The sequence below is a fragment of the Urocitellus parryii genome, chromosome 12, assembly GCF_045843805.1.
Source record: "Urocitellus parryii isolate mUroPar1 chromosome 12, mUroPar1.hap1, whole genome shotgun sequence".
In the NCBI taxonomy this organism is placed as follows: Eukaryota; Metazoa; Chordata; class Mammalia; order Rodentia; family Sciuridae; genus Urocitellus; species Urocitellus parryii.
Window position 1 is genome coordinate 6,525,539 of NC_135542.1, and position 144,179 is coordinate 6,669,717.

The window sequence follows — 144,179 nt, forward strand, 5'->3', positions numbered from 1 at the left end:
TCCATGATTGTATATGAAGTTACTCTTCATTCTTTTATACAGATACTTATACACCATTGTGTGGCTGTACTATAATTGATTTAACGAGTCAGAAAGATTTCTAGTCTTTTGTTCTAACAACTTGTGTCTTAAAGTATAGTTTTATACATACATATTTTCACATTTCTTTTTGCTAGAATATTCTGGGGGAAGATTTCTATATTTAGGATGACTGGATCACACATGTGATTTTTGCTCAATATACCCAAATTCTTCCACACAGGGCTCATAAGTCATCTTGCATTCCCATCAGCAAGGTTCATGAGAGTTTTTCTCTTGGCCGTTGCCCATTCTTCTGTAGAGATGATGTTATTTTTCAACACTACTTTGAAAGATCTTGACATATTAGTGATATGAAGACTTTGTGGTGTAAGTTACAAATATTTTCCCAGTTTGTCGTTTATCTTTGTACTTTGCTGTTGGTGCTTACCCTGGCCCAGGTTATAGAGGAATTACCATGTTATTCCAATGCTTATACAGATTCATTTTTCATTTGAAATCCTCAACCCAGTTGGAATTCATTCTGGTGTGTAGTACAATAAATGAATCCTTCAGAGTGTTTTCCATAGGGTCATCCAGTTATCCCAACAGTCACCTCTTACACATTGATTTTGGATGTCCCTTTTCCCATTTCACTAAAATTTCATATCCAATTAGATCTATCTTATTCCACTTGTCAACTTTCTATTCATGTGATTACTCCATACTCCATTTTAAATGGAGATATTTTATAATATGTTGAAACATTTTGTAGTGATTATGTGCCCTGCGTCTTTCCAAATTTCCTGAATTTCAATGATTTTATGACTTTTCTTGCATTTTCTCTTTCCAAATGCACTTTATAAATATCATACTTAGCTCCAGAGAAACACCTGCTGATAAATACACTTTAGGAAACCTCCTCTCTAAGTAATTTTAAACTTAACATCAAAGGTCTATATCAGGATCTCTAAAACTTTGCAAAAACACCTTCCAAATCTGCAAGTAACTTGAATCTGTTCAATTAAACAGCTATTCAACAGCTGTCATGAACAGCACCTCATTTTAGCTTTCCCCTCCATCCTAGCCATCCCTGCCCTAAACCCTCCCAGGTTAGCTTCCTTTCCTCTCACCTCTGATCTGTCCCAGCAGGACCCTGTGAGCCTGGGACTTCACATGCCTGGAATGTCTTTTCCATAGCACCTGCTACTAGTCTTCCAATAGTCTCAGAAGAAGTCCCATGTCCTCTTGGAATCCTAAGAGGTTCATGGCCAATGGTGGACATACTTATTTGGTTCAATCCTGTATATGGTGGCTATTCCTTCTTCTATCCTCCCGCCTTCATCTCAGGTAATCATTTACCATGCCTTCATCCCCAAGCGCAATGTGGTCCCCATTTGTATTTCATGTTATTATACAGTTAGGTGAAGAAATGGCGTAGGAGCTTCCATGAGCTCAGCCACATCAGCCTTAAGTTTCTCAGAATTTAGACTCTGAGGGAGAAGGCTATCTGAGCTTAATTTAGAAGCTTTCTCAGACAGTAGAATGAATCAGACATAACTTTCCTATGTTCATATATGAATATATAGCCAGTGTAAATCCACCTCATGTACAACCACAAGACTGGGAAGTTATACTCCATATATGTATGATATGTCAAAATGCATTCTACTGTCATGTGTAACTAAAAAAAAAAACAAATAAAAAATAAACAAAAAAAGCTTTTAGACAAAATTCTTTGTGTCTAGAGTGAACTCAGACTGTCCTAAGTATTAAGAGGTATTGATTGCAGTGGAGTTTTTAATTATATGTTATATTCTGAAGCTCTCTGTTGATACATAGGTATAAAATCTCCAATGATTTTAGACTTTAAAGTTATTTCACTCTATCAAGAAATTATTGGTTCAGATAAATGATGTTGGAGAGATTTTTTTCAGGGGGGGTGGGTACTGGGGAACTGAGGGGCACTTGACCACTGAGATACACACACAGTCCTTTTTTTGTGTTTTATTTAGAGACAGGACTCACTGAGTTGCTTAGCATCTCACTATTGCTGAGGCTGGCTTCATGATTCTCCTGCCTCAGCCTCCAGAGCCGCTGGGATTACAGGCGTGCACCACCGCACCCAGCTCTACCTTTGATCTTAAAGGTTATATTGTTAAGGGCTAGCTTTACAAGAAAGAAAAAAAAAATAGAAAGCTTCACAGTTGAGAAATTGAATTGGGTGCTAGTATTCTGTACAGGAAATTCTTGTAAAGGAAGCAAGCTTACTCACTCTTTCAACTAAACCCAACCACAAACCTTTTCTTATCAAGGAGGCTGGCCTGAGAGGAGTTTTTGTTGCTTCATCTTCAGGACATTTCCTTCTAGTGACAGAGGTAGTTAATTTGATTTTTTTTTCCTGTATGACTACACACTCCATAATGCTAAAGGTTGTTTCCACAATACTGAAAGCTTACTTTTTTTTTCCTCCATGTATAACTCATTATTTCCCAAACTGTATGAGTTAGACTGCTCTCTTGTCTTCTCCAGGTGTCTCTCGGGCTAGGAAGAAGTACGGTAGAACTTTTTGAAAATGGAGACCTTCCACATGTTTTTCTTCAGATATAAAAGCCAGCAGTCAATGACATAAGGACTTGAAGTTTCCTTCCTCTTTTTTCATGTCTTAAGAAGAGGAAATAAAGGTAAGATAATAGTACATTTTCTCACTAGATTTCCTAATACAAACATATATGTTGAGAAAAGAGCTTAAATAATTGTTCAAATGAACTGCTGACACAATTGCTTTGTATGAAATATTCAAAAATAATGGATGTGCTATCTCAGCAACATCTGTAACTCCACATGTATGGGGACTTTACTTTCAACGAAACAACTGGTAGTTATAAACAAAACTTTTCCACAGAGCTTCAAGCTTTTCGTGGGAAGGGCTGAAAGTAGAGGGATTCAAATGGTCCTCTTGATTTGACCCTAGCATTTCTGAGCAGATGCTACACATTTCTTGACCTATTTTCCAGAGACAATGGGCTATAAAGCTACCATGGACCATAAGAGAATCATAATAGTATTAGCTGAATTAAGTACTTACTCTTTCCCCATGTATCTCTATCTCTGCGTGAGCTCGACCCTAAGGATGAGATTTCTCTTCCGGGCTGCAGACTTGCCTTCTCCAGCTTCTTTCTCTCCTGCTGTCAGAGCTTTGGTAAATGAAAGTTTTAGTTCATTATTCCTCCCCCAAATCACTGAAAAGGTACCCTTGATTGTCTGAAGGGGAAGGCTTCATTCTCCCCGAAAAGAAACTGGACTCTCAAAACACATCTGGAAAACGCTCTGGGGAGATAGCCTGCAGGTTTCCAAAGTCATTCTTTTGGTTCTCGTCTCCATTTGTGAGGAACAGCATGTGATGGTAACAAAATCAGGAGCGTTGAGACCTTCTACATCTGGATCTGAATCCCTCTTAACACTTAACAGGTATGTGATTATCATTGGTAATGGAGACCACTACTCCTAGCAATGCAAACCTAGGTGGTCCATTGGTAAAATGAGAAAGTCACTACCCATCTTTCCCCAGGTGACCAGAGTGCAAATGAATGATATGATCAGTGTCACTTTGTCATTTTACTCCCATCAACAGAGCGTGCAGCCTTGCTTGGTTTAAGTTGTCCAGTTCTTGACAAATGGAATACCCAATGCTTGCATGATACTCTGATTTCCAGAAACATTTTGATGATGGTAGAAATGAATGACAACACTTTGACATTAGATGGTCTTATGAAAGAGTAGACATTGAAAAACACATCATGCAGGTTGTTATTCCATTTAAATAAAAATTTCAGAATGGACCTGTTTTGTGCTATGCTGTGCTGTGCTGTGACCACCAGAAATGGCAACAATTACTATGATTCAGGGGCTGGCCCATCTCATCAGGCTCTGTTCTTGTTCCTAGGGGTTTCCCAAAGATGACTTGTGGGTCAAGAGTCTAGACACTTGTTTATAAAGTAGATCCATTGTTCTCCCTGAGAATCTAATTTAATCAGCCCTTGGGGGAGCCCATGAAGACACATTTGTAACAAGTTTTCCAGGTTGCTCTTCCAATAAAAATAAATTGAGAAACACAATCCCAGAGGCAAAGCTGCAGCCTGGAACTGACCCAGGGAACCCGAGACTGGAGGCCAGCAGGTGCACGCATCATATAGGGAGTGTCTGTCATCTCAAGTAGGATGGAAATTCCCAAGGGCTGGATGTTCAGGCCACTAGTTTCCTGCAGCCTTGGACATTGAGACACGGAATTGTAGAATGGTAGAGATGATTTTAGCAATCATTTAATCCCATGTTTCACATGTCAGAGAAATTAAGGAAAAAAAGGATTTATCAGTTAACTCCCAGAAATTATAATTCTCTAGCTAGCTCTAAGGTTGAGGAAGTACTGATACAGAGTAAATGATTTATTTTGCAGATAAAAAAATGAAAATCCAGAAATTCTAAGTGACTTATGCTCATATAGAGGGTGAGTTGTCACAATAGATTGATATGCGTCTGTTTTGACTCCTCCTGGAGCATTTTTCATTTGTCTGATCAATGGAATTGGCTTCTACTTTGCAGTAAGCATGGATGTGATTTCTGAAACAGCACCCTTGCTCTTAAAGCGTTCCCAGTCTAGTGGGAAGACAAGGCTAGGGGAGCCACAATTAGGCTGCAGTGTAATGGATTCTGAACAAACGGTGGCTGAGCCCCTCTTATTAGCACAGCACTGTTCCTGGACAGGGAGTGCAAGACCCACAGGGAAAGAGGTACTCGGTTCCTGTTGTCACACAGCTTTTAAGAATGAGTATTTTTAGACAAGAATGCGTCCTAAGACAAAAGTAATGTAAAAGAATAATCAGAGAGATGGCTGTGTGCTGGGTCATGGTAAGGAAGGGATGGAGTGGGAGTTTCTTCATCCATGTAGGTTAGGGAAGGTGTCTTTGAGGAAAATATCCGAGAGAGGGCATGTGAGAGACATATCCTACTGGGAATGTGGGTGGTGCATGGAATCACTTCTCAGTCTCATGGGCAGTGGGGGCCAGTAAGGGTTTTTAATCATGAAATGAGAAGCTCAGTCTTGCTCTTCAGGAAGGTGCATTTGGAGATTGAGATGGAGAAGATCGTTCTTCCTGAGGCTCCGTGGGCAAAGGAAAGGAGGGTCAGGGAGCTCACTCCATCTTCAAGGTGGTGTCTCATCCTGCCTAATTTATGGATTGCAGTTCTGATCAGAAAAGCCACCAGTAGTCACAAGTGAGGATAAAGACCAGAGTGGACCTAGTCCCCATGACTAACAATCATCCCTCTGGGTCCTACCCTCGCTCTTGGTACACAGCCAGATATAAATGTCCAATCCTTCTGGCCCCCACCTGAGGCCCCTGCTCAGTCCTTCTCCTCCCTGACTCTGCAGTTTCTGACACTCACTTCTAGTGGCTTTTGTCTGTCTCACTGACAGGGATGTTTTTCATTCTCTGATTTTCTTCTTTGGGGTTTGTCAGTTTTCCTTTCCATTGGCCCCAGCCTGCTCTGAATGGCTGGTATTCCTCCAGGAGCTCAATCTGCCTCCCTGCCAGGGCTACCGATCCCCGCGGCCTTCCCTCTCCCTCAGATTGATGGGTTGATTGATGATTGATTTTGATTATGTCATCTGCTGGGGAGAAAATTTTTTAAAGGGAACTTTTAGAGTGACCATAGGATATGTGATGGACTTTTCTTCTCTTTCTTTTCCTCTCTCTTCTCTCTTCTTCTTCTCTCTTTCTCTTTCTCCCTCTCTTTCCGTTTTAGCAATGGACTTTATTTCTTTATTGCATGTTGTTGAAATTGTTGATTTGGGTGTTTGTGTAAACAGAGACTCTCTCCTTGACCAAACTTTGGTCAGGATCTTCTGAGCTCTCTTCTCCAAGCCTCCACCTCTGCACCTGTCCTATCTTTGGCCTGATCAGCCAGTCTGAGCAAAGTACACTGCTATGTAATTCCCCGCCCCCCAACCTATGCACTGGTGTGAGAGCATTAACCTTGATATTTGATTAAGTTCCTCATCTCCACCCTGGATATCTTTGACCTGCCTTGAGCAACATCCTGCTATATGGGTTTAGTAGGGATCCCTGTTCTTTCCATTTCTCTTGATAACTTCCCACCCACTGACCTGCACCCTCCTCCTTGGCTATAACTCCCCACTTATCCTTGCACTGGGAGTGGGCCTTGATCTCTCTCCCCTATTGCAATAGTCTTGAATAAAGTCTTTACCATTTTAACAAGCATCAGAATAGTTGTTTCTTTTACTCTGTCCTCCACACTGTGATGGACCCTTGAAGACAGCGACTGTACCGTTTATCCCTTGCTCTCACCTCCCTTAAAGAGGCTGAGACACTACAGGAGAGTTTTAGCGCGGGGGCGGGGGGGATTTTTAGCCAAAATTTTGGGAAACTCATCTTATTCCCATAATCCCAAAGACAAGACACAGGCTATTTTTATGTTAATGGTCAACATTCAGAGCTCTAGAAGACATAGACAGGCTATTCTATAACCAATACTTTTATTTTCTGTTCAAAACAAAATAAATCATCAAACATTACCTATTCCATATCCTTACTCCTCATCACTGATAAGGTGTTTGAAAGTTCCCATGGCCACCCTGTCAGCACAGGGGACAAACACAGCATGGTAGCTGCCAGCTCTGAGTCTCTCTTGGGAAGAACTTCTCACCTTTACATCCAAGAAGACTAGGTTGATGCTATGACCCATGACAATTTCCCTTTTCCTTTTTCTATGACAGTTATTGTAAACTAGTATTTTTTTATTTATTTTACACTTAATAGCTGTATCTCTAGTTTCCTTCACTTGGAAGAATCAGCCATTTTCATATAATGTGGGCAATCTTTTCTGGAAAATATGAACTTAACTTTTTTTCCAAATGATTCATAAAAAATGTGCACACTAGATGAGAACATCAAAAGAAAGAAAAAAAGAAAGAAAAAAATTCCACGTGGGGAAAATGGCATTAGAAGAACCTATGGTTGGCAGGTCCGGGGGGTAACCTGGTGGTGCCCTTTCCTCCTCCTCTGGATACATACGAAGAGGCTGCTTCTCACCACTAAAGGTCCCCACACAGCCAAGGGCATGCGGAGGCTCACTGGGTGGGACCTGCCCTTCAAAGCTTCCTGTGTGACTCGCATTTTGGTCACTGGTTCCGATTTCTCCATTTCCCATTTCAGAAGTGAAGAGGATACTCGGAAACCAGCCGCCCCACGTCCTCTTTGCTGCCAGCGGGGTGGGTCTCCTGGTGTGATGACGGGGGCACCGGAGAGTCATGCTCTGTTGGGCCTGGACATTTCTTTGGCTTGTCGCAGGAGAGAGGATCCCGGAATTTAATGCTTCAGGTAGGGGTTTTCACTTTTCATGCCAGCACTGGGTCTTGTGGTCAAAGCCTGCAGTTGACAGATGATGTCAGCAGTGTGATCGATTTACACACAGCGTTTCCTTCCTACTCTTCAGACGGCAGTGGGAGAGTTATTAGGGTGAACAGCTTTCAGTGGACTCCAAGCGCGGATGGGGAGCCCAGTTTCCATAGCTGGGTGTTGGGTGGGAGTCGCCGAAAGGAATGATCCATGGCCCAGCTGTCAGTCACAGGATGTCCGAGTTCTACTGGCGACACTGACGCCCAATGGAAGGGAATTAGAACATGAACATCTTTTTTTTCCCCTACAGAATGGGCACAGTGAAGAAGATAGATGCACAGAGGGATGTATTCTTGTGTTACTTCAGGTTTTTTTTTTTTTTTTAAATGTAAGTTAGCTTTTTATCTTCTAACGTGTTTCTGTGTTGCTTTGTTTATTGTGATTGTCAGATTGTTCCACCAAAAGACTCCTTTGGACATATTCCACAGCGAGTGAAGAGGAATTTGTCTTATTTTGTGATTTACCAGAACTGCAGAAATCCCACTTGTACCCGACAAGTGAACCCTCACCGACAAGAGACCCTGCGTACTTTCCCTGCAGTGGTAGTAGAGACCTCTCTGATGTCCTCTGGTACCTACAACCTCAGAATGGAGACCCACTGGAGGAAATCACTAACAGATATCCGCATATCATTCAGGACAAGACTATGCTTCGCTTTTTGATCCCAGAGATGAATGATTCTGGTTCATATATTTGTGGACCCAGGATCAGGTATGTCCCAGATGTTTTCCTATCTGCAAGTATCATCCGATCCTTACTACCTAAATAAAACATCTGTGTTCACAGGACCTTGTTCATCTCCTAGGGGCCCCCAGGATGTGGCATGTTGCATCAAGACAGTCTTGGAAATTAAGCCCCAGACAAATTCACCCTGTGAGAACCGTAAGCCACATAAGCAATATCTACTTCTTGGTAGGATGGACTCCATTTATTGTCCCAGTCTCAGCTGCCAAAGTGAAACACAGAGTCCAGAGGTGACTTGGTACCAGGTGAGAATGAATTCCTTGAAACTGATGTAAGAGCATGGTTTTTCTGGTAACAACTCTTGAAGTACTTTATAGAAATGTGGGTTTCAGAACCTGAGGTCTACAATGACCCAAATGCTGACCCTGTACCTGGGCAAGAGACCTGACAATTCTAAAAGGGTCTTGGTCCTGTGTAGAAGAGAGCACAACACTGGGATTCTCAGACTCATCCTTTTGATCAGCACCAGAAAAACTTCTAACATGCAAGTATTTCACACATTTGGGTAAGACGTAAACCTAAGGGTGTCTAAGTAGAAGACAGGTGAGTTCATTCTGCTTTTTTTGGAAAGCAACGGATATTGCCAATGGTAGGGGCACCCTCCAAGGGCTTGAAGGTTTGCAAAAGAAACAAGAAAATTGAATACTTTTCCTAAGAGGGTGCCTCCAGGAGGACAGTTTGGACAAATCCATGAGAGCCGGCTGGGAGGGCTAAGAGAAAAAAAGGATCAAGGTCAAGTTTCGTGATGATATTGAGTTATGAATTATGTGAGTGAACTTCCATCACCAAAACACTTGACATTTACTTTATGGTTTATAGTTTCTCCAAGTGCTAACAGATAGGTAAATGCTGCTTAGGCATCTCAGGCAACAGAATCCAATCACACTTCACCCCTTCGGGGGGGTGGGATCTGGGAATAGATCCAAGTTGACTCCTGCAACAACAAGACTTTAGAAATCACACAAAAACATTCATTTGGCTTTGCAATATACATGTTTGTAACATAAAGTATGTTTTTAAATATGTTTTCTGGGTGAAGTCAAAGAAGGCAAGCTAGCTACCTTCTGTGATCTACCTGGTGATTTTATCCACCACAAAACTCATGGGAGACTCCTGGGGGTACAGCTACAATGGTGACAGAAGACCTTCCCTCACGTGGTTCCTGGGACTCTGTGATGACGTGAGGACAGGTGTCACTAAATTCATGACAGAAATAAGGCAGACGATGTGGCGTGTGGTATTTTACAATGAGACCAAGAGTACTGACTGGAGTGAAATTTTAAAGAACGTGATAACTTCAAACATGAGGTGGGTAAGAAGAGCTGGTGGTTCTCTTCATTATTTTCATTTCTCTCTCAAGAACAAAACTCCCCTGGGCTCCAAATATTCATGACCTGCCTTGATGGATGACTGGCTGACAAGGTGGGCTGGGCTCAAGCCAGTGAAATAGTCGCGATGCCGTAGTCTGATGGGAACGTGTTCGCATGTCCACAATCGTACTCCTGGAGTGAACACCCTTTGCTCTTGCAGTTGAGCACAAGCCACGCTGTAGTTTCTAGTTCTCTGCACACATTGCACAAGCTAGACCCTAAAACCAGATGACATTTGCAAAAGAAAGCTTTGTTTCACTTCTCTGGCACATTTTTTTTTTTTTTTTTTTTTTTTTTTTTAGCAGGGGATGATACTGGGAATCGGGCCCTGGGGTGCTGAACCACTGAGCCACATCCCCAGCTCTTTTATTTTTTATTTTGAGAACAGGGTCTTGCTGAGTTGCTTAGGACCTCGCTGAGTTGCTGAGGCTGGCCTTGAACTTGTGATCCTCCTACCTCAGCCTCCCGAGCTACTGGGATTACAGGCATACACCACCACCATGCCCGGCTCTCTGGGGTTTTGACAGCAATTTTCACCATGTATTTCATGGTGAAAGGCAAACGATGACCGTTGTTAGAATTGTGACAGATTTGAACAGGTCTTGGTTCGGTTTATGTTTCATGAGTTGCACATGGGTGTGTAAGCTCAAACACACGCACATGCCTATGGTGGTCTGGGAGTCGTGGACTTTGAGGCTGTGGCACACCAGGAGGAGTGAGGACATTGAGCAGCAATAGCACCTGGTGGCCCTTTCCTTCATGCTGAACCTCAAGTCTCAGATGTCACAGGTCACACCTCAGAACCCTTTCTCTGAACAAATGAAGCAGACACTGGCTGAGTGGATAGAAAGATGACATTGTGGAAGTCCCTGAAATTGCACTGGGGTGCCCAGCAGATGTGCAGAGTATACCACGGAAACAACTCTGTGGATTTGGGGACGTCTCTCTGGAGGGCTCTAGAACACCTTCATAAACAACAAAAATTCAGGCTAGCGTGTGTGTTTTTCAAATAATCATTTTCAACCATTTTATCGTTTTTAATGAATAATTCCTATATTTCTGGGGCAGAAGGGGATGGTTTGATCTATGTATATTATGCAGAATTATTAAATGAAGCTGATGGGTATATCCACGCCCTTGCTTACTTACCCCTTTTCATGGTAAAACATTTGAAATGTGGCTCTTAGTTGTTTGGAAATGCACGATATAGTCACCCCGCTGTGCAAGAGATCTCAAGATGTATTCCTCCTGTCCATCTTGACCAACATTTCCCCACTCCCTCACCACCACAGGCCTCTTGTAAAACCACTCGACTCTCTACTTCCATAATTTCAGCTTTTTTTTAGACTCCACATATACATGAGATCATGCACTATTTGTCTTTCTGTGCCTGGCTTATGTCACTGACCATGGTGTCTTCTGGTTCATCCATCTCACAAATTACAGGGTTTCTTTTTGAGAAGGCTGGATAGTATTTCTTGGTGTTTGTCTACCATATTTCTTCATGCTGTCGTCTGTAACTGGGTTGATTCCACATCTTGGTAATTGTGGATAGAGCTGCAATTAGCACGGAAGCATGATGTCCCTTCCACAAACTGATTTCTATTCCTTTGGATGCACGTACAGGAGTGAGATGGCTGCATCAGAGGGTGGTTCCATTGTCTTTTTTTTTTTTTTTTAAGGAATCTCTATAGCATTTTCCATAATAGTTGTGTTGATTTCCATTCTCACCAACCATGCTAAAGTGGTTCTTTTCTCTGCATTCTTGCCCAAACTTGTCATTTCTGTGTGTTTTATAAAAGTCATCCTAATAGGTGTGAGGTCATATTTCAAGGTGGTTTTTGTTTTATTTTGTTTTGGCGAAGCTGGGGATTGAACCCAGGGCCTTGTGCATGTGAGGCAAGCACTCTACCAACTGAGCTATATCCCCAGCCCTCAAGGTGGTTTTAATTTTCATTTGTTTGATGATTAGTGAGGCTGAGCATTTTTAACACATTTTTGGTTATTCATATGTCTTCTTTTTAAAAAAATATTTACTTATTTATGTATCTTTAGTTTTAGGTGGATACATTAGTTTTTTTTTTTTTTTTTTTTTTATGTGGTGCCGAGGATTGAACCCAGTGCCTCATGCATGCTAGGCGAGTGCTCTACCACTGAGCCACCACTCCAGCCCCACATAAATCTTCTTAACAGAAATGTATGTTCAGGAGCTGGGCACCTTGGCATATGCCTGTAATCCCAGTGACTCTGGAGGCTGAAGCAGGAGGACCATGAGTTCAAACCCAGCCTCAGCAAAAGCAAGACGCTAAGCAACTCAGTGAGACCCTGTCTATAAGTAAAATAGAAAAAAAAGATTGGGGATGTTGCTCAGTGGTTCAGTGTCTCTGGGTTCAATTCCTGGTACTATCACTAGTACTACTACTACTACTACTAATACTAATGTCTGTTCACTCCTTTGCCCATTTTTCAGTCCAGTTAGTTATGTTCTTGCAGTCGGGTTGTTAGAGCCCCTATTGTATATTGGATGTTACGCCCTTATCAGATGTACAGTTTGCAAACATTTTCTCCCTTTCTATGAGTTGTTTCCTGTTTTCTTGGCTGTGCTGAAGCTTTTTAGCTGGATACAGTCCCATAGTCTAGTTTTGTCATCTCCTAAAACACTGTTATTCAGCAAATGTCCTGGAGCTTTCTCTGTTTTTTGTTTTTTGTTTTTTCCTAGAAGTTCCATAACAACAGGTCTTATATCCGTTTTGAGCTTATTTTTATTTATGAAGTTAGATAAAGATCCAATTTTATTCTTTTACGTGTGGGTAATCAGTTTTCCCAGCACCATTTATTGAAGAGACTATCCTTTCTATATTGTGTGCTCTTGGCATCTTTACTGAAAATCATTTCACCATAAACGTATGGATTTATTTCTTGGCTTCCTATCCTGTTCCATTGGTCCATTTATCTGTTGTTTAGGCCAGTGCCATATTGTTTTGATGATTATCCCTCTATGATATGTTTGAAATCCAAGAATGCGTCTCTAGCTTTGTTCTTTTGGGTCAAGATTGTTTTGGCCATTTGGGGTCTATGGTGATTCTATATGAGTTTAAGGGTTGGTTTTCTTTTTTTTTTTTTTGTCTTTTTTTTTTGTTTTTTTTTTATTTTTTCTCTTTTTTTTTTAATTTTTTTTGGGTTGGTTTTCTATGTTTATGGAAAAGTGGCATTTGGATTTTGATGCACATGCATTTGGAAATCTACCCATGTTGCCTATAGGAGACTTAACTTCTAGGAAGGAGAACCATAGACCAAAAGTGAAGGAATGGAAAAATAAATTCCATCCAAATAGAAACCCAAAGAAAGAAAGCAGGGGTTACTATGCTGATATCAGACAAAGCAGGCTTTAAGTTTATTGGATCATATTTTTCCTCATTCATTAACCCCCTCTGTTTTTTGGGAGAATTTAGTCCATTTGTATTTAAGGCAATCATTGATAGGTAAGGACATACTACTGCCATTTTGTAATTCATTTTTCAGGTTTTGTGGGCCTATTGTTTCTCTCTTCCTTATTTATGTTTTGTCTGTTCCCTGTGGTGTGGTGCTGAGAATTCTTATTTTTTACAGTGTGTTCTTGTTTTTGTTTTTATGGATATCACAAACTCACCCTAAATTTTTTTTAACTTTTTAACAAATTATTTGAAGCTAATAACAACCTTAATCACAAACAAAAGCTATAGTCTCGCTCCTTAACATCTTCCTTTCCTGATTTTGATATCAAAATTCATATATTCTTTTGAATTTGTATCCCTTAATGAATCATTGTAGCTAAAGTTGTTTTAGCAGTTTTGTCTTTTAACCTTGACAGTAGAAATAAAATTGCTTTATGTACCACCCTTACAGTCTTAGGGTATTCTGAAGATGACCATGTATTTCCTTCCATTGAGATTTTTTACTTTCACATTTTTTTCATTAACCAGCAGCCTTTCACTTCAGCTTACAGGACTGACTCCCTGTAGCAGTTGGCAATGAACTCCCTTAGGTTTTCTTTGACTGGAAAAGTTATTATTTCTCTTTCATTTCTGAAAGGTGGCTTTTCTAGGCAACATATTCTTGGCTGGCAGGTTTCGTTTTGAGTTGTGTTTTTGTTTTATTGCACTTTAAATATCTTATCTCTGACCTGCAGTGTTGCTGCAGATAATTCTTCTGATAGCTGCATTGTTGATACTCTCTCGAATGTGATGTCTCATCTTTTGCTGCTTTTAGTTTTCTTTCCTTATCTTCCTTATTTGATTTTCATATTTCTAAATGAACTCCTCCTGATTTAAATTTGATTGGAGGCTTCTGAACTTCCTATAACTGACTGTTGTGTTTCTCAGATCTGGGAAATTTTAGACATTCTTTTCTTTTCTTTTAGTTGTAGATGGACAGGATATTTTTCTCTATCTATATATTTATTTATTTTTATGTGGTACTGAGGATCCAACCCACAGTCTCACACCGTAGAGGCAAGTGCTCTACCACTGAGTTACAGCCCCAGCCCAGAGACATTATTTTCTTAAGTATATCTTCTAAGACTTTTTCTTTCTTCTCCTTTGATTTTTTTTTTTTTTTGGTGCAAAAGTTAATTCTCTGATGATATTTCTGATTCTCAGAAGCCTTTTTCCCTCTTTTTTTTTCCTTTTGCTTCTCTGATGGAGAAGGTCAAATGCCATATCTTTGAGCTTCCTACTTTTTCCTTCCGCTTGATCAAGATGGCTGTTAAATTTTTTCTTTAAATTATTTTTTCAGTTATCATTATATTCTTTATTTATATCATTTAAATTAGGAATCTCTGATTGTTTCCATTTAATTTTCAAACTCATGATTTTTTTCACAAACTGCTTTTGAAATTTCATTCATTTCCTATACATATTTCTTTTCATTGTCTGACCTTGTTAACAAGGTCACGCTAAAGAGGATTACTCTGGATTCTTTCACAGTCATTGCATATATCTCCTTTCCTTCAAGGTCCGTTATCAGAGCTTTGTCAGTTTCTTCTGGTATTGGTATTGTCATATCTCCATGATTCTTCATGATCTGTTGCTTTGGGGGGAACTTTACATTTGCAGAGACAGTCACAGCTTTTGATCTTTGGTACTGGCCGGTCTTCACTATTCAGTCTGTCTTGGGATTCGGATGGGCTAGCTGACGACTCAGACAGGTCGACTCCGGAGCAGGATGATCCAGTGGGGCAGGACCACTAGCTGGGCTCCATGGTCTGACGAGACCCCACTGCCTGGATTCTGGTCAGAGGAGCTGCAGTCAAGACTTTGTGATTGTCTCTGATCAGGCAAGGTGGCAGGTGGTCCTCCATGGCTGGGAGGTACTGTTGTTTGGAATCTGTAGCTGGTAGGGCTATGTGACAGGCTCCAGGGACAGCTGAGGTCTCTGGGGTTGCTGGTTGTCCCATCAGAGTGCACAGAAGTAAAGGCCATATACATAGCCTTGACCTTGTCTCAGGGCCCACGTCAGCCCAAGCAGAATAACTGAGGCTTGGTTGAATAACTGTTCAGTTGCTAACCCCTAACCTGGAGAAGGCTCAAGGAGAGTTCTGGGGCCTGGCTGAGTCCCTGTGCTTGGAGTTTCTTAATTATTTAATGACTGATAAGTCAGAATTAAAGGAAGTTATTCAAGAAATTTTTCTCCATATTTTCCTAATTCTAGATATATAATGAGAAAATAGCTTGGGCATAGACTGTTTATAAATGATAATTACATGTAACAAGACAACATTTTTATTATGTCATTTAAGCAAATCTTTGACACAATGCAAAATTACAACACAAGACAGTGGGAGAATTTCTTCTGAGGTGGCCTAGTGTACCAAGATATGGGTTTTGGGGATACTTTTGTGACCTACTATTAGTAGCATTGTGCCCTGAATAATATTTCCATTTGTGGTCCAAGACAATCCTTGTCATATGCCAAATTCATTAACCACAGTGGTGACGTGGCTGTCAGGTAATTTCTGAGCCTTGTGCTCCATGGAAATTTTACTTATGACTTGCCACTTCTTCTTTTCATTTCCTTTTGGTCTACTTTGCACAGTAAGTGTTTCATGGTAACTGGCACTGTGTGACTTGGTGCCATGGAGAACTGGAGAGTGTAGTGAGACTGGCTAGACCCAGGCCTGGAATCCCGGCCGCTCAGGATGCTGAGACAGGAGCCTCGTGAGTTCAAAGCCAGCCTCAGCAAAAGCAAGGCACTAAGCAACTCAGCGAGCTCCTCTCTCTAAATAAAATACAAAATAGGGCTGGAGATGTGGCTCAGTAGCTGAGTGCCCTGGAGTTCAATCCCTGGTACCCACCCCGCCTCATACACACACACACACACACACACACACAAAAGTGTTTCTCAATATGGAAGAAACACAGATAATTTAGCTCATATTTTTGAAAGCTGTTTCCAAAGTTTATACATTGACTTATTCAGTTGTCTCATGGTGAACTTCTTCCACAATCCTGGACAGTTCCATACATTAATTCAATAGCTATCTAACCAATGCTAAATCCGAGGAACTCTTTCTTTCCTTGTTCTGAACAGAACACTGATGTAGCCAACAATTGTTTCTGGCTTTCAGTAGCCCATAAGAAGGCTGAAAGACCCAGTGAGCAGGTCTTTTTCATAAAAATTGTCATCAAACCCGGTGTAGCTGTGCATGCCTGTAATCCCAGCTGCTCAGGAGGCCAAGGTAGGAAGATTGCAAGTTCAAAGCCAGCCTCAGAAACTTAGGGAGATCCTATCTCAAAATAAATAAGTAAATAAAATTAAAAAGGGCTGGGGATGTGTTTCAGTGATTGCCAGCCATTGGGTTAAATTTCCAGTACCAAAAAAAAAAAAAAAAAAATTCAATCAAGCAGTTCACCCAAGCAGTCTCAATTTCATGATCATAGAGTAGAATTTGTAGCTCTTTGTCTTGATTTCACATTTTAATCCTGTTAAATGCTAATTTGTTGGTTTTACTTCATCATTGTATGTGTCAAGGAGATGGAATGCTTATTTTAAATTCCAACACAGTAGCTAGCATTCTCAGATTTGTAAGGGCCACAGATGAAATATGCAAATATGCTATGTGATCATTCACGCCCGGACAGAGTTTTCAGCGGCTGGTTCCAGAGGGGTCCCTCAGTTGCATTTGTCCATGAATCCACTATTATGGAGTATTATTGCTTGAGCAACTGAATGGCACCAAAATAGCCTATCATTCAGTCCACAAGTATATTCTGTTTAACAGGGAGAGCGTTAAAGTATTTTCCAAATTATACACTCCAATGAAAATATGGTGTGCCCACTCTGTCTGAGCCTCTGGTCTAAGTATTTAATAATAAATGAAAATGAGATGATTTTGATGTGATCGCTGTTAGTGAATACAAATTGTCTTATACTAACCACCACTTACTTCCTTTTGTAAGTAACAACAAGCCATCAATTTAATAATTCACTCAAGACCCTGGCTAGAGACTGACAACTGAACCACCATCAGTAATTTCCATAATATGTCATTTTTGCAATTAAAAGATAAACATTAGCCTAGAAGGTAAGTATAATGTTGTCATAGGATCTTGCAGATACACTTAGCAAGAAAGAGCAGCATAGGCAACAGAAACAGAAAAACAAAGGGTATATTAGTGAACGATGAGAAGCTCTGTGCCAGAGAATTCTTTGTTGTATAATTAGGATTACACTAAAGAGAAGGTTGTGGGTTGCTCATATGGTATCCTTACTGGGACCCTGTGGATGTTTTTGAACTTGAATCCTGATCCACAGAAATAGCAGTGGGAATCGAATGAAGGAGGCAGATACCAAAGATGTTTTCATGGAATAAAAGCAAAGATTAAATACGTCCATCAAAATATATTCACAGTATTTACCAAGTTAGAGAAGTAGAAGTTGATTCAATGAGAGATGTGGCAGAGAAGGGGTGCACCCAGATATGGACGCTGTGAGTCTAAGGTGAGGAGCATGCAAAACACAGAAACTGGAAGTCTATACTGAATTACAGGAGAAATGTAGATCCTGGGAGTCCTCCCAGACCAGGTGGTGGGAGCCCTGGTAGGAAGGCAGCAGTGTCGCCCAGGTCCAGGCAGCCCAGTTCCTGGGAGCAGAGCCATGTGCCTGGTGCTCCCTGATGCTCAGCATGTGTGGTCGCACTTGATGGTATTAGAGCGTAACTTACAGGCATTTTGCAGTGCTTCTTGGTGTCTTCATTAATTCTTTTTTTCATGCCTCAGTTCTCTCTAGGACCTTTTGCCACTGTCTACACAGATTCACAGTGTAGAATGGCTGTTCCTCCTTCCATAGATTGTTACGCCTGAGAAAAACAAGGAATTCCCTGCACCCGCACCGCAGCCTCTACCTCTCCTACAGGGATCTCCTGTCATTGACTTATTTGATGAATTTCCTGTCATCCTTGGCATAACTTCCTTTTTCCTAATTTCTTTGATATTTTCTTTGCATTCTACCTCACAAAGTCTTCATGGTACACATGGAGCAAGACAGTCCTTTACAAAACATAATAGATCCACTTTGGCATTACCACCCTGTCCAGGGCTCAGCTGAGGTCCTATTCTTAGCTCTGCATTTTCTTTCCATTACTTTCTCCTGTGATTGACTCTAATTTTTTTTTTTATCACCCCACTCTCTATCTTTCATCTCTGAATTTCCCTCCATGCTCTTAACCTTGCTTTTGAAGTGTTCTTGATCCTTGAGATGACCTGATAAATATCTAACCTGGTCTGTCCCTAGCTCTTGCCCTGGATTTTCTTCCTCTCTGTAGCTGCCTCCCTCTGACCAGCCTGGCCCTCCTCTTAGACTTCCTGCCAACCTCCTGGAAATTTTTTCTTGGGCCACAGGAACCACATCAGAGGCTTGGCATGGGTTAACCCCTGATTCTCTCAGTCAACGGGCAAAGTAGAAGGGAAAGACATCAGTGAAAAACATGAAACTCAGAGTCAGAAAAATTTTAGTTTATTCTCATTTCTCTCACTTACCAGCCTCTTTCTTAGTAACTTTTACTTAAACTTCAGAACCTCTGTTTTCTCATTTATAAAATGAAAGAAATGGAATCGATGCACACCAAGTCAGAGGGTGATTTGGAAAATCATATGTGATAATACTTGAGAAGGAATTTTTATAATCTATAGAAAACAGGATCTTATATTTTATCATTTGTGGTGTTTTTCTCTTTTCTTTCAACTTTAGTTATAAAAGGTATGCTCCTAGGACTCTGAGTTGGAAATTGGAAGGCCATGTATCATAGAAGCATCATTGTGCATGGAAGTCAGAGGCTGCAGGGATACTGGTGCAGCAGTACTCAGTAACTCCACAAGTATTAATGGAACCCTACATTGTCCCAGCCCCTGGTGATAGAGAAGTGATTATGATCATCTTTGCTTGAATCTGCAGGAGCTTCCATACCTAACTACAAGTGCTTTTACTAAATCTGTCCCAACATGTGATTCTTCTACTTGAAAACCTTTGTTTCAAGTACACATGGATTTATTTCCACCTCCTTTACAACAAGCTTACAATTGCTGTCCCACTTGACATGTGCTAGAGAAACAGAACAAACATATGGATGTTCATCGTTCATTGGCCTTTTCCATTTGGACTTTGCTGCTCATATCCATCCTGTGCTTCAGATGTTTGCCAAATGACACATTCAGTGGACTGATTGCTTCATATCTTCGAAGGCTCTGCATGGACTCAAGGAAGTGTCCCTGCCTCCTGTGAGCTGAGGCAGGGCCACCCAAATGCTCCCTGTACACAGTGCCCAGTACTAGAGAATGGATCACCACTCAGGGCCTGAGAACTTGCTGAGAAAAGGAACCTGTGTCCATCCATCTGTGTCCACCACTATCTCTATATTTAAACACGAGGGCTGCTTTCAACAAATTCAGAGAGGGATATAAGTAATCATGTACTTAGTACAAATGGCCCATGCATGGAAATGGTGGTTCATGCCCACTGCTCTGGGGATATGAAGGGACTCCCCAGAGCAGTGGGCATGAACCACCATTAGGTTATGTTAGGTACGGAAGCTCTTGCAAATTTATCTCTAGGGAGCCACTGCTTGAGAATGAGCTGTAGCACACTCAGTGGTAAAATGTGGTGGGAGAGGTTCAAGTGCAGGAATCAGGGAAGAGCATGGTTATATAGTGGATGCAAGTGGGTTGGGGGGAAATAGCAGCAGGAGACCAGATAAGACCATGGTGAGTTGTAAACTTTATCCTAAGGGCCAGAGGGAATCACCGAGTGGGAAGAGACAGTGATAATTATATTTTAGTTCTTACTTTACTATGGATCCACTAAGAATTAAGTAATTGTCTCTCAGTTTTCAGTCATTCTTTGTGATATTTATGTAAACCCATTTACTTATTACCTTTAATCTAAAATTTATTGTTTTATCAGAGGTCAATTTATTCTTTTTTAAAATTTTTTTATTATTAGTTGTTCAAAACATTACATAGCTCTTGACATATCATATTTCATACATTTGATTCAAGTGGGTTATGAACTCCCATTTTTACCCTGTATACATACTGCAGAATCACATCGGTTACACATCCACGTTTTTACATACTGCCATACTAGTGTCTGTTGTATTCCGCTGCCTTTCCTATCCTCTACTATCCCCCCTCCCCTCCCCTCCCCTCCCCTCCCCTCCCCTCCCATCTTCTCTCTCTACCCATCTACTGTAGTTCATTTCTATCAGAGGTCAATTTAAAGAGGAAACTTTATATTTTGCTCTCATTCACAGAAAAAAAAATGATCACAATTTATAAACACACACACAAATGTTTTTAAAATATTCATTTAGATAACATTCCTTAGAATCCTGTAAGTTTTCTAGAATATTCTCTGGGAAAATACTAGGTTTAAAAAACCCTTTGTGGGTTGATCATGCTTGTGTTCCTCAGATGAACACATCAAGTTCTTAGGAAATGCTTCTTGTTTCACCTAAGAACCTTACAATACATTTTTTTTAACACAATGTCCTCATGGACCGTGGAATATCATTATTTCAGACTGATCATCCTCATCTCTGGTTCAAATTTATGAAGATTTTCATAGCGGCCATGGTTATTAATAAAAATTCTCTGGTTTAAGAAAGGTATTTAATTTTTTTCTTAATCTTTTGCTTTAGAATGGAAAACTCCTTTCTGCAGAAAAGAGCAGCTCAATTTTAGTGGATGACACCTATGTCCATCACCAGGGCACATACGTGTGTGATTATACTCAACCAGACCCTGCCAGCTTGAGTACCCTCAGAGACGTTGTTCAAGTGATGACCATTGGTGAGTGGGATTCTTCTTATAAGAGTTGAGATCAAAACTCTGCTTGACTAAATCAAATTATCTTCATTTGCCTTGTTGATTTTTCTTTTCCTTTTAGGAAAGCCAAAGGGATAGTCATACACTTGTAAACATTAAAGCTTTGAGTGTGGGCAAGCATCAGTTTTCCCATCAACCCAGATCCCATCCCCTGAGGAAGGCTAAGTTCTGAACCATTCTCCAAATTGGGTTATCCACTCATTTCTCCTTGATTTGCTTTGGTAATAAGTTTGAAAGTGCACTGAATGTGTTACACACAGAAGCTTTAAGCAATACCTGCATGTCTATTACCAGTTTAACGTGTGTTAAAGTTTTTCCACATCCTTAAAATCTCCTTCTTTTTCTTTAAAGAAACAAAGCATTGTAACTACAGCTTGAGGTCTATACCCTCATCCCCTGCCATGCTTTTCTTGTCCCTGTGTAGTCACTACCTTATAATTTATGTCCTTTGCATTGGTACTTATGCTGCATATGTCTGCATCTGTTAATAGGACGTTGCTTTGTGTTATAAAATGGTTTTTGTGTCATAGACACATAGTATCACACCGAGGTATCATTTATCCCCCTCATCGGCAATGAACAGATTCGCATTATTCACAAGTAATATTGAGTTTTATCAGAATTTTTTGGTTGGTATCAAGTGATGTTTCCTTTTTTTTTCTTCTGATTTATACTTCCCTGAGTAATAATGAAGTTCAATATCTCATCTTATGTTCATTGCCCTGTTGGAGTTCTTCTGTGGCTTATCTATTTTTGCACCAAATTCCCACTTAGGTCATTCCTAATAGATCTGCAAAACTCAGCACCAATAAACTATAAGATATAATTCATTTAAAGATTGACCTATGTGCCTAAAGCATAACCAAGTCAGTCACTAATGCTTTGGACCCATTGACTCAGCTCTTAGTAAAGACACCCATCCATTATACTTCCTCTACTTTCCCTGTAAGATAAAAGACACATGGAGCTCACCAGGACCTAGTTCAACACTCTTGCCTATCCTTGGCCTTCCACCTGCATCTACTTCAGATCTCTACCATTTTATTTTGTGTCAAATTTCTCCTTAGAAGAGAAGGTGGAGCCAGGTGCAGTGGCTCAGGCCTGTAATCCCAGGAATTCAGGAAGATCAAAAGTTCAAGATCAGCCTCAGCAACTTAGCAAGACCCTAAGCAACTTTGCAAAATTGCGTCTCAAAATCAAAAGGGCTGGAGAGGTGGCTCACTGGGTGAGCACCCCTGATTTCAATCCCCAGAACCAACCAACCAACCAACCAACCAACCAACAAATAAATAGTAAAAAAGCAACAACAACAACAATGAAGAGAAGTTGGCATGTAAAGATCCTACTTGAATCACTCTCTCCTCTCAGGCCTCAAATCATTCTTCCAAATTCTCCATGGCATCATCTATTTTTCTCTTTTCCAAAGGACACCTTACAATATGTGTTGTATCTATCTTAAGCAAACTTTCTCTCATCCATCCTGTCTTCTCCATTAACTCATTTATTCTGATTTTCACTCATTCCCACACAAATACTTCTAATATGTGTCAGTCTTGGAACTAAGGATGCAAGAATGAGAACTTGGACGCTTTCTCTGACTTCCGAAAATTGTATTGTTTCGTGGGGCAGATGGATAGGAAGAAGGAGACCAGAGTACGAGGTAGTGGGAGGAGGGGAGCAGTAGGCATACAGGGGTGCTCACCAGACCCAAACTTGGGTGAGCAGAGTCCAAATGAAACCTGAGCAATGGGGTCAAACGAGTCCAACAGAAGTGGGAGAGGCACCCTTCCAAGCAGAGGGAGAAGCACATTTGATGTGTTTTAATGAGGGTTGGAAGTGCTTTAATGAGTCTGGAATTCATCCAAGAAACAATGGAGAGCCGCCGTTGGGGGTGTAAGTGGGAGGGTGCCATGAGCAGACATGCATTCAAAATTGATCACTATGCCTGTTGGGTAGGAAGTGGATTTTTGAGGACAGGAATGGGAGGCAGAGAGGAAAGTTCAGAGGTTGCAGTGATCAAGTCAGGAGTTGCTGCAGGGGACCCCCGTTGGCAGTGGCAGTGGGGATGGAGAAAAGTGGATGGACTCTGGAAATATTTAGAAGGCATATCTGAAAGGGTTTGGCAATTGAGAAGAAAGAGGAGAAAAAGAAGAGCCAAGGTCAGGGGGGCCAAGCTTTAAGCCGGGCAGCTAGGTGTGTTTTCTGTAATCCCCTGAAGTTGGTCACAGGAGGGAAAGCAGCAGTGCTGATTCATGTTCTTAAAAGATGCCTCTGATTCCTGAGAAAACTGGGAATGGAACCACTATTTGACCCAGCTATCCCACTCCTCAGTTTATACCCAAAGGACATAAAAACAGCATACTACAGGGACGCAGCCACATCAATGATTATAGCAGCACAATTCACAATAGCTAAATTATGGAACCAACCCAGATGCCCTTCAGTTGATGAATGGATAGGGAAACTGTGGTATATACACAATGGAACATTATGCAGCATTAAAAGAGAATAAAATCATGGCATCTGCAGGTAAATGGATGAAGTTGGAGAATATCATGCTAAGTGAAGCAAGCCAATCCCAAAATGTCAAAAGCCAAATGTTTTCTTCGATATGAGTTCGAAGATATATAATGGCTATTGGGGGTGGGGGAGCATGGGAGGAATGGAGGAACTTTAAATAAGGCAAAGAGGAGGGAGGGAAAGGTAGGGGGCAAGGAGGTAGGAATGATGGTGGAATGAGTTAGACAGCATCACCCTAAGTACATATATAAGACACAAATGGTGTGAAAATATTCTGTGTTCAATCAGTGTCTTGAAAAATTGTGCACTATATGTATAATATGAAATAAATTGCATTCTGCCATCATGTATAACAAATTAAAATAAATTATATATATATATATATATATGCCTCTGGTTTCTCTATGAAGAGACTTTGTAGAGGTAATTAAAGTGGTTAAATTTGTGAGTCAATAGAACATGATGGAACATGATTTTTTCTGTGTGTGTGTGTAATAACATGATTCCATGTGGAACACATTTTATGTGGATAGAACATGATTTTATGCAGAAGGCAGATATAAAAGGGAAATCAAGAACATTTTAATTCTCTGATCAGGATAAATTGGTTAATGATAACATTATTTAATAAGTATAAAAGACAGAAGAAGAAGAAAGTCTGATGAAGAAGTTAAATATTAACTTGGAAGGACTTTGAGTCATCCGAGTCATGATGAAAAATAGGTATTTGGACCCTCCAGCCTGGAGATGTTAGGGCTGAAGGCGTGGAAATGAGACTGGTCAACTTCACACGATGTCTAAAACCCAGGAACAGGGTGAGATCTAGGGAGGACCTAGATCTGAGCCCTGGAGGATTGCTAACTTGTAAAGAAGTGGCACAGAGGAGGACTGGCAAGGGGGTATCAGTGGAAGAGAAGAGAGAACAGCAGAAGAAGTGAACTTGGTAAGGGAGCAGAGATACCAGTTTGGGAGCCAAGATCTTTTGTCAGGAAGAGTCCTAAGTGTGGACTTTACTACCTGAAGAGAGCAGGAAGAGTGGAAGAACAGTAGGAGATCTGGGGAGAGGGGCGATAATCGGCAGAGGCACAGAGGAAGGGGAACCTACCAGGACACAGGGGACTAAAGATGGAGGTTGAGGGTGAGTAGAGAGTACAGAGACATGATATCAAGGAAGAGCGGGGTTCTAAGGGGGATGCCTGCCATGGGCAATGCTGCCCACCAGTAGAGTACATATGTCACCCAATAGACTTAGATGAACCTCAGCCAAAGCAGCTTCAATGGAGCAATGAGAGAAGAAATGAGGCTCCATGGCAGGTGAGGGAGCGGGGGAGGAAACAGTCCCACAAAGCCCTTTCCTTCCCTTCTTGGGAAGGAAGAAGAATGCATCCGGCAGGAATAAGGGGGGTGGTATTTTCCTTCCCTCTTCTTACTTGAAGTCAGAGAGACTAGGTGTAGGCAAACACTGATGAGAAGAAGCCGAGAGAGAAACAGAAGGAGAGGGAGACATGAAAGATTCAAAGTTGACATAAATCAGGAAGACGCTCTGTGAGAATCAATGTGAGGTGGAGAGCAAAGGCCGTGACGTTCCCTTCACCAGGAGACAGGACACCTTCAGGAGGAAGGCTCACAGTGGGGCCACCTTTGAAGTTCTGTGGCAGGAAGATGAAGAATACCATGACCAGCAGAAAGCCGGACTCTCGTTTGTTTTGCAACAATCCCTGAATTGAAGGAGGGAGGGAGTGAACGCAGATCTGCTTAACAGTTTCTCCCTTCCATTGGGTTTTTCAGGCAAAGGATATTAAAAGGGAATCTAGTGGTAGAAGATCAGCATGGGGCTCCATGTCTGCAATGGGTGAGCAGCATTGGGGGGGAAGGAAATGTTCCCGGGCAGACGTGGATTAGTCAAGGACTAACGTTTTGATGACACCCATATCCCAAGGTCACAATCACTTCTGTGGGCAAGTTTCACATGGAAACCTGAGTTCCTAGACTTATGGATTATGGATACGATGTGAAGAGGGAGCACTAAAACATTGAGGACCCATCGAAGGACCCCAAATCTTCAGCAAGCAGGCCTTCAGAATTCCCAATGCAAATCATGATTCTTATTTTTATGTTTTTATTTTTTAGTGGAAGACACTAAATTCAAGCCAGATATTCTGGATCCCATCCAGGACACACTGGAAGTAGAACTTGGTAAGCTCATCCATGTTATCTTCTTTGAATGACACTGGGCTTCTAGAGCAGGTCTAAATGATTAGGAAAAGAAGACTAGGGTTTTGATGAAGCGGAATTGGGTATGAATCTTAACTCAGGTCTGCCTAGTTCTGTGACCCTGCACAGTTACTAAATCCTCCTAAGATCCAGTCCCTATATCTGCTAATAGGCATGATAAAATTGATTTTACAGGGCTTTATTGAGTATTATGGAGCAATGGATGATAAACGAATGGTGCATTGGACATGACCAATAGATTTTAGATTCTCCTAGGAAGAAGAGGTTATACATGTGGGTTTTGTTTATTAATATACCACCTTGAGTGGCATTACCTTTATAAATATGATATTTGGTCTTTACAAGAAATATAGTGGAATACTACAAACCCCATGCAAACATATTACAAAATGGTGTCATTTGCGGGGTGCAGGGGAAATGGACATCCCCCGTTTTGTCTCCTTTCACTTTGTCAAGTTCAATAACACTTATGTCTTTTCCTAAAGCCAAAGAATGGATACGTTTAACACCAAATGGTTTCTTTTTCAATAAAATATGTGCTCTCTTAAATACTGATATAAGACTTGTTATTGTAGAAATGTAAAAAGAGATACTATGGTATAAGATCACTGGGTGGCCATAGCAGCATGTCCTGAAGACAGAAATAGTGACAGCAATACAGGAAACATTATGAGAATGGAAGAAAGAAGAAAGAAAAAAGATTAATTCCAAATATGTAGTCAAGTTACATACGGCATGAGTGAGCTTTAAAGCATTATCGGTAGGAAAACTTTAACGTGCAAAAATTACTTTTCAATTGGAGGCCCTGAACATTTCCTGGTTAAATATTGTTTGAGGCAGAGCGTTTCTGGATATTTCTTTTGGAGATGGTAGGTAGAAAGAGGATAGTCTAATAATAAGAATGCCAATCCATGGTACCTTATTCATAAAACACAGCTGAGTATCTAAATAATTTCTTCTTTAAATTACATGCTATAGGAACCTCATGAATGTCATTTAATATGCAAACATTGGTTAGTAAAATATTCTTTACTGATGCACATTGTATTCTATAGTGGTGTCAAAGACCATGCTGGTCACTAAAACTCTCATTTCCCTGATGTCTTGCTCAAACCACACCTGACTGTGTTAATCTTCATGTTGAGAACAGACAGTAAAATTTTTGAGACATGAGTGTTGCCCATGAGAGACGAACACACAAGGACCATTGTGTTTCTTAACGAGATGTGTCAACACTTGGTTATTTCTGGCATACAAGCTTTCTTCTGCCAGTTGGGCAGAAATTGTCTCCTGGCCACGTCTTCCTCCCCATCAGGGGACAAAGCTTTCTCATATTCTTCCTTCCTATTTTCTTGGACTTGTTTATTGTCAGGAAAGTCTTTAACTCTTCGCTGCAAAGCACGATTTGGCTTCGAAAAGCTCTTTAGACCCGTGATAAAGTGGTACATCCAATATGCTGACCGGGAGTGGGAAGCCCCAAATTCTGAGAAGAAAAGGTAAGGAAAAGAGATAAGTCTTTGCAACCCAGACTAGATGCTTTCACCCTTAGAAATTGCTAAAATGTGCACAGCTGATTGTATTTAGTAGGCTAGACACTATTACCAACTAGTGGAGAAAACAAAAACACAGAAATGCATTTGTATGCTCATTTTAGACCTGAGGCCTTGCAGATTCTGGTGGGGACATAGGATGAACCAGTCATGCATAACAACATTTTGGTCAGTGAAAGATCCGTATGTGATTGGTACCATTGAGTGACATCAGAGCCACCTTAGCTTGTGTTAAGTACACTCTGATGCTCCTGCAATGATAGAATCAACTCAGCTTGTCATTTAGTGATGCATGAGTGTGTGACAGTGTTTTGCTTTTGTTCTGGTTTTGCTTTTGGTGCTGGAGAGCAAATCCAGGGCCATCTAGCATGCTGAGCAAGCATGCTACCACTGAGCAACACCCTAGACCTTCAAGTGGTTTTAAGGTTTACTTTAGTGCAACAGTTTGATGTGGCTGCCTTAAACATCAAGGTATCCAGCAGACAGACATGCTGAGTCAGGTTGCTGGAGGAGAAGTAGCACATCCAACCAGTGCTATGCATTCAATTTGCCATGAGTTCAGGGATCCAAATTTGCAGAATCATTAACAATTGGGAAAGTATCCAGAGGAAATAGCCCCATAATGCAGAGCTTGGCAAAAACAGCACACAAGATATTTGAAGCCATTTAACCTGAAAGAGAAAACTCAGGGGTGGGTTATCTGTCTTGAAATGCCTTCTTGTGAAGTTGGACTGTGCTCTCTGGAGCACAAAACCCACATCAGTGGATGGAATTTACTGCTGAGAGAGTTTAACCAATAGAAAGGGAATTTAGACATTCAAAGACACTCAGTGCTTCAAAAGCCTACGGTCTTTTGAAGAGTCAAAGGGCTTGAATAAAGCCATGTTCAATTAGCTATGTTGCTAGATGATGTGCCCCTCATTTTCCCCAAATCTTACCCAAAGTAAGAATCTATGTATTAGTGTTTTCTTCTAATTTTTAAAACATCTTAGTGACCAAATGTGATATCACTTTGAAAAGCACACATCATCACAAAATGTTAAGAATAGATTTTGGTAAGAGAAATAGAATTTAGCCAGAATTTCTTAGATCAGAGGAATCATTGGGTCCCAACTTAGGCTGACATTGCATTAGAGATCAGATTTGCCTCGGATTTGAATCTGTTTTCCAGCTAGTGGCAATGTGCACCTGACCCCCTGTGAGCCTCCCTCACCCCATCTGTGACCTGTGGATAATAACCTCGCTTTGCAAGGTCACTGTCAGGGGCAGATGCAGGAGAGGTGACGTGTTCATCACAGGCTATGGCAGGCAGGAAGTGCTCAGTGATGAAGAGGTGGTTTAGGAGGCTCACAGCAATGCCGTCTTAAACACCATCGGCATCAAAAAGACTTCATAAGGTGAAGACAAGAGTGAAGACTGGTGATTTTAGAGAATCCAGATTGTGAATAAATGCCTGAACTCACAGCTTCCGGGATGGGGCAGCAGGGCATGGATCAGCGGTATGACCTGTGGCTCCTCATCTACCTGCTGGGCCTGTCTATCCCTGGCCAAGTTAGGAGGCTCATAGTATTACTTTTAATGTTATCCTTAAATTATTGCTATTATCTGTCCTCAAGGGAAATTCTTGGAGTAAGGAAGGTGAGAGGAGGGCCCCCGTGAGTTATATCCTAGTGCAAATGTACAGCAGAACCAGTAAGTCACCCAAAGAATGGGCCTTCTCTGTCCATCTCCTGTTCTTCTGGTATCTTCAATTATTGACATGACCCTCCTCTTGAAAGCCAAACTGTTGACTGCTGACAAGAGTCACACACGCTGTCACAGTATGTCGATCTGTGTCACTGATCTGATATGGAATTTTCCCTCATTTTCTAGTATGCAATCCACTGTTAAGGATGAAGTTATTGAATGTGTTTTCTCCTTGGAAAAACTCACTCAGAGAGATCTTAGTAGAAAGTATGTTTGCTTTGCTCAGAACTCGATTGGGAATGTCACCTGGACTGTCCGCCTGAGGGAAAAGAAAGGAGGTAAGCCCAGAAGGTAGACCCCACTACAGGCAGCTGCTTTTCTTTGTGGAGGTAGGTATTTTCTTATCGAAGAGTGATAATAGGATACTAATGAACATTTCTTAGATGCCAGACACTATTTTAAGCACTTTGCTGTGTTACCCATTTAATAGCCTTGGCCAAAGCCAGGACACTAGTAAGCTGCAATACTCATTGATTCCGGGTGTGCCCTATGTGGTGGGCAAGGTGCTAAGACCGAATTCCCTTTTCTGCTTGCCTTGCTTGGCTTCCAGAGAACGTCCTGGATTCATGTTCTGATGGAAGGAGAACAGAGAAGGGGAAGAGTCATTTTTCTCAGGGTTCAGAATGTTATTTGTGTATCAGAGGTGGTAGCCATGTAAGCAGCTAGAGTAGAAATTCCAGGCAAGAAGCAGCAAAATGGTTCCATTCTCAGATTTTCCTGTTATCTGGGAGAGATATGGCTTCCTTTTTTTTTTTTCCCTGAAAATTATTGTTGTGCAAGACACCTTTCAGGTTAAATCAGCATACTACAGCAATGCAGCCACATTGATGTTTATAACACCTCAATTCACAATAGCCAGACTTTGGAATCAACCTAGGTGTCCTACAACAGATGAACGGATAAAGAAAATGTGGTGTATATACACAATGGAATATTATCCACCCATAAATAAGAATTAAGTTATGGCATTTGCTGGTAAATGGATGGAACTGGAGACTACCATGTTAAGTGAAATAAGCCAATCCCCAAACACCAAAGGAGGAATGTTCTCTCTGAAATGTTGATGCTAATCCACAACCAGCGAGCGTGGGGAGGGGAAGAATAGAAGTTCACTGGATTAGACAAAGGGGAATGAAGGGAAGGGAGGAGGTAGGAACAAATCAGATGTGACTTTCCTATCATTATAGACAATACACATCCAGTGTAACTTCACACCATGTACAACCACAAGAATGGGATCCTAATTAGAATAAGTTATACTCCATGTTTGTGTGATATGTCAAAATACATGCTGCTGTTACTTGTATCTTTCTTTGAGGAATGTAGGTAAGTTTTTATTTATACCTTTTATGATATATCATTCAAATTTCTTGCATTATCTTAAAATACTAATACAGTAGGGTTTTTTTGTCATATATATATAACAAAAGAGGTTCCTGGGGTGGAGATTCCTGTGACAATAGGGTATACTGTGATCATTAGGATAACACATTATGCTTTCAACTGAAAACTCGGAATTTTGGAAAATTTATATCTGACACTTAGATCTCAACAGCTATACAATTAAGATTTTTGGGGGATGAATTTGGTAGTAATATTCACACATGTGACTTTTAACATATTCTACAATAAAATATATATCAAGTTTTAGAAGAACCAAATAGCAGTGAAGAAATAGTTTCCAAGTGACAAAGTGTCATGGTGTAAAACCCATTAAGAGTGAAAGATGAAACAATGTTTTTTAATGTAACTGAGGATGAAGAATTAATTGATAATAGGTTCAGATTTCATGTAGCAACTAACTTTTAAGAAATGATTCCTGAGGTTTTTAAAATTTTTTATGTGTTCTAATTAATTATAATTAGAATAGAATGTGCTTTGATACGTCATACATAAGTAGAATATAATTTCTCATTCTTCTGGTTGTACGAGGTAGAATCCCACTGGTCATGCAGTGTGTATATATATATATATTTTTTTTTAATTATATATATATCTTAAAAGAACAATTTTTAAAAAAAGAAGTTCCAGGTAAGGAAGAGTTTCAAATTTCTTTAAGAAGATGCCCAGAGGTGTAGTTGATGTCCTTCATTCATTCAGTTAATTGATGACTAGTACCAGCAAGTTCAGAGGCGTGTAAGACAAAGTTCATTCCTAGCCAGTGGTGAGTGCTGTTTAATCATGGCTTCTCTCCAGAGTGCTCTATCCATTGTCTGTGTCAGGAACAGGGGATGTGCCTGGTCTCAGGAAGTTTAGATTTTCGTTGACATGACAGTATGGGAGTGTCCTTGACCATGTGCAATCAGGAGGATGCCAGTAGTTGTGTGGGAGTTTGAGAATGAAGGAGTGAATTGAACGGCTGTGAGAAGCTTCCCAGGCCCTCCCCATCAGGATCTGCCCATTCCCTGGGCTCTCTAGAGTTTACTGTCGATGGCTCCCTCGGGACGTGATTTTCGAGAGTCCCAGGTTCAGGGGAGATGCTGTTTCCAGTGGCAGGAAACGGTGCTGGGCAAGCCCTGGGTGTGGGCTGCGGGTGGCCTTGGCCCAGGAGCGCTGCTGCTGCTGCTCACGGCTCCCCTGTCCCCCCAGTGGTGTTCCTGTACATCCTGCTGGGCACCGTCATGACCCTGGTGGGCACACTGGCAGCAGGCGCCCTCATCTACATGTACTGGATTGAAATGGTGTTGCTGTGCCGAAGCTGCCGGAGCAAGGACGAGACTCTCAGGGGTAAGCTGGCCCCAACCCGCCACCTGACATTCCCTGGGAAACAAGTTGGACCAAGACCTTAGAAAAGTGCCACCACTACCCATTGGATCTGTGCCCTCGGAGTTATCTTAGGGAACAATTCCAGATGCCTCCTGCCAGCCGGTACAGCGCACGAGGGACACTCTGTGGCTTCTTCCAGATCTGGTGGCCTCACACCAGGGAAGGCTGCCCCTGGAGTCTCGTAGATGATGCTATTGTGGGGTTTGATAATCCTCTCTCTGCTAACCAACCTAAGACAATGGGGCAAATAACATCTTTGTGCCTCGGTTTCTTCATCTATAAAATAGAACAGCAATCACACCCATCAAAAAGGATGCTGGGAGAGCCTGTGAAGGCACAGCACGCATTTACAGTGACACCTTCACAAATAGGAAACCTCAGCACCTGCTAGCAATTTTTTTCTAGCAGGCAGAGCGTTATACATGCCTGTTATGTGTATTAGCTACGTTAATTATCTTATGAGCCAAGCAGGGAAAGATAAAATCTGTGTCCAAAATTGAACCTAGAGATGTAGAGATCTATAAGCTGAAAGTGTTTTTGAGATGTATTTTTAAAAAATCATCTTTTTGAATGGGGCAAATTATTTAATCAATGGCTTAATTGTTTCCTTAGGCAATTTCATACTGTTTTGCTAAAGTTTTACCTGGCTTATGATTCAAGAGCTTGTGTGTAAGAGTCACTCAACGGTGAAACTTTTCAACGTGTTTTTTCTCCTTCTGGTTTGCAAAGACCACTTTTTAAGTAATCAGATCTGGAGGCAGAGCGGGTTTTTCAAGCACAGTGATGCAGCGCCCTCTGCTGGCTAACATGATATTTTCAACAAAATGAATACTCAGAAGCTAAGGCCGAATATTCAAAACGTACTCATAAAACATAACATTTGTGGAGGATCTAGGGGGTCAGCTAACACTGCACTCTCTAATTTTATTAATATGAAATTTAGTTTCCATATTATATGAAAATCCTTGTGTGCTGATGTTTCACCATGGATATAGAAGAAATAGAGGCGATTATGGTGCACGACACCTTGAAACTGTGTAGCGCCTACTGGCCAGCTACGCCTCAGAGCATCCTCCTTCCCACCCGGACCACGAGGTGCATGACAGATTAGCTTCCTGGACCTTGGCTCTTTGGCATTCCCCTCGCTTGACTCTTGGCCTTTCCTTTTCTGAGGCCTCTTAGATTCACATTGAGCAGGTAGGTATTCCGCCAAACCACGAAGTTGATCTACCAACTATTTTTGTAGCAATGCTGCTTGACAGGAGTTGTGAAGTGCTGGAATATAAACCAGTTGTGTCCCATTCCAAAGCCGGGTGAGTTAGCTTTTGGAATTTTCTACTTCATTCAGTTAGTTCTTCAGTATATATCAGCAATCAATGTGCATTTGTAATAACATAGTCAACAGAGGCAGAATAGACCTCTAAAATATCCTGAGACAAGTTCTATCAGTTTACTTTCCCATTTAGAAGAGAGTGGAATGGACACAAACCAGACACGAAGCACATCAGATGTGTTATCTCCTGCAATACGTATCAGCCTATGGAGAGTCATAGCACCCTCTTTTTGCATATGAAGATTTAAATATAAGTACAGTCATGCATCATTTTACGACAGATTCACATTCACAAATGCACCCCTAGGCAATTTTGTCACTGTACAAACATTGTAGAGTGTGCTTACATAAATGTAGAGGATATATCCTACTACACACCTCAGGTGTCAGTTACATGGCGTGTGTGTGTGTGTGTGTGTGTGTGTGTGTGTCGTAGCCTGTGATTTCAAGGGTCATGGTGAACAAAACAACATGAGATTAATCAAGCACAAGAGAAAATAATGTGATCAAGAGACCAGGCAAACAGCAGGTCTGTGTGTCTGCTGCTCCTGTAACACGACATGGTTTTTTATCGTCAGTTTTTTACAAGTAGAAGTAGCACTCTGAAATAACTACAAAAGTATAGTACATTAACACATCAACCAGTGGCATGATTGTGTACCGAGTGTGACTTACTGTACATTACTGTATGGGCTGCACTTTGACATATCAGGCAAGACAGCAGGTTTGTGAACACCACCATCGCCACAGACACACAAGTAATGCTCTGCCCCATGATGCTGTGGTGGCTGCAACATGGCAGGTGATGGGAGTTCTTCAGCTTTAATTTTATGTGTATGCAGTTTGTCACTGAAGTGTCCTTGGGGGGAGTGCATGGCTGTTAATGTGACATGAACTCTCTAAGGGGCTATTTTTTTCTCCTAGGGAAGCAATGGGCTGGGTCTTGGCAGTGTCTACCTGACTGGATATTATCACGCTGTGATGAACCAGACTTCTCTTTGATGTGTACCTAGCGAGACAGAGACAGTGCAGAGGCAGAGAAAGCTCATGGCCCTCCTGAGTGCATGAGATTTAATCACAGGAGGCCCCAGCTGTTTGATCTGCCCCCAGCCCAGTAGTGCTTCATGAATTAGAATTCAATGGGGGCTGGACAATCCCTACCACTCAACAGTGTGATTTTGAAATGGATGCAGCTGCTGGGTCTGATGATTAGTAGTATTTCTTCAAATCCATTTTGTAAGGATTTCCCGTTTGCTCCAAGCGTCTGTTTGTGGTACCCTGATGGTAAAACAATGTCAACGGCTCATGTTTTCCATTGTTTCTCTTCCTCAGATAAAAAGGAATTCGATGCTTTCGTATCCTATGCCAAATGGAGCTCTTTGGAGAGCGAAGCCTCTTCAGCTCCGAGTGAGGAGCAGTTGGCCTTGAATCTGTTTCCTGAAGTTCTGGAAAACAAATATGGATACACTTTGTGCTTGCTTGAGAGAGATGTGGTCCCCGGAGGAGGTATGTCTGGGGGCAGGGGGAACCACCTTTGGGAATAAAGGGCACTTCAATACAACTCTGAAGTTTTTGGGTTTTTTTTGCTGTCATTCTTTCTTTGGGACATATCTTCTGGCTGGTTTCATGGACCTAGATCATCTTGGGTAACAATCTAGAAGAACGTGTTCCAGAGACATGCTCCCTCATCAAAAGAATCCATTTTCAGAAGGATACTAGGGAGGCTACCCAGGACAAAGGTGTCTTTCCTGGATCCTTACTGGGACGTCGTCTCTGTCATTGCAAACAGGAGGTCCTCCTGATTTCTGGAACTCTACCCTCAGGAGATGTTCCAGCATCCTGCCTCACTCATCTCCTGGGACGTCCCAAGACCCCGGGTAGCCCATAAGCTTTGTTTCTAGAGGAAGTGACAGTTTGGGCAAACAGAATGCAAGGAGAGAGGTATGCAGTGGAGAGTCACTAGAGAGTAGAGTATATTTTGGGAAGCCAATAGAGATGACGTAATAAAAGTGCCAGAGTGGGCCATGTCTCCCTTCCCTGTAGGGAGCTCCCTGGATGGATCAGTGAGGTTACTGTGACTCAAGGTTTAACTTTATCCATGGCAAATCATTGAACTCTTTATTTCTAGTGTATGCAGAAGACATTGTGAGCATTATTAAGAAGAGCAGAAGAGGAATATTTATCTTGAGCCCCAACTATGTCAATGGACCCAGTGTCTTTGAACTCCAAGCAGCGGTGAATCTTGCCTTGGATGATCAAACGCTGAAACTAATTTTAATTAAGTTCCGTTCCTTCCAAGAGCCAGAGTCTCTACCTCAGCTTGTGAAAAAGGCTCTCAGGGTCTTACCCACAGTCACTTGGAAAGGCTTCAAATCAGTTCGTCCCACTTCCAGATTCTGGACACAGATGCGCTACCACATGCCTGCTAAAAACTCCAGAAGATTCAAATAGAACCAGCTCAGAATGAGCTCGAGGATTCCCCTCCCCCCCTCACTGGAAAAGATTCCTCAGAACAGAAACCACTGGGAGGAGCTCCAGCCTAGGGATGGCAAACCCAGCCAGAAACCCCTTCCTCGCCAGCCTCGGGGAGGAGAGCTGTGCGTGGGCAGAAGGTCAACGGAGACTCACTAACGGAAAGTTGAGTGTCTTTCGGCCGGCCCCAAGCAACCTGGACAGGCACTGGAGGGAGACGGAGTCTGTGGTCTAGAGCCGTTGCTCCTCTGGACTGGACAGGGGGAGAGTGATCTGTCACGCACACCCACAAGGTTTTCCGACACTTGTGAGCTGAATCAGCAGATGCCGCTGCTTCTGCTCTGTGGCTAGGGACTGTCCTCGCTGCTGTGGACCTATGAATTCATGTCATTTGCAATCAAATAAATATATTTATTTATTAGACATGAGTAATTTAATATCTGCCTAAAGCCTTTTCTGTTCCACGTTCTCCCATCAAGTCTGCAGCACAGGAAGTGAAAATAAAGAGATTAAAGGGACACAGGGTGGGCAGGGGTATAGTCCGTCTCTGCTGGGAGCTGGTGGGAAATGACCCCCCTGAGCATGTGGACTACAGGTGCATGTAGGTTTGCAATGGGATGACTCAGTGTGTCGTAAGTCACACACGCGTTTAGTGTACTGAATCTGTTGAACTGCCTAGCTGAGTAGGACAGCACACGGTGGCACATTGGTCAGTTCCCTTGGTGACTTTGTGGCTGGCCCGGGAGCTACACTCACTCCTGTTTCCCCACATCTCAGGAGAGGGTCAGACTGCATATCGCTGGCCCCCAAGAAGACCCAAATTCAAAATTCAAAGTTTAACTACTACAGAATAGATATCGCTATTGCAACTTCAGAAAGAAAAAAAAATCACACTGACTGTGGAGGAAGGAGTCCCTTCCTTTGGGCTGACACAATCTATGTCAAGATACAGGCTTGGGGACAGAGTGGTGCTAACTTGAGTTCCTCCGTGTCTCATTGACCAGAGACCCTTAGACTGAGCTTCAAGTTTATGACAGTCCCCTGGGCCACTGGAAGCAGGGATCAACTGGGCCAAGATGACTCCCCAGTGAGGAGACGAGGAGTACACTAACACTTGTGTGCAAACTAGAAAGGCAGGGACAGGAGTCCGTGGTCACACCCAGCCTGGGAAATTAGCGGACACACCATGTGAAAGTCAGGAGAATGGAGCTGAGACAGAGCTTCAGTGTGAGTTACTGCTGAGGTCCACAGCCTTCTGTATATCCTGACCTCGTGGTAACCAAGTGATATGCTGAGGGCCAAGTCCTTCTTCCTGATGGACAAGGCAAGTTCGTTTTCTTTACAAGAGTTCAAACTGCAGTTAAAATAATGTTCTGGTCACATACAGACGTAAAACCATCTCGTGCTGTCTTTCTTGATGGAGGGAATGATTCATCGTTTGGATAATTAAGCCAAACAGCTCCTGACTGATTCACATGGAGTGTGTCACATCCACTGGTCTGAATGGGGTCCAAGTGCAGAGCGGGTAAGACCTTGTCATCTGGCCACTTGGTGCCTGTGTGAGATGTTTTTCTGATCTTTCTTTACGGAGGCACCCACATCATAAAAACCACTGTGGCTCTGGCACCAAGCAACATCCTTGTTGGGAATTTCAGTGATAAAGTTAAAGAGGAGAAAAAGGGTATAAATTATGCCTGGAGGAAGTCTCTTGTGGGAAGGATCATTGTGGGGTCTCAGCAGGGAGGAACCCACATTGTCATGGGCCTTGCTGTGCCATCCTCTCTCTGAGACCTCAGACTTAGAATGCTTTCTTTTTTGGCTGGTGCATCCAAATTTATGTCTTAAAAAAATATGAAAAAAAGTAAGAAAAAGAAAAGATTCCCCTGTGACGAAGTTCCCAATGGTCCAGAGTTCTGTCTTCGGCGTTACGGAAAAAGCCTCAGACTTGTACCTACACAAAAAGAAAAATCCCTAACTCTGATATTTATACAATGCACTCTTTCTAGGTTAGTAAGTATACTGAAGATGAAAAAAAAAATTAGCATTTAGGACAAAAGGTTATTTATATTTCCTATATGCAAACCAACCAAAACAAAGGAAACATCCAAAATACATTTTCTACACATAACAGACTATAATCCAGCAGCTGGACTCAGTGGAATACAATCAGAAAAGAGTATTATTTTCTCACCACATCTTCTAAATAAGAGGCCCCAGGTCTGGTTCCTGTTATCCCAGGGTAATTGTCCAGAGTGCTTTCTTTCACTCTGAAAATGTGTCCTAGTTAGGAGGGTGAGGGCCCTACCTCCAACACAGCCGAGGTCACTCCTTACTGACTCTGTGACACCTTAGGTGATCTTCACCGCCTTTCTGGTCTCTGTTGGCCGTGAATACTGATATTTAACATTTATATTATTTCCGGGTGGTCATTTTGGGCAAGATGGAGTAAATACCTGCCACTCTGATCCTCTCACTTTAGCCATAAAACCCAGGAGAATGCAGAGGAAAAACAATTTGAGGATTCCAAAGAGTCGATAGAAGCAAACAGACTGAAGAAGACAAGAATTCAAAGTTTTATGGTTTTATTTCTACCTACTATCTCCGGACTTAACTTAGTCTGAAGCCCACAGGGGGTGTTAAGGATGATAGAGAGAGCTGTAGAAGACCTCTAGGCCTGGCTAGAAGACTGGTCAGGGCTTCCTGGCCTTTCTTCCTTTGTATCACTCCCGCCCCCCTGTTCTTTCATTGCCCAGATGCTAGGTCCTGCTGTGGTGGCAGCAACAGGACTAATACAAGACAGGAAGACGGGCCCTCAAGAGCCTACATCTCTCAGGCAGGGAAAGGCCCACGGCCCACTTTGGTACAAGGTGCTGTGGTCCCCAGAGGGTGTGGCAAACTATATTGAATTTTGTTTTCTCTCTATCCCTGTGCCATTTGACTGTGCATCCCAAAGCAGGGTAAGGAAGCCCCAGCACTCTGGCCCAAGAGCTGAGGGGAGATCTACGCCACGAGAAAGCACCGTGGAGACTACAGACAGAGAAGTGCAGTACAGTGAACCCAGAAAGCTGTTCAAGATCTCCTAGCTCATCACCAAGCTGCACCTAGGTGCATGTGACCCTAAATGGAATATCATCAACCTCCAGAATTGAATTATGGGATTGACCACTTCCTGAGCTCCAGATGAGCCATGGAAAGGTGTGTGCAGAGCAGGTGGGTCCAAACAGAGCCGAAAGGCAATAGAATTGAACTGACCCGTACTCAGAGGAGGCTTGAAGTTTAGGGGCCTTTTCCAACGGGGTCAATTGTCTGCTAAAATAAAAATGGTTCTACGAAGGTTGATGTTGGGAAACATTGAAAAGATGATATGGTCTGTTGAAAGTTAAAAAACATTAATATTTTCTGGGAGGATATTTAATGTAGGTAGATGTAGTATATAAGATAGCTATAAAATGAAGGAGGGAAGATGGGAGACTATATGTTGTTAAGATATCTAGATATCACATTTTTATAAAGAGACAAGTTTTCCAAAAGGAAAACTTGATGATCTTAAAATCCATAGGCACCTAACAACAGTATTTCAAAATACATGAAATAAAAATTGACAGGGTTGAAATTCCACAATTATAACTGGGACTTCATGCAACATTCTTCTCTCAAATATTGATTAAACTAGTAAACAAAAATTCAGCAGGTATGTGGAAGAGCAGAACACCACCACTTAATTGGTGTTTTCCTGGATCAACTTGACAATGACAGAACTCTTCTACCCAACACCAGCAGAATATACTTTCTTTTAATGAACACATAGAAAAGATGCTAAGACAGGCCATCTCCTAAACTGTAAAACAAACAAAACAAGAGTTAAAAACTTGAAATTATACAAAATATGTCTTCGATTCATAAAGGAGTTAAATTAGAAATTATTAACAGAAAATGACAAGAAAATCTTAAAACACTAGGAAACTGAACAATGCATTTCTAAATCAATCCACAGATAAAAGAGGAAGTCTCAAGAGAAATCAATTAAACTTTTCAAATAAAGATGAAAATATGATGTATCAAAGTTTGCCAGATGAGACTGAAAGTAAAACATGCTTAGAGGGGGAAGGTATATTATTAAGTATGGGCTTATATTAGAAAAGGAAAATACCTCAAACTTGATAACCTAAACTTCCACCATAGAATGTAAAAAAAATGGAAATGATACAGGTAAGAGTAGAAATTAATTCCACTGAAACCAGAAAACCATAGAGAAAATCAATAGCACCAAAGCTATTTTTTGTTTGTTTTTACATTACGGAGGGTTAAATCCAGACCCTTATATACACCGGGCTAGCACTCTATCACTGAGCTACATTCCCAATACCAGAAAGATGGTTTTTGAAAAGATCAGTAAAAATGATAACCACTAGCCAGACTGACCAAGATTAAAAAAGAAAAGAAAAGAAAAAAATCTTGGCTGGGGGCAGGGGTGGGGAACGGGACACAAAGGATCAGTATCGGGAGTGAAAGAAGCAATCTCACTTCAGACGCCACACATGTTAAAAGCACGATAAAACCACTATAGATACCGTATAGACAGAGTTTAAATGAAATCAACAAATTCCCCAAAGCTATAAAAATTCCCACAAGCTATAAAGACTCAGCCAAGCTGAAACAGATAACCTAGATTAGCCAAAACTATTACAGAAATGAAATTCCTACTTTAAAGTTTCCCGAACAGAAATCTCCAGACCTCAATGGTTTACTGCCTAATTCTACCATTTAAGGAAAGAAAAAGGAAAAAAAAACCCCACAATTTCTATAAAACTTCTTCCAGAAAACAGAAAAGGAAAGAAAGTTTTCAAAGCTCATTTTTCTAATACCAAAACCAAACAATGAAAGTATAAGAGAACGACAAATCATAATTCTTCACGAACATTGACAAAAATATTCAAGAAAACTGCAGCTAAAAATACGCCCTAACTAAGTGGAGTTTATCCTGGGAATTGAATGTCGGTTTAAAATTAAAAATCTTTCAATACAATCCTCCATGTTAACAGTTCACGAAAGAAAAACCATAGGATCATAGAAAGTAATTCCAAGATAGCACTTGATAAAATTTACCATTCTTTCATTATAAAACTGTTCAGCAAACTAAACATAGAAGATAACTTTCTCATTATGATAAATTGCTCTAAAAACAAACAGAAGCAAATACTACAGCTTACTGGTGAAAGACGATATACTTTACAATAATGAGAACAAGGCAAGAATATTCACTCTCAGAATCATATGCAACTTTGTATTGAAAGTCTTCATCAATGCAATAAGACAAGAAAAAATAAATAAAATGCATGCAGTTTGGAAAGAAAGAAATAAGATTGTCCTTATTCCTGAAACCTGATTTTCTATGTAGAAAATCCAAGATTACTCCTCCCCAAATTCCTAAAACTGATGAGTTTAGTATGTTTTCAGAGTAAAAACTTAACATGTAAAAATCAAATATATTTCAGTCTCTGGTGACAAACAATTGATAACTAAGAGTCAAAAAGTATTACCACTTACAATAGCTCAACAAAAAAAAGGAAGGAAGGAAAGAAGGAAGAAACACTTAGGTAAAAATTAACAAAACTTGTAAATGTTCTTTATGCTGAAAAACTACAAAATGCTTATAAAGAAAAATTAAATAGATGGAGATGTATAGCCTTCTCTTAACAAAATTCAAAGACACATCTCAGCAGGACATTTTGTAGATATAGGCAAACCTATTCAAAACTTTATGTGGAAATAAAAAGATACTAGAATTATCAAAGCAACTTGGAAAAGAAAATAAAGTTGGAAAAGTCACACTCCTCAAATTTTTGACTCATTATAAAGTTAAAGAAGTCAAGATAATACAGTATTGGGAAAAGGAAGTCAATGGAACTGAATAGACAGTTCAAAATATTCTCCATAAATATAACCTGCTGATTTTTGACAAAGATCAATGACAATTTAATAAAAGTTAGAATTTTTAAAAAAGTAGTGTTGAATCCATTGGGCATATACATACAATAAGAGGAACCTCATGCTTTACACAAAAAAATGTACTCAGGATTGGACTACAAATCTCAATGTGAAATGTTAATCTATAAAAGTTTTCGAAGAATACATAATCTGGAATTAGGCAAAGAGTTTTTAGATTTGATACCAAAAGCATGATCCATAAGAGAAAAAAGTGATAAATTATATTTCAAAAAAGTAGCTGTTGTTATGAGGAAAACCATGTTAAAAGAAGGATTAAAAATGAGCTTTAAATTGATAATTAAGGGCTGGGGCTGTAGCTCAGTGGCAAAATGCTTACCTTGCACTTGTGAGGCACTGGGATCGATCCTCAGCACCACATAAAAATAAGCAAAATAAAGTCATGATGTCCTTTTACAACTACAAAAAAATTAAATTGATAATAAAAAAAATGCTTGGAAGATAATAAAAAAATAACTTGTATTCAGTTATAAAGATCTCTAAATTTGATAATAGTAAACAAACTACCCTCAAAAACAGCGAAATGTCAAAAAGATATTCCATTGAAGAGGAATATATCGATCCATTAGGAAAATGGAAATTAAAGCCACCATGACAAAATCTCTTTACCAGCCAGGCACGGTGGTGTACGCCTGTAATCCCAGAAGCTCGGGAGGCTGAGGCAGGAGGATCACAAGTTCAAAGCCAGCCTTAGCAACTTAGTGAGGTCCTAAGCAACCTAGCAAGACCCTGTCTCTAAAGGGCTGGGGATGTGGCTAAGTGACTAAGTGCCCTTGGGTCCAATCCTTATTATGAAAAAAAAAAAAAAACCCAAAATACAATAACAAAGAAACCCTTCATATCAAATGAAATGGCCAAAGGTAGAATGGCAGTGGGTGGGGAGAAGAAGAAATCAAACTTACAAAATCAAATGCAAGTGAAGATGTGGAGCAAATGGACCTCCCACACCCTGCTGGTGGAAATGCGAAATGGGGTGGGCACAGGTTAGCAAGTCTTTACCTACTTACTAGGTGTCCACAAAATTCCACTCCTTAGTACTCACCCCAGAGAAATGAAACATGAATATTCATACAAAACCAATATAGACATGTTGATGGTGGTTCTATTGATGATCATCAATACCTGGAAACAACTGAGTGACCTTCAACCCATGTGTCTCAGTTTGTATCCAATCAGAAGACAGAATTCATACATATTTAATATAAAGAAATACTCATTTGGATATAAGAGATTAATTATAAAGCTGCAAATAGGACTCCAGAGAGTACCTTGGGGCTGAGGCTGAGGGAGAACAGAAGGACAGAATTGGAAAGGGTGTCCTCACCAAGGCTGAGTTTGGGACATTGTTAGGGAAGGTCATTTTGCCCACTCATTGGCAAAGAAGTTCTTTTGGCTGCCTGCGCCAGAGCTGATCTGTGGTTGCTGGGACCCCTAGAAGCAAACCAATGGGGAGATGGCAAACCATGGTGGGTGGGAGGATGTGCAGTCTGAGTCAGGGCATGGCAGTGAATGAGCTGTGGGCAACAGAGCTTTGGGGGCAGGTGGACTCAGTGGATATGGGGGAGACATGGGGGTATTTGGTTTGTTATGTGAGTATGGGACTTGTGGTGGTACACAGGCCCATGTCAGGAAGATGTAGGGAGGTGGTCACCTGGCCCAAACCAGGACCATGAGGTCACTTCCTTTGAGTGCATATCCAAGACAGAACTCCAAAAGAGGTTCTCACACATGCAGAACGCTGAAGAATGAGCCAGAAAAAAAATGACTCCTAGCTGGAACCAGGAAGATCCTCCTGCAGGGCTCTGCCAGATCCTTCCATTCAAGAATCTAATGCTGTGGTCACTGTGATGGATGAATGGCTCAAAAGCACAATCATGTACTCTGAACAGGTACCGAATGGTGAGTATGACAAACAATGGGATATCGATCGGCAGTGAAGAAGACATGCAACAGGGGGATGAATCTCAAGGCATTATGCTATGTGAAAAAAAGTTCATCTCAGAAGGTGACATTTTTCTGTTTATATGGCATGCTGAGAAAGGTAAAAACAGCCATTGAGAGCAGATCGGACATTGAGGGGTACAAGAGGGTGTGACCCGAACACAGACCAAAGAGAGTAGGTAGTCGGATTGTCCTGACGGTGATGGGAGTCTACACCCACGTGAAAGTCATCCAACTGTGAACCTAAGGAGTTAATTTTATTGAATGTTAATTAAAAACTAAGATTTTAAAGTCTCCCTTTCCCCAGCCGATCAGGGCTGCCACCCCTCCTGGCACACGGATGCAGTGTGCATCTTCTGACTCTGCCTCATCTCTTGCCCACACAGGGAAGCTCTCTGGGGTGAATTCTTTCGACATGGCTCCAAGCTGGCTATTTTGCACGGTGCTCCCCTGGCTTGTGGGCAAGCAGATGTCTGCCCTTCCATTGCTGCGTCCCCCTCTCTCCTCACTTCCCCATCGATCTCCCAACATCTGTGACGTCCTGCAGAGGCTCAGATATCAATCTGATCTTTGAACCTGGAAGGAGAAATTTCAGAGTCTCTGGGATCTTTTTACTCTTTCATATACCGATCCCATGGAGGCCGTGAACTTCCTGCCAACTCTCAGCCATGGGGTGACCCGACTTCCCAGAGGGGAGACCAGCCTCACCTCTGTGCATTGACCCCCTGGTGCTCTCTCACAGGTAGGGATGAAGTGTCTGTCATGAAGGTCACCAAGGGTCGTGATTCCTGGACCAGTTCAGCTGCACTTAGCAAGAGCATATTTTCTCTCAGGGGTTTTGTCGATCACCTCTGTTGGAAGAAAAAGGGGGCAATTGTCACTCTCAGTCCTTAAGTCTGTGTGCTCCGTCAAAAGTCAGAGTCAACGAGAAAAGCCCCATTTAACATTTGATCCCTCCTCCCCCATAATTGTCTGTGTCCTGTGCCCTTTAAAGCTAATCACTCTGAGGGAAATCTCTGGCCAGAATCTGGGAAGTTACATATAACCCACAGGCTATTTTTACCTTTCTACCCTGGTTTGCTTCATGCCTTGGATTTTTTTTTTTTCATAATTGGGTTACTGAACAGGCAGACCTTACATATCCACAGGAAACAACTGTGTTTTTCTTCTGCCATCGCCTCACTTACGTTCTGCAGGGTCTCTTTGGCTTTCTCTGAACAGTTCCCTTCAGAAGCTATTTAAAGATCAGCCATCATCTACAGCTGGATGATGACTTATGCAATTGAAACTTGGGTCTAATTAGAGCTAATGGTGAGGTGTGGTACGGACAAGGCTGTGTTCATTTAAGTCATTTTGACCCCAAATACCCAGAAGGATCACTTTCCCCAGTCTCCTCTATAGCTGGTTTGGGTCATGTGACTGTTTTTTGCCAGAAGGTAAGGAGCGATGATATGTGGTTTCTAGAGTGGGGCAGTGAGGAGCAGGTGTCGCTCTTGCACACTCTGCCCGTGCCACTGTTCCACGAGGCACAGCTACACCACGGGGAAGCAATTCCCAATCCACCTGGCCTCTCTGTCAAGGACTGTCTAGCCAGTGAGCTTCAAGGCAGATTCTTGCTCCATCCCAGAGCATTTGTGGGATCAGTGGTCCCTTTCAGTGGACCTTTGGGGAATTTTTCCAGCGATTGCGAAGCCTCCTCCCTTCGCTAAAGGCTGTGAGGCCTGAATGTTTTATCATGAAGAGACATGAAACTCGGTCTTGTAACCAAGCAACAGGTCTCCGAAGTCCACAAGCTACCTGTGGGTAGTGAAAGATACACTTTTCTATCTTAATATCTTACACAAGAACCTTCACGTTCTGCCAGTTGGGACTGAAAAGAGAACAAATTCTTCTGGCCACATCGAGCTTTCATCACAAGAAGTCAGGAGCTAGGTAGAAACACAACTTGTGAAAAGTATCCTCTGGGGACTGAATTGTGTCCACGTGTTGAGCTCTAGCCTCCAAATGTGGTTATATTTAGAAATAGGCTCTATAGGAGGTAAAGTTAAAGGCACTCATGTGATCCTGATCCAATAGAGTTAGAGTTAGTTATAAGAAAGGACTTTAGAGAACTAGAGTGTGCTCTCTCTCTCTCTCTCTCTCTCTCTCTCTCTCTCTCTCTCTCTCACTCTCTCTCTCTCTTTCTCAGAGAGAGAGTGAGAGAGAGAGAGAGGCTTTACCAGAAACTTAATTGTCTGCCACCTTGATCTTGAATTTCCAGCCCCCAGAACTGTAAGAGAACAAATTTCTGCTCTTTAAGCAGACTGTGGTAATGTGTCATAGCAGCCTGGGGTGACTAATACCAAGGTAAGGAGGTGCTGGAACTGGTTCATTGGCATGTAAATAGTTCTTTCAGAACAATTGTGAGAAAAAAAAAAGAAGAGAAAGACCATCTGATTTTTTTCACACCCACCACCTATGTCCTTGAAGCCAGAGTAGAGAAGACCCTAAATCTCCTCTGACCCACTGCTATGGTTTGATTGTTTGTCCCTCCAAAATTCATGTTGAGATTTAGTTACCATTGTGGCAGTGTCAGGAGGTGGGGCCTGTAAGATGGGTTCATGCTGTGCCCTTGGAAACAGCCATCATGGTGGGAGCAGGCTCGTGCTGGCAGGAGCAGGGTGGTCTCCTCTTGTTCCTCCCTCTCTTCGTCCTTCAGCTCTTCCTCACATGATGTGATTCATCCTGCTTTCCTGCAGCCAGGAGGGCCTTGCCAGATGTTGGCACCTAGGTCTTAGATGTCCCATCTTTTCTGTGAGCCAATAAATTTCAGTTTATTAGAAATGATCCAGTCTATCTACGGTGCTCTATTATAGCAACCCAAAAGGTACCAAGGCACCCACAATATCTCCCCGCATCCCACGAGTTTGTGTTTACCAGTTTGCATTTATCTAAACTGCCTGGATGTCTACTCTTCTGGGATAGCACAAGCAGCCTCTAACCCATGCCAGCCCATGTGGTCCCCCCCATGCGAATGAGAAATTGTGATCCTCAATGTCCAAGACCATGGTAACCCTAAGAAAAAAGGAATTCTGCTAAGGAAAGAAAGAAAAGGAGGGATCATTTTAAAAAGAAACGAAGGAGACTAGACCTCCTAGACATTCCTAGTGCAAGGGTTGGTGGCGATGGGTGGGATGGGAGAAGGAGGGTGGGAGGGGTCAGTCCCTGGAGAGGAGAGGAAGGAGTAGGGAGGCAGAGTTGCTAGCTCAGCCACTTTAATCTGGGCTCAGCTGGCCTTAGGGCTTATTTTCTGAATAGAAACGGGTGATAACGTGGGTTGTTGGAGTCAGAGGATATAATTGGGTTCTAATTACCTGCTGTTTTACTTCAATTGTCCCATTTCTTTAGGGTACACTAGTGACAAGTAACTTATTAGACAGTATGGTTGAGACGAAGGGATATAAAACATCTACCTATATAGAGTTTACAATCCCTGAAATAAAATGAATCTAACACTCACCCACTACCGACTAGGTTCCAAGCATTCTCCCTTCCGTTATGTTACTTAATCTTCAGACTGATCATCATCATCATCGTCTTCATCATGGTAGACAGCATAACCAAAGTTCCAAGAGGTCACAGAGCCTCAAGATTCTTCCTCTTTCAAGACTCTGTTTCCCTTACGGAAACGGTCACATTAGGACTGCAGGAATGTGTCTGTGACTCTGGCCTGGAGATCCGACTCATTCCGAAGCTCACCTTCATGCCCACCCTCCCCACGCCCACTGCACCAGGACACCTGTCTGCTCCTCTTTGAATTGGGGGGGGGATCCCCAGGAGTTGATTCTACCCTTCACGGGGCCTGTTTGCTCTCTGAGCAGTGCAAGTTTGACTTTGTGGAGGCAGGGACAGAGCTCAGCTTGTCTGTCCTGAAAGCAGGGTCAAAGCTGTTGAGTTTTCTCCAGGCTTGGGATGCAGGCTTTCAATTTTGGAGCGCATGATATACCAGAACTTGGTCCCAGGCCATTCACGTCTAATTGCTAGCTGTGGGCTTGGAAAGCAAATCGTCTTTCTGGACAGCATTGACCTATTCTCTATCACTGCTCTTTTCCCTTCTTTCTCCTAAAAAAAGAAGGGAAATTTGAGCCCTGAAAAAAAGGAAAAAGAGTTCAGAGGCAAGAGACAGACACTTTAGACTCAGAAGTGCCGCACAAGGAACTTTCTGGTAAAGTCAACAAGAGTTGCTCAAGACAGGAAGGTAGAAAAGGTGTGCGGATCATTCTGTCCAAAGCTGCTCTAGGAGAGAGGTGACTTTCTAAGTCACCGGGTGTGGGTACAGAAAGTGGCGTCAGGTTTGCTTTTGTTCTGTTGGAGTTTCTCCAAAACAAAAGTTGTATCTGGGAGATTGCAGAGAAAACCCCTGAAGTTCTGCTTCCCAGTGTGCACAGCCCAAGCCCTGGAGGATGGAAAGGGCAGAGCATCCTTCTTAGCCCTGAGGATAGACAGGATATGGTGACCTAAATAGTAAGGAGTCTACTGGAGAGAAGTCGGGCATTCCTTCCTCATCAACCTGGGACTCCAAGTATGGATAGGTTTTCCAGAGCAGATAACAAGGACCACAAGGATTCTTGGAATGGGCACCCAAAAGGGATCAGAGCAGGCCAGGTTTCCACTGTCTTTTTACACTTGTCTGAATATTTCCATCAAAAGCTGCAGGTATTGGCAGAGCTCTCTGTGGACCTAAAGTTCCATATAATTCCTTTAGTTCTCTGATTTGCATGTGAAAAAAAAATGTTTTTATGTTTTTTTCTCCCCCTTCCAGTTTCAAATCCCTCTTTGTGTGGATAAATTCAGGCAGGTACATGTCCAGCCCATTATGATGACCTGGTGCCTCTGAGAATGGATCTTTTTTAGGGACTTGGATTGATGGATAATTATCGTTTTGATCTTATTACCATTTACACGTATCAAAATGAATTTTGTTTCAATTAAACTATGAAGCTTCTGCTTATCAAGTGCCGTGACCCTCTCTAAATGGTTCTAGTCAGGAAAATCTGCCTAACATAAAATGTGTTCTTTAATCATGCCTCTCTCTTTCTGCAGACATCTTTTCCTTCCTGGTATCCCCAGGATACATGACAGCAAATTCTCCATCCTTGTTGAGTGAATGGAGGCCCTTCTCATCTTTAACCCTCCACTCTGCCAGTTTAAAAGCAATTATTACTTACTGTTTCCTAAGTATCAGAAACTGTTCTAAGTATCCTATGAAAATTAACTGTTTAATCTTAATTCTTCTGCAAGCAGATATCAGGTTTCCCAGGACCATTTGTTGAAAAGACTACTTTTTACACACTGAATATTCTTTGAACATTTGTTGGAAATCAATTGACCATAAATGTAAAGGCTTATTCCTGAACTCTAAGTTTTGTCCCTTGGTCTAGATGTGTATTCTTCTGCTAGTACCAAACTGCTTTGGTTACTGTGCGTTTGTAGCATAGTTTGAAATTGAGAAGGGTGAATCTTCCAATTTTATTTTTCTCTTGTTTAAGTTTTTTTTTTTTTTTGGCTATTATCGTCATATCCCATATGAATTTCAGGACCAGCTTGTCAAATTCTAGAAAAAAGCCCATATAAGATTCTGGTAGTGATCATGTCGTATCATTTTAAGAGTACTGCCAACATCCCAATATTAGGTTTTCTGATCTATGAACGTGAATTTGTTTGTATTTAGTTAGTTCTTCTTTACTTTCAGCCATGTTTTTGTTTTGCGGAATCCAAAGTTGACATTTCTTTTGTTAAATGTATTCCTAAGAATTTTCTCTTTGGATGCTCCTATAAAGGGCATTGTTTCCTGAATTTCCATTTGGCTTTGTTTGTGACTTTAAGATGTAATTTGTTTTTATAAATTTACCTCCTGTCCTGCAAGCTTGCTGAGCTCACTTATTAGATCTAACAGATTTTGAGTCAACTGTTTAGGATTTTCTATGTAAAAGGTATATCGTCTGTTCATAGAAATCATTTTGCTTTTTCTCTTCCAGGTTGAATGCCTTTTATTTATTTTTATGGCCTAGTTCCCCCGAAGAGAACCTCCAGTCGAATGTTGAACATTAATGATGAGAGTCTTTGTCTTATTTCTGATCTTAAACAAAATATGTGTAGTCTTTTACCACTAGGCATGCTGGCTGGGACGCTCTCGTGTTGAGGAAGTTCCCTTCTATTCTTAGTCTTTGAGTGTTTTTAAAATGAGAACATGTGGATATTTCACACATTTTTCTTTCTCAGTCTATGGAAGAGCTTTTGTCCTTTAATGGATGGATATATTCGATGACTTTAGGATATTGATCCGACCTGGCCTTCCTGGGACAAATCTCACTTGGCACGTACAGGTTTGTAGATGCTTTCTCTTCTTGATGGGCTTGCCACAGAGCTGGGGCCTCCCAGACACTGGGGCAGTGGGAAGGTCCCCTCCAAACTCCAATTCAAGTCGGGAAGACTTCAGGCACGTCACTCCGAGGAACAGGCCTGAGTTCTACTGAAGGGACAGGATAAGGAAAAGGGGACACTCCCAAAGAAGGGGACGGGTCCTCTCAGAGATGAGAGGGACAGTGTAGCTTTCCTGTGTCAGGCCAGACTCGTGGGACCCCCATAGACCTCCAGGGGGTCTCCTCCACACTGGACTCCTCCTCCGAATCCGATGCAAGCACACAAGAGTCTTTATGGCAAGCTCCAGCCTGGACTCACAGCCGTTCCCGACGCAGCGGTCCCAGGGAGTGAGTCCTGGTCCTTGGTTCAGTGAGATTTTATAGGTTTTGGGGGGATCCTCTATGCGTCACAACATCACACAGCAAATCATTTCACACCGAGGGAAAGTCAAACAACAACTCTTCACATTGATGAGCACATTCACTGGCGGGAACAAGTTGGGTAGGGGTGATTGGCTAGTACAAGAGGGGGGTTCCTTTGAACTGATTGGTTTAGGCCACGAGGGGTGTACGTGCTGAACTGCATGGTTTCCCAACATGTTATCAACCACCATAAACTACTGGGGGGTCATCTGGCATCCCAGGTATTTCCCTGTCTCATGCTGATGGGTGGCTGCTAGGGGGTTGCTATGGGTCCCCACCTAGCCTGACTGAGTCAGGGACACCTGGTGCAGCAGATCTCTCCTGTTATTTGTAGATAAACAACTTAGCAGGGTGGGAATGTGCCTAGGAGTGCTCTGTGGGTCTTTCCAAGGACAAGGGTCACACCCTCTTCCTTAGGACAGGCTTGAGGTAGAAGCTGCTGTTATTTATTTATTTTTAAAAATGGAGTCACATGAGTTTCTCACCTGCCCTTCAGTTTTATTGGGAATCCCAGAGAAGTGTCCAGAGAATCCCGCCCAGGTCCACCTTTTGACTGACGGTAGGTTGACATCAAACTTTCAAGTCACACTGCCATGACAACGGTGCCACTTGGGCCCGTGCTCACCCACTCTAATTGGATTCTTAACCACACCTTCTTACAGATTTTATCTTTAGGAGGAGTAGTTATCTTTATCTTCTGGAATCTGGTCTGTGAAAAGGGTCACACAAAATTAACTTGGGTTCCTCTTATCAGCATAATTTTCTGCCTCCCTTGCTTTTTACAGATAACAGGTAGTTTGCTGAGGAATGTGGCATATCCTGTCCACTTAGGCCAGGCAGGGCTGCAAGTAAATTGTTTTTTGACAAAGAGAGCACGTAGGAGTCAGTAGAGTGGGCCCATGTGATGGAATTATTCTCTTAACCTTATGTTCTCACCATTCACCTCTGTCACAGATGGACCCTTTTCATTTCCTAAATCTTCCGCCAGAAACATTGGCTATTTCAGACTATTCTGTTAGTTATTTGTAAGTTATTCCAGGTCTTTCCACAATGTCTCCATGGTATCTTTTCTGTTCTTTTATTCTTAATCGACTTGTTTGTTTGGAGATGATGATCTGTGGGCAGTGTGTGGTCTCATTTTCATTGTTTTTAAAAACCGGACATTTTGGATGAGCTTTGGACTTTGAGCAGTTCTTGATACTGACTCCTTCCCTCTTCTCCAACTCCAGAGCGTGGTATTTGCTTGTTTGACTGTGTAGTGACTTGGCTGCCTGATTTTAGTAAAATCTATGCCATTTACAGCCTTGATATCACCAGAGCAAACTGGATTTTTCATAATATCTTTCCTTCTCTTCTCCAGGGTGACAGCCTTTTATTTGATTTTTTTTCCCCACTGATCATCCTTTCAGCTGCCAAATGGTCTGCAGTTTATACTCAGCTTAGCCTCTTGTTCTCACCAATGCCGTGGGCTATAAATTCCTGCAGGATCTGAGCAGTTGAAGTCGGTTCCATTCCTTTCCCAGGCTGAGTTTGGAGGCCAGTCTTTGAGGCTTGCTCTGACCTCAGGAGGGTTCTTCTTAGAGTTCTTAATGGTCTACCCTTTCTCCAGCTATCATGGAGCTCCTAGCTCTTCCTGCTGGCTCACAGCCCAAATCTCCATGGTTTTGGACAGTGACCTTAGGCTCGAACTTCCAGACACGAAGTCTCAAATAAAACTTTGTCTCCTTAGAGACAGCTGAAGGGCTCTGGGTTCTAGGATTTGCTTCCCTCTTTTGCAGACCCTGTTTCTCCACCTGGGAGTTGAGAACAGTGTCAGCCACCTGCCGTTCTTAGAGTGATGCTCTGCCTTATGAGTGAGGTGCTGGGCAGCGCTAGAGGTCCCTGGTTACCTAGTCTTCTGGGCTGGTTCTTCCTGGTAGGGAAAGTCAGTTCCCTGAGCAAGCTGGATGAGAGTAATTGGGGCCCCATATTCCCGGCCCTCTGCATCTGGGGTTAAAGCTCAGTTGTATGAGTAGGGCTGGAAGGAAGAAGGGATCTCTCAGTCACACCTGCCTGCAAGAGACCTTGAGTGACACATGGCTGGGGTGGGACAGGGCCAGTTTGGGTAACATGTACTGACAGCCTGACTCTTCTGGGTAGAAACTGTACCCCTTTCCTGGGTATTAGAGGGAGTCCTCCATCTTGGATGTGCCCACCCAGAGAAGAGCTTGCCTCACACTGAACTGAGGGGTGGGGAGGGAAGGTGCCAAGCCACACACCTGTGCCAAGACGCAGATCTTACAGACACTGTGGTGTGTCCTGAGGACAATTTGCAGAGACTGAATAGTCTCCTCTGTATTTAACCATTCTCACCAGTGATGGGGTTTTTTTTTAGGGGTAGAGTCTGAGAGCTCCCGTGTCTTTCATTCTAGAAGTGCTTCTCCTTTGCTTCTTTTCCTCCCCAACTGGTTCAGCATTTGGTTTCCTGCTCCTAGAGGCTTGGTCTCACCTTCTGTGTACTAAATTGTGAGAGCATTTCAGAAAGCATGTTCAGACATCTGTGTGATGCCGAGGATTAGTAAGGTGGGCCGCTCATTCTTCACCTGGGATACCAGAGGGTAGGCTGGTGTGGAAATCAGGTTGTTCTGCTACCCTCCCTAGAAGGCTTCCCTGGTCTAACGGTGATTGTGCTATCAACCGTCAGTCAGTTAGTGGTCAGGTAAGAACACTTCATCGTATATTCACAAAGATTTGGGATTTTCGAGCAGGAAAGGGATCTCTGATATGGAGAGCATCTTCATTTTTTCTAGATGAGAAAACTGAGGCTCAAAGAATTGAAGCAAATTTCCTGAAGTGAATCAGGTAATTCTCTGCCTGAGAATGGAGGTCTTCTAATTGGTTTGGGTCTTTCCACAGAGACATTCCCCATCCCCCTCATTTCTTTATAGAAGAAAAAAAAAACAATAAAAATTCTAATAAAAATAAGACACTGAAGTCGGCAGAGTGGCGCATGCCTATAAATGCCAGAAACTGGGGAGGCTGAGGCAGGAGGATCACAAGTTCAACGCCAGCCTCAGGAACTTAGCGAGGCTCTATCTCAAACTGAAAAATAAAATAAAAAAAAAAATGGGTGGGGATGTGGTTCAGTGGTTAAGCCTCTGTGGGTTCAATCCCAATACCAAAATTTAAAAAAAAAACTATTAGCTTTCTATTACGAAGCCATTTGTGTATATCTTCTGAGTAAAAACAGTGGACTCCTTATGGTATCCTTCTTGTAATACACCTGATGATTTATTTTAGTAACATGGAGTCTAACAGCGAGGAAAAGAGAAAACATCCACTTGTGAGCTCTTTATTCTCCTATCTTATTTTGAAGTTGTGACTAGGTGTTGGGATCACAACCAATCCTTCCTCAGTTTTCTAAGGATCTTTGCTGAATACAGGCAGTAGTGGGCTCATCGGCTCGAAGGAGGCAAACTAGGAAAAAAAACAGAAATCCCTGTGCAGCTTGATGCAGAAGCAGTGATATTAATGATGAATAATAATTCTCATTTCCTGTTCAGTGTTGTTCTTTATTGCAACCCTGTCAATTTGATCTTCAATGAGAATGAGAGATGTGATTTCAAAAAGTGAAAACCGACATTTATTAAGTGCCAACTCCACACCATCTCATTTAGTGCCCGTAGCCGCTCAGTGGGATGAACAGCCTTATCCTCTCTCTTTTCAAATGAAGTCACTTGGCCAAGTTCACTTGGCCAAAGGTTAGAGAGCTACAAAGAGATTCCTAAGATTCACCTCAGAATCAATTCTTTCACAAACATTCTGTGACACAACTTTTCAACACATGGACCCCAATAACAGAATTCCTTAAGATGGAAGAAAATTTGTAGGCACCTGTGGAAGCTGTTATTTGGTTTGTTTTTCTCTGAGAAACTCTTTGTAAATTTCAGGAGAGCTGAAGTTTCCCTCCTATGAAGTCTTCATCACGAAGTCTGGTAGGACACTCTGCCAAGGTCATCCTAGCCAGTGCCACCACTCCTCCTCTTCCTTCCTCTTTCATAGAGACTGTAAGACACCGTTTTCCAGGACATTTCTGGTTTACACCTTATTCATCCCTGAACTTGCCCAGGGTGTCTCATCGTGGGCGCCCACTAGGTGGCAGCAGTGTAACCTGTGACGTACACTCAGAGCAAACATTTCATTACAAAAGTCAAATCAGAGCAAATAATTAAGTGTGTTTCAAGAACTACCTGCCTTGACCATTCAGAACAAGTGAGAGAGTAGCAAGGGGAGGAAAGCAGGAACAGGGGCAGGACAGGTAGCTCCTTCCTGAGATGCCACAGAGCGGCAAGGATTCCCTTCCTCATTAGAAGGACTTTGATGGCACATGGAATGAGCACTGTGGTGTCCTTTTCGATTTTCACTCTCAAGATGAAACCTGCCTGCGGTGAAGTGAGGAAACAACGGCTTTGAAGAGGAGATTTTTTTTCCCCCTTTATAAATTGCTCTTCAGGTTACGATCGTATGAAGGTTCTACAGGTAGCTCCTTGGGCTTTCACAAGTTCTTTGAATGACTGTGTTTGAGTCTGAAGCTGAATTGCCCAAATAGAAGCATTAAAAAAAAAAAAAAAACAGTAGAAATCTTCTACACACAGCCTCAACAACATACTTGGACTCTCTTGGATGGACCTACAGGCTATGTGTCTGTCACCTTGAGCCAGGTGAATGCAGCTCCTCTCTAGAAGTCCTCTCCACGGCAGGTGTGTGGCACACATCTGCACCCAGGGTGTGTAGCAGAAGCCCACAGAATGGGTCTCAAGATATTCGTGCCTTTTAGTCCTTGCATCTGGTGGTTCTTGCTCGTGGCTCTTGTAGGCTCTGAAGCATCTTCTGATTTGAATGAATCTGCAAATTCCCCTGCTCAGCACGCACCTCAGGCTTGGTTTGCTGCTTCCAGCTCGGTGCCAGATGAAAGGATATCTGTTTTCGAACTGGATTATGATTATGTGCAAATTCCTTATGAGGTCACCCTCTGGATACTTCTAGCATCTCTTGCAAAAATAGGTAAGTCCTCAAACACCTGGTTTTAGAAGTTGTTTCTCACATGAGATAACCTATGTGAATATGCCTGATAGATGGAGGACTAATCGGACTTCAAATGTTAACTGTGATTAAATAAAAATTCTCTTCCCATAAGTCAAGGGTAAGTCACAAGTTCTTTATCTATTTTTAACAAAGCTGCTCAATGCTTCAGGATTGTGCTTTAAAATTTAAGAGACGACGGTGAGGTCCTGGGTTCCTTTGGTTTCTTCTCATTTCGGGTGACACTGTTGGGACATTGTCATGTAAAAGTCTCAGTATGCTTTATAAAATTAAGACCTTGGAGTGAAGCAGGTTGGAAATTTCGGGAACCACATAATGTTTCTTCTGTGAAATAATCTTCCTTCATTCTCAACCACAAAACGGTTGCATTCATTAATGGCTTCCATTGTTTATTCTTTACAAGTGCATGTTCCTTGAAACTTGACAGAAGCAAGGCGCAAGACAATCACAGGCAACTCTTGTGTCCCTCAGAGACAGGATATGGGGCCAAATTAGATGGTATCTGTTGGTAAAATATTGGTTTACATCTAAGTCAAATGGAGCCAATGGCCTGCTTTGTGAAATAAAGTGATTTTTTTAAATGACAGGATTAAATTCCTACCATGGAATTTGTGTGTGTGAGTGTGTGTGTGTGTGTGTGTGTGTGTATGTATACCAAAAAAAAAAAAAAAGCAAGGGGTACTTTACACTTTTCTACTATTTAATCCTTAATTGTACTCCCCTGTTCCTTAGAATATTAGCTTATTCCAAAGTGGAAAATCAATATGATCATCTCAATTCCTAAGCATAATATCTCCTTTGTCTCAGCTCTAAACTTTGCATTATTTGAGTAGGTAGATTGCCTGATTGAGATAGAATCTCTAGAACATTTGATGCCCATTTATATGTATATACATTGTCTCTAAGACGGATTTGAAATGTGGGTTTGAGCCACACATGGTCTGCATTGAAATTTGCTGGGCTTTTATCTATTAATCTCACTCCCTCCTGATGGCTTGGGGCACAGGTGTGCTCATTAGGAGCGTCTTTATAACTTTTACTCATTTTGAACTAATAGAGTATGAAGACTGGATGGGAATTGTTAGTTTAAAGAGCTCCCTTGCAATTCACTAGGGGTCTCATGTTATTTTAGAGACCTGTTCAAGTAAAAATGGCTTTCCACATGGAGCTCATCCTCAGTTCAGAGCAAAGAGTCTAACACCTTCATGAAAACCATGTTGACAATGAAAATATTCAGGGTGGTCTTGGGAGATGATAGAGTGTTCCCTCTGTAAACAGGCTGAAGATTCTTGGCCTCCACTGTCCGTCCCCCACTTTAGCCTCCCTTTATCAGTAATGGTTGCCATTGGTCTGGGAATCAGGAGACTAGTTCTGTCCTTGACTAGTTGGTCACTTTGTCCATCAGAAGATCAATCAATGCAGAAAGGGTGCGTTTCATCTTAGTTTCATATTAACCTAAAGCCTAGCTTGTCCTTTCGAGGTGTGGCTCAGACTCACTAGGGTTAAAATTTAAGAGAACTCAGAGGACACTATTGTCTGTGGAACTGCTGATCTAAATGCACTTATTTTCATGTGAACGCCATTCAACATAGTTTAGAAAGAGAAAATTGCTTAAGTAGTTTGTCAGCTTGAACATGCTTATTCGAGTATGATTTCATGTCTTCTAGTCTTCAAGAATCTAGATAATTTCTGTGTTCCATATGGATATGGGGGTGAGAAGAAAAGGCATATTTATTGAATGCATACCATGTGCCAAGTTCTGGGTTGGAAGTTTTATAGAAGATGGTTCACTTCCCAAAGGCAAAATAATGGCAATGATAGTAATAATACTGATGATTTGTAAAACTGTAACATGTAAGGATGCATAGGACCTTTTTGAGATTATATTATAAAACCTGAATACAGGCAATGCATGGAAATGACCATGGTTCCTGACCTCAAGGGCCTTTATTTTTCGAGGTCCACTTAATAGGGGTTGGGTTGTGGCACAGAGGTACAGTGCTCGCCTAGCATGCATGAGGCACTGGCTTTGACCACATAAAAATAAAATAAAGATATTGTGTTGACCTACAACTAAAAGTAAGAATTCGAAAAAGAACATTTAATAACGGGGAAAGCCTATGTATTATTTTTATTGACATAGGTGAGATGTGACATTCTATTGAGATTATCGTTTCAACTTTATAACACATCTTTGATTTCCACACGCTCATACACATATTCACGCAGATCAAAACTTGAAGGAAATGCTTAAAATTTGTCTCTGAAAAGACTCCATTTTTATACTTAAAATATTTTATGAGTTATATTTCCATATGTGAAAAAATATTAAATAAGTGGTTTTCCATCTTTGACTCAAACTGGAAAATTACATCCACTTACATGTGGGTTCATTTAGCCTTCATACCTATGTTATCCAGAGATTTTCAAGTAATTTTGCTTCCTTTGCCTCCAAATTATTGTTCTTACTTCCTCATTTAAGTTTTTTGGGGTTCTTTTTAGTTTTTCATGACAGGGTAATGCATTTTGATATAATTATGTGAGCATGGAATATATCTTATTCTAATTAGGACCCCATTCCTGAGGATGTACACCATGGTGAGACTCACGGTGGTGTTTTCATGCGTGTACCTAGGAAAGTTATGTCAGATTCATTCTATTGTCTTCCCTGTTCCTCTCTCTCTCCCTTCCCTCCATTCTCCTTTGTCTAATCTACTGAACCTCTATTCTTCCCTTCCCACCCCCTTATTGTGAGTTAGCTTCCACATATCAAAGGAAACGCTCCATGTTTGGTTTCGGGGGATTGGCTTATTTCACTTAGCTTGATAGTCTCCAGATCTGTCCTTTTACTGGCCAATACTATAAAGTCATTCTTCTTAATGGCTGAGTAATACTCCATTGTGTATATACACCCCCATTTTCTTTATCCATTCATCTGTTGAAGGGCACCTAGGTTGGTTCCATATAAATAAATAGCTTAGCTATTGTGAATTGAGCTGCTATAAATATCCATGTGGCCAGCTCACTGTAGTATGCTTATTTTAACTCCTTTGGATACATACCAAAGAGTGGGCTAGCTGGGACAAATAGGGTTCCATTCCTAGGTTTTTGAGGACTTTCTATACTGCTTTCCAGAGTGGTTGCACCAATTTGAAGACCCATCAGCAATGTCCTTACCGACATTTCTTGTTATTTGCGTTGCATTCTTGGTAATTGCTCAAGGGCCTTTTGATTTAAGGAGGAGGACAGGTTAACCTACAACTGACTGGTAGACATTCCAGAAGAAAAACACAAAACGCTCTCCAATTCCTTTTAAAATAACCAATTATGCATTTGTAAAGCAAGGATATTCCAGAACAAAGATAACCACGAAAACGAAAACAAAATCACCTCAGACTTTGTCTTTTATTTTACTACAACTTTTGGAAACATCACTGAAGAATCTTCCTGGAACCGTTTGTAAGGATGGGATTATAGATTCGTGATGGATTTCAAAGTGACTAACTGTTGTCCCTCGGGAAAGGCGGGACGCGTTTTAGAACACGGAATGCCTATAACGTGTCCCTCTAGGAAGCCTGACTTATGGGTAGGTAGCGTCCAACAGGAAGGTGCAGCTTGGCAGGTGCCTGCTGGATCTCTTTTGGAAAACTTGATTCCTGGAAGCAGGGCCAGCCTAGGAATCCACAGAACCTTAGAGAATCACACTCTGGGCTTTTCCATCTTCTTATGTTAAGAAAAGTTGAGTTTGATTAAAATGACTATAAAGAAAGGAGAGAGAGAGAAAGAGAGGCTGATAAAGTTGTAACTGAGAAATAGTGAATCCACGGCTCTAAAAGGAAGCCCGAAGCTAGCCTTGAACCTAGTGCAATGGAGGTGGGAGTCGGTGTCTCGTCCACTGATGGGATTATACTCCATGGTGCTAACCTGTCTGCATAGAGGAGGGACCCATATCCTCTTTGGGTGACTAACCCAAAATATCCCTGAGGAGACATTTATTGGCTCCCGATGGCCCCTGGGAGGAATTCTCGCTCCCTTAATTTTGAATTCAAGCCCCTCTATTATTCGGCACAAAATGACCTTCTCTTTTCCTAATATTCTTCACGATTCAAAATTTGCTCCAGTCAGGTGGAAGTCCTCGATGAAGGTCGAAAATATCTGCCTCTCTTCTGCCCTGGAGTCCTCTCCACCTAAAATGTCTCTCATTCTGCCATCCAGTGCCATAAATCCTGGTCCTTTTCCCACAACCCCTTCAATCTTATCCCACGTCACAACATCCACGATGATGCGAACTCATTCATTTGCATACCTACAGATTCTTTCAGCAAATAGACCAGCTGTGTAGACAAGGCGCTTTGCTAAGCACTTGGAGAGAGAGAAATCATTCTGCCTGAGTCTGAGGAGAGTACAGGTTAGTAGGGCTCAGAAGTTGTGCAAAAAAAAAAAAAATGTAGAAAGGGACCATGGCTATCAGACAGGTAGAGTACAGATCATTTTTTTTTTTATAATTCAGAGAAAGATATATTATTTCTTCAGGAGGAAGCTTAGCCTCAAAGTCTGAGCAGGACCCCAATAGACCAAGAAAAGGATAATTCCAGCAGTGATAATAGGATAAGAAGACAGAACAGGAGACCTGCACAATGGAAAGGAATCTGGTTGGCTGAAATGAGGGAGGTACAAAGGTGGGGTCAGCTGTGTGCAGGCAGACTTGGACAGGTCCCCATGATGATCCACTGACCTCTGATCTTTCACTATATTTGTTGGTACGTTCAAAATGCAGCTAATTGTACATTTATTTATCTTATTACTTCCTTTTCTTCTTCTTTTTTCTTTGTACTGAGGATTTAACCCAGGGGCACTTGACCACTGACTTACATCCCCTGTCCTTTTAAGTGTCTTGTTAAGTTGCTGAGACTCTCATTCAATTGCTAAGACTGACCTTGAACTTGTGCTCCTCCTGCCTCAGCTCCCAAGTCGTCAGTATTACAGGCATGTGCCATAGCGCCCCAGTAATACATACCATTATTTCTGTCTTCTAACTTGGGTCTGTCTTCTAAAATTTCATCCTCAGTGGGAGCTGTGTTGTCCATCATTACATCTTTAGTTTTCTACTTCACAGTACTTAGCACAGAGGGACGCTCAACCAATATTGTTGGTTGATTGTTGCGTCTTCTGAGTTTTAGGTGGGGAATGAGATAATCTGATACATATGGTGTAAAAAACTCATCTGGCTGGAGAGTGTGGAATCAGCTGGGGGACTGAGGTTGAGAATGGAGCTGTAATTGTCACCTTTCTCTGACTAGGACAAAACACCTAAGATAATTCACTTATAAAGAGGAAAGGTTTATTTTGCCTCACAGTTTTGGAGGTTCCAGCCCATGAGGAATTGGCTCCTTTGCTTTTGGACTTGTGGTGAGGCAGCACATCGTGGTGAAAGGATACAGCAGTGCAGACTTGCTCCCTGGGAAACAAAAGAGAGAGGAGTAAGGGGCAGGGGTCTCACAATCCCTTTTGAGAGCATGTTCCCATTGACCTGGAGCCCCCCCCCCCACTAGGCCCTACCTCTTAAAGGTTTTATCATCTCACAATATCACCTCCCTGGGGACCAAAACACTCAGGACACTGGGGGACATTCAAGATTAAAAGTACAGCAGGAGGTGAGAAGAAAAATGCGATATTTAAGATGAGGAATCAGGATGTCTTCAATAAAGACCGTGGCTACAGAAATGGAGGGGAGAAGGTGGACTTCAGAGGGACTGGAGGAATTCAGGGCTGGTGGCCTGAAAGGGCAAAGGTGATGAAGAGGGATTCATGAGAATGTGGCCCGATTTCCCTCTTCAGCGTCTGATCAGGAAGCCATGTCACTGGCTAAAGAGAGGAGACAAAATCAGCAGCTTTTAATGGCTGCCTGTTTGTTGAGTGAAGAGGGGAATGAAGTAAGATGGGAAAAGCTGAAGACAGTCCAGGTGAGTAGGTCTGATTTTGCCTGAGCCAGAGGCAGAAACGGCATCTGTAAGTGCACAGTCTGGGCATCCTGAGCGCGGAATACAGCTCAGTGGTGGAGGGCTGGCCCAGCAGGTGCAAGGGCCCTGGGCTGGATTCCCAGCGCTGCAGAAACCCAGGGTGGCCGCCCTGGCCGCACTCCCAGTCCCGGCCACGGATGGGAAACTGAGGCTGGGAGAAGCCAGCCAGCGGGCCCCAGGTCCTGTCCGCTTGGCTTTCCGGGAGCCCCGTTTCACGAGCCATTTCCAAACGTGCTCCTCTGCGCTTCCGCAGGTTTCCACCTTTACCACCGGCTGCCGGGCCTCATGCCCGAAAGCTGCCTGCTCATCCTCGTGGGCGCCCTGGTGGGCGGCGTCATCTTCGCCACCGACCACAAGTCGCCCCCGGTCATGGACTCGAGCATCTACTTCCTCTACCTGCTCCCGCCCATCGTGCTGGAGAGCGGCTACTTCATGCCCACGAGGCCCTTCTTCGAGAACCTCGGCTCCATCCTGTGGTGGGCGGGTCTGGGGGCCCTGGTCAACGCCCTGGGCATCGGCCTGTCGCTCTACCTGGTGTGCCAGGTCGGGGCCTTCGGCCTCGGCGACCTCAGCCTGCTGGACACCCTGCTCTTCGGCAGCCTCCTCTCGGCCGTGGACCCCGTGGCCGTGCTGGCCGTGTTCGAGGAGGCGCGCGTGAACGAGCAGCTCTACATGATCATCTTCGGGGAGGCCCTTCTCAACGATGGCATCAGCGTGGTGAGACGTCCCAGGGGTTCAGTGGGGCTCGGGCAGGAGGCGATCCTCGGGGCGAAAGAGGAGGCCAGAGTCTGGACCTCTGCCAGGAATGGGCAGACCCCGGTGCACACAGCATGGCCCCCAATCCAGTGACCTTCCTTAGGATCTGCACCGTGCACCTGACTGCACACTAGCACTGGGTCTTCACACGGGCGAAAAGGGTGGCCTGTCTTATAGAGAGAGAGAGTTGTTTTTCATTTATCAGATCTCACTTCCATTCCTTCCCTTGGCATGCTTTAAAAAAAAAATGCTGCATGAGATGAAGTGACATCAAAGATAAGATCGGGAGAGAATTGAGAAGATTGATAAAAATGGGTGGGCTTTGTGTATCATCACCCGATTACCATGATACATGGAAAATGGGAATGAGAGATTTCTTCTGAGGAAGCCTCTAGATTAACATTAGCACTAAGGCTCAGGAGATGTCAGTGGGCTGAGGGGCTGTCATATCCCACTGTAGGTAGTTCTCCATGTTCAGTTTCTTCATAATCGCTGCAATCTTTATCAGGTGCAAGTTTTTTTTTTTTTTTTAATCAGGTGCAACTTACTTTCAAGTCTCTATACCAGCACATAAGTAAAACTAGAATTAATTTTATCAATGAGGATCAAACTGTACAAAACTGGGGAGCACAGCTGGGTGGAGTGCCATGCCCCTGTGGTCCTAGCTTGATGTGACACAGAGGCAGGAGGATCTGTGAACCCAAGCGTTTGAGACCATCCTGGGCAATTAGCAAGACCTCATCTCAAAAGAACTGCAAAAATATGAAAAGCAAATAGCTACAACAAAAAAATAAAGCTGTGTAGCATAAAACACCAAAGGTTCCACTTGCCCTCTCCTCACTCCCCGTGCAAAAAGCTACTACTTTTATCCATCTTGTCCTCTCCCTCCCAGCCTTTATCACACGCACACGTGAATGTATACAGTTGGGGATTCATATTTTAACAAAGACCGGGCAGATTATATTAGATGTATTGCTTAGATAGAAGAAGTCTTGAAATTCTTACTATGTCTTTTCAGCTGTTGGGAAGTATGTCACAGTTCATGTTTACTATAATTTAATTTCCTCAGTGAATGGTTATTTAGGTTATTTTCAACTTTTTGCTCTTATATACAATGTGGCAATGAATATTCTTGTTTCTGCATATTTCTCTTTTTGCTTCACTGAGACTATTTATGGGATAGTCTCTTAGAAATGAAATTCCCAGGTTGAGCAGTGTATGCATTTAAAATTTTGAAACATGTGGTTGTTTGAATCACCTCCCACTCACCTCATTGGTAAATGAGAGATTCTCAGCCGAGGGTTATGGAGATGGCCAAATGCATGACACCCGACACTGGGCAGATGAGATTGATGGTGGTTGATGAGTCACACATGCTCAGAGCCCAGAGCGGGAGGACGCCACACACCATTCAGGGCCCCGCAGGGCTGCCCTCAACGAGAAGCAACCAGCAGGGGCCGGGGTGGGCAGGCAGGAGGATCGGGTAAGCCTGGTTCTTCACAGATGATTGGGCTATTTGGATGGTTTTGCTGGCCGCCAGGGAACTGAATCCCGCTAGTTGGAGATGAGCAGGAACTGTGCCTGGTCTCCTTGGTAAAAAGGCTTTTATCACTGGGGGACATTATCCACAGGGCTGTGTGCGTTGGGAGGAGGGGGAGGGCTTGCAGTTGGGCTGTTTGAGGGCCTCCTGATTTTTCCAAATATCAAGGTAGCACGTGACATTGAACTTAATTTTATGCCTTACACCCCAGCTGCCAAGAATTTCCAGAAAGCCTTTATCAGCTTGCACTTCATAGGCAGTGTATTGACTGCCGCCTCCTTGATTTTCACAGAACACACTGTTTCTGCATCAGGAGCACAATCATATGATCTGCAGGAGTTCTTGCCAAGAAATAGTCTTCATTAATTACCAAGGCGAGCGCTGGACTCAGCTGCCCTGGAGTTTGAGAATCAGACCTGACCCTGAGTTTTTCTCTGCCTTTTACCTCCACCGTCTGGGTTCAGGTTGTCAATTCAGGGCCAGCAGCATATGTCAAAGTTTAATGGCTCTGGCCCAGACACGTCTAAAGAATGAGATTTTCAAAATAAAATGGGGATTTTTGAGTGACCCGAGTATCGGCAGAGGGCACTGCTGTGACCTTTGCCAGACGAGGCTGCTGTAGGTTTGGCTCTGGTGAGGCTGCCCACATGTCACTCTGTGGGCAGCCACAGCACAGTGGGTATTAAGTGTGTGCTGGGCGCTGCTGGGTCTCTAAGTGAAACCAGAGAGGCCCTAGGTCCAGATTTAGAAAGCAGCTTGAAGCAACTGGTACTTTCGGCCATCCAATGGTATTTTGAGCTAAGGGCCTTGAACTCACCCTTTCATTGAGCAGTGAGCCTGCCCAAGGCCAGCAATCAGTACTGTGCTCTTTCAGCAGGAAGTCTGAGTCATCCCGAAGGTGGCCAGTGATTGTGGCTTATATGTGACAGCTCTACAGATCTTTATCCCCTCAGGGCTGCCTTCTAGAGTGGGCCAAGCATCAATGAGTCTGATTGGCCAGGTCTTTTATTCCACTATTTCTTCCTCTGGCTGAAATTGCAGGTTCTGATTCTAATTCACCAGAACACACCCTCAATGGTAGGCAGAGGGGACAGAGACAAAACCCACATAGCTTTAAAATGACGGCCAATACTATATTGTATACTGGAAATTTGCAAAGAGAGCAGATTTCAGGTGACTTGACTATGTGCATTAAAGGAAGGAAGGGAAGGAGAGAGGGAGAGAAGGAGAGAGGAAAGGAAGGAGAAGGATGGGCAGAAAGTGTGTGATGATGTGGAGGTGGATACCTTAATTAGCTAGACTGTAAAGACCACCACATTATACTATGTACATTAAAACATCATGTGGTACAATTTGACTATATGCAATTCTCCTGTTAAAAATATAGGATGTTTCAGGACTGGAGATGTAGCTCAGGTGCAGAGTGCTTAACTAGCTTAGTCAGGGCCCTGGCTTCAATCCCCCAGTGCTATGATGAATAAAAAAAAATATTTGAAAAATAAAGGATGTTTCTAAGATTGCTGAAATAGAAGGATCACCCACATCCCCGGATGAATCTCATGGCCAGAATTCTAGAAGGCAAACAGGTGTGCTACCATACGCAGGCCCCGAGTGGTTCATTTTAGCATTTGTCATTAAGTTTTTAGATCATATTATGAAGCGTGAGTAAATACCCTCATTTTAAAGATGAAGAAAATAAGGCAAAGGAAATTGAAATAGGCTGAACAAGGACACGCCAGGAGGCCCAGCTCTGCCAACTGCCCACCTCTCTTCCTTTTTACCTTCTGAATTCTCCACTCTTGGAGCTGGGAGGGGACAGGAGAGAACCCATGCATCATCAATGTGAAGATTGGGCCCACGTCCGGTTAGGGAAGCTTGTCCACTTCTAAAAACCAAAAGGGGCGGGCTCTGCAAGTCCAATGTGTGACTCTGGACAAGATTCTGATCTTTCTGTGCCTCCTTTTGCAGTAGAATCAAGATGATGATACTCTTTGGTTCGTAGAGTCCTTGGAAATTCAGATTCAGCTTTTGGTACAGTGGGTGTCCAGTCTTGGGTCGACACTCATGATGGTCACTCTGATATCACCCCACCTCAAGGACACTCCATGGTGGCTGGTTCACTGTAGCTAGGCAGCTGATTTCAAACATGGCACCACCTCATTGACAGAAGGGCAGATTGTTCTTGTATGTGTATCTCTCCCTGGTTCTTCTGGATCAACTTGCTGAAGGTGGTACAACAGAATTCTCTCAGTCCACCTCCGGATGGGGTGAGGCTGAGACTGGAGCTCAGGGGGTCTGGCTGGGGAGTATCTCTGCTCTTTCCTTGACATCTTCTCTCTCCCCTCCCATTTCCCTTTTCCTCTTGTCTTCACTCCTTCCTCTAGAGATGACTCTGTATGAGATCTTGCTGCCTCTATATTCCGTTCTCTAGGAGCCTTGAGATAGAAGGAATTGAGCTCATTGCCTGTCTGAGGGCTAGTCCTGGGATAGTCACTGCTTTGTGGAGTTTTTCTTTCTTCAAGCCGCATGACAACTGATTGAAGCGTGGATTCTCGTCACCATTCTGTGAAAGGGTATTAGGGAGTCGTCACGGACATTGTCCCCCAGGACCTGAGTTCTAGGTTCTTATTGAGATACTTGGTTTTCTTGGTTAGGTTGAGGGTTAGAGCTGGGTTAGAGATATGGTTGCTTAGAGTTAGGGTGTGGGGTTGCCAGCTGAGTTCTGGGATCTCCAAGTACTTGAATTTCTATTATCATTTTCCTTGGGAAGACACAGACTCTCAGAGAGGGCATTTATTTATTAATTGAGCAGAATTTAGCATCTGCATCTTAATATCTAAATAAGAAGTGGAAATACAGCCTCTTTCTGCTTCGCCAGCTAGCAGTTCCCTTCTGCTGAGGCTGTTAGTAAGAATGTTTTACTTCTCATTCAATTTGCACTTGGCCCTGAATGTACGATGCATACCTGTGGCTAGCATTAGATCTTAAACCGCCCTCTCCTTCAGGCTGGAATTCCTTTCCCCTCTCTTTCCTGATCTGTTTATCAGCCTTTCCTAATGGGCTGCCTGGTGGCTCTCTGATTGGTCTTTCAGCTGTTCCCTCCCAGTATCTGCATCATAGGGCCCAGAATCTAGAACTCAGGGAGCCAATGGCCGTCCTGCAGAAGGAAGAGAGAATTGATTGATGGGGGCCGTGAGGGTGCTGCTGGATGGGTGAGGGTGCTGCTGGCCCTGGGGCCAGGCTGCTGCTCTGCCTGGGCTGCCAGCCTCCACAGGCTGCAGCCCACCTTCTCTGATGCTTCTTTTGAATCTGCATCTTTCTGGGAAGCTGTGAGCACACTGAAAATGTTTCCCTCAGACCCATGTCCACCACCAAGTTTCCACATTGTTTCCTGAGCCCACCCTCCAGGGGCTGGAAGGACACTGGTGTAGTTGTCAGTGAAGAGTCCCTTCATTGAGTCCCTCTTCCCCACAGTCTGATGCAGCTGTCCTTCCCCTGTGCTGTCCGGGGCACGGGGAGAATCAAGGTGAACCGTGCATCTGACACATCCCTGGGGATGATACAAAGCCTGCCTTCATCAAAGGGCAGATTTCATGGTTTATATTTTCTGTCTCAAATGGGTTCCTAACTCCATTACCCGCCATTCACAAGGCAGTAAAGCATAACCAAGAGTATGGGCAGGAGCCTGTGTGCCTCTGTTCATGTCCTTCCTCTGCTGCAAGTTGTTTGACTTTAGTAGGAGTCACTTAACCTCTGTGAGTCTCCGTTTTCTTTCTGTGAACCAGAGATAGGATTGTACGAGGATTAAAATGAATCCATACAGATAAAACATTCAAAATAACTTGTGGCACAGGCACCCTGTGTTTGGTGTTACGTGGCGTTCACCTGCCCAAGGGCCTCTGAGCGGCAGAGCTCTCCATACCCTAAATGATGCTGCCGGGTTTTGTCTGTCTGTCTGGACTTTGCAGGCTGAAACTTTCCTGCAGAGCTGCGTACAAACTTGAACAGAATCCAGAAGGGACAGTAGGCAACTGTTCCTTATTCTTCTTTTATTTCCTTTTATTTTATTCAGATTCGGAAGCATCAGGGTGGAAGGTGAGAGGTGAGAATAACTTGGCAAGAGTCCCCAACTTACAATGTTTGGACTTTTTAACTTTCCCACGGTGTGAAAGCAATCCGCGTTCAGTAGAAGCCCTACCTCCAATTCTGATTTGGGTCTTTGCTCATGCTGCTGGGCAGTGGCAGGGAGCAGCAGCTCCCAGTCACCCCCATCAGGCCGGGGAGCAGCAGTCACCCTACAGTGCACCGTGTTGTGACACTAGGATGTGTGGCAGGTCATGTGTACTAAACGCATTTTTGACTCGGGACGTTCTCACCTTCAGATGACTTGATGGAGATGTAATCCCACTGTAAACCAAGCAGCACCTGTAGACAGGTCCTCTGACGAAGAAGGTAGGGAGCTCCGTGTGTCAGGGGATGGCATGATTTTCAGCAGGAGACTCTATCATTCTATGCTTCAGTTTCATCATGTGTAAATTAATTAATCCAACCTCAGCATGTGGTTTTGCAGAGGCTATCAAATGAGACCCCCAGGTGCCCATTAAAGGTAGGTGAGGATTCATAGGTCAGAGGAGCCACACCAAAATGACAATCATGATGCTCATCAGGCCCAGGACTGAGGGTCGGGTCTGAGCCTCAGACAAATAGGGCCATGCAGCCTTGGTGGGTTGGCTCAGGGTGAAAGCCAACCCCCTGTAAAGCCTCAGCAAGTGCTTGGTGTGGTGCAGGGTGTCCCCACGGGGTGCATCTGACCCAGACAGGGTGGACAGGAGTCTGGGGCCCATCCAGCCTGGACCCTGTGTTTGTCTTTAGACATGTACTCTGGGGGCTTTCCTTATGGGCTTCCCTGCAGTGTGCCAAAGGGTCCTCTGGGAGTGAGGCATGGTGCTGGCTGTGTGTGTGTGTGTGTGTGTGTGTGTGTGTGTGTGTGTGAGAGAGAGAGAGAGAGAGAGGCAGCAAACAGCTTGAGATGAAGCTTGGACCAGGTTGGGGGTGCAGAAGGACCTGGGAGCAGTGAGGGGGCCAGGCATGTTTGGGGGTGCAGTGGGTCGCCAGGAGAAAGGAGGCACATCTGACTCCTGTCCTTCTGTATTGAAGTGACACCTTTTCCATCTGCATGTCTGGCTCAAACCCACAGCCTGGAACCACTGAGAGGTGTGCCAGAGCAGGGCTGGAGAGGGGCCCTGCAGGGAGTGCTTCCTTGCAAGTCCTCAAATTGGATTCATAAATACTCATTCGGTTCATTTTCTTCCTTCCGCCTGAAGTAAGAGAATAGTGGAGGGGGGAATTGTGCACATTGGTTTTTCACCAGGCTAAGCTGTGAGCCACTTAGGGGTGATTAGAACTCACTTCAGTTCACAAGTACAAGAAAAAAGAACTTCTCTGGCTGTCAAGTTGTCTTTCCTGCGGCAGGAGGTGGGCTTGAGCAGCTAGGCACATGGACTTGGAAAAGTGACACGGTGGGGTGGGGGTGGGGGGAAAGCAATGCTATTTCTCTCTTCAGGGAATAATCGGGACAAATTTGCAGAAGGGCACATGGGAGCTGCCCTGTCCCTGCTCCAAAAACTATGCACTTCTCACCAACTGTGCTAAAAGCCAGGGATGCAAAAACAAACAGGCTTTGCCCTGTGCCTTTGAGCAGCCACAAGCTATGAGCTTCTGACTTTTCTTAGCCTCTGACCATGCACCTGCCTGTTCTTCTGTATCTGCCTAGAACCCTTCCCAGCCACAGAGGTTTCCTAGGAGGTTATATAATACATTCATGGAAATCCCTGACTTGGGAGGAAAGCCTAGTGTTCTAAACACAGCCTGGAGAGTTTCCTGGTCCTGTGGTTTTTGACACATGTCCCACCACCAACAGGCATGTGTGCATTCTCAAGGTCTTGTTGGATATGTTGGGCTGCGAGATGGAAAAACTATGCCCAGCATCATGTGAAAAGTCCTATGAGTTGACTGTTGGGAGGGGTTGGTTGGCAAATAGCTTCCCTGTGGCTTCCTCAATGATTGCGTAAAGGGACAACAGCCAGCAGAACCTGTTGTACAGGCCTGCTCTGGAGCATTAGATCCAAGAGATGGGTGAGGTAAGAAGCTGTGCTCATTCGTATTTCACTTCTTACCACCAGGACCGGCTGCGGTTACTGGTGTCTTTGTCCATTCTGTGTTGTTATAATGAAATACCTGAGTCTCGTTACTTTACAAAAAAATAAAAGAGGTTCATTTTGGCTCATGATTTGGGGGTTGAAAGTTTAAAAGGCAAGATACCACCTGGTGAGGGCTTCCTGGTTAGGTCACCTGGTGGCAAAGACGCAGAGAGGGAAGCTGCCAAGGTCAGAGGGTGCACGTTCAAGGGAGGGAGCCAAAGAGATTCAGGGGAGGAGCCAGGTCCCCCGGTCACAACCTGCTTTTGAGGGACTTCCAGTGAGAGTGAGAAAAACCCTCCTGCTCAAATAGCATGAATCCGTCCTGAGGATAGAGCCTTCCACCGGTTCCTGTGTCTTAAAGATCCCACCACCTTTCAACATCAACACGGGACCCAGCCTGCAGCGTGTGAGACTTTAGGTGACTAATCAGGAGTAAAAAGTAGACTAGAACCATGGGAAAGGATTGAGGTACCACGAAATCCAACTACCTTATGTATTGATTGATTTTACTTATTTTTGAGGTGCTGGCATCCAAACCCAGGGTCTCACAGATGCTTCTACCTCTGGGCTACCTCTGGGCTGCATCCTCAGCTCCAACTCCTATATTCTAATGTTGAAGTTGAGTTATGCTTGGTGGAGCCAGAGGTCTCCTGAGTCCTAATCATCCATCCATCTGTCCATCCATCCATCCATCCATCTATCCATCCATCCATTTATCCATCCATCCATCCAAAAATATTACTGAGCAACTACTTTCTCTCAGACACTGATTTTTTCACTAAGTCAGAGAAAACTCCTAAAATAAAAGAAAATCACTAAGCTTGTCTTCAGTGAACTTAAATCTACTGGTCACAACTGATGTTTGACTTTGTAGTTAAAAGTAACTGAGCTTTGAGATTGGCTTTTAAGTTACTTTTTGTATCACAGAGGTCACTACTGACCCCAGATGGTAAAAGACCATCACTTGAGTATTTGCTTCAAATTGATGTGGGAATGGGGAAGGGGGACGATTTGCATAGAGGAGGGACACTAGGCTCAGGCACTTGCTTGAACAGAGTCCGGATGAGGAACAGATATTGGTAGGGGATGACTCGTCTTAGGTTGGCTTTGAACTACTAAATTTGAGTTATCAATGGGCCTTTGAAATAATTGTTGGATCATTATAGAAATACAAGTCTAGAGGTTGGGAGAAAGATGAAGTGGAGATGTATATCTGGGAGTCCTTGGTGGGGAGGTGGTTCTTAGAGCTGCAATAGGGCGAACTCCCACCCTCGCTTTCTCCAAGCTCAGAAGGGTTTTCACAGTTTTTAAAGTGAAAAGACGTTCATTCAAGGAACTTGTTTGCTGTGCCCTAGGTCAGTGACATTCTGCCACTTTCAGTATGTTTTCCTCCTCTTCACATTATCGGACATCAGTTCACCAACGTGGCCTTTACTTTACTCTCTGAGTCCATTAGCAATGAATGTTGAGGGAGGCCAAACCCAGGACCGTTGGTAACAGCACACTTCACTCTCCTCTCCTGGGGCCGCAGGTCTTTTTTCTTCTTTTAGGAGTGAAGAATGTCCTCTCATTGTGCAGTCTTGCCAGGTAATTCAGTAATTAGTAGCAGGCTTCCTTTAGCTGTCACAGGGTCAAGACTAGTGCCCCACGACAGAGCTGAATCTGCCATTGCCCCTCCTCACAGGATCAAACATTAGTTAGATCAACACAAAGTGTGTCATAGCCTAAATGTAAAGATAAAATTATAAATCTCCTGAAGAAAACATAGAGCCAAAATCTATCTAATCATGGAATTGTCAAAACAGGAAAATCATAAACAAGCAAACAAAAAAGGGAAATAACATAATAACCTGGATTTTATCAAAAGAATAAGTTTTGATCTTTAACATGCACTTTTAAGTATAAAACCAGAAGACAAGCTAAAGAACAAAGAACTTATTCTCTATGCACATACCTCACAATGAATTTATGAAGAATATATAAAGAATTTTACAACTCAATAATAACAAAAAAACAACTTAATTAAAAATTGCCAAATATTTAAACATGTGTATCACAAAAGAAGGCAGTTATCAGCCGGGTGTGGTGGCTCATATCTGTTATCCTGGTAATTCTTTGGCTGAGGCAGGAAGATTTGAAGTTCAAAGCCAAATTCAGCAACTTAGCATGACACCTTCTTAAAAAAAAAAAAAAAAAAAAAAAAAGAAAGAAAAGAAAAATACTGGGATGCATTTCTAGTTAGGAAGACAAAATGATACAATGGCTTTGGAAAACTATTTGGAAGTCTCTTTAAAAGTTTAGCCTGTGTCAACCGTATTACCTAACCATTGTATCATTTTACCAACTTGTTGGAAGAAAACTGACAACAATCCCAAGTATTTATCCAACAGAAATAAAAGCATATATCTGCACAAAAGAATTGTGAAATTCACAGTAGCAATATTCAAATAACCAAAAACTGAGGTCAGGGAGAACAAATGCCCATTACCAGGTGATGGGGTGGCTGAAATTGCCTATAACCATGAATTAGAAATTGACGGGAATACAAAGAAATAGACCACTGATACCCGCAATAACAGGAATAATTTCCAGAAATATTATACTAAGCTAATGAAATCAGACACCACAGAGTCCATACCATATTATTCATTTCAATTAAAATGCAAATTCATCTCTAATAGATCAGAAGTTTCCTGAGGTTAGGGTCAGAGTGAAGGAAATAAAACAACCTGGAAATAGACTTCAAAAGAGGAATGAGGAGCCTCTCTGGGTTTGTGCAAATATTCTATATCTTGATCACAGCCTTGGTTTTATGCACATGTACAATGGCCAGAATTCATTCATTTTAGATGCAGTTTATTATATGTAAATTATTCCTCCATGAGGTTGACAAGAAAAAAATCTAGCATACTTGCAATTGACTCTCCATCTCTGCTGAGCCTTGGTTGGTGGGCTGTTGTCAGGCGTCACGTGAGTTTCTCTGGGTTAAACAGAACATGCACAGTGGTATTGGAGTGGCTAGTGTTATAATCGGGGAGATTTGCAATTACATCTTGTAAAAGGACGATTCCCTGAGACAATGAGAAAGGAAGAAACTCTAACCTGTTCTCCTTGTGTCAAAAACAGATTTAACCTTGACTCCCCTCTCTCTCTCTCTCTCTCTCTCTCTCTCTCTCTCTCTCTCTCTCTCTCTCACACACACACACACACACACACACACACACACACTATTGTGATTTAAAATGAATTCAAAGATACTATTTTTCCTGTAGTGATACCTAGAACCTACTAATCTGAAAGGTAAGAATTGTTTTGCACACAGTCCTATGGATTGTGCCTATAAATGCAGTCTTCCTAATTGTGTGCCCTTCTGAATGTGCCCTGACATCCTCCTTCAGGATACACCAGGGTCAAGTTCAGGGCTGTACTGATTGGCTTTCCCAGGCCACTGCAATGGATTCAGAGTAAAGAGTTTTTATTTGTGGTAGTAATATTCAAATCTTTGTATCTCAGTCATGTTTCCCGGAGTTTCCTCTGGATTTGAGAGTCAAATAAAGCTCACTTAACCTCATTCAAACCTTCCTGATCTGGACTTGTGAAAGCAGGTCTGGCTTCTCATCTTGGCTTCATTTCTTTGGGAGTTCAGCTCCAGAAATGAAAAACCCAGGGCTCCTAAGACCCACACATGGATTCCTCCAAGGTCGGGCAGAAAGTGGAATGGATCTAAATAAACTCACTGCATCAGGGTACAACCATGAAGTTTATTTTACATTTATTTTGAAACCATAAATCACAAATTTCAAATACTTGGATTAGCTTTTCCTGAAAACACAGCTTCATTTGTTTAAATAACATAGACCAGTATAATAACAGTTTTGTAAAATATTATTGATCCACCGATGGACAATAAATCCATGCATATTGTCCAGGTTATCCATAGATCAGACACCCAGAGGGTATTAGATGTGCAATACCTCCCAAGAAGGAGGAACCCAAGGGAGGGGAGAACTCTGAGAATCCCTTACAGAGTGACCACAGCGGAAGGAGAAAGGGAAGGAGGGACATTGAAAGAGTTTACCAAGCTCATCACAGAGTCCTCAGGCCAGGGACACCTACCGTAGGAGACCTGCCTTCTGACAAAGGACATATTTTAGTGCCCCTGCCACACTCCTTAGCTGAGAACAGAACACAAGAATTAAAATACAGCAGGTGGCTGGACATTTCATTCCCTGCAGTCAGAGATACGAAACACTCTCACTGCCACAGATGGAGAGATGGATGGTGGATGCCAACATAGGTAGATGATAGGCAGGCAGGTGGGATTAGAAAGGACAAATTTATAATATTCATTTATCTGGAGGGGATTGTGAGCCATGCATGGAGGTTTCTTTAGCATTTTTGTTTCTTAAAATTTCTTCACTTTTGTATGTATACCTAAGCAAATCTGGTTTAAGATTTCTACAAATATTCCTTTTTCAAAGTAACTCCTTTCTTCATTTCATATTAAGAGATACACATCACAATATGCATTGTGTGTGTGTGTGTGTGTGTGTGTGTGTTTGTGTGTGTGTGGGGGGGTCCTTGCTCGGGCAAATTTGCACTAAGCTTTCTGATTCTTTTTCAACTTTTCCACTTTCTCCTTCTTCCAGAAAATGCACTAGAAACTTCTCTTTGGGAAAGGAAGCAAGTTTTTTTTTTTTTTTTTTTTTTTACAATCTGTCCACATTCCTTATCTAACCAAGCTTATCAGCCACTGGCTGCTTATTGCATTAAAAGTCAAACACTGATCCATTTGGAGGGGATTCACCACCGGTTAGGACCTTATAAGATTCAAAATAAATTATTGGTGCTCTAAGAGATTTATAAATCAAGAATGCTAGTCTATAATACAAGTTAATTTCATTTTTGTGGACATTTTGGTTACGGAAACTATATCAGGTATACCTCTCTGACAAACATACAAATTCAAGTCCACTTTGACACCTAGAACATGACCTTATTTGAAAACAGTGTATTTGCACAGTGATTAGTTAAGACGAGCTCACATGGGACCAAGGTGGACCCTAATCTAATGACGGGTGTCCTGTTAAAATGACCAGGTGCACAGAGGAGACACACAGAGGAAGCCATATGAAGAGGTGACAGAGCCTGGAGCGATGTGTCCATAAGACAAGGAACACTGAGGATTGCCTAAAAACACTAGGAACAAGGAGGGGACAAGGAGGAATCCCCCCTTCACACTTTCCCAGGGAGCATGACCCTGGCCCATCTTGATATCCAGTCTCCAGAGCACTGAGAGAATAAACTCCCACTCCTTCAAGCACCTGGCTTGCAGCACTTTATTCTTAGAGCTTTGGGAAAATACACAGAAATCAGGGTCCCGAGCTACATGGCAAAGGGCATGTGAACTTGTGATTCTAGGGTCATTGTGCACCCTTCTTGTGTCCCTGGCAGCAAAGTCCATTGGCAATGGGGCACTCTAAAGGACAGTTTGTAGCTCTTGGGCTCCTTTGAGGACTGACCCTCTTTGCCAACATTCCAAAGCCAAGAGTCATGTTCTAGGATTTTTGATCTCTGTAGAAAATGTACAAATAGTATGCATGGTGACTCCAGGTCCCCCCAAAAGCTAGGATGTCCATTCCTACTCATCAGTTGCTTCTACTTTCTCAGTAGAGGAAACCCCTCTAATAAATGAAAGGCCCTGCTTAGAGGAGAGAGCAAATGAGATGAACTGGGACTTTGTTTTCAATGTATTCCGATAGTTTATGATTATGTACACAACAAGAAACCAACCTACAGACAGCTTTGCAGATGAGTTATCATTTATTGTCTGTCTCTCTCTGTGGGAAATTAGCCATTTCTTATCATAAGGGGAGACACCAGGTATAGAGCAGTCCTTGCAGGGTGGGGCAAGTCTTGGAAGTAGGCTTTGGAGGGAATGACTGCAGCTGCCTGCAGACTACAGACCAAGGGGCCAGATTCTGCCACCCAGGGATCAATGTCTGCACAAAATGGCATGCATTTCTGATAATTCCCAAACCCCAAAGCTGTCAGTCATGCAGAAGAATGGAGGGTCTTAATAAGGAAGATTGAACTGGAACAGTAGGCTCCAGCCTGGGAAACCTTGGTAGGGTGCAGAGGAGAGGAACCACATCCAGAAATAAGAGGAGAGCCAAGTGTGAAGGCAGGTGTGGGTGTCCCCTGCAAGACTCACTTTGAAATTTAATTGCCTTGTGAGAGTGTTGAGAGGGTGAACCTTTATGAGGTGAGTCAATGAATTAACTAGACTAATGTCAGTATCACAGGTTGGGTTATCTCCAGAGTGGGTTTGTGATCAATTCAGGTTCCTCTTGCCTTCTCTGTCTGGCTCAGGTGTGCTTGCCTTCCCTTTCTGTCATGTTCTATGAATCAGAAAGGCCCCTTACCAGATGCTGGCACCATGCTCTTGGACTTACCAGCCTCCAGAATTGTGAGCCAAATAAATGTCTATTATTCATCAATTACCCAGTCTGTGATATTCTCTTATGCAGCAGAAAATGGGCTCAGACAGGGAGGGGATGAATGGGGAATAGACCCAGTCATTCCCAGAGAGTCCCAGTGGTCCTTCTGTGATTCAGAATATACTTACAGTGACTGTTTCCTTGAGATTTATCTTCTGTCCCCTGCTCTGATTTTTTTTTTCATTTGTCCTGCTACGTGCAGATAATGGCAAATGTGTGTATGCTGTGGTTTAGCAGGATTCCCAGGGACTGAGATTCTCAAAGATCTTTGTTTTCTGCAGCTATCTTACTTCATCTGTTTTATAGGTCTCATTACCTGAATGTCTGCTGCCACTTTACAGAAGCTTGGTCTAAGTTCTGGGCTGCAAAGTGATAAGTACATCCCTGTAATTCCACAATAAATGTGAAAATAAGTAGAGCCATAATAGGGAGATTAGGAGTGTGTCTCACATAGACCACAGTGGTTTGGAGAAGTCATTGAGATGACACATAGACACTACTCAATAGGGCCCGGTTCTGATAAACCCACTGTTAAGTAGAAAATTCACAAATTGAAAATGCACTTAAAACGCCTAACCCCCTAAGCATCTCAGCTGAGCCACACAGCTAACTGCGAGCTGCATTGCTGCTGCCCAGCCTCATGAGAGAGTATATCTGCAGATCATGAGCCTGGGAAAAGTTCCAAATTCAAAGTACAGCTTCAACTGAATGCATATCTCTTTCACACCACCATAAAGTTGAAAAAAAATTGTAAGTCAAATCATCCTAAGTCAGGGACCATCTGTATATGAAGACTGTAGTAGGTTGGTTCAGTTGGGAAAGAGAAACCACACAGTAGATTAGAGAGAAAATGTTTATGTAAAATTTATTAACTATGATAAGTTGATAATTAATAGATGTATGGGAACTATGGTCCCAGGGGCTAAGGGAGGGCATCCCAGGAACAAGACACTTGGATGGGTTTCAGATCTTACTGGGAAAGGTGTGTATCTGGACACTAGAAAGCAGAGGAAAGCAGAGGAGGTGGGTTAGCAGACCGGAGCTGGTCTAGAGTTGCTGGGCAAGTGGAAGAGCATCTTCTGGAAGGCAGGCAGGGTCCGAGCTCAGCCATCCCTGGTGCAGTGGAAGCCTGGGCTCTGGGGGCCTCGGGAGGAGCTAGCCGCAGGCAGGGGAAGGGGCCGTGACTACACAGGGAGGACTACTACTTCGGACCCCAAGGGCACAGACATGCTCTACCTGGGCCATGCTGGGGCCTTCTGTTGGCAGATTATCACACGAACCTGAAGCTGCAGGTTGCAAAGGGATCCCTTTCAGGAATCATGGCAAAGCCAGGCTCCACCAGAAATCCTTACCCTCCACATGACCGTCTCTGGAGGATCCCAAGAAAACTTTATCCTTCAGTGTCCCTTCTGCCCCATCTCTTAAGAGAGCTCAACCTAGTGCTCACTTTAAAGGAGAAATGTTTAAAGAGCAGACATGAAAATAATCTGATCTATGTATACAATATAGAATGATCAAATCTGGGTAATTCGCATATTTATTTTTTGGATACTAGGGGTTGAACCCAGAGGCACCTAATCACTGTTCCACATTTCTAGCACTTTTTAATTTTTTTTTAATTTTGAGACAGGATGTCCCTGAGTTATTTCAGTCCTCACTCAGTTGCTGAGGCTGGCTTTGAACTCGAGATCCTCTTGCCTCAGCCTCCCTAGCCACTGGGATTATAGGCGTGTACCACCACACCCAGCTCGTGTATCGATTTCAAGCACGTGCTTGGTTACAAGCGACCAGTATTATGCTTTCTCTTTGTGAATGTGAATGCATTTAAACTACTTGGAATATATTTAAAAGTTAGGTAGCCATGTTAGTATTTGTTGTGGAATTTATTGTTGTATATTATTTAACTAAACACAAAGTTGAGAAAAGGTGTGTGAAAATTTTCCAATTCCTGTTTATCATCTTTATTTCATTTTTTTTTTGTCTAGGTCCTATACAATATATTAATTGCCTTCACAAAGATGCATAAATTCGAAGACATAGAACCTGTCGACATTTTGGCTGGATGTGCCCGATTCATCATTGTGGGGTGTGGGGGAGTATTTTTTGGCGTCATTTTTGGATTTATTTCTGCGTTTATCACACGTTTCACTCAGAATATCTCTGCAATCGAGCCGCTCATCGTCTTCATGTTCAGCTATCTGTCTTACTTAGCTGCAGAAACACTCTATCTCTCTGGCATCCTGGCGTGAGTACAATCCAAGTACTGAGTCTCCTAGTCAAACAGAGAAAGTTGAGGACCACAGAGGGTGAACCAAGCATCTGGAAAAGGCGTGACTTTGGATATTACTCCCCCAAAGTCTTGCAAGATGTAGGATATTTAAAAAAAAAAAAAAAACTTTTGTGAGATCTGATTCAGGTCTTTTGCCAAACAAATAGGAGAGCAATTATCATACCAATTTAGGACTCACAGAAAAGCTGGTGCAGAGAAAAGCTAGGGGAAAGTTCAAGGTTAAAATCTATCTTTGTAGTTTTTAAGATTTTCTTTGAAAAATTAATTGTAAAGTAGAAGGGAGCCAGGCCACAAAGAGCTTCCATTCCTGAGCTCTGCTCTCCGTGGTGCCCTTCAAATCGGATCAGAGTTCCAGGACACTTCAGCCTGGAATGACATTATGCAGATGGGATAGGACTGGAAATACAGATTTCTTTGTTCTGATGAAGACATCTTTGAGATGTTTATCCTCGTGTTCCTTGTAAACTTGATATGTTTTTCTGAGACTGAGTCTTCTCAATTTGGCCCACTCTAATTGATCATGTGTTTTTCTCTCTGACATTGCCCTCCTCTCTAACTCTTCCGGCAGAGCTATCTAATTCTATTGTGTAGGGATACCTCTAAAAATCACAATGTAGGTGCTAAGTATTTAAAATGGCAAAACCCATCCAGACAAGGCAAAGTTCTTTCATTTCCCCATCCTCTCTAAATGGCTGCAGGACAGAAGCATTCGAAAGGAAAGATTTGTCATGAAATAATTGTAAGCCATTTGCTTGAGTGTAAGAAATCAGGGCCTCCCTGAGTTATTCTGTCTATCCAACTTCAGTGGGATTTACTCTGGTTTAAGGCAGAGTAAAGCAGAAAGTGAAGGTTGGGACTGACAAAGCTCTCAAGGAGGGTAGGAAGGTAGAGGAACCTTCTGCTTCTTGTTCTCTGGCATGAGTGTCCTCCATTTTGCTATGTGAAAGCCATGCCATACCCACTTTCTCTACCACATTCACCTTCCCTTGTATCGCCCCCACCTTCCAGAGGAGAGAGAGAGAAAATGTGTGCAAGATCGATAGGCAGAGAAAGGGAGCAGAGGCGTTGCCTTTTCTGGGTACAGACTTGCTTCAAGGATCTGTAGCTTTGCCAGTGGGGAGGATCTTTTTCGGAGAAGTAAAACCTGTTGCTTCTCTATGAGACTCTGCTCCCATTGTAGAATCACAGCCTGCGCCGTGACCATGAAAAAGTACGTGGAAGAAAATGTGTCCCAGACGTCCTACACGACCATCAAGTATTTCATGAAGATGCTGAGCAGCGTCAGCGAGACCTTGATCTTCATCTTCATGGGCGTGTCCACCATTGGGAAGAACCATGAGTGGAACTGGGCCTTCATCTGCTTCACCCTGGTTTTCTGCCAGATCTGGAGAGCCATCAGTAAGGAACAGCAGGGCCCCGAAGACTCCTACCCAGCTTGTGGGTTTTTCTTTTTCTTCTTTTTTTTTTTCCTAGTTCTCTTTATTCCCTTCTGCCATATAAAACCATAAGCAGTGAGTCGGTGCTAACTGGTTTTATTGCTTAGAGGAGGGTTGGCACCTGGTAGTGACCAAGAATGTTTTAGGTGGGTTCCCTCCATCAGCTCAAAGTTATGAGTGGCTGGCAGATAAGGTTCTGCACTGAAGCTGGGAGGAAGCAAAGAATATTTTCTCTTTTAATTGAAGACTGAACTTTTACATCTACACATTTAAATATAGCTCAGTAAATGTATCCCTTGCACTTCACTTCTTTGCCAATTTTTACCCTCTTGCACCTTAAATCAGATATAGATTATAAACTGTGGGTATTTACACATTTGTTACAGGATAAGTGAGAACTTCAAAATTGTGTAAGGCAAATACACTTACATATCCCTCTAAATAGCACAGTTAGTTTGAGGGTTTAGTGCATGGGTATCTAGCAAAGAAAGGGCCAGGAAGTGAATTCTTATTTTAAAAAGAACTCAATACGAATTAGTAAGGACAACTATAAATTAAATGATCTCCCTCTTGTAAATCGTGCATAATTTTTGAAATTGAGATTCAATGATTGCTGATTTATCTTGAACATTTATGTTTCAGGAACCAGAAAAAAAATACATTAGGCACTGAGCTACAATATATGTGTTTCTATTTGATTAGAAACATTATATTTTCTAATGACTTCGACTAATCTTTTAAAATCAATTACTCAGAGAAATTAGGAGAAGTGGTTGAGAACTTACATTGAATGTATCAATTTCAAATTAATTTTTTAGGATCTAGGAAAGAATAATAAGAAGGCAGAAATATTAAAATATTCATAAGGACAGTGGAATATGTATGCCTACTGGGTCCCTGGTGGAAAAACAATTAAAGAAACTTTGGTATACATTCAAATCCGAAATCAAATCCCATCATGTTATTCACAAGTCATTTGAACTTGGCAGACATTTTTCTATTCAAAGATCTTCCTCCACCACCCAAAATTTTAGATGTCTTTCAGTTCCAATATTCTACAAATCTTCAGGGAAGTGGAACTAATATCAAAAGAAATAACATTAGAGAGCTTCATCCCAACCAACAAGAAGATTAATATTGTGGCTATATCAACATTGTTTACCCTTAGTGACCATCTAGCCCAACTCCATCATCTTATAATTGAGAGAACTGATGGGACCGCCATTGATGGAGGGGCCAATTGACCGCATTCCAGTGATTGATGGAGCAGGCGTCAGAATCCAGTTCTCCCACTCACTGCTCATTCTCTTTCCATCCTGACTCATTATTGCTAATAATAATGATGATGAGTGTTTATAAGGCTCTTGAAGGCTTGGAGATTCAAGGCCTCATTTTATGTGATTTATGGATATCAAGTTTATTTAATTGTTTTGCCTGACTTCTGAGGTAAATATACTTGGCTCTCTCTATCCTTGCGTTCTGCATCCATGGATTCAACCAATCACAGATCAATCATAGTAGAAAAAGAAAAACCTTCCTGTACCCAACATGTGCAGACTTTTTTTCCTAATCCCTAAAAAATATAGCATAACATCTATTGATGTAGCACTGGTATTTTATTAGGCATTATAAATGATTGAGAGATGATTTCAAGTATCCAGGAGAGTGTGCCTCCTTTCCATCCGAGTGCCATACCATTTTATATGAGGGACTTGAGTATCCATGGAATTTGGTATCCAAGGGATGGCTCTCCTCTCTATTATGCAGATGAAGATTCTGGGCTTGAAATGAAGAATAACTTTGCTCAAGTTCACAGGACTGGCCTATAGAGAAGCCAGTACAAACAAAACAAAAGGAAACCTTTGAATTCTTCTGTCTTTTATGTTAACCCTGTTAACAGAGGCTGTAAAGCCTGTGTGGTTGGAGGTCCATGAGTATGTGGAGAGATTCATTCCACTGAAATAAAACCTCTTTCATTAGTGACAGTTTTCAGGGAGGAACCTTTTCCACCAGGAACCAGCACATTGGTGGTGGCTCAGTCCTGTGGGACACGTTGGGAGGCAGAATTAGTGTCGTAGAAAGCACTTTTATGTCCAGACACGTTGCCCTAACTTCCAACTTCAGCTTAAGAAATTCTGGCAAAAGAGTTCCCAGCCCCAGCCCTTGGGAGCCCCCTCACTTGTTGCATTGAACCCCCAAATGAGCAGAGCCAACCAGAAAACATTGGCTCAGCTTTAGAGGTCACAGTTACTCGAAAGCAGAGAACTCTCCTCACACTGAAATCCCAGACCTCTTTTGGGAAAGCCAGTGAGAATATGAGATCAACATTTTTTTTTCCCAAATAATATCCTTGCTTTAACTAATTTTGAAAGGCAGAGAAATCATTATGAAGATAGCTTAAAAATATCCCCTTAGACACACACAAAAATCAAGATTCTATTATTTTATTTTATTTTGGGGGTAACCAAGGATGGAACACAGGGGTGCCTGATCACTGAGCCACATCCCCAGCCCTGTTTTGTATTAATCTAGAGATTGGGTCTCCAATGTGTTGTGTAGCACCTCGCTTTTGCAAAGGTTGCCTCCGAACTTGCGATCCTCCTTTCTCAGCCTCCTGAGCCACTGGGATTACAAGTGTGCACCACTCTGCCCAGCAAGATTCTGTCATTTTAAACACACATGTGCAAACTACACATGGCAGGAAGCCACCAGCGAAGACCTCCAAGTTGGGGCACTGTGGTCTCCCGAGCCAACAAGGGAAGGGCCTTCAGAGGGTTCTCTTTGGGAAGGGCGCTCCTGGGTGTGCTGGAATCGGGTGGCCTTGTTGGAGGGCAGGCAGGGAGACCTCAGCTTCACCCACCAGCCTTTGATCTCCACCCATTGGCGGCCCCGGTTCTAATCTGTATCTCCCCCTTTCTAGGCGTATTTGCCCTCTTCTATGTCAGTAACCAGTTTCGGACTTTCCCCTTCTCCATCAAGGACCAGTGCATCATTTTCTACAGTGGTGTTCGCGGAGCTGGAAGTTTTTCACTAGCATTTCTGCTTCCTCTGTCTCTTTTTCCTAGGAAGAAATTGTTTGTCACGGCTACACTGGTAGTTATATATTTTACTGCATTCATTCAGGTTGGTAGATTTCCTCAATGTTTCATGTAAATAGATCTCTTCGGGACTGTGTATCTGATTTTAAAAATGCAAATACAGGAAACTCATCTGATTAGATTTCTGTTCCATACCCAAACAAAATTCCCAAAAATGTCTAGGTCATGTTCATGATCGGTCACTAACGTCTAAAATGTGATGCTTTTTGATGAATGCAACACATTGGTAAAATATCCTGGGATCACAAGTGAATAACTATGCTACTATACATCTCTGAAAATGAGACTCCAATTATTACTAGATGGCAAAAGTTTTTCTTTCAGTTGGCATTAGCTCTTAACAAACTAATGAAATGTTATTTTAAGGGATGAAATCAAGTTCTTTATGAAAATACAGATAGTATGATTTTTATTACAGCCCTTAAACGAATTAAGAACAAAAGTAAACATAGAAGCATATATTCAAGAAAAGCTAGAAACAAACATGTGCCAATTAGTCATTGTAATAATTTTCATAATAAGTATGTTCTCTATAGTGGTGATTTTCATCTCAGCACAACCCTTTATTTCATTGTTTATGATCTAGGGCATCACAATTGGCCCTCTGGTCAGATACCTGGATGTCAGAAAGACCAATAAAAAAGAATCCATCAACGAAGAGCTTCATACCCGTGTAAGTTATCTTTTTTATCATAATTAATGAGTTCATAAGATGTTGCCCACTTGTCACCTATGAGGATGTTCTAGAGACTTGGGTACATGTCACTAGACTTGTAGCCTCTTTCCTCCCTACCGCCACTAAAAGTGATCATACTAGTTTCCTAGTTTTGCTGCTGTAGGGAATTAACAAAAGTTTATGGCTTTAAACACCACAAATGCATTATTTTGGAGTTCTGGAGGTAGGCATTGAAATGGGTCACAATCAAGGTGTGGCCCATTGATTAGTCAATTCGATTCCTTAGAAGAACTATTATTGATACCTTTCTGGAAGCTCTAGGTAAGAATCTGTTTTCCTGTATCCTCCAGCTTCTAGAGGCTTCCCGTGTTCCTTGGCTGGGTCCCTTCCATCCAGAAAGCCAGGAATGACTGACAGGTCTCTCTCACGTCACACCACTGTGGCTCTTCTGCCTTCCTCTTCCACACTGAAGGACCATTGTGATTGCGTTGGGCCCACATAGATAATCCTAGATGTTCTCTCTGTCTTAAAGTCAGTGGACTAGTAACCCTAAGTCCATTGGTTATCTGAGTTCTCCTTTGCATATAAACCAACATATTCACAGGTCTCAAAGATTAGGATGTAAACTTCTTTGGGAGACCATTATTCTGCCCACCACACTCTGCTCTCTTGTCTCTCTAAGATTTATATTTGTTCCACCTGCAAAATATATTCGATCTATCCTAGTATCATGGAGATCTAAATCCACTACAGCATCAACTTCAAGTCCATATCTCATCTAAATTTCATCAGTTCAAATGTCCCAGATATCATCATCTCGATCATCTACATCAGGGACTCTTGGTAGAATCCATTTTAAGGCACAGTTTCACTTCTCATCCTATAAAAGTCAGGAAACTAGTTCTCTGTTTCCTAATTATACTGCAAGGACAGTTGCTGGATAACAGGTGTTGACACTCCCTTTCCATAAGTGGGGAAATGGAAGTGAAAACCAAGTCTTGGGTCCCAAGCGAATTGCAAAGTCCTTCTGGGAAAATTCCATTTGGTTTCCAGGCCTGGAAATAATGTCCTTAGATTCTTTCTTTTACCTTCTAGTGCTCACTCTACCCTCTGAGCCATACTTCCTGTGTGTAAAAGGTAGCATGCCTTCCAAGCTGAGTGGTTTTATTGGCCAGTTTCTTGCTTATAGAATCGCGGGGTCCAACCGTCTTCTTTCATTCTACCCCCTTCTCTCTCCCTTTTATTTCAAGATGGCGGTGTTTCTTCAAGGTCCAACAGAAAAGCAGACCCAGTAGAAGAAATATAAAGAGATTTGCTCAAGGAATTGGTTTATACTCTCGTAGAAAGAGGTTAGCAAGTCCAAAATCCACAGGACAGACCAAGAAGGGGAGGCTAAAACTTTGTGGCATGACTTACAGCTTTCATCCACAGCACATTTGGGAAGCCTCACTGTGTTGTGAAGACCTCTCAACCGACCAGATCCAGCCACTGAAATCATCTCGAGTTGTCTCCCTTGCTTAAAGACAACTGGTTACAAACTTTAATCATATCTACAGAATCACAACAATATCTAGATTTGTTTTTAGTTGGATAATTGGGGACTTGATTAGTCAATTCGATTCCTTAGAAGAACTATTATAGCGACTAATGTTCAAAATTGTCTTACTTCTAAAATCATTCTTCCACAGGAATATGGGGTCCTTTTTCTTTTTCTTTTTTTTTTAACTTTTAATGGTGAAATAACAAAGATTACCAATGTGGCCTGGTGGCAGTTTTTGAGGGAACTCCATCCAGGCAAAGGTGAATATGAAGTTCAGTCTGATTTCTACCTGTTTGAGTTCAACACAATACACATAGAATAACATTCTGTATGGCTCCCTGGAATAGAATTGAGAATTAATGTAGGGAAGACACACACACATACAGAGATAGACTTCAGCTCATTTATGAAAGAATATTCTGAAATCATTTTTTTGATTGTTGTGCCCCATGGGGCAATGGATGTGCCCAGCAGTGATTGGGGGACACTTGGTATATTTGCTGTTCAGAAAATGCAAGCTTTCAGGGGATAATTGAGCCAAATAACTACTACAATGCTATCTTTGACAGTTCACAATTTTAATGGGGGAGAAATAAATGAAATCTTCCTAAATCAGCCTTGAGTTTCATAGCAAAAGATACTTGAGGAACTAGAGTAATTTAAATTTCAGGAAATGCAGCCAAATTTTTCAAGATCATTTGAAAATATTTAAAGGGATAGAGAGTGTTTTGAAATATGTAGTGCCATAACATAATGTATACTTTTTTTGTCTCTATCTTTATCTATTTGGATGCATTACTTTGAGAAACAAGGCAATACAACCTAAATCTGTACAGCCTGGATATATCATTTCTTTACCAGTTTTTACTCTTTTTCTCAAAAAATTATAATTATCCACAGGCAATTTGTCAATTAAGTAATTTAAAGAATAATTTGGAATCTTAATTTTCTTTTCAAAAGGAAAAAGTCAGAAATTAGTATGGACTCCAGTGATTCATAATTTAAATTATTTAGAGATTAATTTGTAATTATTTTAAGCTTGCATTTCTCCTAAATTCTGTAAACAGTTGTGGATGAAGTGAATGTAGTATAATTGCCTCGAATGTTGAAGTGTAAATACATAGATAAAAAAAAGGGAAATATAGGTAAGTTGTCTCATTATATGTTATCACAATAGTTTATCTGAAGAACTATGTTTTGAGAAACTACATAAATTGGATACTGGCATGTTCTTGTTTTGGCAATGGAATTAAAAGTAACAGTTAATTATTAGACTTTGCATCCATATATTTTCAGTAACGAAAAACTTCCCGGATCATTCTAGGTAAATATTCAAAGCCAATGCCAGCAAATGCCTGTTTTCATTGCGTACTATGTGACTTATCAAGGAGCTTATCTAGAGAGTCTTTCAATCATGAAACTAGTTTGACATAATATGAAAGGCATGGCATATTTTAGTTACATGAATAGAGAGGAAGAAAGGGGGTAGGCTTCTGGAAATTCAAGCCTCCTCCAGTTTCCATTGTGTATCAGCCTTCCCCGTGTGTCTTTTAGAGTTTGCACTTCACCAGGAGTGATTTTCTTCTGTCTTGGTTTTGGCAGCTGATGGATCACTTGAAGGCTGGAATTGAAGATGTGTGTGGGCACTGGAGCCACTACCAAGTGAGAGACAAGTAAGGCACTCAGGGTTCCTGCACCTAACAAAGCATGCTTGTGGCATTCCTGGGAACTTTCAAAGAGGACCAGGAAGCTCAAAGTCCCAGGAGCCACACCATGCAAGAAGCCCTTGGAAATCCCAGACATGTCATGCCTAGAGCCTTCTAGTGGAAGAGGCTGTAAACCTGGTTTAGGTTGCATCAGAGAGAACGAGTACTACTACCTAGGAGTGGAAATTAGAAAAGTCGTGTTTAAGTTTAAAACAGGGACAAGATCCCCCAGGATAAAAGCAGCTGAAGCATGGAATGACTGGCTTCAGGAGACTGTGAAGGGAGTTTGGTGAACCATTAGGGATCCTGGGGCAGAGATTCCTCGATGGTGGTGGACATCTCAATGGAAGATCTTTCAGGGTCCTTCCTACATAATGATTCTTAAAAAACGCCAAAGTCCCTCTCCTCTGCCAGACCTCACACGTCGGATCTCATTCTTTTTTTCTGGAGATGGAGTCAGAAGGAGAAATAGCGCGGCTAGAGATGAGCTGCTGTAAGCTGTGAGTCGTTGGTAGCTAAAGCCATGAGCATGGGTGAGATTATTTTAAGCCTATAAAGAGGGGATGCTGACGGAAGACAGACTGAGGACTCCTGATGATCTGGGGTTGGTAAGGAAAAGAAAGGAGGTGGCCAAGGAGGCTGGAAGGGAAGCAGGAGCGAGCTAGGATGTGGGGAGCACCAAGGAACCGCTGAGCCTATCAAGAGACACAGAGGCCGGTGGGGTGGGACCACAGCAGCCCCTGGAGTTGGATGGTACACGGTCAAGGTGGGCTTAGCCAGAAGCATGTCAGACAAGTCGTGAAAGTGGGGGTGAAGGTCGCTCTAGAGCATCGTGGTCACTTTCCTTTCACGGGGAGCTGATCACAGTGGACTGAAGAATCAACAGGAACTGTGGCCTTTTATGAAAAAGGGCAGAAAACCATAGGGACAGGGTGGTGACCCAGTTGGAGCCAGAGTAGCCGGGGTCTGAGCCAAACAGATCCCCAAGTTTAGGAAGTCAGACGGCCACCCCTGGAGGGGACTTAACGGATGCCTCCCAGATCAGGAAACCAATCCCCAGACAATAAGCCAGCCGCGGGGGCCGAGAGGCTCCCCTCTAAAAAAAACGTAAAGCAGCAGAAAAACTACTCTCTGAATGGAAATTGATGGGAAATGTTGAAAATTTCAACTCCAAACAAATGGGCCACTCCAAAGGCGCCACACGCACTCAGAGTGGGCTGGACAGAGGTGACCAACAATAGTCAGCGGCCGGCCATCAGTCTCTGGCCATTCCAGAGTCTCCGTCATTCAGACTGTTTGGACATATGTGGGATTTTTTTTTCTCCCCCTTAATTGTCAAGATCCAAAATTATCTGGATAACTACAGGGACATTTACCCTTCCTGGGTTCTGGCTGAATAGGGCAGTATTACTGTCAGCACAGCAGCTGCTCTTAGGAGCTATGAGAATGGAACACTCCTTCAAAAGCCTCAGCCCCCTCATTTCTTCTCTTACAATTGACGCTGAGCTGGGCTGGGCCTCTCCCTCTCCTCTTATGCATACTTTTTGCCCTGATTATGGCTTGTCCTTTTCTTTTTGTTTAGTTGATTTTTCAATGTATTCAGGGCAGTCGGGCCATTCTTTCTTTATATAAAAAAATGCAGAAGTACTATGAATGAAAAAATGAAAAAGTGTTCAAACGCTATGAATTCCAGGCATTGATGTTTTTCAGAATGCAGTTAAATAGTAGTTTAAGAAAAATTTGTACTCAGACCACACATAGAGATTAAAGATTTCCAAAATGTTGTTTTTCGTTTTTAGGTTCAAAAAGTTTGATCATAGATATTTACGGAAAATCCTAATCAGAAAGAACCAGCCAAAATCAAGCATCGTTTCTTTGTACAAGAAGCTGGAAATGAAACAAGCTATTGAGATGGTCGAGACTGGGATTCTGAGTTCTACAGCTTTTTCCATATCCAATCAGTAAGACATATCTGTTTTTTTGATCCAGACTTTCATTGTCCAAATTCCAGGGAACATTAACTCGTGGTTCTCTTTAGAGGTAATACTGGAGGGAAGAGGCAAAAAGATGAGTGTGTTAGTCAGCTTTCTGTTACTGTAACAAACGCCTGAGATAATTTGCTTATAAAGAGAAAAGGTTTGGAGGTTTCAGTCCATGAATGATGGACTAAATTCCTTTTGAGCCTGTGGTGAAATGGCCCATTATGGCAGCAGTATATGGCCAAATGGTTTACCTCATGGCAGAGACTTAAAAGAGAGGAAGAGGTAGTAGTTGGGGTTCTAGGATCTCCTTCAAAGCCATGACCCCAAAGGCCTGAACACCTCACTTCTTAAAGGTTGCCAACCTCTTAATAGCACCATAGCCTGTAGATGAAGCCTTTAACACATGGTCTTTGGGGACACTGATCCAAACCACAGCAGTGAGGACGAATCGTACAAAACCAAGATTGGAATCTTGGCATGTTGTGGCTTAGTCCAGGGTTAATATATCTCACTTTGTTTTTGAGAAAAATTACTTTCTAGCAAAATTGCCTCCTTAGGGGTTGGAGTTGTGGCTCAGTGGTAGAGCCCTCTCCTGCATGTGCTAGGCCCTGGGTTCGACCCTCAGCACCACATAAAAATAAATACATAAAATAAAGGTATTGTGTCCAACTATAATTGAAAAATAAATATTTTTTAAAAATGCCTTCTTATACAATATCTTCCTTTGGGAGGGGGCAAGTACATTTATAGAATGGAAATGTATGGTCTAAGATTTTCTCTTTTTTCTCTTGACTGCCAGTCTCTATTCTTGAAACCCCATTCATCTGAATCTGCCCTTCTTACCACTGTGTTTTTTCTCCTTCCCATAAATCATTTGTCGACCTCTCTTTATGGGAGGCGAGACATGTTGCCTCCCTGAGATGCTAACCTGGGCTTGGGGATGTACGTCTTAGCTCCGTGTCACTACAGTGAAATACCGGACCCAGGCTACGTATGGAGTAAAGAGAGGCCAGTCCTGGCTCACAGCTGGGGAAGTTCCAGTTCCAGGTCTGGTGGCTGCATTCGTTTGGGCCTCTGGTGACAGTGGCACACCACAGCAAGGGTGCGTGTAAAAGCGAGTGCTCACATCACAAACCAATGAACAGAGAAAAGAAGAAACTGGGGTCTCACAAACCCCTTTTGAGGTCACACTCTCAATAACCTATAAACCTCCAACTAGACCCTGCCTTTTGAAAGTCCTCAGGACTCTCCTTTTATCAACACCCTGGCCTTCGGGTGACCTTCCTCCAAGCCATAAAGGGTTGAGTGGTGGTAGCAAAGAGGTGTGCTGGTCAGTTGGCTGTTTAAGGAGAAAGCTGCATTGGCAGTTGTGTCTAAGGCCAAGGTCCGTGTGAGAGTGTGAGACCAGCTTGGAGCAGGAGCAGGTCACTGGCTGGCTTCCTGGCGAAAAAGGACCGTAGGTAGCTGAGGTGGAGGCGGTGTGGGCAGAGGTGGTACCTGCGTATAAATCCATCATCACAGGATAATTTTTTTGAAACAAGGTGTTTCTCTTGGACCATGTGCTGACCCATTGTCCCAACCGCTGGCTAGACATTTTTAAAATCTGCTTTCCCTCTCTGATATTTAACGAGAGTTCCTTCAATGTCACAGAATTAATTCACCTCCTGAAGATGTTCAGTTTTCTTCCAAGGAATGACTGATGCATTGGGAAAATTAATCACTTTGTATATTTAGGGAAAGGGACACTAACCCCTCTATCCTGTCTCCAGCAGATAAAAACACTTGATCATGAGCTCACTGACATTCTCACATTAGAAAAGCAAGTGGAGAGGAAAGCTAAAAATAGCTAGCCACAAAACTGTCACTGATGCTTGAGTGTGATTTCTCAGACAACACCTTCCTCCCTTACCTGCTAATGAGTCAGAAACACCATTTCCTTCATAACGTGGCCTGAGAAAAATCTAAACTAGATTCCCTGAGGATGGCAGTATAAACAGAAAGCTCTCTGCCTGAGTGAGATTGTTTTTGTGGCTTGTTTGTTTTTGTGGGTGCTTCTCATTGCAAGGCTTTAAGGAAGCTTCTGATACTAAAAGGGGAAAGTGCTGACAAATATTTACTGGCGAAGCCGGACTGGGCCCGAGTGGAGCCGGAGGCAACAGGAAAAAATCAGGAATACTGATCCTGTTTTCATTGAAAATGTTGATACTTTATTCATTAAAGATTTTTTTCCTGCCTTTTCTACAATATTGCATTCAGACCTTACTTAATGATTAGTTCCCCCGTACACTTGGTACCTTAGCTCCAGTGCTGCTTATTAGGCACCTATTGTGTACCTTGCAGACTTATTAGGCACCTATTGTGTATTAAGCAGACTTAGACCCTGCTGTTGTGGACACCGTCCTCTAGCAGGGTCATGACATTAATTTTTTCCAAAAACTGTGCAATGTGCAATCATAAATGATAGGGAGCTATGCTAGTATGTGAGAGGAGAGGTGAGCGTGCTGGCCTCCTGGCATGTGAGCTGCTCACTGAAGGATGGACTGGAGTTAATGCAGGGGTAGGGGAGGGCTGGACAGCTCCAGGCAGTTAGACCATTAGCAACTTCCTCTATGGCTTTGCTCTCCATTTATGTGAGCACTTGGTCTAGGAATGTAGGGGCACTTATCTCAAATGAGAATCAGTCTGTCATGTGCTAAAATGTATTTTGAATGTATTATGAATGTATTTGAAATGTATTTGAATGTATTATGTTGGCCATAAGCAACTGCCCCACCTTCCAGGGGATTTTAAACCAACTTTATTTAGAGTCGCCTCCCAATCCCATTCCCCAGATTCAATTAATTCTTCAGATATTGATTCCAGATTAGTAAGGGAGTCTTACAGGTAAGAAATGTTTTTCTACTACTCTATCCCCAACTAGCTAATTAACTGAGGGTGAGAGAGGGGATTTTTTTTAAAGCTGATATCTAATACAGGTTTAGATTTAAATTGCATTTATTTGATCTCATCAGAAATCTGTAGGACATCAAGCGAAAAGGAACTCCTCTCCTGAGATCAAAGCGGCTAATTTCTTCATAAACAAACCTTCAAACAATAATAGGAAAAAGAAGGGTGTACTCAGCTCGCTTTTTAGTAATCTGTATGAGATGATAACAACAAAATGCTCATATATTTTTTTCTTTAGAAGTTTAAGCAATTGTTCTACAAAAGGTTTAGATTTTGAAATTCTGTGACCTTCAGGAGAATGTTACCAACAGGGTTGTCCACAGGACAGTTCAGATGACACTGATTCTGTGAAACCCCATTGCTGCTACGTTGTTCAAATAGCAAACCTACTCTATGGAATAGGCAGAGCGCACGCTTTCATTATTATTTCATTATTATTTTACTCATGAGTGATAAGCTATTAGAAATTCTTAGAGGATAGAAGCTCAAAATGATTAAAAATGTCGAAGCTTTAGAAATATCTTGATTACTATCATAGGGGCATTAAAATATTTATAAATTTATTGCCAGAACAAGACTGCAACTCTACGGCTTCAACGTATTATATTTTAAAACTCCCAAGTAATCTTAACGTGTCATCTGTTTTTAAAGCATAAAATAGTTCCACTGTAGTTGAAGAACTTTTTAACTGATGAAAGAGTGCACCATTTCTGAATTCTTGTGGCAATTCTGGGATATAGATTCTGATGTGATCTTTCACTCCCAGAATTGAAAGTGATATTACAGGGAGTGAAGTCATCTTCTCATCCATGCTTCGTTTATTCTAAATGCTAGTCATCTGGGTGGTCACAATAAAAAGACTCAAAAAAAAAAAAAAAAAACTGAAGGTAGCCTGGTGCACAGAGTAGCTGATGGTGTGTGTGTTGGCTTCCAGCCACACTCTTCCCATGGAATTCAGGGCTACACTATTAAAAGTTCATATATTTTTCTAAACAAATCAGGATATCATATTTGATCTTTGGGAATCCATATTGGGGAATGGATATAAAATCTTCCAGATTCCAGTTGAATTAAAGCTACCTTTTATATTACAATGGCATTTGAGAAAAAAAAAAAAGAGTTAGTTGGGCTGGGGAGGTAACTTAGTGGTAGAGCACTTGGTAGGGCATGCATGAGGTCCTTGGTTCAATCCCCGGTGACAGACGACAGACAGACACACACACACACACACACACACACACACACACACAGGAAAGTGAAACTTGCATTCAAATACATCTGGATGGAGGTTTTCCTAGTTTGATTTTAGGAACCGTGAAATTACCGCGGAACTTTTACTTCAGGTGATGGCTATTTCCTTTATGGACAATAAGTGAATTTTCCAGGGTCAAGAGTCTTAGAGTTTCTCATTTGAATCTTTTGACCCAGACACCTTTGTTCACTCAGTTTTTCTAAGGATCCTGTCTTTCCTGTGCTTGTGATGTGAACATCTCAGGAATAATTTTATGAACAAAGTGTCATAGAGAAAAAAAAAACACCTCCAGGCAGCACCCCACTCAAGTTAGCCACAGCTGCATTGGCCACTGCGGCTTCTCACTGTGGAGTCCAGGAGAGGCCCTACCTTTGAGACACCCTGACTACTCATTCCAGCCCACGGCCTGAATGAGCTGGATTAAGTCTGCTCCTTCCCAAAGTGGCCAATTACACAGCGGGCAAAATGCCAGCATAACTCTATTGCTGTATCAAGTTTCACTTTACCATTTCCTTTATCGCTGTTTTTTTTTTTTTTCCTATCTGCCTGTTTTATTATGAACATAGAAAACGGAACTGTTTGGCTAACTGGTGTTTCTGTTGAGCCATAGGTTACACCCACCATAATGAAGGAATGTGTTCAGATTATGAGGGTGTGTGAGTGTACCTAGTTCAAAATGAATTTTATTTGAAGGACATTTACACAGTAGGGTTCAAATGCTCTGATAATAATGTTTAGATCACCAAGGCTGGTAACGGAATATCAATAGAGGTGACATTTGCAGCTTTAGATTTCTCCCTATCTTAGGATAGGGAACCTCTGATTTCAATAATTCTTAGATAGGACATTAGTCAATGTACAGATAGGATGGCTAAATAAAATCCTGGCATGAGGTGATGTCTGGTATCCAAGTCCTTTAAAATCTCCTTCCAATTGCATGTTACTTTTTAAATATCCTTACAATTTATGACCACATTGATACTAATGTTTGGGGGAAAAAAATGCCTAACTATGGCCTGTATTGGAACTAATAATTACTCATCTCTGTGATCAATTAACCTAGAAACATATGAAAGCAGATATTAAAGCCATCGGTGCCCTTACGTATTTACTATAGCGGCAGCTAGAAATAGCAAACATGGAGTCAAGTAACAATTAGGGTTCATAGAAAGAAAGGAAGGAAGGTGGTGATATTAAAAGGAAGTCCTAGCTCGTACTTTCTTTTGCTTGCTTGCTTCCTTCCTTCAGTAAATACATACTACTCATGTAATAAAAAGTTTTGAAAAAATTACTGCCAGTAGATTGTAATCAAATACACTGGTCACATGAGGATTCTTCCCATAGCAAGGTTATGACTTGAAATCCCCAGAGGACAATTGCTCATTGACTGCTAACCTGGGCATAACCTGGATTTTAAACTCTTTCGGGGGTTCATAGTGCCCAGTGTCTCAAAGCAGACTGACCTTCATGGTGTGAAGAGTTTGATTCCCTTTGTTAAATGTGATGCTAGTTTCTTGAAGTATTCATTAACCAAGATAAAAATCCCTGAAGGTCCGATTCTAAGATAAATGTATCATAGATGCGGCTTTAATATTTCTAAGGTCAGTGCTACTCAGAATGTGTCATGTGGATGGTGTGGGTCTGTGAAATGTTTGTCACCCTGTCCATAATGAGATTAAATACAGAACTAACAGAGATTCAAACTTTGAGTCATTTTATAAAACATTTGGATTGCATTTTATGGTATCATTTCCCATTAATTGATTTTTATTGTATGTGACAAACATGTTAATTCGTAACAGAGTGGCAGGGGAAAAATTACTTGGTTGTCACCTTAAACTCACATAAGAGCGCCGAGGAATTCTTTTTTGAAGCTTCAAGACATATATTCTGACATTTCAAATCAATTTATTAATACCAATAGAAAAACTTATGTAAAAAGGGGTTCTGACACTTAGGGTCATCAATCGTATGGGGCGCCCTGGTGTTTATGTGGTATCTCTTGCCAAGGTGGGAGAATAATAACGTTCCTCTTTCTCTGATGATGTTTCCAGGGCCCAGAGGATACAAGGAATCAAAAGACTTTCCCCTGAAGACGTGGAGTCCATGAGGGACATCCTGACTCGCAACATGTACCAAGTTCGACAAAGGGTGTGTATGAGTCCTCTGCCTCCTTGCTGCTGCCTGTCCCGGGAACCATGCCTTCAGGAACCCGCTCTTGTTCGCATGTCCTCTCTAAAGCAGCCACTTAGAACAAGTTCTCTCTGCTCAGTCTGGAGAACAGAAAGTTAATTGTCATGTTTCTGCTACAGAGTTGGCACCTGCAGCATAAAAAGAAATGCAAACCCAGTTGCAGTCTCTAGGGGTCAGGCTGCCCCAGCCTTGCAGCCTGGAGTTTTCCAGAACCAGCAGGTCTCCCTGTCCTCCAAGGGCAGAGCAGCAGTCAAGCTCATCCACCACACACCAAAGACAGATGGCACCAGGGCACTGAAGACAGCAGAGCTGCCTCAGTGGTTTCAGCTACAACAAAAGAAAGTTGAAGTCATTTAGAATATTGAAACAATAATGCTGAAGACCAGGAAAAAAAAAAAAAAAACAAATGTATTAAGATTCTTATTTTTCAGTTTTGGAAATAGGTATGGAATCCGTAGTAGATGTCAGCCACTAGACCAATGTACATGCAAGAATATTTCTGAGGGCAATGAATGAGGCAGTCCTAAGAACTTTTGGCTGAATTAAATGACAGATATGCTGACATCATCCATTTAAGAGTTATTTTACTTTATCTTCAAAATTTGAAGACTTAATCGTCCATCCTGATTCTTGGGTAGGATCGTAATTAACCACATATGTCCATTCTGAGGGCCTTCGTCTTTCTTTATAGATGATAATCTTAATTGAATAAAAAAAATCATAAAATCAAAGCTCTTCATTTTTAAGTAGAAGGCACAAAAATGAGTGAAGTTGATGGTCTGACTTATGAAAGGTCCCAAAACCAATCCAAGTTCAGAGCTAAGGTCTTCTGACCTCCTGCCCCATACTCTTTCCGTGACATCAGACTTACAATCCAGTAAAAGTGAAGGTCTTCTGGCCTCCTGTTTCCATGATGAGGGGGCTGTGTCCGTGAAAGGCCGCACCCCAGCTGAGGGAATGGAATATAGGTCGCCGCCAAGAGAGCTGCTTGAATTCCACTGCCTTCAGATCTTTCCAAGTGAAACTGTTGCAGTAAGACAATCGCATCCTGCCTTAGATCAATAGATAAGAACTTTCTCCTAGGGAGAGCCAAAGGGTGTACAGAAGCACCACCAGATACCTGGTGCCCAGCTTCCCCCCCATGTTGGTGAATCGATGGAGAAATGGATGTGGAGATCCTGAATTCCAACCCATCCTCTTCACTTGGGGCAGGATCCCAGGCAGACCCCTTCCTTCTTGTTTTAAATTTCCTCCTCCATCTGCCCTCTGGAGTTCTCCCTTTTGATTGAAGTGGCATCTTTCTTCCTTATTTCCCCCCAATTTGAGCACACTGACTGCTTTTCACTTACAGGATTTAGACATGAGCGCCATGGGAATCCAATGAGGAAAACATAATTGATCAACAGGGAGGTGACAGCTAGGAGATTCCTTCTGGCCTTCTCTTTCAGTACTTTGGTGAGTGAGGCTCACCAATCCCACTCCTTCTTGTCTTTACTTTCTAACTCGAGCTTTACCGGAGTCATGAGAGTCTTCTCTTCTACATGGTTTTATTATTATTATTATTATTATCATTATTATTATTATTTTGTTCTCTTGAAGGGAAAATCATCGTAGAAATGCAACCCAGGACAACCATACTTTGTCTAGTAAGAAATCTACAGTTTTGCGGAGGGATGTAAAGAATATGTAGAAGCCCTCTGAGGTCCTCCAGGCTGGGTAACAGGTCCAGGCCTGGTGATGGGAGTGTTCCTCACGGTCCAAGTCTTGGAAGAGTCTGTCCTGGGAGTTAGGAGTCATCTGGGGGCAGCTTCAGAATGAGTGCAGGATTTCACTCTAGGTGATCGTCAGACATGGTTGACCTGGGCTGTATCTCCAGCCGACACCTGTTTGAAGTCTCTCCCTCTGGCACCTTCAGGATGGAATCTACGTGAGCAGGGAAGTGGAGGGACCTCTGGAAATTCCCAGTGGGACCACCACCCAGGAAGCTCTCAGGAATGCAAGGGAATGGAATTTGAAAAACACTTCTTCCAAATACCTGAGAGAAGCACCTCCTTAGACTGAAGGACAGATCAAAAGTTGATCTGCAGTTCCTGGGGTGGCCTATGGGGTCAGGTTACTTTCAGAGTTTCTGCATATTTTTTTAAAGGATCACAGCCATTTGTTCAGTTTCTGTTCTGTACGGCAGATAAGGTTTAGACACATCTGTAATGGGCCAGGCATTAGGAACACTGAACTGAATAAGACAGAGCTCTTGCTCTCATTTAGGACTCAAGGTTTAATGGGAAATTTAGGATTTTAACCAGTTACCATCAGCTTCACAAGAGGGCAGAAATGGAGGAAGAAGAAGGAAAAGACTGGCATGTATATTATATGCATAGAAATTCTGTCATCCCTGCAGAAGACCACATAGACAAGGCTCATGGTGGGAGAGGCAAAATAGAAGAGCCAAGGTTCAAATGTTGAAGTGCAGCTTCCTCCTAGGTCTAGGCCTAGGAATTCCTAGTAGGAACATATGTATACACACAAAGATATATACAAGTACATGGATGCTGAATTCAAGTTTGTATGACTTTAACATTGATGGAAAATTATAAAACTTTGTCTCAATGTTTTGGAGTCTGAATGTTTAAATACTTTTTTCTGTTAGGGTCCATATCATTATGTTTTATATTTCAGTGTATAAAATGCTCTTAGGTGAAGGTCTGTTCTTAAAGGTGATGGCTAAGAATCCATATTTTCAATTGTCACCACAATTCAATATTTTGGCCAAATTCCTGTTAGATTAGTTAGCTTATCCAAAGTGGCTGATGAAGAGCGTCTATGGGGAGAGGAGCAAAGTCAACTTTTCCCCTTGTTCCTTTGGCCTTCAGTTTGTACCTGGCCCTGTGGAAATCCTTACAGACAATCATCTATTTTGTGAGGTTTCGTCCAGTTAAGAGATCATTAAAACCACAAGTCTACTCAACAGGCTGCATATCCACTAACACACAAATAAGAAACTGCAAATCAATAGAACGCGTGCACGGGGACACTGTCGCCAGACTCTCCCCACTAGGGACACTCTTTTCTGTTTTGGCAGGACACTTGACTATCCCCGTCTGGATGAATTGAGGGCCCACTATAAACCCATGCATTAAGTTCGAGTGAGACTTAATCCCTTTTGTACGTTTTAGATAAAAACCCCAGAAATGGAGGCATCCGTATTTTCTTTCTGCACCCCGTGTATCACCTGGTGGTACCCTGGAGTGGGTACACCCCACCTAAAGGACGCAAGGTCTGCAGGATCAAGTCTCTGCTCCTTGAGAGGCTCTTGGTGGCCTGTCCCACCCCTGTCGCCCCTGCAGTCTCGTCTCTCACTCCCCTTGGAGTGATGCACTTGGTTCTCATGGTTACAAACCATTTCCTTCTCTTTTCCAGTAGCCCCCCTACTTCTCCCTCCACGTCTGTTCATGGCCCTTGTCATACATAGGCCCTGTGTTCTTTCTTTCTGGAACTTCCTCCTAGGATAACACTCTCTCATCTTTCAGTGCATGTCCTAGAGCCCTAGAGCAATGCACCTGTCACATCCAAGCCTCATCAAGCACCTATGGCCTGTACTCTATGAATCCCAGGTGATCCCAACCATGTGTCACTTACACAGGCACATAGCATTATATCCTTGTCAACTTGATTCCTCCAGAGACTGGAAGCCTTCTAAAGCCCAGGATCCTAATCCTTATTTACATTTTGATACAAGAGATTGAACCCAGGGGTGCTAACCACTGAGCCACATCCCCAGCCACACCTTTTTTTTTTTTTTTTTTTTTAATTATTAGATAGCATTTTGCCAAGTTGCTTAGGGCCTTGCTAAATTGCTGAGACTGGCTTTGAACTTGCAGGCCTACTGCCTTATCCTCCCTAGCTGCTGGGATTACAGGCGTGCACTACCATATCCGGCTTCCAATTCATTGGTAAAAGGCCATGCCTTCTGTGTCACGTGGAGGAGAGAATGTCTGCTCTATTGCAGTTGAATTGATTATTCCTTTAGAGATAACACTTGCAGTCCCAATTCTATCATGCAGCAGGACTTTGTGGTTTATCAGTGCACACAGTATGTCACCAACTAGCCACCCCCCCAAAAGTGGGCATGCACTGATGAACCTCAAGGTAGCAGCAAGGGAGAAAGGGAGTCTCAGCTGTGAGTATGGCAAACATCTGTTTAAGCACCAATGTTGGCCTCCGATCCCTGACAAATATTTCCTGGTCTTGGGTAAGAGACAAAGAAGAAATTTATCATGAAGATAAATTGACTGAATTTGAAGGACTGTGGCCTATCTTTTTTTGTTGTGGTTGTTTAAAATGTTTATTTATTTATTTTTTTAGTTATAGGTGAACACAATATCTTTATTTTACTTTTGTGTGGTGCTGAGGATCAAACCCAGTGCCTCACGCATGCGAGGCGAGTGCTCTCCCTCTCAGCCACAACTCCAGCCCTGTTCTTTATCTTAGAGTATGTCTTTCCTACTAATTTTGGTTAAAAGATCTCTTCCTTCCTGAATTTATGATAATAGTGATTGGTAGAAATTATTTGATCTTGGGGGGGTATTTTTCCATAATTGGCAAAACTTTTTTAAAAATAGCAACCTTCTAGAAATTTCTAAAGTAGTACTGATATCTTTTTTATCTATGAAATTCAAATGCCTATGAACCACTGGCCCAGCACAATAAGATAAAATAAAATTAAAATATGCACACACATGCCCACACAACCTGAGAAAGAGAAAGCATGCCTGGGGCAGCCAGGTCTGAGGGTACCTCAGGTTAGAACAGCTGAGAAAGGCTTGGATGCAGTCTAAGCTCTGCCCCCAAGACAGTAACCACAGGTTACAGATTTTTCTCAGGGCCCAGGCTTGCTTACCTGCAAGGGAAGCAATTCTCAGCCAAGCTTCTCTGTGCCTACCTGCTCTACCTGCCTCAGGTGTGTGATGTATCCCTGGCCTCCTGGGGCCGGAAATTGCACTGGAGAAGTTCTTACCTGTTGCATTTTCCATTCTCTCTGCAGACCCCATCCTACAACAAATACAACCTCAAACCCCAAACAAGCGAGAAGCAGGCTAAAGAGATTCTCATCCGACGTCAGAACACCTTGAGAGAAAGCATGAGGAAAGGTCACAGCCTGCCCTGGGCCAAGCCGGTGCGTGGGGACATTCCTTAGTCTGCAGATGTTAATCAGCTCCTCAGTTGAGCCACCATTGATACTGAAACTAACCTTGCTGCCAGGGAGGGACACCAAGCAACCTCTGCTTTCGGTCCAGGTGACCCGAGGCACCTGCCCATGAGGTTTATGGGAGTGAACTGCCCTCCACAGGAGTCAGTGACTGCCACATGGACCCTGTGCTGAGGGTCTAGACTCAGGCCCCACAGAGGCCAGATACTGAGCATGCCAGGGGTCCTCTCTGAACCAGAGCCTCTGGCCCTCCCAGGAGGACTCAGGGAAGAGTTTGTTCTTGCTGAGACCCTGGGGCCTAATCTTCACATCCCCACTGCACCTAAGACCACATCAGACAATCTTTCTAGGATTTCTGGGTGGAATTGAGACTAAATGGACCCTAACATGGATCCTAATCTCAGTGGAGTTGATGGGAATAAGATGCAGAGGTTCACAGTGGTCAGTTATATGATAAAAAGGAAAAAACTACATAGCGAAGATGGAAGTACTCTGCTATCTTCAAGCAAAAGTGATTGAAAGCCAGTAATGGAACCCAGGTGCTGCAGTGTGGGTCTGTCCTCTGCTTTATTGGCTCTAGGAAGGTCTTAATTGCAAAAGCTCATTCCACTTTTTATTTCTACTTGTTACCCACAGGCTGGCACCAAAAACATCCGCTACCTCTCTGTTCCTTACAGCAACCTGCAGCCACCAGAGAGGGACACAGGAGCTCCTGAGTCCTCAGGTAACCTGCATGCATACCCACTTTCTTTTCCTGTAGAGAGTCAGTTGGTAAATACAGTGGGATTTGCAGAACAGGAAGCAAAATCATGGATATTATGAAGGTACTTATGTGACAAGAAAAAGAAGAAAACTTGCTTTATAGATAAAATTCATAATTTGTTTATGGATACTGAAATTTAAATTTTACTTCATTTTTTATTTTTTATGAACAATTATCTTCGTTTCATTTTTTTCCCAGCCATTTAAAAATTTGGCAATGATTTATATCTCATGGTTCCCACAGAAAGAGACAGCAGACCAGATACAGACCCAGGGTAGTTGACCTCTGTTTTAAAGAAACATAAAAGGTGCATTTTACTAAAGTTGTGGGCTTCACCCACAGTTTAAATATGAGCAGAATTCTCCAAAGTTGCTTAATTTTTACTGAAATAACTTAAAATTTACTGATTAAAGGTTTCCCTTAAGCGGAATTCTTAGAATTATTGAAGCGACTTATTATTCTAACAAAAGCCAATTTGCTATTTAAAATGTGTGAATAAAATGATTTTCTATTAGTAAAAGGTGACATAAGATATATACCATATGCTCTATTATGTATGTTGATTTTCCTAAAATATTAAGCCTAAAATCATATTGGTACATGAATCTGTAACAACAAATCCCATCATTATGTACAACTATAATGGATCAATAAAAAAATGTAGAAAGAGAAAAATCATATTGGAAATTCAAGTAAACTAAGTTTGCAGGATTGTAGAATACAACTTTAAGAAGTAAATGCAATTATTATTTAAAGTGATAAATTCTCTAATTTAAAGAGATGCTTCTTGTAAAATAAAAGTCAAGCAGTAGAGAAAATGCATAGTGAGGAAAGTTAAAAGCACTTGAAACCCTAACACCCAGATATAAGTGCCATAACCAATTTGGTTGGCATTCTTCCATTATTCTCTCTATGCCACCCTGACCCCTAGCTCAACCGTATCTGATTTTAAAAAAATTTACAAGAACACAGCATCACATTATACATAAAATCAAATATTAGTCATGCTTTGATATGTCATAAATTGTTGGTTTATTCAACAGTGTTGGAGACAGATTTCCATGTCAATAGCTATGAATCTAGTACTCATTTTAATGACTAAATAATAGTTATTAGAAGCCTTACAGCTTATTCAGTTAATTTCTAATTAGTAACCAGTTAAGATATTTCTAATTTTTAATAACTAATAAACACTGATATATTATAAGCACTTTATATCACTTGTGATTGACTTTTACATACATAACCAAATAGTTCCTTGCTGTAAGTAAAATTTTGAGGTCAAAAATCAAATACATTTAAATTTTTTTGTGTTATTTTATTTTTGATTGACACATTACAATTACAATTGTACATTACATACATTACCTAAACAATCATCCCAAACGATTATATCAGGAATCACAACAGTCTGTGAGAATGGTCTTTTCAAAACACCTTTATCATCACTGAGCTGTGTCAAATTTGTGAGCAATCTACATCTGGAAGGGTAAATTTTATACGGTATATTTAATTTTCATATGAGTCTCTGATCTTTAGCGAGGTTAAGTATCTTCCATATTTTTGAAGATGACTGCCTTTCTTTGGGGAAATTTTCTGTGTCTGCCTTTGTCCATTTTTCCCCCCTTTGGTTGCTGATTTTTTTAACCTATTTTTGTCCCATTGTCCCAGATTTTAGAATCCCCATAAAAACTTAGTGTCATTAAAAATATGTAACACAGTTATATGATAATAAGAATTTTAAAATCAGAATATTAATTAATAAATAACATATCTATGCTTTCTATTATGATCTTCAATCTATTTGAATGCACCTTTGCAAATTGTGTTGAAATAGTCACAGAATTATAAAACTTGGGGATTGATGGGGTTAAATGAAGTTGAAGAACTCTCTAAAAAAAACAGATACACAAAACTAGGAAATGATTCCTGCATTTGTTTCCCATTGAGAACATTAATAGCTTATTTTTTCCCATTTAAGGTTCAATCATCTGAAACTGACTTTGTGTGAGGACTAAGGTAGAGAGATACTTCAGATTGCTTCAAGGGCTGTGCTTCTATCTCAGCACCACATTTCCTCCAAGATAACATGTGGCCTTTGTTTTACCGAAGTCATGAGCCCTGCAGGGAGCTTTGGACACTCAATTCTGTTTCACTAATCTGGTTTTCTATTCCCAGACTACACTCTAGTGACTAGTATTATTTGATATTATCAAAGGGCTATCCCACAAACAAAGGGTAGCAAAACAAAACAAAACAAAAAACAAAAAAAAAAAAACCATAAAAACCAAAAGAGCACCAAATATACAGCGTTTAATAGATTGACTTTAAAATAACTTCATGGTGCAAATAACCCAGTGCTATTTTTGTAATTTGTTTAAATAGAAAATAAAAAAGCCTTACAGTTATTCCTTAGGCGATGAACATCCATATCACATGACTCTGGTAGCAGAGACAACTATGGAGCAGACTTAAATTTTAAATAAGCATTACAAAAAAAAGTAGAAAGGTAAAGAAATATTATACTTTGCAAAACAGTGTTTATTCCAGAAGTCATGGGTTGTATGACATTTGGAAATATATTTATATTATTCCCTAGATTAATAGGTCAGAGGATCCTGTCCTGTCAATAGATGCCTCCAGCAAATGGCATCTACTCAATTTCAGTAAAGGCCATCAAATGTCTAGAAATTTTATATAGGGCTGTCTTAGCCTATTTTCTGTTACTATAACACAACACCTGAGACTAGATAATTTATAAAGGAAAGAGATTTATTTAGCTTATGGTACCAGAGGCAAGGAAGTCCAAGATCACGCTGCCTCTGGTGAGGTCCTCATTGTGTATCATAACATGGTGGATGACATCATATGGGGGCAGTGCATGTGAGAATGTGGCATCACATGGTGAGCAGACACATGCAGAAGAGAGGGACAAAGGAGCTGTCTTACTTTATAACAATCTGCTTTTCAGAGAACTAATCCTGTCTTCTGAAAAGGATGTGAATACCACCTAAATTCTTGACCCCCTCCACACTGTCACATTGAGAATTCAGCATCAACACAAGCTTTAGTGGGGACAAACCACATTCAAACTATTAGCAAGGACCAATATGAAGAAAAAATACAATTCAATTTCTTCACTGTTGTTTGTACTCAGGAAAGAAGAAGGTAATGTCGGCAGCACCCACATGCAAAAGTACTGCCTGGAAGTGAAATCAGCCAGGCACAGAGAGGGTACACGCGTGAACAGGCACAGAGAGCTGTTAGAACAGGGCTTGGAACCAACTAGGTGTGTAAGAAAAATTAGGCCTTCGTGCTACTACTGAGGGGCATTAAGGAAGACTCCACCTGGTTACAGTCAGGTGATCCTGGAAGAAAGCCAACACCTCAAAATGCCAGTTCTTTAACAGACGTGGAATGAAATCTTAGTCCCAGTGAGCTTCCTTTTCTCCCGTGTACTCAGGTGGTTCTAAGTGTCGTCATCTAATTGAGAAGAAGAAGGAGTGAAGTGGCATTGTGTTAACAATTATGCTTCATAAGTTTTTAATAATCATCATGGCAATCAAGGGGAGGCGGAGGTCATGCTCAGTGGGCAGCGAGGCATGGCTGACCACTGGAATCCCCTCTTCTCTCCACACATGCCGTCTTTCTGCAGCAGGAGGAGGCCCTCTAGGGAGACCTCAGCCCTGACTGCTCCCTAGGAGGCCGTCCCTGCACCAGCGAGCTGAGACTCAGGGAATATTTTCCTTCCTAGCCCTTCCCATGCCCTCCAGCATCAGGATGTCCCTTGCTCTGATGTCTGGGAGCTCCAGGCTGCCGTGGGGGGCTCCACTCGCTCTTCTCAGTTCCCTTGGCCTTGGGGCTCACTGGGATTTCTAAGAAGAGAGGTCTCACCTTGACACCCCGGGCATGTCCTGAGGCTGCTGAAAACCCCCAGGAACCTGTGAAAAACCTCTGGAGATGAGTGGTGGTGATGATCATGCAAAAAAATGATGACTCTTGATGCTGTTAAAATGGTTATTCTAAATGATTAAAACGGTACATTTTTTGTTATGTATATATATATTACCACAAATTTATTTTGGGGAGGCTCCTGGGGATTGAACCCAGGGGCACCCCACCACCAAGCCATATCCCCAGCCTTTATTTTTCTTTTTTAATTTTTTAATACCTTTATTTTATTTATTCATTTTATGTGGTGCCGAGGATCGAACCCAGGGCCTCGCACTTGCTAGGCCAGCGCTCTACCACTGAGCGCTGAGCCACAGTCCCAGCCCCGCCTTTAAAATTTTTATTAATTTTCTTTCTTTTTATCTAGAGACAGGGTCTCACTGAGTTGCTTCGGGCTTCACTAAACAGCTGAGGCTGGCTTTGAGCTTGCAATGCTCCTGCCCCAGCCTCACGAGCTGCTGGGATTACAGGCAGGCGCCACCATGCCTGGAGATTTTCCTCTGCTGTTTTTAAATGAGGAGTGCCAGTGGGGTGGCCCTGAGTTCTTGTCATCTGGATGCGAAGCCTGAACTCTGATCAAGTCTTCTACCTCCTCCTTGTTCCGTTTTCCTAGATGACGAGGGGAGTGGCTCAGAATTCCCACCCATCACTTTCAGCGCACCCTCTCCGACAGGGAGGCTCCAGGAAAGGCGCCGGACACAAGAAACGATCCCGATGAGGAATCTACACAGAGGAGGGAAGGCGTTGCACTTGGGTCACCAAGGGAACGGCAGCCGTGAAGAGCTCGCTGGCAGAGGCAGGAGGGCAGCCGTCAGGCCCAGGCCTCTGTTCCATGCCGTGGATGAGGAACATGAATCTGGAGAGGAGGTGCAGGGTGCGGCCTCAGCTGCTGGATCCAGATGGACAGCTGAGCAGGGACACAACAGGGGACACCATGAGTCCCAAAGTCCTTTGCTCCAAAGAAAATAGTTCTCCAGTCCACAAGGTCACTTCTGTGATGTTCAAGGCCATCTTGCTTTTACTGTGAAGGGGTTTTCAGATTTCAGGAGACAGCTGATGAGTTGTTTTTTAAGCTATTGGACACATGTCTATAGGAAGCAGAAGATTTTTTTATAGGACTGGGAGCCAACCTGAAAGCTGAGCCACATCTTTGGCCAATGTCCGTTGCAGATGAATTCCTAGAGAGTGATAGAAATCCATCACCCCAGGAATTGGTCTCTAAGAACTTCCTAAGGACATTCTATCAAGACTGCTTGATCTATGCTCTATATTGAGATGTAAGTGTGATTGGTCAGTGATCTAATTAACTATATGCAGGTGTACCTTATAATCAAAGTAGAACTAGAGGGGCCTTTGAAGCCTCCTGGCTCAATCCCTGAGTTTACAGATAAGAACACCTTGACCAAGGTCCCATCATGAGCTGTCCTTTCTCCCACGCGAAGGGATTCTGTTTTGATTTTGATATTCAATATACAATAATTACATTCCAAAGGAGAGGTAAAATTTGTTATAATGTTGATGTACTCATTTGGTAATAGTGATAGGTATGATATGCACATTAACCTTTGAATAATGGATATGTCTATTTTATAATTAGAATATTGATTTAAAACAAAGATTAGAAACACAATGGCTGCAAACAGTTTAATAACAATGACATGAATAATGGGTATTTATTAGGAATACATTGGTGGGGTGTGATATTTTGCTCTAGAGTTTGGAATTGTTCTTCAATTTAACTTGACCTTGACCTTGAGTCTCTTACTTCAGCTCACCACTTTTACCAGACTACTTTGTCTTTCCTCCTTGCTTCCTCTTCCTTTCTCCTTCCCTCTTTTCTGTTTGGCCACTTGTATTTAGGAAGCACTTTAAAGTGTTAAATAATGTGCCAAATGACCAGTGCGTGACAGTCAACTCAATATCCTCCCACCATCACTGTTTTTGCCAACTGATTTAATCCTACGCAGCTGTAGGATTAAATGCTCCCAGATCCCTAGACCTTCTTTGGGCCCCTAACCCCTAGGTGCCCTCTGTTCCTTTGTATATGTCAGTAGAATATACATTATCTGTGAATCGTGTTTGTACAGATACATGAATAATACTTATTATGGTGGCCCATGGCTCAGTGGTCAAGGGAGCACAGTTTCTTCATGTTAATGTCATCCATTCATCATCAGTTGTGACTTCTATTTCTTGGCGTTTTCTTTTTTTTCTCTTACCAGTTATGGGTGTCTCCAACATGGTAGATGACTACTACTAATGATCACACTGCAGAACTGGGAAGGGTGTTAGAAAAGGTGTCGTCAAGCGATCGTATTTTCCAGATGTGGAAAATGAGGCCCTGAGATGCTACATGTTGGCAGTTCAAGGTCTGCTTTCCCTGGAAAGGGAAAGGTCTTGCCGTCCAAGATGACCTGGGGACACCTGTTCTCAACCGAGGACACGAGACTCCACCCCAGATTTACTTTTGTGAGTGATTCCCCCAGGTTCCTGCTGCAGTGGTAGAAATAGCAATTAAGCCTGTTTGTCTTTCCTCTGAATCCGAAATATAATGCTGCTTCTCCGTTATCAAAATGTGCTGATTTGAATCAAAAATGCACACTGTCAAATGATAGTCATCAGTCCAAAGGGATAGAAGGACAAATAAAACTCAGGGATCTTTGTGCTTTTCTTTTTGTTTAAACAAACAAGCAATCAAAGCAACAAGAAAATTAAAAAAAAAAAAAGCTTATTCTTCATGAGAGAAAACCAGTGAGTCATTATCCTTAAACTACAGATGGAGCTAGAGGCAGAGAAGAGTCAGCCGATTCTCCTTTGCAAAGCTGCATGCAGAGCTGATTCTTAGGAGGGGGAGAGCAAGCGTCTCTGCCCTCATACTGGATCCACTCACGTAACGACAGAAATGTAAGGGCCCATTTCCCAGAGCAACCAGCGAGGCCCAAGGATTAGTGAATGCATCAAACTCTCTTGAATTTCTCTCAGATATAGGTGCCATTAAGAAGAGGCGTGGTGGGAGATTTAATCGGTGAAAGCTTTTGGAAAAACTCCCTTTAGGAGCCAAGAATCACCTTCCATAGGCAGAAGGCAAACTGAGACTGAAGAAGAAGGCAGACCATCCAGGCTGGTAGACAAAGACTTAGGGAGAAACCGACGTTTGGTATATAAGTAGTCTGGAGAGTAGCAAGATAAGGAAGATCTCTACACGCGAAATGCACACTTGCCTTGCTTTTATTCTGTAGAATAATAGTTCCTCCCTTGATAAGGCAGACAGTGCCCAATTCTATACGGACTGTTTAGTTCTGTACATATATAGATAGGATAGTTTAATCTATAAAATAGGCCAAGTAAGAAATGAACAATAATGATAAACAGAACAATTATAATAATGGATTGTAAAAAAAAAATAGTTATCCGAAACCTATGAATTGCTTGTTTCTGTAATTTTCCACACAATGTGTTTGGAGCACAGTGGAATGCAGGTGCCTGAGACTCTGGAATTGAGGCCAGGAAGACCACTGCACTATGAAAGGTAAAAGTAAACGTGAAAAAGGAAAAAGTCATCCATGGTCACATTCTTCATCTGTCTACCTCCCACTTTAAGGGGTTGGCTGGGATCCTGGCACCTGGCTAACGTTCCCAAGAAGTTGTCTGGGGCCGCAGCAGTTATCTCCATCCTCTGGTCACTGTAGGCTCTAAATCAGCAATCAAGTAACCAGACTACATTTGAACAACAGAAACCACAAGGAGCTCTTTCCCTGAGGCTGTTTCATCCAGAGCCTGGCTGGCTGCCTCCATGGTCCCATCCTGGGAAGTGGCTGTGAAGCTTCTGCATCAGTGTGTGGGCCCCAGGGATGCTGATGGCTCGGTCAGGCTTGGAGACCTCGGGGAAAATGGTCTCCTTGTCTGGCCAGTTCATCATTGTTTCAAAGTAGTTTGATCTCATCTCTCTCCACACTGCTGATGACAGGTGCCCGAGGAAGGCGCTTGGTTTCACGTGATGCATTTTCCCAGCAGATCCAGGGCAGTGCAGCCAAGGGACTTCCTCTTGTGTGTTGAGGAAGACCCGTTCTTATTCCCTTCTCACCTCATGGAGGGAGGGAGTGAAATTGCTGGTTTCTGCCCCCACCCCACCCCCATACAGTCCACTTTCCCGGCAAGTGGCTGCAAAAATTTTGCCCTTTTATTTCCAATCTCGAAAGATCAGGTGCCCAACACCAAAAATCATGTCCCTCGATGAGTTTTTGTTTGGTTTGGCTTATAACTTTCCCAAACCTATTCATAGCGTCAGCCTGCCAGGTCTTGGGTTTCACTGGGTTCTAAAGTGCCATTGCTTTTTGTTGATCTCGTACAGCAGACTTCACCTTGAAGGTTTTCCACTTTTTCTGATGTTAGGGATCCACTAAATGTTCTTATTCATCCTCCTCAAATCTGACGTGGTGCCTTGGGCACTCCTCCTGTCGCAAATCCACCTGCTAAAGGAAAAACTTTGATCATTGAAGGGAATCTGCTGCGGCAGAGTGGAGGGTGAGAGTCCAGACGTGCTTCTGCACCTCTCTCCTGAAAGCGTCTACTTCAAATCTGTCTTCTTAAGGGTCCTGAGAGCTAGGGATGGAATCGCCACCTGAATTCTGTGATAATGACCCTCTGATATGACAACCAAGGCAGGTACATAGGAGGAGCTCCAGTCCTCAGTTGAGCTCGTTGGCTTCAGCCGACAGGGAAGTCCCGGCACACTTGTTCCCCACCTCCTCAGGTACTCGCTGCCACTGGGCAAAGTAAGTATCATCTCTAAGCTGAAATGTGCCAGTTGATAAAATAAGGTAATGATTATATCTACCTCCTGGAATGATTAGGAGGATTAAATGAGATGATCTGTAATTTTTTTTAGATTAGTGTTTATTTCAAAGCAAGAGTTTGATCACTTTGGTTATAACTGTGTAAGCTAAAGAGCTACTGATTTCATGGCATGCGGAATTGTACATAGCCCAGGGCGGTGGCACATACCTGTTATCCCAGTGGCTTGGGAGGCTGAGGCCAGAGGATTGCATGTTCAAGGTCAGCCTTGAAACTCTGAAAGACCCTGTTTCAAAATTAAAAACATTAAAAGTTAGGGATGTGGCTCAGTGGGTAAGTGCCCCTAGTACCAAAAAAACAATCCCTAGTACCCCTCCAACCCCCCTAAAAGTAAAGAAGAGTTGTAAGTAACTGAAATCTGAGAAATAATTTGATTGAAAGAATAGAAGATACTCAAGGGGACTAAGGGAAGAATGTCACAGAAATAGAGAGCAATGAAAAACAAGAACACAACTTCATCTGAACATGCCTCACCCAGAACCCATCAATCAAGAGCAAAACCAGAGACAAGATCTGAATACGAGTTCACATTTTTCAATCAAGCACAGTCTCATCTCATCTTGCTTATTTTTGTGTCATGACCTCAAAATTATTGCATTTTCCTGTTTGGGAGACAGTTATCCTGGAGTACAATTCTAATCTTGATTTATTTTCAAAAGACCATGAATTTATAGGCCCTTCATCTACGTATCATATGGATAGTCAGTGACCACAAGGGGAATCTTCTCTTTGTTGGAAAAAATCTCAATGGGGTTTAATTCCTTAGCTCAAATTTCTTTTCTATAAGAGAACTCCCCTCCAAAACAAATGACTCTCTCGATTTAAAAATATTGACTAGAGAGATGAGTGCTTAAATGTTTTCAATATAGAAAAAAAATAGTTTCTAGTATACTTTATAATGCTCAGAAATTAAGCAAAGTAAATTCTTAAAGTCAGTGAGTGTGTTGGTGTTGTCTAAGTTTGATGCAAATATATTTTATCCACAAATAAACCAGTTGATTTCTTGTAGTTTTTAATTTGCTTTCCTGAGTAAACTCTGTCAAATATCTTATTTCTAAATCCTCCTGAAGAAACCCAGCAGTGCAGACAGACGGCTACCATGGAGGACACCAGTCACTGCTAATTGTTAATGGGGCCATAAGTGAAAGGGAATAAAAGAGATGCCTGAAAAATGCTTGTCCCTCCTGTAATTAGCAAGGGATGTGCTCTTTCATCTGTGCGCAGTAATTGGCTTGATAAATTCATTTTCTTTCTGAGACTCTAATGAGCTGCTAAGCCAGGGGTGCTCCAGTAAGGATGGCTGGTTAGAAATCAAACTTTCCTTTGCCTTTTTCATAACCTTTTTCAAGTTAGCATGTATTTCACAAAATAACTAAAACCTTGTAACTACACCAAGAGGGTCCATACTGCCCATTTCCAGACACAGACATGCAGATCTTAAATCGGGATAGATGGTGCTCAAGCCAAGGGGTTCACTAAGACACACTTTGAAATAAGTTTTGAACGAAATAGTCATAGACAACACATATTAAGTCCTTTCTAATGCCAGCCACTATTCAAAATGCTTTATACTTGAAGAAGCCAGAATCATCACATCTTAAAGGACAGGAGACAGATTGGGAAGGCGGGGTGTTAAGGAACAAGTGCAATGTCTCTCCGTTCCCAGGAAGACCTTGGATACCAGATCTGTCTTGGTGGACACCTTCCAACCTGCACCTCTTCCCTGAGTAGAACTGGGAATTTAATAAGTGACTTGGGTCCACATGGTGAGAGCATTCTTACTTGTGAGTTCTTCTTCTCCAGTAGGAGGAAACAGGCAAGCTCCATTGTGCTCAAAGAGAACTTTGCCTTAAAAGGAATAAATTAATACTCTGAACGCTGTCATTCTGAAAATATGGCTTATTAGATCATGAGCAAGATGGACATTGTAAGTCATTAATTTTTTTTTTGAGAACCCATCAAATATTTGGGGTCTGATTTTGAAATTGAGTTTCTTTTTGAATTTCATTCAGCTGTCTCTTTCAAAGAAACTTTTCCTGAGTTCCCAAATGAACCCCTGACCTGACAAGCTCCAAACTCTAGGACGTTCTAGAGCACCAAAGTGTGTTAGGTACCTATGGTGGAAATAGAAACCAGCAATCCCACAGGAAGGGTGGGAGGGGACAGAGAACCTCTTTGCCTCTGGAAGCATTTGTGTGCTATTTTTTTTTAAAAAAAAGAGTTTATGTTCCTGGTAAGCGCTCTATCACTAATTGAAAACATGCACTCAAAAAAGTTAAAGCAAATTTGAAGATCTTAATTGGCTTCTATTTGTGATTCTGTATTCAGCAGCACTTCATTCTATAAAATAGAACAAATGTTCAATAAGCTAAGCAGGGGAGGCTGGCTTTGTGGACAGAAAAGAGCCGAGGAAAGAGGATCGGTCATTTCAAAGTTACTTTCCTTATGAAAGTAGAAAGCAGAGGGGATTTCTTACTGTGCCAGCTAAACCAGCCTTTCGGGGTACCTCGCTATCAGCTCTTTCTTGATTTCTCCAGAAGTGAGATAAACAACTGAGTTTCGGCTTGGTGACATGGAGTGTCAGAATGAGTCACTGAATCCACTTGGGCTGGGTCTCATGTGCCTAATGTGGGAGCTCAAGTCCAAACCCATGTCCTTCAATGTTCTCAGCACTTTACTAAGAAGTCTCTTTATGTGCTTTAAAAATGTAATTCTCATAACATTCTTAAGAAATAGTTACTATGATTATCATACCCATTTTACAGATGAAGAAATTCCGCTCTCGGAACTAAGTTTTAAACAAGGACACACAACTATTACATGGCAATACCCATTAGATCTGTGGACACCAAGGCCATCCATACTATCCACTAAGCTGTAGGAGTACCTTCATGGCTAGGCTAAAGAAAACACCGAGTAACTTAAGAAAATACACATCCATAGTCTTGGCACCACCATTTGAACTCTAAACATCACTAAATTGGGTACTATTTTAGGCCTTGTTTTTCTAATGCTAATACTACCCCCCCCCCCAAGTTCCTGATGCTTTTACCTCATGTTGGGGGCCTCTTTGAAGCTAATGGTGGCCCTGGCCAATCATTCACTTAGGAGCCTCCATCTATAATTAAGTGTAGAGAATGGAGAACAGGAGATATCCTTCCATTGATTTTTAATGTTTCCATATTTTTATTCCCACTGGATTCTACCTCTGGGCCATGGAAAACTGTTAGAAATCAAGTCAGTTTGTAACTTTTAATAAGGGGGTCCCCAGCCATGTGGCCCTGGGTCAGCCTCAAAGGAAGGCAGGCCTCACCGTGGTGGTTCATGTATTTTGTTTCCTTACCGGAATTTCTGGGTAACTTAAGAGCAGGTGAAACTGACGCTGGGTTTCGCTGGTGTCCTATTTCCCTCAGAAAGGCTGCCCTTGTTTTGAATTTGAACTTGCCCTGGGCCTGGTTCAGGAGGCAGCTCTGTTATCTAACTATGCCATCTCTAAGGGGGCTGAGTGCACAGAGGGGAGGGAGGGTGTGGGTGAAGTCCCAAAGGCACAAGTTAAACAACTATTCAGAAAAAGAAAAGGAGAATCAGTGTTTTGTTTTCCAAAAAGGAATCTTCTTAAAGGGGGTGGGGGGTTAACAAAAGGATATGTCCTCGCCCAGGAACACGCCCACCTGTGGGAGAGTCACAGAACCACCACGGAACCCAGAGGTGAAAACCAGCAGCCCAAGAACACAGGGCTCAGCAAACAATGCTTGCTGCACCGCACCCACAGCCCTGGAGCTGAAGTCCAAGTGCTGAATGCAGACAATGCAGCTGGGATTTTTGCAGTTTCACTCCACAATACATGGAGTTTCAGGCAGCCCTCTGGATAAATATTAAAAGAAAGAAATTGAAAGTTTGAAAGGTAAACCACATCCCTGGTCCACTGGGTCATTAAATTCTTCCAGGAAGAAGGAGCATAAAATAAGTTACTTGGGTGTAACTCCCAAGAGGGTTAGTTCCACAGTGACTTGAGGTGGCAAGATGAATTTGTTAGAGAAGAAAAGGTAAATTGTAGTTAACACCAAGCCTTTCCCGGTATTTAGAAGAGTTCAGGAAACGTTCATACATCAGAATATAATTCCGCATTTGAGACATCCTTTGGAAGTCTTAGTGCATTTCCCTGTGTTCTCATGTAGATCATAACTCTTCAAATGCCATTTATAAAGAAAGCCCTGGAAAACTGTCTCGAAAAAAACGTGTCCTAGGAAGTCCTTAGATGTGAGTCTCTTAGATCAGTGGTTGAGTCTTGGGTTCTGGTTTCAGGGTCCATACTTGCAGGTGTCTAAATTCCTTCCAGCATTAGAGTAAGATGTGCATCTTGCAGGGCCATCTTCTCACCAAGGGATGATGCAGCCTCCTCCTTCAGAAGAGTGAGATATAAGAATTCAGAGTTGGAAGGTAAAGACTGGGGCACGGGTGCTATCCCCTGTGAGTTGTGTGATACTGACCAAGCCCATTCTGAAAGAGTTTGAGGAGGAAGGACAAGTGACGGAGAGCTGCAGTACAGAGTCAGGGAGACCTGAATTTGAATGCTACTGTGGCTTGATAAAACTCTACTTGGGCCACTGGTTCAATTCTCCCAAGCAGCTGGCACAGTTTAGCATAGAGTTTAGTGCACGGTGAATTTCAGTTCTAACTGTAGTGATGGTTTTAGATAGTTTGTGGTCAGAGGGGTGTTAAAGAAAAAAAAATGTTCAGTGACACTGGTTAACACATGACAAGTAAGACTTTGCTCAGGACCACGCTGGTCGGAATAGAGGCCACTGTGGTGGGCTGTTAGAGTGAGGAGAGAGAGATTGGGCTCAACTCAGAATATAGCCTGGGCAAGGGACAATGACTAGCCCAGAGCAGGGAGGGTGTCAGTGGATGGCAAATCACTGAGAGGAGCTTCAGAGGTCAGGGGGATTCTGGTGAACCTCATCTAACGGGATTCGTGCTGAACACAGAGCTGGTGGCCAGACGCCACCTGGGGGATAGTACAGGATGAGATCCCATGAGGCATCAAAGGTGATCAGGTATCAAGGACAGGAGGTTCTTGTTCAGCTCAGTTAGAGGGGTTCTTTGCTATAACAGATTTTACCAGGTAGTGCACAGATGGGCCTCTGAGAGGATTCAGGAAACTGACTAATGTGTGGCCAGGCAAAGAATCAGGGATGGGCTGTAGGAGTCAGACTGCCTAGATCCTGTGGAAAGATATGGAAAATAAAAATAAAATCATGACTCTCAAAGACACAATGAACATTCGTCAAAAGATCATATTCGACTCAATAAATGAACTCATTAATTAATGAAGGAACTAATATGACATTTCAACCAGTTTGAAGAAAGACTCAAGATACCACATATTTGTAGGCAGTCAGGAATACTAAATGGGACTTAAAAATAGATGAAAAACAAGTTTTTTTTTAAATTGTCTCTATTTCAATTTGTCATTTTCTATAATTTACAGTCTTTATTATCTGAAGATCCCAAAATAATGCAGACAATGCAAATCTAAATCAACAGTAGCTGGAGAAGATTAAAATCAATATAGAAGTTGAAGAAGTTGAAATTTTTTGTGTTGTAAAATCAATAAAGTTGAATAAGTTGAAATTTTTTTTTGTGTTGTAATGCTCTAAACTCAGATTTCACTTTTATGGGCTGGGAGTGTGGTTCAGTGGTAGCTTGCTTAGTGTAACTGAGACCCTCGGTTTGATCCCCAGAACTGCAAAACCAACAGACAGAAAACTAAATTTCACATTTGCTTAAATTGATAGGAAATACTTCCACCCTAGGAAGCTCTAATTCCTCTGGCAAAGAGATAAGCAGCATCCAGATCTTTGCCTAGTGTTCAAAATACTCATCTCATTCAAAATTGTTTCCATCTTGTGCTTTCAATAGCTCAAAGAAGGCACTTAATATACTGATGCAGCTGATTCTCATAAGTGGCCCTCATTGACTTATGACTAACTTTGTCAATACGCCTCTCATTTCACTTGTCTGGCTAGAATCTTTTCCTGTCCCATGAATTTTGCTTATTTATTTATTTTGCACAGATTCCACTTTATTTTTTTTATTATTTTATTTTATTTTTTCAAATTAGTTATATATGACAGTAGAATGCATTTATGTACTTTGATATATCATACATAGATGGGATATAATTTCTTATTTTTCTGAGCACACATGTTGCAGAATCATACTGGCCATGCATTTTTAAAAATATTTTTTGATAGTAGAGGGACACACAATATCTTTGTTTATTAAATTTTTTTAATGTGGTGCTGATGATCCAACCAGTGCCTCAAACATGTTAGGAAGCCCTCTGTCACTGAACGACAGTCCCAGCCCCGAATTTTCTTTATGTTTACTTTCAAGCTACTCCCGACATTTGCGAAGATCTTCTAAAATCAACTCACAAAGTTTTTCCTCTTTATTATTCAGACTGTTCATTCTGATGGATTGGAAATAGAATTAGTTTGGGGGATTTCATTGGCATGGAATCAAATTACAGCTCCTTAACATACAGACTATGGACTCTTTGGCAAGTTAGTTACCACATCCTTTTCCCCCTGATTAATCTTTACTGATTTAATTTAAAATATTGACAATAATATGACCTATGAAGTTAAAAAAATAGATAATTCATGTGAAACCCTAGGAAAGGCATCTATTGAATTCTAAAATTTAAAAAGTTACCTTTATATTTATAGGGCGTGTGTGTGCTTGAGAGAGACAGAATACCTAAGGCTCTGACAATGTTTTCTTTGTGCAACTGATTCACAGAACTCTGTGCTCTTCTTCCTTGAATGAGAGTTCTGTGCATTTCCCTTTGCACTCCTGTGAAAGACTGGGTGTGGAATAAATAAGAAAGGCAAGCACTTTGACGCCACACCTCTCATAACAAAGTGCTATTTCATTATTGAAAACATTAAAAAAACTGAATCAGTATTGTTCTGATGAGCTTTGAGACCTTTCAAGATAAAACAGAAAATTTAAGAAATAAGCTCTTTGGTATAAGGCAACATAGAAGGACCCCCGAATAAAACCAGGGGCCCATCACCACAGGGCTGGTGGCAGGTCGTCTGCCTGCCTGTGTATCATTTCTTCTCCTGGTCACACAAGCTCTGGGCTCTACCTTGCTCAGCCTCAGTTGATTTATATTTTTTCCTCTGGATGGTTCTAACATCTTTTGTAGTAGCTGAAATGAACAGAAAAACTTTCTAATATTGGAAATTTTAATACGTACAGACATTGAAGCACAATCATAACTAATGTTCATGTCCTCTCACCAATTTCAAGAAGTATTAACTCATGGCCAATCTTTTTTCCATCTATATCGACCCTTGCCACATATCCACCAATTACTTTTTAAAAATATATATATATATATTTTTTTTTTAGTTGTAAGTGGACACAATACCCTTATTTTTTTTTTTATTTTTATGTGGTGCTGAGGATTGAACCCAGTGCCTCTCCTATGCTAGGCAGGTGCTCTACCACTTGAGCATCAACTCCCCCCCACCAGTTTTATTTAACTCCCCCCCACCAGTTTTATTTATATATAGATAGATAGATAGATAGATAGATAGATAGATAGATAGATACAGAGATATATAGACATAGATATAGATATAGTGTGTGTGTGTGTGTGTGTGTGTGTGTGTGTGTGTGTGTGGTGCTGGGGATTGAACCCAGGGCCTTGTGCATGCAAGACAAGCACTCTACCAACTGAGCTATATCCCAGTCCCCCACCAGGTGTCCTGGTGTGTGACTCAGGGGTGCCTGTGTGTACCAGATTGTGATCTCATTTTTTTCCCCCAACTACTAGCTCCTTTATTGGAGATTTGTATTGTGGATATAAAAAATTATGATCACTGCAGTTTGGCCAAGAGAGAGCAAAATTTCTATGTAAGCCTCCGAGATCTCTCGTGACAGGCTGCAGTTTGCCTCACAGGCATTGGTCAACCCATCTTTAACTTCCAGATAAAGAAAGCTGTCTGGAAAGGAAAAATGCGTTCAAAGACTGCAGACTGCGACAGTGCCCAACCACGGACTCCTGTGGATCTGCGGACTGTTCCAATAGACGTGTGACTTGCTGAGAACTTAGAGTCATAGATCCCTAGTGACCCAGCTTCCTCTGTGATGGACCACCAGCACCAACTAAACTTGTTCAAAATCATTTGCCTCACAGAGCCCATGGAAACTTGTGCAGAACAAGTCACCTCACCTCACCCCACTGTTCCCCTTTAAAAGCCTAGTCCTCCTTTTTAGTTTCTATTTGAACTTGTATTTCTTAATTTGCAAATCTATACTGTACCTGAATAGAAAATAACTTTGCATTTTTTTTAGCCTCATTTATTATTTCTTGGTTTATAGTCTCTATAGTTTTCTTTGACTATAACAACAGTAAAATAAGCATACATGAATCTACAACCTATTTGCGGCTTAGAACATCCCTGATATCTGTGAATGTGTCTTCTCAATTCCTTATCCACAGCTCTTCACTGTTGCCTATGGTCCCCAGTATCCTTAAATTTTACATTTGATTTTCTGTGCTTATGATTTCATTATGATATGTTCATTTACATATGATATATCATTTTATTTGCTTTTGGACTTAATAAAAACTATATTAAGCCATATAGCATCCTTTAAAACACTTATTTGTTTAGTATTTGTTTCTAAGCTTCATCTACATTGTTGCATTTAGCTATAATTCTTTCAGTTTTCATTATGTAATATTCTGTTGTGAAAATATGCTGCTGTTTATCTAGTCTATATAAAAACTATCCAATATCCTCTGTAAGTAAATTTCCTAAAATATACAATTGCTGAATCACAGAGCAGGTGAACAGTAAAGTTTAAGGAATAGTGCCAGTGTATCCATCGACATTACCACTAACAGTGTGTTTATTAAGCCTTTGTTTTATTTAAATATTGCTTATTATTATTGAATATTTTTCCCCTAAGACATGGTGTACCAGCCATTCAGAGACAATAACATTTGGTTTGGAAGATATTCATGAAGACGTCAGTGATGAGTGATTATAGATTTGAAGATTCAACAATGTAAAATGATCAATGCATTTAAAATTTTCAAGTAGAAAGCTACACAGGTGTAAAATGAAATATGTGAAGATGATTTTGAAATTTATATGAACGCGCAAACGCTCAAGAATGGACAAGGATGTCCTGAAGAGAAAGAAGACTTCTAGGACTAGCAAAACCAGATTTAAAGTCACTTTATGTTTACAGTAATTAAGACAGCATAGTATTGGGCAGAGAAACTACCATGACCAGAGAGCAAAGTGGACAGCAGTATCGACTTCAGAAAGCACTTACACGTGTATGGAATCACACTTTGGATAATGGAAAATTTCTGGGGGTTAATCAGTAAATGGTGATGAGACAATAGGGAAACCACCAAGTAAAAATCTAGATTGTGACCTTTCTTCAGACATCAAAATAAATTCCTGATGCATTTAAGTCTTATGCATTTGGTAAAGTGGCAGACTTTTGAGTTACTCCTCCATTGAAAATTACTCATCCTACTCAATGACATTTTTTTTAAAAGCCTTGGAAAGCATTAGAGCAATAAAATCAAAATTCTTGGGCCATAGTACAAGGAAAATGAGAATCCAGAGACTTAAGAAGAACATTGAAGGTGCTAGGATTGTGGCTCAGTGGTAGAGTGCTCGCCTAGCACATGTGAGGCTCTGAGTTTGATCCTCAGCACCACTAAAAACATGAACTAAAGATATTGTGTCCAACTACAACTAAAAAATAAATATTAAAAAAAGAACATTGAAGTGAGCTGTTATGCGAAAGGTACTGCACAAGTCAGACAGACCTACCTTATTTTTAATAGTCTTATAAGACTAAATTAGATACAAATTAATAGGAGATTTTGCCCCCATAAAACTGGGACTCCATAATTTACCATGACGGTAAGGATGAACAAGAAGTAAGATGAAATTACTATCGTATTGGGCCTGATCCCAGGTAACTTAATCACTGGTAATGGGAAATTAACATTTTAGATTCCCATGATAGTTCTCACTTTACATTAATAAGTCATTGTGTTCATCAATTCATATTCATCTGCTCCTGAAGTCATGTATTGATTCTCAATATGCTGGCCTATTTCTGAAGCTATAAATTAGGAGCCTGATTGAAATTGTTCATGATAAATTCATCAAGGTAATTAAATCAAAATATTTTCAGGAACACACTATTTTAATATGTAACAGTAATTTTAACCGAGAGTCAAACAGTGGAAGATTTATATTTTTCTTGGGAGTGGAAACCAGGCATTGAACCCAGGGGTGTTTAAGCCCTGAGTCACATCCCCAACCAGCCATTATTTACTTATTTATTTATTAAATTTTGAGACAAGATCTTGCTAGGTTGCTTAGGGCTTCACCTTGCTAGGTTGCTGAAGATGACTTTGAACTTGTGATCCTCTTGCCTCAGTGCCCCGAACTGCTGGGGTTTTTTGAAGCCCAGGAACATGTCAAAATATTACTAACTTCTAACCACAACTGGAGTGGAAAATGTGTGCCATCAAAATTATAATTTTTTACCATTAAATTCATTCATTAACAAAATTATAAAGACTGTTTTATTAGTCAAAAAACTTAACTGTAAAATAAAATATAAATTCTTTAGTCTAATCAGAAAAAAAGAATGTATTAAGGTTTCCAAAAATAAAAAAACCACACACACACAAAAACCTATGTAAGTTTTGAAGAGAGGTATTAATGGGAAGTTTAGCTTCTAGGAAAAAAAAAAATGCTTAAAACCAGGCACAGAATGGATGATTGATGAATAAATCATTGTTGCTGAAGCCACTACTATGTTCCCAAGCATAAAATGAGAAGAGATTGGCTTTTTTTCTTTTTTTTTCTTTTTTTATTGTTTGTTCAAAACATTACAAAGCTCTTGACATATCATATTTCATACATTAGATTCAAGTGGGTTATGAACTCCCATTTTTACCCCAAATACAGATTGCAGAATCACATCGGTTACACATCCACATTTTTACATAATGCCATATTAGTGACTGTTGTATTCTGCTACCTTTCCTATCCCCTAATATCCCCCCTCCCCTTCCCTCCCATCTTCTCTCTCTACCCCATCTACTGTAATTCATTTTCTTCCATCTTTGTTATCCCATTCCCCTCACAACCTCTTATATGTAATTTGGTATAACAATGAGGGTCTCCTTCCATTTCCATGCAATATCCCTTTTCTCTCCCTTTCCCTCCCACCTCATGTCTCTGTTTAATGTTAATCTTTTCTTCCTGCTCTTCCTCCCTGCTCTGTTCTTAGTTGCTCTCATTATATCAAAGAAGACATTTGGCATTTGTTTTTTAGGGATTGGCTAGCTTCATTAGCATAATCTGCTCTAGTGCCATCCATTTTCCTGCAAATTCCATGATTTTGTCATTTTTAGTGCTGTGTAATATTCCATGGTGTATAAATGCCACATTTTTTTATCCATTCATCTATTGAAGGGCATCTAGGTTGGTTCCACAGTCTAGCTATTGTGAATTGTGCTGCTATGAACATCAATGTGGCAGTATCCCTGTAGTATGCTCTTTTAAGGTCTTCAGGGAATAGACCGAGAAGGGCAATAGCTGGGTCAAATGGTGGTTCCATTCCCAGCTTTCCCAGGAATCTCCATACTGCTTTCCAAATTGGCCGCACCAATTTGCAGTCCCACCAGCAGTGTACAAGAGTACCCTTCTCCCCACATCCTCGCCAGCACTTGTTGTTGTTTGACTTCAGAATGGCTGCCAATCTTACTGGAGTGAGATGGTATCTTAGGGTGGTTTTGATTTGCATCTCTCTGACTGCTAGCGATGGTGAGCATTTTTTCATGTACTTTTTGATTGATTGTATGTCCTCCTCTGAGAAGTGTCTTAAACTAAAAAGTTTTTTCTCAGCAAGAGAAACAATAAGAGAGGTAAATAGGGAGCCTACATCCTGGGAACAAATTTTTACTCCTCACACTTCAGATAGAGCCCTAATATCCAGAGTGTACAAAGAACTCAAAAAATTAGACAATAAGATAACAAATAACCCAATCAACAAATGGGCCAAGTACCTGAAGAGATTGGCTTATTACAGTTACTGCTCTTCTTAGCCATTCTGCTTACTATGCCACTTCTGAATCAGACACGTGATTTTGCAAAATCCCAGAGCCAAATGCTCTTACTATTTTCACCCTACAGAGACTTGCCCAACATGTTCCCCTCTGAAGCATTCAATTCAATTATGCCTGCCTGTTAGAATCTGTATCATATACCTGGATTCTTGCAGTCAAAATAGCATTTGGACTCTTATATTGGGAAGACAGCACTCATGAGAATTTCCCTGTGCTACTCTGGGGACTTTGAGAGCAGATTCCCGGAGGGGACTACATGTGCATGAGATTTATTTGGAGAAACATCTCAGGGATAAATGGAGATGCAATGGGTGTAGATAAAGAGACATCAGACCACAGTGCAGGATTTGTACCTATGAAGGGAGGTAAGAAAGAAAGCTTTGGGTAAGAAGAGCTTCAGGTAAAACATTTCTAAGAAAGTGTTGACAAGTTGGTGGGAGATTGCTGAGCCAAAGATCATCCTCGAGGAACACCGACATTGGGCAAGAATGGCTAGTTCCAATAACTTCCTGTGTTCACCTATTGACTGAGATAAGCCCCAGGGAATTATAGCCTGCTATGAACACCAATACAGACCCAAAGGCACACCCACAGAGATTGTAATGATCTGTGTTACCCACAAAAAATTCTTTAAAGGGTATCTGAGCAAAGCACCTTCATAACCACGACATATGCCAAATATGAAAATATTCAAAGAAGGTTGAACTGTGAACTTCTGGGTTTGGGGGATTGGCTTACTTCGCTTAGCATGATATTCTCCAACTCCATGTATGTACCTGCAAATGCCATATTTTATTCTCTTTGAATGCTGAGTAATATTCCATTGTGTATATTTACCTCAGTTTCTTCATTCATTCATTTATTGATGGGCATCTAGATTGGGTCCACTATTTACCTATCATGAATTGAGCTGTTATAAACATTGATATGGCTGTGTTACTATAGTATGCTGATTTTAAGTCCTTTGAATATAGACCAAGGAGTGGAATAGCTGGGTCAAATGGTTTTTCATTCCAAGTTTTCTGAGGAATCTCCATACTTCTTTCCATAATAATTCCCCCAATTTTCAGTCCCACCAGCAATGTAGGAATGTACCTTTCCCCACAAATCCTTGCCAACACTTATTGCTTGTATTTCTGAATACTGCCATTGTGACTGGAATGAGATGAAATCTTAGAATAGTTTTGATTTGTATTTCTCTAATTACTAGAGATGTTGAACACTTTTTTCATATATTTGTTGATCACTTGTGTATCTTCTGAGAAATGTCTGTTCGGTTCCTTAAAACATTTATTGATTGGGTGGTTTGCTTTTTTTTTTTTTTTTTTTGGTGTTAAGATTTTTGAGTCCTTTATATATCCTTGGAGATCAGTGCTTTATTTGATGTGCATGTGGTAAAGATCTTCTCCCACTCCGTAGGCTCCCTCTTCACATATCATTGATTGTTTCTTTTGCTGAGAAGAAGACTTTTAATTTGAATCCATCCCATTTATTGATTCTTGATTTTATTTTTTGTGTTTTAGGAGTCTTGTTAAGGAAGTCGGGGCCTAATCTGACATGATGAAGATCTGGGACTACTTTTTCTTCTATTAGGCTCAGGGTCTCTGGTCTAATTCCTAGGTCCTTGATCCACTTTGAGTTGAGTTTTGGGCATGGTGAGAGATAGGGGTTTGATTCATTTAGCTGCATATGGCTTTCCAGTTTTCCCAGCACCGTTTGTTGAAGAGGCTATTTGTTCTACAGGTGAGGAGAAGTGCATTCCCTAAGTTTTCCTCTCTCATGGAGTCAAACTGGATCCAGGGACACATCCATCTGAAAATCAAAGGACCATCTCTCCAGTTACAATTTGGCACATTCCTGAATTGTTTTTGGTGCCTTTGTCTAGTAGGAGATAACTGTGTTTATGTGGGTTTGTCTCTGTGTCTTCTATCGATCTACATGCCTATTTTGGTGCTGATACCGTGCCATTTTTGTTACTATAGTTTTGTAGTATAGTTTAAGGTCTGGTATTATAATACCTCCTCCTTTACTTTTCTTGCTAAGGATTGCTTTGGTTACTCAGGATCTCTTATTTTTCCAAATTAATTGTTTTTTTCCTATTTCTATAAGGAACAACATTGGGATTTTAATTGGAATCACATTGAATCTGTAGAGTGCTTGGGGTAGTATGGCCATTTTAACAATATTAATTCTGCCTGTCCGAGAGCATGGGTGATCTTTCCATTGTCAAAGGTCTTCTTCAATGCCATTCTCTAGTGTTCTGTAGTTTTCATCTTAGAGGTCCTTCACTTCTTCTGTTAGATTGATTCCCAAGTATTTCATCTTTTTTTGAGGCTAGTTTGAATGGGGTATTTTTCCTAATTTCTCTTTCAGTGGATTCATCATTTATGTATAGAAATGCATTTGATTTATGGGTGTTAAATTTTTTTCTTTGAAATGAACAGGGTATTTTTTATTGATTTTTTAAAAAAAACAAATGACAGCGGAATGCATTACAATTCTTATTACACGTAAACAGCACAATTTTTTATATCTCTGGTTGTATACAAAGTATTTGACACCAATTCGTGTCTTCATACTTGTACTTTGAATAATGATGTCCATCACATTCCACCATCCTTGCTAATCCCCTGTCCCCTCCCTTCTCCTCCCCCCTCTGCCCTATCTAGAGTTCATCGATTCCTCCAATGCTCCCCCTCCCTACCCCACTATGAATCAGCCTCCTTATATCAGAGAAAACATTCAGCATTTGTTTTGGGGGGGGATTGGCTAACTTCACTTAGCATTATCTTCTCCAGTGCCATCCATTTACCTGCAAATGCCATGATTTTATTCTCTTTTATTGCTGAGTAAAATTCCATTGTGTATATATATGCCACATTTTTTAATCCATTCATCTACTGAAGGGCATCTAGGTTGGCTCCACAGTTTAGCTATTGTGAATCGGTGTTAATTTTATATCCTGCTACTTTGCTGAATTCATTTATTAGTTCTAAAAGTTTTCTGATGGAATTTTTGGGATCTTCTAAATATAGAAGCATGTCATCATCCTGCCCAATCTCATACATACTAATCAGATATATTATCAGTTGTTGCTTTGCCTAACTGAACTAATGGCACATTGGGGTTGTGTGACAGAACTCAGCTCATGTTAGGCAGTTTGGAAACTAGTCCCTTGATGTCCATTGTCAGGGGCTACAGGTTGCCAGTAGCATACCAACAGGTTTCTAAAACATCTAATTTTCTTTGATAGATGGCATGACCTTGCTTTAGAATTCCAGGAATTGGTTTTGTGTGTCTTCTGTATAATCTTTCCATAAACTCCATATAGCATCTTTTCCTTCTACATATATTTCTAATGCATAGCAAAACTGGTTCCTAAAGCTCAAGTGCTACTCACAACACTGTCCAGAGCCTTCGCAGAGTCCTTTTATGATGAGTCCCAGTGGAAACCGGCAACCTTCTTAGTGACTTGATAACCAGATCAGAGCAACATTCCCCAATACAGAATATGCCATCTCTATAACAGCCCCCCACCAAAAAAAACGTCTAAGAGACCCGATTCTTGCTTCTTAGTGATGAGAAATGCAAGACTTGTTCTTTTTACCTTTATGTTGGATGGGGTGGTTTCAGTGTGCTCTAGATCTTTGGAGTATAAAAAAAGTCACTGATGTGGCAGGTCCCTGAATTGATCATTTGATCTCTTAACTTCTGTGCCTGTGTCTTGCCAAGACCTCCAAAACACTTGATGATCATTGCTCAAAGGGGAGATGGAATGGTGTCTTTGTATGCGAAGTCCATAAGGTCCTCCAAGCATCCTCAACATACACCACAGAAAAGGGATGGAGGATTCATTTAGTCCTGGCCCAACACCATATGTGTACATTGTTATCCATTCCATGAGAATGCAAACTATTTACAGTCCACCTTCTTGATAGGGATACAGATAAATGCATTCAACAGATAACTGGCTAAATATGAGATACCAGAGTCCAAGTTATTAAATCTAGTAAAGATAATATCACATGTATATAGCAGCTGCAATTTGGAGTAACTATTTGAATTTGCAATAACCTATTATTAATCTGTAGGACCCACCCTTTTTTTGTAGGAACCGGGTTTGTGAATTAAATGGGAACATTATTTGCACTGTACCCACAGTATTAGTTAATTCACTAATGTGGAACTAATTTCTGCCATTTAACTTAGTACATTGTTACAGAAAGAAGGTTTTAGAGGCTTCAACTTGGATTTCCCAGCTAGGCTAGTACTCACCCCTCGGGACTTCATCTTTGGTAATAAATTCATGAACAATCATCCTCACCATTTAACTACTGTTTCATAATCATTGATGGTGTTTACTAGCAGCCATTCAATTCCATCTTTCTCACAATAACTACTTCCTCAAGCCTTTTAGACACCTGAGCTATTGCACCTGCCAGTACATCTCCTTCCATCTATATACAATCCAAATAGGTGACCACTGAAATTTTAATAGCTATACAATAACAGCAAACCAGGGCCTATATATTCTACTTTTAGAAGTGGCCCACTTCTAAAATCTCATTTTTGAGTTTTGATTCCTGGGACTAATTTGGGCAGCAACCATCTTGAGTTTGGTTTCCTATCACACAGAGTCTGGGAAGGAGATGGAAGTGCAGGAATTTTAATAGAGAACATTCCCTGCAACACTGTGAGGGAATAAGAGGGACTAGCACCTAGGCAGAGGGGGAGGTATGACTATAATAGAGTTGCAACCAAGGTCTCTACCAAACACAAAGGAGCTCAAATGCTAGCGTGGCCCTTCAGAAATGACCTGGACTCAGGCAAGGGGAGCCAGGTCTTTTGTAACTCTTTGAGGATAACTCTTTGTGTGTCCTCAAAAAGTTACACAGAGAGTAGGCTACCCTAGAGTGAGCCCATAAACTTAGTTCAGGCCACTCTCTTCAGCTGAGGGAATTTCTGGGAAGAAAATACGCTTCAACCGTTCCACAGGCGACAGTCTTTACATCTGTGCCTCTTTCCTAAGGGTGGAATAGCACTCACCACCTCTAGAAGTCTTCACCAGGAAAGTTGAATGGGCCAGTGGTAGAAATCACCATCTTAGGAACTTTTCTTTTTCTATTATAAAATACCTGAGACTGGGTAATTTATAAAAAAAAAAGAGAGGTTTATTTTGGATCATGGTTCTGGAGGCTGGGAAGTACAAGAGCATGATACCACCATCTGCTCATCGTGTGGTGAGGACCTTCTTATTGCTTTGTATCGTGGCAGAGGGCATCGCATGGTGAGACAGAGAAAACATATGTCCCCTGGAGTCTCGTTCCTCTTCTAATGTCATCAACCCCATGATGGTGGTGTTACTCTAATGATCTTTCCTAACCCAAATTACCTCCCAGGGTCTCCCCCTTTGAATAATACCAACATATAAATTTGGGGATGAAATTGCAACGTGAGTTTGGGAGGGGACTTTCAAACAGTGGCGTTCTATTTCTGAACCCTCCAAACTTTTCCCTGTGTCTTTGAAATCTCTTAAAATGGTGCTGATACTTGTGATTTCCGCTAGGAATGTTGTGATAATTTTGACCTACTATCTTGTCCACTAGATAATGCTCCGGAGAGTTCACGTGCTTCTTAATGATGTGATAGCCCCCTACTTGATGAGTCAGGGGCCCAGGTACTAAGACTACTTCCATTACAATATACATCCAGGATCTGGAAATGAACCGAATGGATTCATAGACTGAGGAAATCATTAATCATGGAATGTTGGCCAAAAATCCCTAACAGCCTATTTGGATTAGTGCTCTACCCCGTGATTTGAGATTTGCAAATATTGCCTCAGAGTCAGCCTCCATACATGGAAAATATCTGCAAGTAACTCTGGGAAACATTAGGTGGGAAGCTTATTGCATATGTTTTTGATGTCAGGAGAGGATGGTGCAGTGAACCTGGTTTGTGTTTAACTCAAAGGACTCTGGGTTGGGAACTAAGTTGAATCCGAGAATTGACTAGTGGTCATAAATCTGTTGTGGTTTAAGTCAGACTTCTAGTTACAGTCCCTTAGTTTTAGGGGATCAAAAAGGATATTAGTAGGTTTCCTAGCTATTTCAGTCCTGGGAACCCAATGACCAACCAATGATTGCAGGAGATCCCTGAGGATTGGACCATTCTCATAACCACACCAACCAACCTAATGATTACAGCAGGAACGGCTACCTTGCCTGTGCTTATTAAGTACTTCTGCTTGGTCTCTGCCATATCAAGAGTCTATCATCCACTTCAAAATCTGGGGGTCCATTTCAACAGCAGTATTTTCTTTTTTTTTAAATTTGTTCTTTTTAGCTATACGTGACAGTAGAGTGTATTTTTATTATTATTATTTGAATAGAATTTATTGTTTGTAGAAGTCTTGGAGCTTCAAATTTCATTGAGAAGAAATATTGATGAAGTCTAAATCAAACACAGTAAGACAAAAATGAAGGTAAATTTGTCACATGGAGTCATTAGGAGGGTTTCAACCTAGCCCTTTTTTCCTTTTTTCTTTTTTTGAAAATGATGTTCAGTTAATCTATATAGCCTTTTACATAGATAAACTAAAAGCACATTGTAAAAGCTATACCTTTAGTCAGTAACTACTGAAATCAAACTCTGATAGCTTTTAAAAATATATTTTTAGTTATACATGGACACAGTATATTTATTTATTTCCTGTGTGGTGCTGAGGATTGAACCCTGTGTTTCACATGTGTGAGGGAAGCGCTCTGCCACTGAGCATCACCCCAGCCCTCAAACTCTGCTAGTTTTGATTGTTTATATCAGTAAGCCCTTACTCCACTGGGTCACCATATCCCTCTGTTGGAAAAAAAAAAAAGAAAGGTGTTAGGAAGAGGAAAGAAAGAAGGGATGTGACAGCTCATGCTGAGAAGGACCCCTTCTGTCCATTCACCTGTCCATTTAGAGCACAGGTAACTCTAAAATATGTCCTAGACCACCTGGATTATTTTTACCTATGATACCCAATTATCAAGAGTCCCATAAAACCATGTCAGGCTAAACCAAATAAAATAAACCAAGGGTGGAAAAAATTAAGAACAATTGGAAAATTACACAAAAAGTTAATAAAAGGGTAGAGATCATTCAGTCATATTTGAATTAAATTCTATAGTCATATAATATATTAAATAAGAAGTATTGGGTCTCTGATTACCATGTGTTTCTGACATTATCTAGATCTTTTTTTATTGTTGGTTGTTCAAAACATTACATAGTTCTTGATATATCATATTTCACATTTTGATTCAAGTGGGTTATGAACTCCCATTTTACCCCATATACAGCTTGCAGAATCCCATCAGTTACACTTCCATTGATTTACATATTGACATACTCATGTCTGTTGTATTCTGCTGCCTTTCCTATCCTCTACTATCCCCCCTCCCCTCCCCTCCTCTCCCCTCCCCTCTTCTCTCTCTACCCCCACTACTGTAATTCATTCCTCCCCCTTGTATTATTTTTCCCTTTCCCCTCACTTCCTCTTGTATGTAATTTTGTATAACCCTGAGGGTCTCCTTCCATTTCCATGCAATTTCCCTTCTCTCTCCCTTTCCCTCCCACCTCTCATCCTTGTTTAATGTTGGTCTTCTTCTCGTGCTCTTCTTCCCTAGTCTGTTCTTAGTTACTCTCCTTATATCAAAGAAGACATTTGGCATTTGTTTTTTAGGGCTTGGCTAGCTTCGCTTAGCATAATCTGCTCTAATGCCATCCATTTCCCACTAAATTCTATGATTTTGTCATTTTTTAATGCAGAGTAATACTCCATTGTGTATAAATGTCACATTTTTTTAATCCATTCGTCTATTGAAGGGCATCTAGGTTGGTTCCACAGTCTTGCTATTGTGAATTGTGCTGCTATGAACATCGATGTAGCAGTGTCCCTGTAGCATGCTCTTTTTAGGTCTTTAGAGAATAGACCGAGAAGGGGAATAGCTGGGTCAAATGGTGGTTCCATTCCCAGCTTTCCAAGAAATCTCCATACTGCTTTCCAAATTCAAGGAGCTTGATATCAAATCAGAGACACGGCATCTGATAGAAGAAAAAGTTGGCTACGACCTACATGCTGTGGGGTCGGGCTCCAAATTCCTCAATAGGACACCCATAGCACAAGAGTTAACATCTAGAATCAACAAATGGGACTTACTCAAACTAAAAAGTTTTTTCTCAGCAAAAGAAACAATAAAAGAGGTAAATAGGGAGCCTAAATCATTGGAACAAATCTTTACTCCTCACACTTCAGATAGAGCCCTAATATGCAGAGTATATAAAGAACTCAGAAAATTAGACAATAAGATAACAAATAACCCAATCAACAAATGGGCCAAGGACTTGAACAGACACTTCTCAGAGGGGGACATACAATCAATCAACAAGTACATGAAAAAATGCTCACCATCGCTAGCAGTCAGAGAAATGCAAATCAAAACCACCCTAAGATACCATCTCACTCCAGTAAGACTGGCAGCCATTAGGAAGTCCAACAACAACAAGTGCTGGCGAGGATGTGGGGAAAAGGGTACACTTGTACATTGCTGGTGGGACTGCAAATTAGTAGAGTGTATTTTGACATATTATACATATATGGAGTGTAACTTCTTCCAATTAAGATCCCACTCTTGTGGTTGGACATGATGTGGAGTTTCTCTGGGCATATATCCATATACGAACATAGGAAAGTGATGTCCGATCCATCCTACTGTCTTTCCTATTCCCATGCCCCCTGCCTTCCCTTCATTCCCCTTTGTCTAATCCAACCAACTTCTATTCTCCCTCTACTTCCCCCACCTATTGTGTGTTAACATCTACCTATCAGAGGGAACATTTGGTCTTTGATTTTTGGGGATTGGCTTATTACACTGAGAGTATCCATTTCCATCCATTTACCCACAAATGCCATAATTTCATTCTTCTTTATGATTGAATAATTTATAGATATACACACACATATATATATACACACACATATATATATGTCTGTATATATAAATATATATATATATAATATATATACACACATATATATATAAATATAATACATATGTGTATATATATGTATATATTATATTTATATATAGATATATACACACACATATATATATATACATATATAAATATATTAAAATGTGATATATATCACATTTTTTTATCCTTTCATCTGTTGAGGGAACCTAGGTTGGTCCCATAAATAAACATTGATGTGGCCGCATTACTACAGTATGCCTATTTTAAGTCCTCTGGGTTTATACCAAGGAGTACGATGACTGGTTCAAATGGTAGTTCCAGACCCAGTTTTCTAACGATGTTTGATGGCCTAAGGGAAACAACCAACACAGATGCAAGGTTCTTCCTGAAATGGTGAAAAGAGAGACTTTGGAGTCTCCTATCAGGGACAGAGTTATAAATGGGGCAAAAAGGACAACAGTCCTTTCTTATCTGTGGTCTATCTTAGGTGAAGGTGTCACTAGATCAAGTTCTTGTTCCAACAATATTGGTGGAACAAGATAGGAATTTTCTAAGGTTTCTGAGACAGTGTTTGGTTTGGTACAAGACAATGAGAAAGTATTTCTCTGAAACAGAGAGATCTGACGCAAGAGATGATAAAGGATTGAGAAATCATAATGATTAGTATGATTCAGAAGGGGAGGTAACAAATCACATCAGCAAATATAGCGATTAATCTTTTACACACTATGGGAACAAGGAAATTGTACAGGTTGAGCATGGAGTGGGAAAGTGTTTGCTAAAAAAGGATGGAAAAATGAGAATGGTATCTTTGATATGAAGATGGTGTTTAAAGAAACTGTCCCTTGTTACACTGCAAAAAAATCCAATTGTTAATTGTAATCTGATAACCTCTGAAGGGTACAAATTAATAGATTCGGACAGACTTTTATAGAGTTTCCTCAGGTACATATCCCATATGCCTACTGAAGCTTATCTTGAGGAAATGTAACAGGACTACAAAGATCAAACATGGAGAAATAAATGCCAAGAAAAGAAGGAGTCAAGGTTTGCTTTGGGGGAGGTGGTTGCTATAGACTATTTCTCCTTGGAGTCCAGCTACCTGGATTTTTATATCAACTCTTACATGAACCAGCTTTAGGAGACCGGGCAAGTGACCTACCCATTCTCATCTCTACAATAGAGACAATGTATGAGTAGTTGGGGAATTAACAGTGATAGTGCTTGCAAAGCATTTAGGATACTGCCTGTCAACACTAACTGGTCAATAAATGTTAATTGCTATGATTATTTCCAGAAAATCCTATAAAATTCTTTCAATAATTCTGATAACTAAGACTTTTTTTTTTCCTTGACAATACCGGGGATTGAAACCAGGGCCTTTCTTCTCGTGAACTACATCCTCAGCCCTTCTTAGTTTTTATTTAAAGGCAGGGTAACTCCAAGTTGCTGAGGTCAGCTTTGCGCTTGTAATGTATCTACCTACCTCAATCTCCTGAGTCGCTGAGATTACAGGCATGTGTCCCAATGCCCAGATAAACATTGTCATTTTAAAAGTATTTTTTCAATTCTCAACTGAAATAACAGTTGGATCATTTTGTCCAGGAGGAGTATAGAGACATTTCTATTTAAAGTGGTGATACTTTTAGGTGAGGAAGGCTCCCTGCCCTCATCCATACCATGTAAAGATATTACTCCTTATCACTAAAATATATTTCCCCACGTCTAATTGCACAGTGCTCTCATTTTGGGTACGGCTACCCTAACTTTCTGGCTTTGGCTTTGTAAATCCAGGCTGACAGATTCCACATAGGTGGTTCTTACTGCCCACGCCACAAATCACTAACTATATGTGCATGCGTCTATCCCAGGACCCTCCCTCTCTTCCACTGCATGGAATTATTGTCTAACCTTACTATCAATATCACTGTCTTGATTCTTTATCTCACAGATCTCTTGATCTAAAATGTCAGTCTTAAAACCTTCAAACTTCTTAGAGTTTGTGTATGTGCTAATTGACATAGAGTAACTACGTATTTATGGGTTATAATATGTCACTCAGTTATCAGTGTTTTAACATTTGGATGCTTTGCCATATACTTTCAAATGACTACTTTTGATTGCATTTTTCAATTATTTATTACTAATATATGCAGATTTAATTGAATTTCATATTAAATTTATATTCTATGGTTTTGATACATTTACTTGTTCAAGCTAGTATTTTTATATGAATCTATTAAAGTTTTTTGTTTATACTATCATGTTATCTCCAAATAATCATAAGTTTACTTCTTTCCACATTTTTTAGATTTTATTGTTTTCTCTGTTTTTACTCACTAGTAACTTCAATACAAAGTTGAAAGGATGTAAACAGGGACAAACTGGTCATTAGGTAACCCCTATATGTAAACTTGGTTGTAGAATTAATCTATAGAAACGTGGTATCAGAGTACGTTCTGCTTTATTTCTAGTTTAAGAATTTTCATCAGTAATGGGTGTTGAATTATGTCAAATGATTTATTAGTAAAATAACCACATTGTTTTTCTCCTTTGTTGATATGTTAAAAAAATTCTAAATTTTAAATTATGTATTAATTTTAAAATATTGAACTACCCTTGCATTCCTGAGATAAACTCAACTTGCTCATGATGCAGTATGTTTTATGTATCACTGCATCATATTAGCAAATATTTTGCTGAATATTTGTGTGTATATGTTCATAAATGATACTCTTCTATCATATTGGGGTTTTTTTGTGTGTGGTTATTGTTGTTTTGTTTTTGCTTCCTGGGGTTAAAATTAGGGGCACTGTACCACTGAGCCACAACCCCAGACCACTATTTTGTATTTTATTTAGAGACCGCTCTCACGAGTTGCTTAGTTCCTCACTTTGGCTGAGGCTGGCTTTGAACTTGTGGTCCTCCTGCCTGAGCCTTCTAAAGTCACTGGGATTACAGGTGGGTTCCTCGGGTTCCAGGCATTTTCTTTTCTTATGACAATGTTAATGAGTTTTAGCATCAGGTGTGTGCTCATTTCATGAAATAGGACAGGATGTGTTTTCTCCTCTATTTTCTGGAAGATTTTATGTAAGTTTGATGGTTATTTCTTCCCAAAATTCTTGAGTGGATTCACCTATAAAACTATCTGAGACTACAGTTTTGGGTGAGGCTTTTAAATAATAAATTTAATTTTTAACAGATTTTTGGATCATGTAAGTATTCTGTTTCTTCTCAAACCTCTTTTAGTAATTAATGTATTTTAATAGATTATTCCATTCTAAGTTTTCAGGCTGATTGACTGTTCATAATATCACCTTATCGTGTTTATGTGAACTTTAAAATCTCAAAAAAAAAAAAACCCACAATACCCTCTATGTTCCTTTTTAACTTTTGCTTAATCAACATTGCTAAAGATTTCTCAATTTTATTAATCTTTCCAAAGAACCAAATGTGCTTTGTTGACTTGTGTATTGTTGGTGTCTTTTTTTACATCATTTCTTCTGTTATTGCCATTCTTCCTCTCTTCTACTTACTTCAATTTTCTCTTCTTTTTTAAACTCTGAAGACAGAAACATGTCATCTACTCTGCTTTCCTAGGACAAATATCTCACTATTTAGGTTCCCCTAAAGCGCTGTTGTAGCTATATTCCAAAGTTTCCGTCATCACTCAGCTCAAAACACTGGCTTATTTTCCTTGTTATTTCTCCAGTAAACCATATCTTACTTACCCTTATTTTTACATATCAGGATTTTCTAGATCAATTTTTATTACTCATTTCTCCTTAAATTTCTTGAGTTCAAATTATTTCAAATACTTTTAATGTATGGAGGGTCTTTCTGTGGCCCAACGTAAGATCGATTTTGTCGAAATGTCTGTGTTCACCTGAAAGTTATGTCTATTCTGCCTTTGTTGAGTGTTTTATTCTGTAAATGTCAGTTAAACCAATTTGGATAGTTTGTTCAAGCTTTTTTTTTAACATTATTTGTCTATCTTCTTATTCTATCAGTTCTTCTTTTTGTTAAATTATTTATTTATCCTGATTTGTTATACAGGTTGGCAGAATGCAATTCATTTTATATTACACATATAGAGCACAATTTTTCAAGTCACTGGTTGTACACAAACTATTTTCACACCATCGATGTCTTCATACATGTACTTAGGGTAATGATGTCTGACTCATTCCACTGTAATTCCTACCCCCATGACGCCTCCCTTTGCGCTATCTAATGTTCCTCCATTCTTCCCAAGCTTCCCCACTCCCCCATCACCATTATGAGTTGGCCTCCACCTATCAAAGAAAACATTCAGCCTTTGGTATTTGGGAGATTGGCTTACTTCCCATAGCATTATATTCTCCAACTCCACCCATTTACCTGCAAATGCCATAATTTTATTCTTTTTTAATGATGTGTTGTATTGCATTGTGTATATATACCACAATTCTTCATCCATTCATCCACTGAAAAGCATCTAGATTGGTTCCACAGTTTAGCTATTGTATATGGAGCTGCTATAAACATTGATGTGGCTGCATTACTCTAGCATGCTGATTTTAAGTCCTTTCCGTATAAACAGAGGAGTGGGATAGCTGGATCAAATGGTGGTTCCATTCCAAGTTTTCCAAGGAATCTCCATACTGCTTCCCACAGTAGATCCACCAATTTTCAGTCCCACCAGCAATGTAGGAGTGTACCTTTATCCCCACATCCTCACCAACACTTATTATTGTTTCTATTCTTGATTACTGCCATTCTGACTAGCCTGAGATGGAATTTTAGTTTTGATTTGTATTTACTAGAAATATTGAACATTTTTTCATATATTTGTTGATTGATTGTATATCTTTTCTTTGAAGTATCTGTTCAGCTCCATAGCCTATTTATTGATTTAGATGGCTTGTTTCTTTGGTGTTACGTTTTTTGAATTCTTTATATATCCTGGAGGTTAGCTCTGTCTGATGTGCTTGTGGTAAAGCTCTTCTCCCACTCTGTAGGCTTCTAGGCTCAGGGTCTGTGGTCTAATTCCTAGGTCCATTTTGAGTTGAGTTTTGTGCATGGTGAGAGATAGAGGTTTAATTCATTTAGCTACATATGGATTTCCAGTTTTCCCAGTACCATTTGTTGAAGAGGCTATCTTTTCACCAATGTATGTTTTTGGTGCCTTTGTCTAGTAGGAGATGACTATATTTATGTGGGTTTGGTCTCTGTGTCTTCTATTCTATACCATTGGTCTATATGCCTATTTTGGTGCTAATATCTTGCCATTTTTGTTTCTGTAGTTTAAGGTGTCCTCTATTCTGTACCATTGGTCTACCAGTCTGTTTTGGTACCAATACCATGCTGTTTTTGTTACTATTGCTCTGTAGTGTAGTTTAAGGTCTGGTATAGTGATGCCACCTGCTTCACTCTTCCTGCTAAGGATTGCTTTAGCTATTATGGGTCTCTTATGTTTTCTGGATGAATTTCATGATTGCTTTTTCTATTTCTATGAGGAATATCATTAGAATTTTGACCAGAATTGCATTAAATCTATATGGTGCTTTTGGAAGAATGATCATTTTGATAATATTAATTCTGCCTATCCAAGAGCAAGGTAGATATTTCCATTTTCTAAGGTCTTCTTTGTTGTATTTCTTTAGGGTTCTGTAATTTTCATTATATAGATATTGCACCTCTTCTATTGATTCCCAAGTGTTTTTTTTTTTTTTGAGGCTATTGAGAATGGGGTAGTTTTTCTCATTTCCCTTTCTGAGGATTTGTCACTAATATACAGAAATGCCTTTGATTTATGGGTGTTGATTTTATATCCTGCTACGGTGCTGAATTTATGTACTAGTTCTAGGAGTTTTCTGGTGGAACTTTTAGGGTCTTCCATGTATAAAAAGCATCAACAGCAAATAGTGCCAATTTGAATTCTTTTCCTATATGTATCACTTTAATTTTTTTCCTCTGTCTAATTGCTCTGGCCAGTGTTTCAAGAACCATGTTAAATAGAAGTGATGAAAGAGGGCATCCCTGTCTTGTTCCAGTTTTTAGAGGAAATGTCTTCATTTTTCTCCATTTAGAATGATGTTGGCCTGGGGTTTAGCAGAGATAGCCTTTATAATATTGAGAGATGTTCCTGTTATCCCTACTTTTTCTAGTGTTTTGAACATAAAGGGTGCTGTATTTTGTCAAATGCTTTTTCTGTGTCTATTGAAATGATCATATGATTCTTATTTTTAAGTCTTATTGATGTGATGAATTACGTTTATTGATTTCTGTATGCTGAACCAAACTTGCATCCCTGGGATGATCCCACTTGGTCTTGGTGCACAATCTTTTTGATAAGTTTTTGTATTCGATTTGCCAGAATTTTATTGAGAATTTTTGCATCTATGTTCATTAGAGATATTCTTCTCAAGTTTTCTTTTTTGATGTGTCTTCGCCTGGTTTTGGAATCATGGTTGGTAGACTTTTGGTGATGTCTGCTATTTCATCACTTGAAATTGATCTGTTTAAATTGTGTATATCATCCGGATTCAATTTGGGAAAATTATATGACATTAGAAACTTGTTGATGCATTTGATATTTTCTATGTTATTGTAGTACAGGTTTTCAAAATAATTTCTAATTATCATCTGTATAGCTGTAGTGTCTGTTGTGATATTTCCTTTTTCATCACATATGTTAATGATTTGAGTTTTCTCTATCTTTTTCTTCATTAGCATGGCTAGGGGTCTGTCAATTTTATTTATTTTGTTCAAAGAACCAGATTTTTGTTTTGTCAATTTTTTGAATTGTTTCTTTTGTTTCAATTTTATTGATTTCCTCCCAGAATTTAATTATTTCCTGTCTTCTACTATTTTGGGTGTTGATTTATTCTTCTTTTTCTAGGGCTTTTTAGATATAATGTCAGGTCATTTATTTGTTGGCTTTTTCTTCTTTTCATGAATGAGCTTAATGCAATGAACTTTTCTCTTAGCACTGCCTTCATAGTGTCCCAGAGATTTTTATAAGTCGCATCGGAGTTCTCATTGACCTCAAAGAATTTTTTTTTATCTCCTCCATGATATCTTCTGCTATCCATGGACCATTCAATAGCATATAATTTAGTCTCCAGGTGTTGGAGTAGCTTCTATTTTTTATTTTATCATTGATTTCAAATTTCATTCCACTGTGGTCAGATAGAATGCAGGATAGTATTTGCTAAGACTTGCTTTGGGGGATGACATATGTTCTATTTTGGAGAATGATCCATGTGCTGCTGAGAAAAAAAGTGTGTTCACTCATTGATGAATGGAATATTCTATACATGCCTGTTAAGTCTAAATCATTGATTGTTTTATTGAGTTTATAGTTTCTTTGTTTAGTTTTTTTTTGGGGGGGGGAAGATCTATCCAGTGGTGAGAGAGTTGAATTAAAATCACCCAGTATTATTGTTTTGTGGTCTATTTGATTCTTGTAGTTGAGAAGGGTTTATTTGATATACATAGATGCCTCATTGTTTGGGTCATATATATTTATGATTGTTATGTATTATTGATGTATGAATCCATTAAGCAGTATGAAATGTCTTTCTTTATTCCTTTTCACTAGCTTTGGTTTGAAATCCACTTTACCTGATATGAGTATATAAACCCTGCTTGTTTATGTGGTCCATGTAAGTGGTGTATTTTTTCCCACCCCTTAATCTTCAGTTTGTAGATGTCTTTTTGTATGAGATGGGTCTCTTGAAAGCAACATATTATTGGGTTTTTTAAATCCAATCTATCAATCTATGTCTTTTAATTGATGAGTTTAGACCATTCACATTCAGAGTTATTATTGAAATATGATTTGTATTTCCAGTAATTTTGGTTTATGTTTGGTTTTTAACTTGACTTGGTTTCTCCTTTGATTGGCCTTTCCTTTAGTGCCTTTCCTTTGCTGATTTTCATAATTATTTTTCATTTCCTCCTCATGTAATATTTTGCTGAGAATGCTCTATAGTTCAGGCTTTCTCACTGTAAATTCTTTTAACTTTTGTTTACCATGAAAGGTTTTTATTTTGTCATCAAATAAGAAGCCTGATTTTGCTGGATATAAGATTCTTGGTTGTCATCCATTTTCTTTCAGAGCTTGGTATATGTTGTTCCAGGATCTCCTGGCTTTGAGGGTTTGGGTTGAAAATTCTGCTTGATCCAAATTGGTCTCCCCCCTATATGTGATCTGATTCCTCTCTCTTGTATCCTTTAAGGTTCTAAGAATATTTAAGATATTCTATATCTTATTCTGTATGATAAGCATTTTCATTACAATGTGCCTTGGTGTAGATCTGTTGTAATTTTGTACATTTGGTGTCCTGTAAGCCTCTTGTATTTGATTTTCCAACTCATTTTTCATGTTTGGGAAATTTTCTGATATTATTTCATTGAAGAGATTGTTCATTCCTTTGGTTTGAATGTCTGTGCCTTCCTCTATCCCAATAAATCTTAGATTTGATCTTTTGATGTTATCCCATAATTATTGAGTATTCTGTTCATGGTTTCTTACCATCTTCACTGTGTGTTAAACGTTATTTTCAAGATTGTATATTTTGTCTTCATTATCTGATGTTCTGTCTTCCAAGTGACCTAGTCTGTTGGTGATGCTTTCTATTGAGTTTTTTTATTTGGTTCATTATTTTCTTTATTTTAAGGATTTCTGATTATGGTTTGTTGTTGTTGTTGGTTTGTTTTCAGAATCTCTCTTTCTTGAAGTAGTCTTTTGCTACCTATATTTATTTCCTTATCTCTTTGTTGGTGTGATCAATGGATGCCTGTATTTGCTCTCTTATTTCTTTGTTGGAGTGATCAATTTTTGCCCATATTTGCTCTCTTATGTCATTCTTTAATTTGCAGATCATTTTAATTATGTACATTCTGAACTTCTTCTCTGACATTCCAATAACTGCACTGTCAATGGATTCTATTGGTGTAGTATTTAGATTTGTTTGGAGCACTTTCTTCCCTTGTTTTTTCTTATTGTCTAAATGTCTTCCTTTCTTGCAGTACAGATCTGAAGTATTACAGTTTTTAACCCTATAATCTTGTAGTCCATGCAGATTACCTGTACTTCACCTTGGTGTTGGGCTTCCAGTCCCGGCCAGTGTTCCAAGATGGATGCTACTGCAACTAAAGGTGGTAGTGGCAATAGTGATGGTAACTCACGATAGTAGTGGGGGTATCCCAAGATGGATGCAACCACTTTCAAAAATGGGACTAGGCCTGGGCTCTGATTGGGTTGGTGGGGATGGTCCTGGGCCTAACCTGAGTCTGGGCTCCTATGCAGATAGGTGATGGCAGTCCTAGGCCTAGGCCTGGCCTCCGGTGTAAGTCAGCAGGGTCTTTCCTGGGCCTGATGGCATAAATTCTCAACATCATATTCTACTTTCATTAGCTTGAATTAACATTTTACACACACATACACACACACACACACACACACACACACTCACACACACACACATCAGTGTGTTTTAACAGTATATTTCCTTTTACCTTTTCTATTCTTTGTGTTATTGTTTTTAAATGTTCACTGAACATAAAATTTTAGGTGACATAAATTAATATAACTCAGATTTGCAAAATATATGTGTGAAATACACAAAATTATGATTTTCCCCTTAATAAGACGTTGATTTGCCTTTTGAAATGTCAGCTATCGCATTAATAAGACAAAACTGTTTGGAAACTCGCTTCCTTTCTGAGTGCCTTGTGTGACTAGTCTCACTGTTGGGCTCTATTCCTCTGTGTGGGAGGCAGATTTTGTGCTTATGTAACAAATAAGTTAACTATTTATCACAGAGGTTACCTCTTGGCTAAGACCACACATTTGGTAAGTGGTAGAATAAGAATAGGAACCAGCTAATTAGGTTATTTAAAACTGAGCTAACAGATGGTTTGTTTTTTTTGCTAGAGTTTTCATTGGTGGGTTGGTTAGTGTTATTTCCTTACCGTATCTGGAACTTTCCGTGTGGTCCTTCCTTGTTGCTAGACATTTCCAAAACTCTACTTTTCTGTAGAGCTGTGTAGGCTGTGAGTGTTTCCTCCCAGTGGACGTCTCATCACCAACCTGGCCTGTCGGGATGCAGTACATCTTCTCTGGGAAACAAAATCATTGGCTCTTCTTTTTCTTTTTGGGGGGGAGTGTGGGGGGACAGTAATGGGGATTGAACTCAGAGGCACCCAACCACTGAGCCACATGCTCAACACTATTTTGTACTTAAAAATCTTTAATTTTTTTTTTTAGTTGTGGATGGACACAATACCTTTATTTTATTTACTCATTTTTATGTGGTGTGAGGATCGAATCCAGTTCCTTATGAGTGCAAGGCGAGCACTCTACCACCGAGCCACGTCCCCAGCCCTATTTTGTATTTTATTTAGAGACAGGGTCTCACTGAGTTGCTTAGCACTTTGCTGTTGTGAGGTTGACTTTGAGCTTGCCATCCTCCTGCCTCAGTCTCCAGAGCCGCTGGGATTACAGGCGTGCTTCACTACACCTGACTGCTCTCCTCTTGCCTGAGCTTCACTGTAACATGGTTCCCATTGACATTCATTTCTGACAATAGCAATGACTATAAAAAATAATAATAGGAAGAAGTTGAAGGGGAAAAAAGAGGGCTAAAATGACCACTTAAAGTATCACAGCAAATTTATTAAGCAAAGACACTTTCTAGTTTATTAACAACAAATATTCCAATGATTATGACCCATGTCCTCTTGACAGTGTTGTTGTTAAAATCCTAATGTTAGCAGAATGACTGAAAATTATTCTCACGCACTCAAAGTCATGAGAGGAGATTTAACATCCGATTGACTATCATTCACTTTCAGTAAGAGAGAAAATATCTGAAAAGTCAGATGCACAGAATCTGGAATTAAGGGAAAAAATACCTATTTGAAGAGACAAAGAATTACAAAATCTAATCAATCCACTTGGTTATGGTGCAACTTCTGGGAATATTTCCTAGGTCAGTGGTCCTTGTATAGTTGATCTGAGCCTGGGACTTTCTGATGACCTCCTTTGAGGAATGGAGTCATTGATACAGCTACAGAAAATAGGGTTCAGTAAGACCCATGGGGGTCAGAAACAAGAATCTGTCACTCCTGCCTGAAATTTTCAATCATTAAGAAATTCACTGATTTGAGAAGTTTCTTCCTAAAATTGCACTGGAAAATGAGCCCAAACTGTATAGGATGCCATAGTTGTTTCTTAAATGGGTCAACATCCTTTAATGGTGGGAAGACTTATAAGCAAATATAGAAAATATGTGAGAGAATCAAATCAGTAGGATTAATTCCTTGAAGTACACAATTTGTACACAATTGATCCTTTATAGTTTTGAGTTGTCTGAAATTTTAAATAGATGCAGACAACAGGTTGACCTCAAAGTTCTGATTGAAAGTTTATGGTTAAGTAATTGGAATGGACACATGCTTTTTAAGGAGGTGTCTGTATGAGTCAGCTTTACATCACTGTGACCAGAATACCCAACAAGATCAACTTAGAGGACAAAAAGTTTATTTGAGGATCATGGTTTCAGAGCTTCAGCTCCTGGTCAGTTGGTTCCAGTGCTCTGGGCCTGAGTTAGTGCCTCAGGGCCAAAAGTTATTGTGGAGAAAAATAGCTCAGCTCATAAAACCGGGAGGTGTGTGTGGGGGGCGGGAGAAGAACCATGGGCGTAAGATATAATCTCAACATGTCCCCAGTAACCCAACTTCCTCCAGCCACCACACCACACCAGCCCATAGTTACCACCCAGGTAGTCCATTCAAATTAGGATGAACCGATGGGGTCATGGCTCTCACAGTCTAATTATTTCACCTCCTGCATCTACACAGGAGGTTTTAGGGGATGACTTATGTCCAAACCATAACACTTGTGGTTGATTAGCAATTATTGACAATTTAAGTTTTCTCAACAATTTTAAGCTTGACTTATCAAAACTTTGAGACTATATTTTAAATGGGAAGGTTTCTGACTGGAATATTTACACATTAAAGTTTAAAAATAAGCTGAAGATATTAAGTTTTCCTGTTTATAAAGTACAGACAGTCCTCAAGTTCTGAGGATTTGACTTGCAAGTTTTGGGCATTATAATGGGGGACACGAAGCGATCTGTGCTCAGTGCAAACATTACCTCCTCGACTTTTGAATTTGGATCTTTTTCCAGGTTAGTGATCTGTGATAGAACACTCCAGTGAGGCTGGTAGGAATTGGACATGGGTACCAGTGTGCTGTATTGCCAGCCTGTTATGCAGGTATTCAATGAATTTCATGAGCTATTTAGCACTTTATTGTAAAATAGGCTTTTTGAGCTTTGTAATGTTGTGAACAACCAATAAAAAAAAGAAAAAAAAAATAGGCTTTTTTAGATGAGTTTGCTCAACTCCAGGCTGCTGTTGGTGTTCTAGGCACGTTTAGGGTAGACGAGGCTGAACTATGATGCTAAGTTAGGGTAGGTGTATCAAATGCATTTTGGATTAAGATGTTTCAAATTAATGATGGGTTTATTGAGACACAGGGCATCTGTGGATAGAGCATGTACTTTCTTAAAAGTGACTGCCAAAATTTGCCAGGCTCCCCCAAGAGACCAATGGAT

General features: G+C 41.2%; 2 protein-coding genes and 1 non-coding gene across 3 annotated transcripts; 2 read left to right on the top strand and 1 right to left on the bottom strand.

The window, feature by feature from the left end:
- Nucleotides 1-7,348: 7,348 nt before the first annotated feature.
- Nucleotides 7,349-35,568, top strand: Il18rap (interleukin 18 receptor accessory protein). Its single transcript, XM_026408627.2, has 10 exons — nucleotides 7,349-7,418; nucleotides 7,886-8,207; nucleotides 8,302-8,485; nucleotides 20,781-20,931; nucleotides 25,618-25,683; nucleotides 27,095-27,218; nucleotides 29,145-29,296; nucleotides 31,608-31,745; nucleotides 34,450-34,623; nucleotides 35,246-35,568. Exons 1-10 carry the CDS (start codon nucleotides 7,349-7,351, stop codon nucleotides 35,566-35,568), a joined length of 1,704 nt encoding a protein of 567 aa, XP_026264412.2.
- Trnav-cac (transfer RNA valine (anticodon CAC)) lies at nucleotides 11,468-11,544 on the bottom strand. The gene has a single exon. It is a non-coding gene; the product is annotated as a tRNA-Val (tRNA).
- Nucleotides 35,569-55,147: 19,579 nt separating the features above from the next.
- Nucleotides 55,148-106,709, top strand: Slc9a4 (solute carrier family 9 member A4). The gene is made up of 12 exons (XM_026408619.2): nucleotides 55,148-55,403; nucleotides 61,716-62,179; nucleotides 78,444-78,703; nucleotides 79,929-80,146; nucleotides 83,105-83,307; nucleotides 83,869-83,955; nucleotides 87,101-87,171; nucleotides 89,004-89,165; nucleotides 95,439-95,535; nucleotides 100,619-100,750; nucleotides 101,420-101,507; nucleotides 106,111-106,709. Exons 1-12 carry the CDS (start codon nucleotides 55,148-55,150, stop codon nucleotides 106,464-106,466), a joined length of 2,394 nt encoding a protein of 797 aa, XP_026264404.2. The 3' UTR covers nucleotides 106,467-106,709.
- Nucleotides 106,710-144,179: the final 37,470 nt, after the last annotated feature.

Excerpts from the sequence above, each read along its gene's own strand:
- Il18rap (XM_026408627.2), top strand. The coding sequence starts at position 7,349 with ATGCTCTGTTGGGCCTGGACATTTCTTTGGCTTGTCGCAGGAGAGAGG. Across the intron at positions 7,419-7,885 it reads CCCGGAATTTAATGCTTCAG|ATTGTTCCACCAAAAGACTC; the intron begins GTAGGGGTTTTC and ends TGTGATTGTCAG. Across the intron at positions 8,486-20,780 it reads CAGAGGTGACTTGGTACCAG|AATGGAAAACTCCTTTCTGC; the intron begins GTGAGAATGAAT and ends CTTTTGCTTTAG.
- Slc9a4 (XM_026408619.2), top strand. The coding sequence starts at position 55,148 with ATGGGTCTCAAGATATTCGTGCCTTTTAGTCCTTGCATCTGGTGGTTC. Across the intron at positions 78,704-79,928 it reads TATCTCTCTGGCATCCTGGC|AATCACAGCCTGCGCCGTGA; the intron begins GTGAGTACAATC and ends CTCCCATTGTAG. Across the intron at positions 101,508-106,110 it reads AGGAGCTCCTGAGTCCTCAG|ATGACGAGGGGAGTGGCTCA; the intron begins GTAACCTGCATG and ends CCGTTTTCCTAG.